At 40.9% G+C, this 144,179-nt stretch overlaps 5 protein-coding genes and 1 pseudogene across 19 annotated transcripts; 2 read left to right on the top strand and 4 right to left on the bottom strand.

The window, feature by feature from the left end:
* Positions 1 to 3,033: 3,033 nt before the first annotated feature.
* Positions 3,034 to 10,637, bottom strand: LOC117487625 (C-type lectin domain family 4 member E-like). Of its 2 annotated transcripts, XM_034136251.1 has the most exons (8): positions 10,618 to 10,637; positions 9,995 to 10,130; positions 9,827 to 9,916; positions 9,451 to 9,621; positions 8,581 to 8,723; positions 8,254 to 8,363; positions 4,455 to 4,681; positions 3,034 to 3,092 (listed from the first exon to the last, which is right to left on the bottom strand). In XM_034136251.1, the coding sequence occupies exons 2-7, from the start codon at positions 10,062 to 10,064 to the stop codon at positions 4,474 to 4,476; spliced, it is 792 nt and encodes a 263-aa protein (XP_033992142.1). In that variant the 5' UTR covers positions 10,065 to 10,130; positions 10,618 to 10,637; the 3' UTR covers positions 3,034 to 3,092; positions 4,455 to 4,473. The 2 variants fall into 2 exon arrangements, with proteins under 2 accessions (XP_033992142.1, XP_033992143.1); XM_034136252.1 differs by lacking the exons at positions 3,034 to 3,092; positions 4,455 to 4,681 and adding an exon at positions 6,621 to 8,008.
* A 5,894-nt stretch (positions 10,638 to 16,531) lies between these two features.
* Positions 16,532 to 21,319, top strand: LOC117487621 (annotated as a pseudogene).
* Positions 21,320 to 22,123: 804 nt separating this feature from the next.
* On the top strand, positions 22,124 to 23,513 carry LOC117487629 (PWWP domain-containing DNA repair factor 3B-like). The gene is made up of 6 exons (XM_034136263.1): positions 22,124 to 22,210; positions 22,417 to 22,488; positions 22,574 to 22,669; positions 22,787 to 22,972; positions 23,179 to 23,267; positions 23,387 to 23,513. Exons 1-6 carry the CDS (start codon positions 22,124 to 22,126, stop codon positions 23,511 to 23,513), a joined length of 657 nt encoding a protein of 218 aa, XP_033992154.1.
* Positions 23,514 to 30,051: 6,538 nt separating this feature from the next.
* On the bottom strand, positions 30,052 to 33,664 carry LOC117487623 (CD209 antigen-like protein C). The gene is made up of 7 exons (XM_034136240.1): positions 33,556 to 33,664; positions 33,394 to 33,483; positions 33,118 to 33,264; positions 32,775 to 32,921; positions 31,928 to 32,073; positions 31,607 to 31,710; positions 30,052 to 31,361 (listed from the first exon to the last, which is right to left on the bottom strand). The coding sequence occupies exons 1-7, from the start codon at positions 33,620 to 33,622 to the stop codon at positions 31,232 to 31,234; spliced, it is 831 nt and encodes a 276-aa protein (XP_033992131.1). The 5' UTR covers positions 33,623 to 33,664; the 3' UTR covers positions 30,052 to 31,231.
* A 12,890-nt stretch (positions 33,665 to 46,554) lies between these two features.
* LOC117487624 (CD209 antigen-like protein A) lies at positions 46,555 to 110,466 on the bottom strand. Of its 8 annotated transcripts, none has more exons than XM_034136246.1 (9): positions 89,123 to 89,400; positions 55,849 to 56,036; positions 55,291 to 55,470; positions 55,128 to 55,217; positions 54,680 to 54,922; positions 53,714 to 53,856; positions 53,381 to 53,496; positions 53,097 to 53,224; positions 46,555 to 47,369 (listed from the first exon to the last, which is right to left on the bottom strand). In XM_034136246.1, exons 3-9 carry the CDS (start codon positions 55,358 to 55,360, stop codon positions 47,347 to 47,349), a joined length of 813 nt encoding a protein of 270 aa, XP_033992137.1. In that variant the 5' UTR covers positions 55,361 to 55,470; positions 55,849 to 56,036; positions 89,123 to 89,400; the 3' UTR covers positions 46,555 to 47,346. The 8 variants fall into 8 exon arrangements, with proteins under 8 accessions (XP_033992137.1, XP_033992138.1, XP_033992136.1 ...); XM_034136247.1 differs by having other exon boundaries at positions 55,291 to 55,464; XM_034136245.1 differs by having other exon boundaries at positions 55,291 to 55,426.
* Positions 95,683 to 141,882, bottom strand: LOC117487626 (CD209 antigen-like protein C). Of its 7 annotated transcripts, none has more exons than XM_034136253.1 (7): positions 119,165 to 119,442; positions 118,556 to 118,735; positions 118,393 to 118,482; positions 109,809 to 109,988; positions 107,768 to 107,910; positions 101,137 to 101,240; positions 95,683 to 96,388 (listed from the first exon to the last, which is right to left on the bottom strand). In XM_034136253.1, exons 2-7 carry the CDS (start codon positions 118,623 to 118,625, stop codon positions 96,235 to 96,237), a joined length of 741 nt encoding a protein of 246 aa, XP_033992144.1. In that variant the 5' UTR covers positions 118,626 to 118,735; positions 119,165 to 119,442; the 3' UTR covers positions 95,683 to 96,234. The 7 variants fall into 7 exon arrangements, with proteins under 7 accessions (XP_033992144.1, XP_033992147.1, XP_033992145.1 ...); XM_034136256.1 differs by having other exon boundaries at positions 109,809 to 109,964; XM_034136254.1 differs by having other exon boundaries at positions 118,556 to 118,692.
* Positions 141,883 to 144,179: the final 2,297 nt, after the last annotated feature.

The raw sequence follows: 144,179 nt of genomic DNA, 5'->3' as shown, positions 1-144,179 counted from the left end.
GGGCTGAGTATGCTAAACTAGAGAGAGCATCGCTGGCAAGGGGGCTACAACTACAACAAGATAGACATATTTGACCGTGATTTAATTGTAATACAAGTTTCAAAATGAAAAAAAAAATGATGCCGAAGTAACAACATACTGATACCGGTTAGTAAAAACCATGAATTAATGCTTTGTCAAGTCTGCAGACAGACGGCAGGCGAAAAACCTTTTAAAATGCGTGTTTTCTAAATGGAGATTGGCTAAGCTAACGCAGTATATGCTCCGACCGTCCACACTCACAACAACGGCCTATACAGACATAAATAAAGCAGCGACTGTATTCACCATGACACAGGCAGTCTGTGGTTTGTACTTGTTTCACTTTTGTCTAGTTTCTGAACATATATGAGGAGCTGTGAGCTCTGAGTGCTAACAGCTAACGGCTGTGTTGTTTTTCTGGGGTTCTCTGAAGATCACGTCACGGCTCCGCCTACACTGCGTTACTATACTACCCCAGTTCCTAAACTGTAATGGAAATGCGCCATAAAGTGAGCCAGTCCTAACGAGGCCCAGCCATACCGAGCGGGGCCGAGCGAGGCCGTGTAGTGGAAACGCGCCATTACATAAGTTGAGTCTGAAATCTTCTTAATTGGGAATAAGAATGCAGGTATTTCTAAATCAAACTTTACCTTTCAAATTCCCTCCTGGAAATATCCAGCAAAGAAAATAATATAAAAGTTAATTTAGTTCCCAGTAGTATAAATGATTTATGTTTGGTGTGTTTTGTTTTTATCAGTCTTTGTTCGTATCGCAGTCACTGCCCAGGGAGTTCTCCTCGGTCAGCACAGCCAGCCACTATGTGAGATATCACTATAAGGAGGCTGTGGAGCAGTGGGATAGTGCACTACACTTCGGATCAGGGGAGAGCTGGTTCCAGTGCTGCAGTCAGCATGTCGTTGTTTCCCTGGGTAAGACACTTCAGCCCATTGGGGATTGCCCACAGTATTGAATGTATGTAAGTGGCTTTGGATAAAAGCGTCTAACAGGTGAAATGTAATGTGAAAGTCTGTGGGATCTTTCAGCCCAGCTTACCAGCCCTCAGAGTCATTAAAGACAGTCTGCCTGTAAATGTGTAGGGGGGGTGTACAGTGGGTGGTCATTGAAAATGTGTTCTGATATATGTTCTTCACAGAAAATGAGCCAAGGCCATTGAGTGTGAGTTTGAAAAAATAATTTCTCATATCATTTTTCTTTAGATACATAATGAAAACGGGACCACAGACCCGAACACCATACAAGGGTTAAGAAAGCATGGGAAGTGGTAAAGCTGCTTTTTATCTGATAACAGTAAGTTGTTGAGTGCAAGAGCTTTATATTGTCAAAGCGTAATACACCCACCATATTTCTTTTAAGTGTTATCTTGTGTAAAAAGGTTGCCATTTCCTGATTTAGCTACATCAAATTTGCACATTTACTCGAGAACTGTAATGTACTTCAAATAAAAGGGAGTTTTACTTTACTTTTTGGAATGAAACAGCAAATCCTGCAGTAAAAGTCTTGTTTGTTTTTGTATTGAAATGAAAACTTGCGGGATGTTTATGGTGCTTCATATTGCATTGACTGAAGTCAGACTGATATTTATTTCAAAGTCAAAGTTATTTGCACCGTTTAACCTTAAAACGTGTTTCACATTCAGAATTTTAAAGGTTTTGAGTCTTTTGTTTTGTCTCTCGTGAGTCGGTTGATTTTGTTAATATTATAGTTCCAAATAAAAGAGGAAAACAATCCAAAAACTGGTTGTTTTAATCCACTTCTTATTGAATTTACAGAACAATACTATACTGTACCCTGATTTATACCGCTACCATGATATAAAACTGCATATACTGTGAAAGAAAATCTTATATCCTACACTAAAATAATCAAAGGTACTTAAGGCAGTTATAAATGAAACACTAGACAAAAGAAATGTACAAGGTTACTCAGAGAAGCAACACACACCTTCAGCAGGTCAGAAACTGACCCTTTTTGGGCATAAAGGCACTGCATCCTTATTTTATAATAACATGTGACTGTGTGTTCAACTGTGGGAAGACAGCTGTGACTACATTTACCAGTAGAACATTTAGAAGAAGTAGACTTTGAGAAGTTGCGTAATTTGAGATGGGATGATACAAACATGCAGATAGACTGCTACTCATCGTGACCTTCCCTTTTATCACTGGTCACAATGATGCTATCTCTGTCTGAAGGCGTTGTTGTGGATTTGCATGCATGTGAACAAGATGATAAGTATCAGTGTACATGGCCATCAAATATAATCTAACCTTTAAATCCCCTTTCCCCGAATAAGGGCCTGTCCACATAATGCTTTTTTTTCTGGGAGAAAGGCACCGAGCAGAGTCTCCCCCGAGCGTTTTATCAAAAATAAACTCCCAATGTTGTTTTGTTGTTCCTATGACAGCAATACCTTGACACTGTATCACCATTGTTGTATTACAGACTAGCCTCACTCCTTGGATTTTATTATCGATTTGTGCTATGTATTTGTTTGACATTGTGTCTATGAGAACAAACAGGAGGATGCTTGTTCTCACATTTTGTGTGATTGAGCGTCACAGCTTTAGTCTGACAGCCTTAGAGTGAGGAGGATGATATGTATACGGTACGATAAAAGCCACACACTCACTGGCAGATCTGCTCCAACAAACAGGCTCTTTGGTCTTTGTTATGGTGGTTACTGTCTGACAGTGAGACAGTCATTTCCTTCAGTGACGTCAACAGCGTTTTTCTGGAAAGTTTAAATATTTTCAATTTGACCAAAAAGGTGGAACGGTCAGAAGAAAGACGAGGGGTGCAACTCTTTCTCTGAAGACCACGGTGTAAAACAGTATAAGCTCTCCCCTTATTGGAATACATTTGAAAAAATATGCTGACGTGCAGAAAAGGCGATATGTAGACCCAAAGCAGTTTAAGTTGAATAAGTCAGGTCTGCAGTAAGCCAATTGTATCTACCTATTTAAGAACATGTAAACACACTGACAATAAAAAGGCTACAAATACATCCAATAGATTATGTAATCCCCATAAAAAGGCAAAGGGGTATGAACCTCCCTCCAGGGGCGGATCTAGACAAATATTCATGGGGTGGCAAGAGGGTGGCAGGAGAATTTCAGGGGTGGCATCCCCTGGCAGAAGTATATGCTGATTTAATCGCAGTCATATCAATTAATGTTAACTTGGAAAGCCACAATATTTATATTTTAACTCAATAACATTTCGTGACATTATTGTGGCACATCATTAAAGCCTTACATAGAAATATATAAGGTGGCAGACGTAATTGAATGAATTTTAACTGAAATGAACCCTGAATGAGTTTGTCTCACTCTTAGACCAGCAGGGGTACCACATCTATGCAGACTGCTGCAATAAGTACATTAATTAACTGTCTCGTCGATGTTTGTCGAAATTAATATGATACTATTAACAATCATATTATTCCTATCAGCTGTCAATCACTGTTATGATTCACATATTCATTTATTATTGAATAAACTATATTTTTTGGAGGAGTTGATGATGAATGTTCCTCAAGATGCTTGCTCACCCTCCTTCAAATTTGAAAGACAAATAATTACTATCATATATCATAAGAATCAAAAGAACAGTTCAACGCCCCACGACTTTACTGCAAACAGTTACAACCTGGACTTTACATCAGAAAGAACAAACATTAAAGAAGTGACTAACTGCATCAATTAGGGTTAAAAAACGTGTATTCAGCTAAAACATATACATCGCTGCAGTTATTATCCAGTGGAAAGTCCTTGGCCTAGTTAAATCAAAGTGGTTACTTTTTTTTGGCTGGGCAGTGAAGTTTTACACACCTTATTTGACTCTCTCAGGACTTGAAACTGTTTTTTGGGGGCAGACCCCCACTTATACACACGTAAGGTCATCATCTTAACAGTTGTTTATGCTCATCGAGTCATCCGTGAGCAGAGCATCAAGTTGGCATGCCTATTACAGCTGAATGTGGCGATTACCATCTTGTTCAGCAAAACGCCTCACAAACTTATTAAGATTTAAAGCTTTAGTGCGTTTTGATTCAATGCTGAGTACAGCCAAACTTGACAGTCTCTTCTCTGTCATTGTAGACCGCAAATACCTCATTCCTTCCGTCTACTTGGATCCGAAATGCTTCTCGTTTTGCGCTGTCCCCCGTTCAAATGAAATCGCCGCCAATCATATTTCCAAGCTCGCGCCAGGGTCGGGGGAGGGGTTACAAGGCTCGCGTCTTGTGCTGCATTCACTTGCACTCGGATATTAGAGATTTTCTCTCATAAATGTCCGATGAGCCACAACTTTTCTTTCAAAACAAAGCTGCCAACTGGGGTGGCAAGGCATTTTTCTGAGGTGGCAGCTGCCACCCCGTGCCACCCCGTGCCACCCCGTAGAACCGCCACTGCCTCCCTCTCACTATCCTGCTCAGTGGACCAGAACCTGGGGGACGGTCTTCTGCAGGTTCAGTCCCGTGAGAGCGGAGAAGGGAGGGAGGCCTTCGAAGCCCAGCAGCTGGCGGGTGGAGGACTCCCAGCTGAATCCAAACTCCAGCCGGCTGTAGACACACGGGTACTGCCGGTCCGCCCAGCAGACCCAGTCCACCGCCCTCTTCACCTCCTCCCAACGCTCAGGCCTGGAGGAAGAAGAAGAAAGTCGATATGAAAACCGGTTGCCACTCTGGATAGAGTGACAGCTAGTCTCCAAAAATCACCCAGACCCTACCAAAGAGCCTTTTCTACACTTCTTGCGAGACGTTTGATTCTTCTAAAATGGAAGCAACATTCCCCTCCATCCTTTTCTCAGTGGGTCAAATATGTTATGTACTTCTTACAGTTAGAGAAAATTAAGTTCTTACTCAGGGGCTCCTCTAACACCTTTATTAGAACATGGAAACCCTTTCTGGACGTTTATGACTCCTTACAAGATTGTTATGGCAGAATGTTTAATACAGCGTATTTATGATATTCATTAATGATCACATGGTATTCCATATGATGTGTGTTACTGAGTTGGGTCACACACAGTTAGAGAGACAATGGTCGTTCTGAATTATCAATAGATGTATTCATTTTAAGTGAGCTGACACCGAGGGTATAGGAAGTGCAGAGAAGGCCTCGGGTTATAAAAACAGTTAACCTTTGTTAGTTAACTAATCCTAAAGATGTCATGAGATGATGACGTTTAAACATATACAGTACAGGTATAGCTTTCAGAGAGAAAAACATGTGACATTTGTGTGGTTGGCTGCATGATAAAATGTGTGTGCGTTAAACATGTTTGGGGAACATGTTCGTGTGTCATTTAGAAAAGTATATCTAGCCCTGTGTTTCTTCTGTTCTTGGGGGCATTTCCGCGATTGGCTGCTGTGGCAGCAGGTGATGTACTGCCCATTATTGTTTGTTTGTTGCAACAACTAAATAATAATTACTTATCAGCTATATCTGTGTTTGTGGAGTATTGGTTCCTCTCTGTTTCATTCTTTCCTGTTGTGTGAGTGCTGGATCTCCACAACAAGATCCACTTGATAAAGAATAAGGTTGGATTGAGTAACTCAATGGGTTAATGCAGGGGTCTCAAACTCAAGGCCCGGGGGCCAAATCCGGCCCGCAACTTCATTTTATGTGGCCCCGCAAGAGCTTACAAAGAATATAATACGTTTATTATACGGTTACTGCCACTTTACAGAAGCAGGTTGCCCATAAACTACATGTCCCACAATGCATCACGTTTTGTGACATGCGCATTGAAGAGACTTGCAATTATTTGCCCTGGACTTCATTGGTTCCCGCAAGACATAATGCGGGAATGTGAGAGCAGACAGGTGTCGGTGCTTGCATTTATCAACAATGTTGCACAGTACTTTTGACAGATGTGTTTCTTGCATAAATACAATATCTCCACCTTGATGTTTCATTTGTATAAGCACTTTTTTAATTGGGTTGTTTAGGCCATGAAAGGTGGGGTAGGTAATTTTGGAGAAACCAGCTCGAGTGCGCTAGATTTTGAAAATACACAACCGGAAAAAATCTGCCACTTCCTTACAGAGCCCCTCCTCCAACACACACGAACGTGCACATGACCAATGAGGGCACGAGATAAGTTTGTGCACAGATGGAAGGCTGACAGGCAGGTAGGCCATCCAGTTACTTTAGCAGGGCCGGCTAAAATGATTGGTCGTGCTTTTTACAGTACTACGGCTTTATGGATTTTTTGTCAAAGCACTTAAGATATTCATTGCTATCGGGATGTTAAGAGCATTCCATGGAATATAACAAAAAGTGTATCTCGAGCCGGTTTCTCAAACTTACCTACCCCACCTTTAACTAATAGTGAAATTATATTAATGTTCATAGTTTAAATTCTGGTGTTTTTTGTGTTGTAACAACTCTCCTTTACACATAGTTCTCCAATCACTTCTCAAAAATGCACCTTTTAGAGCTTCTAAACCTGTGTACATAATTTGTATCACCTTTCTTGTATTTCCCAACAGTGTATCCATACTTAACCCTGTACGGGTAAACTGAAAATAATGATAACACATGTGACAACAGAACAAGAGTTGAGAGTCAAGACAAATTCAAATAAGCTTTATTGACATGCCCATATTAAAAACATACTATTGCCAAAGCACATTGACAATACAGATTTAAGACTGAAACAAGTGAGATAATCAAGTCCATTGTGTTAAATAGAGACATATCATCCTACAAAGCCATAAAGATTAATAATATTCTAAATGTATTGATCCTGTATAGATCTGTTTTACTGGTTAATAAAAAGAGAATAGCATGACATTGTTGTGAAAGCAGGGATCTTAATTTTAAATGCTGATAAACACAAATGTCTTTCCTCTGAAGTACTCTGTCTGCTGCTGATCATAAATATAAAAAGTGCACATCATTCAAGACAACTTTCAGGGAGGAGTTGTTCACTTTGAGAAAAAAAGGTGAAGTGGTAAAGCTGCTTTTTATCTGATAACAGCAATGTGTTGAAGTGGAAGAGCTTTATCTTGTCAGAGAACATGTAATACACCCACAATATGTTTTTACGGTTTTTATCTTTGTATGCATGCTCAACGAAAGTTGCCATTTCCTGATCTAGCTATATCTAATTTGCCCATTTACTAAAGGTCTGTAATTAACTTCAAATAAAAGGCAGTTTACTTTTTTAATGAATCATGAGCAAATCCTGCAGTTAAAGTCCCAGATTATTATTGTAATAAACATACATACATGTTTGTATTAATTTACAGCACTAGTTCTTACAGTATGTACAAAGTGGCTGGTACCTATGAATGTTAAATACCTGCAATAGATTTGTACTCACATGGCCACAAGAGGTCATTGTTAGGAAACATACTGTATAAACACACAGGCTATTTTACACATTTGAACAAGTTAGACCAATGCTGAGACTAGAGTATTGTTGTATATTTCTGAATTATTCAATAATGTTTGACAGTTTTTATTCTTCTTATTTATATCATATTCTGCTCAATAAGGCACCTTCAATATTATAGCTTTCAGGAACTGTGGGCTTATCAGCAGATGTTTTTAGGAAGCTGTTTTTATGTTGATATGTAAAAGGATTATTACAAATACTAATTTAATTGAGTCAAATAAAAGTTGGCAAAAACATATTAAATGACTATTTATTTATTGCTGATATTAGTTTGAAAAAAAAACAAAAAACTAATTGTGATTTTGCGAGTCATGAAACGTAATTCTTATTCATGAAATCAGGCATTTTGAATAGTTTTAAATAACTCAATTTAAAATAAATTGTAAAAGCATGATTGCATGTTTGGTATCCAAACAGACACCAATGTTAAGCTTCTTTCTCACAGATCCAATGCAGATCGTGCTCACAGGACGCGTCGTTCCACCTTTTGGTGTCAGGTTTGATGTGGGCACAGTCCTCTCCTTTATGATAATCATTAGGCTCTCCTCTGCTCCAAAACCTAACAGGTATTACAGGAAAACAAGATGAACTAAAAGATTGGACATCAAATACAAATAACTATAAGTAATACAGCCATGTTCTTTTCTTAATACCCAAATGAGTCTTCTGGTGAAAGGGGCAGACACCCTACGTTTAAATGCATCCTGTGTGTTGTGTTAACTCCCATTACAGAAACATGTGAAACATTTAGAAAGGTCACAACATAAACCAGCATCTGTATTTAAAACCAAAGTAAAGCCTTACGTCAGATTCAGATTCAGTGGAGATCCATCCACCCATTTCCAGGTCCCCTCCTCTTCTCTGTCACTCAAACCAATCCAAGTGTCTTCCTTGATCATGCTAGTTATGATTTCCTGTTCACATATTAAAAATGCAGTTTACTGGGATGGACATCAACATTCAGATAACTTTTCCCTTTTTACTAGCTCAGAAATATGTAACCAACACCATTGTTGTGATGTAATCATTATAGCTGATAGACACATTTGCTAGTATATGTACAATAAAAACATTATTGATTGATAAAAGCAGGAGTTATACAATCACAAGTGTTAAAGCAGCACACATTACCTGTTCTTCCTCACTGTCTACGATCACCAGATGTGCTCCTCTGGCTGTGCAGTTGTCTCTGCTTTGTTCCCATGAACGTTTCTCAGTAGAGAAGAGATAACAGGAACTATCAAACTTCCTCCATCCTTCAGGACACGATTTCTCTGTAAAAGTAGTAAGATCTTGTTGATTTACTGCTTTAACTGCTGAAATATGGAACCCTTGAGTGCATTATATGTCACTTTTGTAATAATATTGAAAACAAATATTTATTAAGCATTTTTAGAGGGATCAAAAGAGATCACACATTTCATTGCAGAACAACTACTTCTCTTTTTTGGGATTTAAATAACTGTTTGGATGTGATCTAGTCAGGCACCACAGCACTGAGACTGATCTTGTTAAAGTCTTCAATGACATCCACTTAAACACAGACAGTGGCAACATCTCGGTGTTAGTTACTAGACCGACTGGAAAACTGGGTCTGACTTTCGTCAACAGTTCTAAATTGGTTTGAAACCTTGTTATCCTTTATTATTATTATTATGCTGCAAATATCTGGAACAAACTACCTCTAAGTTCTTCTTCCTATTGCTTATATTAAAGTAATTTAGACAAGGAAACTGGCCATAAGCATAGTTTACAGAGAAATATAAATATGGTGGGTGAAGAAAAATAAAACAAACTATAAATGAAATCACTCACAACTAAGTCATTAAAAACCAATTCTTAATTATCATTAATGAAAAGTTTCATTCTGTAACTATGTTATGAAAGGATCAATAGTCAGCCTTAGAATATCAATATTGAGGTATTTTGCAAAACATATTATGATAATTGATATCTTACACATACTGAGCCCTATGCAAACCCCCCACATGAAGCACTCACTCAAACACTCAACCTCTCTGGTCTTTTCAGTGAGGTTGGCCTTCAGCTGGTTGATCAGCTGATCTCTGGCTTGGAGACGCTCAGTCAGGTTGTCTCTCTCTTCAGTCACTGAGGACAGGTCTGCTTTGACAGCGGAGAAATCTGCAGCGGCACCACCTACTGAGTAATGGTCTGAAATGAAAATAGATGTTTCTTATTACCTGATGCAATCATACTGACACAAACCAAAGTCAATATTTTCCTAATTTGGCCCTAGGAGAAAAGTAGAAAAACGATAGATGTTTTGGTCAAATGTGCATCTTTCAGAGCAGAATATTGCTCCTTAAAATCACACGTTCAAAATGACATTATTAAACGTATTAAAAGAAAGACTCACAGTGGACAGCGAGGCCGATGAGTCCAGCCAGCAGGAAAACACTCAGCAGCCCCAGACCGAGAACAGACGCTCTGAGAAGTCTCCTGGGACCTGAACACAGAGAAGACCAGGGAGTAAAAAAGTACAGTAAATCCAAAATCCACAGTGCACTCTGTCTGACACTCTTACCTTCTTGTATTGTTGATGATCTTGAGCTTAGGGTTTTGACATCAACAGCATTGTCATAGATTTTCTCCATTGCTCATGGGAATGCCAACTCTTTCCTAGAAGGTCAGCTCTGCAGCAAGTATCCTGAAGTATGTGACTGGGGAAAGTGTGGTTGCTGGTTTGAATTTCTAAATGCTTTATCTTTTTGAGGAAGTCACACATCATTTGAGGAAGTCACACATCATTTGAGGAAGTCACAGGTCATTTTACATATAAAAAAAAAGAAGAAGATGATCAGGAAATACTAACTTTATTGATATGAAAATATTAAAAAGCACAGTGACAATAAAAATGTAAGACTGAAACAAATGTGATAATCATGTCCATTGTGTTAAATAGAGACATATAATCTTACAAAGCCATAAAGATTAATAATATTCAAAATATTCCTGTAAAGATCTATTTTACTGATTAATAAAAAGAGAATAGCATGTCATCATTGTGAAAGCACCTACAAATATTTGTTGGCGTGAAAAGCTGGCTCTCTTGATGGCACAAGGCACAAGACGAACTGGCACAGATATAAAGAATATTATTCTGTTAATGTAATTTTAGTTTCTGAAAGTTGAGACAATTTAAGTTACCTTTTGTTGAACTACTGTATGCCCCGCTCACACGGGACCGTTTGCGTTTATGCACAGTATGCGTATTCAAAAAAGTGTTCCGTTCACATGCATTTGTTTCATTTAACGTGTCTGTTCAAACGAGACCGCTGGAAACGCTGTAGTACATATGCCGGGACTGTAAGTGGCGCTGTAACTTCCGCCACAAAATACACCAAAAGCAGTGAAGAAGACTCCGCAGCAGCCCCGCAGCAATGTTGCCATGGCTACCCTTCTGTTTACGCCCCACCGTGGATTTAGCAACATGTAGTTCATGTAATTCTCCATGTCCACTTGTTGCTGATGGTTGTGGTAGAGGAGCTGTATATTTTTGCACTAATATCTGTAGCATGGTCAGTAGCAGTAGCACTAGCAGTAGCTACTGACAGGAGGAGGAGCATGTCTCCGTGGAGAGGACTCGCTCAGAGAGATATTCTCTACAAACCAGTGACGTGCGGTGAGGTTCATGGCTGGTGAGGCACTGAGTCAGATTTACAAATATTATATTTTGACCTTAATCAAAATATTCGGTTATTTTCAAAAGCTTTTTTAGTCTGATGCTTCGATTCATTTTAAACAGACCGTTCAACAAAAGTATACCCAAAATCCCCATTTTCATTACAAATGTGGTCTTACCTTGACTTGAAGATGAAGTCCATGCTATCCTTCTGGACAACAATCTCTATTACTTTTTTGTAAAAGTCCTCCTTATCTTCCTGTAGTTTCAAAAGTCTAGTTTGTTGTTACGTCTACCGTCTCTGCGTAGAATTACAGTAGCAACAAGAACCTGTGGGCCCACGTGCGCCCCCTTCAGTGCGGCAGAGGTTATGGCTGCCTCCCCTGGTGCATTTTCATTGCCGTTGATACCAGCGAGCCTAAATATCATATATACGTGAAATAAGTTATTTAGAGACTATGGATGGCGAGGATAAATGTAATAAAGGGATCTACAAACATTACATTGGTGACCTACAGTGAGATGGTAACAGGCATGCGCTTAGGGCCCGCTTTCCAGCCAGTTTCTGTGGGGTGACGCATTCTGAGGTGAGGCAGATCTCATCTGTGCCTCAACTCAGCCCACAGTAAATGGCTTGAGCGCGCTCACAAAATAAGTGCCCGCGCTGCATTAGTGCCCGCGCTCCAGCAAGTTACTGTGGGCTTACGAGAGGCAGAGCACGCCCCTGCCTCACTTGTCATCGCTCCCGTAGCGGAGCTCGGCAAATTTGCTGATTTTGACTATAAAAAGCGATTAGAATCATACATAAATCACACTTACAACACAGTGGAGACATTTTATTATTATTACTATTTCGTTTTTCTTTAGTTGTTTTTCCGTTACATTGGAGTATGACAGGTGAGGCTCTGCCTCCCCTGCCTCCACTGACTGCACGTCACTGCTACAAACACCGGGTGAGATCCTCCTTTGTCAATATAATGGATCAATGCATGAAATCTGACTCTGTTTATTTTGTTTAAGGAGTATATTGGGCGTTAACAATTCTGGTTTGCCTTTTATAATATTATTTCATTCAAGAACCCCTTGTGCGTTTAATTAACACAGCCATGCTACAGCAGTGAGCAGGAGAGGTGGGGAAAGGTGGGGCTATCGTTATTTTTTCAGGAAATATTCGTATAGAGGTGATTACACGGACTCGGTTGACCCCCCAGAGCAGTTTTCTAGGCGCCGTTTACACAAGGAGAAAACTGCTTGTATCTGCATAGTTTCGCGTGCGTATAGCCCTATTATTTACACGAGGCCGATAGAAACTGACCCCACAAACGATAACGAGTCCCAAGGTGGATAGATTTGCAAACGAAACGCTCTGGGGGGTCAACCGAGTCCGTGTAATCACCTCTATACGAATATTTCCTGAAAAAATAACGATAGCCCCACCTTTCCCCACCTCTCCTGCTCACTGCTGTAGCATGGCTGTGTTAATTAAACGCACAAGGGGTTCTTGAATGAAAGCCGTACTGCAGACGCCAGCTGATGCGCCACAACACCACTTCAAGCCCGGTGACTGGGTAGTGATCAAAGACTTCAGGAGGAAACACTGGAAGCAGCAACGGTTCCAGGGAAGTGGCGTGCCAAGCTATCAACACACGCATCAGAGGGTTGTGTTGTTCAGAGAGTTATGTCGCATGTTTTCCGTTTCCTCATATAGGCTACATGTAAATAAAAGTTTTACACAGAAAAAAGTTTTACATATGTATTTTTGATCCACACATATTTGTTTTCCGTTTAAAACTGCTGCACCTGCAAACACAACCCGCTTTCTGTGCATGGATCGCTGTGCATTCATGTGTGGGTTTTTTGAGACTCCCCTGACGGTGACCCGATTCGTACTTGTACTTTGTTCTATATAGCCAATCAGATGTCTCCTCCATTACATTACATTACATGTTACCTGTTAGACGCTTTTATCCAAAGCATACATACTCAATATACTGTGGACAATCCCCACAGGAGCAATTTGGGGTGAAGTGTCTTGCCCAGGGACACAACGACATGCTGAGTGCAGTGGGGTTTGAACCTGTGCTCCTCTGAGCCGAACACCAACGCACTAGGCCACTGCGCCACAGCCTCCCCATTCTATATACACACACACAAACTAATTTTGCAGACCCTATCCCTCCGTAGTCTTTCAAGTAGGAGGAGAAATGCCAGCGTTCTCCTCCGGTTTTCAGGCACTGTGTAAATTATATATATAGAATAATTATGATGATGAATGCATTTTTTTACCACTAAAATACAGCAACACATCTTTGATTCATGTCGTTTATAACTGGAATATTACAGTTATTATTAACTTTGTCTGTACAAAGTAGCCTGTCCAGGAAATATGCCCAAATCAACAAAAACTGCGAGCCGGCAGGCAAGACGCTCCGCTTCTGAAATGCTTCTGAAACGCGCCTGGTAGGGTATGCCGGAGGAGGCTGGACCAAAACCGCGGCGCAGCCGTGACGCGGCGCAGACGGACCCGGTGGAATCTAGGAGAAGGGTCTAGCTGCGGCCGCGGCCAGTACACGACACTACACGACACGCCCACTACACGACACGCCCACCTGACACGACACTACGATGGCTGAGAGACATTACCGTACATGGCAGATTAAAAGCGAATTGACGACACTGACGCTGACGAAAGGATATTTAAGGAGACATGAGGTTTACAGAGAACAGACAAACAATATGGCGCACCGAGTACAGGTAATTAACGTATTGTGGTTTTAGATATAATTACATACTATTTAGGTTCTCGTTTGTTTGTCGATGTGGCTGTTTAGCGCAGTGTAATTGTGTTTATTTTGCTAATTTGTATTTTAAATATTAAATGTAAAGGAATGGAATACATATAAATATATATATATATATATATATATATATATCTTAGCTCTTAGCTTGACATGCTCGACGTTCAGTTAGCATATATGCTAACTGAACATGCTCGTTCAGTTAGCATGTCAAGCTAAGAGCTAAGATATATGTATATATTTTAGCTTGACAGATGGAACAATGCATGTACTCGCATTTTTACAAGAATCTGATTTTGTGTAAGTTTTAAATATTCATTGAAGGTGTCTTTCACATTTGAATGTTTTTAAAAAAAAAAAAAACATGTATTAGCTGCTATACTGACATGCACATATGTATAATTATATTATTATTTTAAGTGTGGTTTAAAGTTAAATGATATATAGTTATTGGGTAGAGCCAAGTAACCCAGGTGGATGCAATCAGGCCTCTGTTTTTAGATGGGGTTTGTGGCCATGCTGTAGGCCTGACATTTAAACCATAGACTGTATATATAAAGATGTAAACTAGCTGAAGGGCTTTCTGTTCGAACCACAGTGACATCTAGAGGTTGTTTTGTGCATAACATGTCAACCAAAAGGGTAGAGCTGGCTGACAAGATATCAAGACACAAAATGTGCTCTACCAAATGGTGGCGCTGGCAGTTAAAGGGTTACCTTCTGAAAGTGAGGAAGTATGACCAGCTTTGTCCCATAGGATTATACAGGCCAGTCCATTGCTGCTTGTTTAAGGAGTTAACTATTTCCAATATTAAAGTCACTGAAATTGCATTCTATTTTATTCACCTATAGACAAACAACACAACACTCCGTGATGGAGCACGCCCAGAGCTCAACAAATTGGACTCGGACACCTTCCAGTGTCCATTTTGTGAAAGGACCGGGTCATACCCTGGTCTGATGGCTCATTTGCAGAGCCACCAGAGGGCACTTGTGAAATATGGAGGTAAGTACATCTATAATTCAATATGATCATTGTATACTTCATCACATTACATTACATGTTACTTGTTAGATGCGTTTAATGCCTCACACATTATGGATACATGTGTTATTTCTGTGCCCCAGGACATCCTTGGTGTAAATTAATTTAGAATTATAAATTGAACATTAAAAATTAGATTTATATTCAGGTTATGAAGTGTTAATAATGCTGGAAAAGTATCCTTATTTGGGGTAGGCACAATATGAGCATAATCACACATTCAATCTGCAAAAATTCAGTTTATAGGCAAAAATATTATTGTTGGTGACATGATTATTTATTGCTCTCGCACAAACACCTTGTTTCAAATTGCATATTTACAAGAAATTCATGTTGGTTTGTTTCTAGAATCCTCTAAACCACTTTCTGTCTCTTTTTTTAGGTTATAATGTTTATAAATGCCATCTAAAATGTGTGGCCAGTAGCCATTATCACTGTGGCTTTTGCCCAAGAATCATTGGGAGAAAGGAGATGTTTATCAGTCACTTTAAAAACTGCTGCACTGAACATCCAACTACGTTGGCGGCGGCCCCAGCAACCACAACGACTCCTCCAGTGATGGCCCCGACGACCGCTCCAGTGATGGCCCCGACGACCGCTCCAGTGATGGCCCCGACGACCGCTCCATTGATGGCCCCGACGGCCGCTCCAGTGATGGCTCCGGCTGCTGCAGCAACACGCCACAATATTTCCACAGCCCCCAACATTTTGATGTCAAAGCGCAAAACAACAACATGTTGTTTTTGTAGCCTACAATTAAAAAGGAAAAACCTACAAATGCACATACAAAGGCACCACTCATCCAAAACATCGGACATCACAGCAAATCGCCACCTAAAATCACAGTGCGTAGATCAAAAAAGGGGACTTTTTGCAGTTTCCAGGACCTTTAAGGGTGCTGTGCACTGTATTCATGTCCAAAAATCTAACTTAGGTATCACCTGTCAGTTGGAAATGTGCAACAGGGCATATGACTATGCACGGAGAAGTGGGCTAGTCGGGTTTGACTGCGTCCATGTCCAGTCCTTGACGTACAGCCCTCTGGTCACCAATTCACCTATTGTTCACGATGAAGGGATTCTCACAGACATGGTAGTGAACAAGTGGTTTAGCAAGAACACAGAGAGTGAGTGTCTGAGAAGGAAGCTGGCTGCTGATACAGAAGGTGCACCACTGAGTGTTGAGGTGTACCTTAGCCAAGAACATGGGCACATTTATTTTTCGGTTTTGGAATCACACATCTCCTCATATTCTAGATTGGGGAGGGTCATGGTCCACTATGACGATAATAAAAGTACTTGGCATTGCCCTTGTACCAAGCCTCGAAAATCCTGCCCACACACATCAATTGCAAAGTGGCACCTGCAACAATCCAGGCCTGACTTTTTCAAGAAAATGCAATCTTGTCACGAAGACTCTTCCACAACATTTTCATCTGAGGCAGCACCTATGGTAGATGACCAACAAGCTGAAGATATTCCTCTATATCCTCCAGAAGGAAAAGCACTAGTGGAAATGGTAGAGTACCTTATATCCCACAAAGCCCTGCCAACAATCCTTCCAAGAAACTTGGCATCATTACAGTCATCAGAAGATATGCCAAGGCACTTGGTTCCACAAGAGAATTATTGCCACAAGTGTCCAGGCAATGTCCCTCTTTCTGAACCCATTGCCATCTCTAAAAAAGCCAAGATTGTCACAGTCACTGGAATTGTGGAGGGTAGGTTGCATTTCATGACGGTAATAGTTATTGCTGAAGTGTTTAGTTCCATGCTTGACCAATATGTGGTTTGTCATTCAGTAACCATCATGATACTGACAAGTTCACCATCCTTTTTTACAGGTATTACAACATATTGTAAAAAATGTGTTCTTTGTGGCACATTTTACCGATACCAGGAGTGGACAAGGGGGCTGCATAATTTTAATGATCATGTCATTTTGACACATCATTTCTGCCTATTTCTCAGGAACTCTATACAGGTACTACAAGTTTTATATGTTGTATGTGTTAACATGTGTTCCTATCCATTGTAATATCAACCTGACAGTTTTTCCTCCACATCCACTTGTAGAACCATACAGCAGTGGGAAGAGTTGTAGAGGCTTTACAAGCTACAAACAAGCAAAAGTATCCAGACCGTGACTCCATTCTCCATGGGTACCTTCATTTTGAAGCCCTGTCATCACATACATATGACTTCTCATGTGTAAACTGTGGAGATCATCCTCCTGTGGTGATTATGGATTTGCATAAAAAGGGAGTCTTCAGCATGCCAAGTGAGTGCTCATTTCTTCAAATCTCTGTGTCAGTTACAATTCCAACTGTTATTTAGACAACTGTTTGTCTTTCAGCGAGTGACCTCCAAGAGCCACCACCTGAATTTGATGGCCAGGTTGACATTGAAGACTTCTGGCATTCGGTTAGCGAAGAGATCCTTTGTCGAGGCTTTGTGAAGAGTAAGTAAACTTTGAGCAATTTTGAGAGTGCACTGTGCCAAGTAGGTATAACTGCAGGCATTTGTTAACCATTTAGTTTGAGTTTTTTCAGGATAAGCTGTGCGTTTGTGTATATAGCCTTATATAAACAATGTTGGTCATAATTTGTCTGTTTGGCTCTTTCCTAGGTAATGCTGCAAATCCATGTGTGGTATCCCCATCGTACCATAAATGGGCACCTTGGATAGGTTCTCGGACCAGGGCCAACAACATTGTGTTCAACACAGAATACATGAAGGGTCAAGGCAGGAAACGGGCCAACCTGACAGAGCAGGCAGAGGTGGACATCACAGAGGACAGATTGACAAATGAAATTATGAACTTGAAGGTGACATTAATTTAACAAGATGCTTCCCCCAAACTGTAATTGTTCTTAGATGACCATGTGTAATTGCCAATGTTTTCACAGGTTAATGCAGTGCGAAGTTTGGTGAAGAGCTGTGGCCTTGACTCAACTGGATCAAAAATGGATCTCGTCATCCGCTTGAGGGAGCAAATGAAAAGCCGCAGTACATATGACAAGGTGTTCCAAAAGGTCTGGGGTGCATCTGGTAAGTTTTGCAAAGCACAATTATCGTAATTTATGAGATTTTTGCTTTTAGAGTTTTAAATATATAATATACTTATATTTTAATTTATTTTCCTGTTAAGGTGGTTGGGCAGTGATAATGTGCCCTTGTGGGATCGTGAATGCAGTTAAATTCAATGTAAGAGCAGAAAGTCCACGAGACTATGCAGACATGCTGCTATCTTTTAAGCACATGCCAAATGTGGCAATCTATGACTTTGCCAGAGGTTTGGTCACTCACACCAACTTGCGTGAGCCAGAAAAGATGCCTTTCAGGCCAAATTAAGGCAGACTGACGGATGATACACCAGAAAATCTCCTGTCTGCTGCGAAAAGTGCGCTGACAATAAACTTGCCCTGGTTAAAGTTCAAGAAGGAGCCAGCGGACACGAATGGACACCCTACTACAGGATCTGCCGATCACTACGCTCTTTATGACACTTTCCATGAGGCAAACACGAAAGACCCTAAAGATTGCTTAAGAAAAATTGGCCTTGTCCCAGAACTCCGCGGCTTGATCAACTCTCAAACAGCTGAGCAGTTATTCTCCAAAATGAGAAAAAATAACTATTTTCTGAACATGATGTCTCCGGGAAGCCATGTCTTTCTCATGCGATGTACTATTCATCATCATAACATCAAAAGAAATGAGAGAACCCTGACCGAACTTAGGAAAATATCATCGGAGAAGATCACTCTTGATCCAACTGGAAAGGCTGTAATGGGTACGTAAGCGTTAATGTGAAATATTTTTTATTTAAAATAATGTCTTCACATTGTGTTTGTTTCTTATTTATATTTTATAGCATCTGCACTGTTTCCAAGTGGCACTTCAACTCCAGCACACCCCAAAGGTGAGTTGACAGCCGGTTATGGAATATCTGTATAACTGGTTCCGGTGGACAAAGATGTGTATGGATCAAGGCATGGTGATCTACTTTTTTATTTTTATAATTTTTTTTTACATTTTCTTTTTTATTACAATATAAATAGAAGCACAGAACATGGACCAATGTTCAGAAAAATGTGAGGCCTTAACAATCATCTCATCACTCAAGCCCTGCAGAGCCTCATGGTCCCTAAAGGGTGATCATCCCCTTCAGGAGCATCTGGTAAACTGAAGTTTCTGCATACTATCATTATTGTCCTTAATATTTTATTAATTTGGAACATGACTAATCTTCATGCTCTGTTATTTGTTTTCCTTATTTGTACACGTCCAGATCAACTATATCCTGGATGTTGATAGGCCAGATGGGGAGATAATAATCAAAGATGGACCAACTTGCCTGACCAGGAGTAACATGCTGACGCTTGGACTCCATAGAGACATGGACTCAATGGTGCGTTACAACTGTCCAATTTAGTGGTGAAGGTATGTTTTGATAAAAATATGCCAGGAATTAATTGTCTGACACTGTCTATAAACTATATCAACAGGTAGGAAATGGGTGCCTAAGGCTGGTCCAAGACATGGCTAATATGCAGGTGTGTCTATTTATTTATGAAAGATATTTTTATACTGAAAAGTTTATGTGATTTGGTGAAAAGGTCATGGCTTACATGCATAGTTGTGTTCAATACATAGCTGGTACTCAGACATGTTTTACATACTTTTTTTTTTAGCATTTCATAATTTTAGGTATGGTTGAATTCTATACAGGGAAAGGATGTTTTCATTTGCGACCTTCATCTACCCCCAACATGGCTCCCCCCCTCCAACTGTGATCCTTTGCTCCATTTCCCAGTAAGTGATTGAGCAGATATTTTCAGTCTAATATTAAACATGATGAACCGAGATGTTATCCTTAACTTTACAATTGGCATGCCCCTCATTGGATATGTGCACATTGGCTGTGTTGGTTCTAAATACTAAATTAAACTTAAATGGTTTCCAAACACTTAACTAAAAGGTCTTCTGATTTTGCAACACCACATTACTAAATTACTTTATGAAAATGCAGTACATCATTTTCAACAGAAGGATGCTGATCAGAGGGAAGCCCTGATCATTCCACTGTGGGTTCCAGGGCATTTTCTCCTGTGTGTAAGTTCATTATACCCACTGAAAATATACAGACTTTGTATGCAGCATATGACATCCTGTTGTACATTGAAAGGATGTGGTTGTACATTTCTTAGCTTTAACCTTCATTACTCATGCCATTTGCTTGTGAATTTGTTGAGGCAATGTTATTACCCGCAAAGTGTACTATTTGCTTATTGTCCAGACTGCATATTCCCTGTAGGTGATGAGGCCACTCCAGAAAGAACTGTTCTTTCTGGATTCGCAATATTTCAGAAGAACAGGGGGTTTCCCCTGTGAGCCCTACAGGAATCTATTAAGGTTACCCTGGATGTGTGTGTTCTGGTGGTCACGTTACCCTGACCTGCCTATAATGTTAAGACTATGTTTAAAAAAGAAAAGTTCAAACGGGAGGCACTGTAGTCCTTAAAGGTAGGGTAGGTAAGTTTGAGAAACCGGCTCGAGATTGCTAGAATTTGAAAATACACGACCGGAGAAAATCTGCCACTTCCTTACAGAGCCCCTCCTCCAACACACACGAACGCGCACATGACCAATGAGGGCACGAGATAAGTTTGTGCACAGATGGAAGGCTGACAGGCAGGTAGGCCATCCAGTTATTTTAGCCGGGCCGGCTCAGATGATTGGTCGTACTTTTTACAGTATTACGGCTTCCACAGATGACATTTTTTTATGGATTTATTGTCAAAGCACTTCAGATATTCATTGCTATCGGGATGTTAAGAGCATTCCATGGAATATACCAAGTGTATCTCGAGCCGCTTTCTCAAACTTACCTACCCCACCTTTAAATACGGAAGGATTGTTATAGTCAGAAAAGATTGGCTTCCTTAAAGCTGAAGTTGAATGAAATAGTCAAACGCAATCGAAAGGGAAACCAAGAGAAATCTTCCTCGTTGAACTTTTTCCAATAACATGATTTACTTTATTTGCATGGTCTGAACGTGTTAATGGCTGTTATTTTTCTACAACTGTGTTCCCTGTTCTGTGGACTACAGTTGGCGGTTCATGTTCTGAATCTGAAGCAACAATGTTTTGTTCCCCCTCTTTTTTAATAATTTCTGATGTTTGACCTAGTTTTGCTCTTGCTTTCCCAGGGGTGTTGCACAGCAAATCATTGCAGGATCCTGGACCGAGAAGACTGCTCTGGATTTTGAGGTGTTTGCAATGTCACTATCGTATTGTCACAATTGGCTATTATGCTCTTACTAACTTTTCTTCATACAGGGGCTTCCGAAGCAGACCCATGGGAATGACTGTGGTGTCTTCATGATAATGGTGAGTAAGGATAAGGCCGTGATATGGCACAATTGATTGCTCCTTAACACCTTTCATTTGTAAATGCATGCAATAGTGAATAGTTTCTTGTGGCATTATCAGCCCTGCACATTTTATTGGAGGTGTGTGACTACTTTCTCAGAGTTATAAGCTGTCACGTGTACATTATGTCTTGCATGTCTTAATAAAATTCTCATTACAGTATGCCTGGTATTTTGCCATGGAGGCCAGCTTTGACTTCAGCATTGTAAGTATTAAGGAAAGAAGTCACATTAAAATTTTATAACAAACTTAATGAAAATTGATGCTCTTTCTTTAGCATGACATGTCTCTCCTGAGAAGGTGGTGGTGTGTTATCCTGGTGGAAAACTTTGGACTGGAAGGGTATGCTGCAGTGCTACAAAAACATTTGAATTTGTAATTGTATTATCGAGAAGATTTGGGGGGGAACTCCTGGCTCTAAAATGCAACCTTCTGGTGAAGAAAATGTGTCTTAATTGCAGGTATGGAAAGAAGTTTGCTCACTATAGTGAGGAAGGCAGGGCGACAATGTTCCACCTACATTCAGGATCAGTCGTAAAAGGACGCATGCAAGCAGCACCATGGTCAGTGTATCGCTCAACGTATCTATGACCCTGTGTGCCTGTTTCAGAATGGGTTACTACTCCTAAAACACATACTACATAGAACTTATGGTACATGCAACATTTGTTTTGTGTGGTACTGTGTCATTCTGAATCGAGCCAGGATCATTTTTTGAGGAGTTAAACCGTGCATGTAAAGCACTGTCAAAATAATGGTTTACTGTCTACAGATGCCCCTGGACACTGACGAGGACCACTCCTATAACAAGAGGCCTTGCAGCTTCCTTCCTAAAGAGTCGGTTAGTGTGAATGGAGTTTATTGCATACAAACATACTATCCGCCATTCATATGGAAATTGAGGATTTTGAATCCTCTTTAGCGTCACATGTACACAGCACAGCAGACACAGTGAAATAGACTCTGCATTCAACCCATCCTAGTATCAGGAGTATCTAATATTCAGAGCATTCCACTCAATAATATTTGTCCTGTGTACCCATTAAGGAAAGTCATGTTACCATGGACAAAGAAGACGGAAGCCTGGATGGCGAAAACGCATCTTTCAAGATGCTTGAGGTCAGTAAGGAAGTGCAAATGTTCATGGAAATTACTTATTCAGAGTTGAATTTAACATGTTTAAGCAATGTCAATTACATTTTAGGAAAGGGCTCAACAAGCTCAGCACCATCGAAGACTGACCAGTGGCTTGTTAATAGATTGTATCACTCAGGACAAAGGCTTACTGCAACATCTTGAAGTGAGTTTGCAATTGAAATGTCTAAGTAAAGGGACTCATTTTAAGCACAATATAAATAATTAAAGTGAAATATACATGTATTTTTAGCATTCTCCCAGTAAAATATAGCATTTGCAGGCAATCGTCACTGGACAAGTCAAGTCTCCTTGGGCAAAGAAGGACGAAAGGGTCATCATCTTATTTGAAGATGATGACCAGGTGGACCGAGTGTTGTCATTCCTCTCACAAGTGGTTGAGAAAACACAGACTGAGAGAAGGTTCACAGATGAGGTGGCATTCGTCATGGATGTGCTTCTGCCAGAGGTTAGATTTCACTGACTTTTTATTTGTCGACTACACATTATATAAAATTACATATGTTGCACTTAAACTCATGGTCAATGTCCAGTAGAATGTTGATGCCAATTGGTCTGGCATAATTGTCACTTGCAGAATGGCACAACCTTTATTGGATGTCTGCATTTTACTCCAACTGTTAAACGTGTGGCTTTAATCCCTTCATGACACAGGCGACAGTCCACGCCCTTGCAGCTGTACTCTCGGTTTCCCTTGAAAGAGCCAAGGAAACTTATAAATGTGGACCCGAGTATGACTGGAGGTAAGCTGGAAACATGAGGAGAATGCTAATACAATTTCTATTTAAAGTGTACAACCCCTGATGCATGTGAATTTATAATATTACATATATGACTTCTTTATACCATCTTGTCTTATCAGTGAGATGGAACTTTGTTCTCATTACCTCACCAAGAACTTGAGTGAGGAAGCGCACCAAAGGCTGAAGAACTCCAGTGAAAGGTTCCGAAGAGCTTTGGATTCCGAGGAGTTTTTAAATAGGCTTTAACCTCCTGCAGGTCAATCCTGGCTGCTTACATTTTTATTTAAACCATGTTGATTTTACTGTTCGGATCAATTTTAAAAGGTTATTTTTTTTTTTTAAGCAGACCAGGTTGAATAGTGCCCCTCTGATTTTCCACATGTTCTGTTCAATAAATGTTCATTGAGGAAAACGGTATCAGTGTCTTATTGTATATTCATCACAGTGAATGCAGTGAATGCTGAACTTGCCGGACCATATACTGTAGTTGAAAGTACACAATGAAACACTGGCTTGCTTGTATCAAATCAATACAATTCCCACATGCCCTACCCCGGAACCTGCGGTCTTCAGACTCTGGCCCCCCGCACCAACCTGGGATCCTTCGGGGACAGAGCCTTCAGTATGGCAGCCCCCACTCTCTGGAACGCTCTCCCTGCGGAGATCTGCAACATCCCCACGCTTGACGCCTTCAAAAGGGCCCTCAAGTCTGCCAAGGTCTTTGGCCCCAAATCTATTTGTTTTGTCTGTCTAACTGTTCGTCTGACTGTCTTTTGTTATGTTTGTTTCTACTCCTGTTCTTTTTAAAGCGACCTTGGGTCTCATGAAAGGTGCTATATAAATCCAAGTTATTATTAATACATCATTGGAACGGTAAGAATCTCAGCTACAACACTGACTAAAGCCTTCCCATCTCCAGTATGCCTACACAACCCTGTCTCCTAGAAATTACGTTCCCACAAAACTAAACTGCATTCTCAAATACGTTTTGCAAGAAGCGTATTTCCTTCCACGTTACGTTTGTTATGAACATATCTTAAATACGTTTATTTTCTACATATCTTCTAGAAACCTATTTTCTCTCACATGACGTTTGTTATGAACGTATCTTAAATACGTTTGCTTTCTACCTATATTTGCCATTTCTTTTCTAGCTTATAATAATGATAATAGTCATTTATTAATATCATTTTAGAGCAAACTTATTTTCGCGCTGGCTGGCGGCTGACTTTTCAGTTGACCAAATCCGTTATTATGCTGGTTAATGGTTAATAATCACAATATTGTTTGTAGTCGTTTCATACAGCATTCTCAATTACGTTTAATTTTGTCCCACGTTACGTTTGTTCTGAACATATCTTAAATACGTTTGCTTTCTACCTATCTTTGACATTTATTTTCTAGCTTATAATAATGATAATAGTAATTTATTAATATCATTTTAGAGCACACATTTGAAATCGACGATCGGGCTTGATATCCTATGGTTAAATTAAAATCAGTAGGCGAGGCTGTAATTTCGCCAGCTGCGAGGCAGAAAATAATAGTTTTAACATGCCAAAAAGCTGCTGTGTCGTTTATTGCACCTCAAACATTAAAACAAATCCAGAGTTACGTGTTTCTGTACTTCCTCTAAGAAGAAAGGACAGTATACAACAGAAGAGCTCTGTGGCTTCAGGCTTGATCGCCGTTCAAATGACAGCTGGTTTCCCCAAAAGTGAGCAGGGCTGTAAAGTGACGTAGGAAAGATCATCAGCTCGCTGATTGGATGTTTTAGCCGCAATGCAAGTCGGGATATGGTGTTAATGCGATATGAAATCCGAAAAAAGAATCAGAGTTTAGGATGGCCGAAGACACTACACTACCCATAATCCCCAGCTATCGTTTGGGACTACAGTCCTGTTGACAAACCCCGTGATTAATCTTCAAGCTCTGGGATTGGATGTTGGAGTGGCAGTGCGCCAAGGTTACGCCGAGCGCCAAACAGCTCTTTGAAATGGAACGAAACCACGGCAGACTTTCCAAAACTGGACTCGAACGCCCCCCCAGAACTACAAATGCTGGCTATTGTGTTTCGCAACATGTTCTATAGCGTCTCTACTGGGAATTGTAGTTTTAAAAGACGTTTTCGTTTTTCCCAAAATTAGAAGTTGACAGTATTAAACTGTGTACAGCCCTGGAGGTTTAGGGGATAGGAAACAAATTGGTGTGTACAAATGTAAAACATGTAATTAATAAATGGGTGAAAATCGCTTGTGTCCATAATGGGAAGCATTAATATATACCCACATGCCAGCTCATTGTTACTTTGGAATTCTACTCCACTACAATTCAGAGGTTAACCTGGTATTTTTACTCCACTACATTTATTTTAGTTACTTTGCAGATTCTGATTAATGATGTGAAATATAAACAACCCTTAAAGCAGACTTTAGTTACACCTGAGTAAAATTCAGGGAAAGGTGATTGTCAAGTGCCAACAATCAGGAGAGATATTAGTTGGTGCTTGAGAAGACTAAACATTTATCTGCAGATCTCTATAAAGTATATTCATTACTCGTTATTCTCTACTAATAGTTAATTAAAAACTGTATATAATAGCTATTTTGCACATCCCTTTCAAGATTTTCTAAGGTTTATTGACATATCATATACACCACGATGTTGAAGTTATGCAATTAATGAAAAACTTGGGTCACAGGTTCCTCAACAGTGCATTACAAGACATCTATCAATATGTGTGTATTCCTCCACCATTAAACTCAAATTCTGCACATGTCTTATACTATCTACATACATAAGAGTATAATTAATATATATATAATATCAGTTAAAATAAGTGCTTCAACACAGTTAACATTGCAGGAAAGCAATATATTAGACGCTAAGTACTTTGTCAGGCTTAATATTTATCTGTAGATAGATACCCCCAAAGCTTTTTTCTTATTTGAAAGAAAACCTAAAGTATTGTTTAATGTGTTAATAAAGGTTAATTAGTTTGTCTGTTTTGCACATCCTCATATTAATATCTTTGTACATCAGGCACTACACTGTTTTATTGTAGAGATCACTTACAGTATCTTCTTGATTTTTTATATTCTATATTTCTATCATTGACCTTCTACTTTCCCCCTATGAAAGTATGTACTCTTAATATTTTATTCATCAAATAACATTATTCAACAAAAATAACATTATTCAACAAAAATGATTAAATAACGTGCTTTAACCACTAGGCGGTGCACACAAGGTACACACAGTATACTAATAATAACTTTGTATTATTAGTGTAGGACACTTATGTATGTATAACATCTGAAGATGTGTAGTTTTATTCATGTTTTTACATAATTGTACAGGATATTGCTATATTATTTCTCATGTTTACTTCTACACATTAATATCTGATTTGTAAAACATCACAGACAGAAAGGTATATCCGTCATTTAATGGTAAGCTATTGAAATTGTGATTCCATAGATGTGTCTCCCATCACCCAAATCCCCTGACTATTCTCTCAACTCAGTATTTACATTCTTATATTCAAAGAAAATCAGTAATATCTTTAAAAACTACAAGTCCTTTTCTATCAGCTGTGCACCGTTATGGTGTAAATATAACCTATCTACCAATTGGATCAAATATAAAAGTCAGCCGTATTAGTATTGATACTGCAAGGAGACGTATTTTGTGAAAAGAAATGTAAGATGTTGTTTAATTGTTGATATATTTATGATCCACGACACGTATTCAGTTTCGGCGGCAGTTCTTCCAGAACTTCAGTCCAGAAGTCTTCTCATCAGGGCTCTATAAATAAAGAACTATGGCAGATGTGTAATATTTAATGTAGCCGAACCGTGTATTACAATGCCGTTATGTGATGACTTTCAAAGAGAAAAGCAAGAACACTCAGAATAAAGTATTATTATTATTTTTTTTAATGTTTTCGGATTTCACATCGCATAAACACCATATCCCAACGTGCATTGCGGCTAAAACATCCAATCAGCGAGCTGAGGATCTTTCCTACGTCTGTTTCCGGTATTGTTCCTGTAATGAGAGTTCACATTTATGCTACATTGAAGGGTGGAATTGACTACACATCTTCAGAAACATAATTTGCTTCAGATATATACTGTAACTCATAGCAATATTGTAACCATTAAGAAAAGCCAACTGCATTAAAAACCCAGTTAACAAACACAAGGTAAAGTATTTTTCCTTCAGTAATGAAGATGTAATTCCAATGTAGACACACCTGGGGTCGCTGTTCAGTCTGTTACGCTGAGCCATGCATTGTCTGGAACGTAAAAGGGACGAAGAAGACAAAGTGAAGTGACGTACTTCCGGTTCAATGTGAAAACATTCCCAGTTAAACCATAGATATATATAAAAACATATGTTTATATATATCTATGAGTTAAACAACATAAACAAATCGCTTAATAAAAAGATAAAACACTGGCATGTAATTTACGTTTGGATTAAATAGAATGGTTTTGAATAATAGATGAGAGTAAAATCTACGTCACAGCCCCACCCACTTTTGGGGAAACCAACGCTGTCATTTGAACGGCGATCAAGCCTGAAGCCACAGAGTAGTGATGGGAATTATGGCTCTTTGAAGGGAGCCGGATCTTATGGCTCCGTTCCTTTCAAAGAGCCGTTCAAAAGAGCCGTTCAAAAGAGCCGTTTTTTTAAAAAGGGGGCGGGGTTACTAGGTTTATCTGCGAAATAATCACCAGGATAATGATTGACTGCATTGCCAGACCTAATGTCAATAATCTGCATTGTAAACATGACACAAGGTGGCGCCATATCCATGTCATTCATGTCAGTGAATGTACTTTGAATTTACCCTCTGCATGTTAAGTAAATAAAGTTGCCTTGCCTTGAATGAAATTCACGCAACTCTTAATATTAGTAGTGTGTTTTTAAGTGGCGATGGAGATTATTTGTTGACCCTGCTTTAAAGGATATTTTGCCTTTACAAATGGTGCGCTTTATCACTGCCTGGGTTTTGGTTGAAGTGCATCCAAATGCTGCTGCGTTTTCGCGTTTGGCTCATTTTACATCCGAAAAACACGTCGTCTATCTGTCCAGTACCACTTGTTATGACTTCTCTCTCTCGCGTATTCCGTTAAGACCCACCCCACCTAACTCCTCGTGCTGAAACCTACAAATCAGAGTAGGGGCGGGTCTTCACAGAATACGTTTGGGGAACAAAATCAAGCTTTTTAAAAGGCGAGTGAATTTTGGCAGGCAGTGAGTGCGGACCAACTTTGATTGAACGATAAGAAGAACGGCTCTCACCAAGTACGACTCGGTTCCCCTCGTTCGTACCAAAGAGCCGTTGAAAAGAATCGGCTCGTTCGCGACCGACACATCACTACCACAGAGCTCTTCTGCTGTCCTTAGAGGAAGTTTGAGGTGTTTGAGGTGCAATAAACGACACAGCAGCTTTTTGGCATGTTAAAACTCTGCCTCGCAGCTGGCGAAATTACAGCCTCGCCTACTGATTTTAATTTAACCATAGGATATCAAGCCCGATCGTCGATTTCAAATGTGTGCTCTAAAATGATATTAATAAATTACTATTATCATTATTATAAGCTAGAAAAGAAATGTCAAAGATAGGTAGAAAGCAAACGTATTTAAGATATGTTCAGAACAAACGTAACGTGGGACAAAATTAAACGTAATTGAGAATGCTGTATGAAACGACTACAAACAATATTGTGATTATTAACCATTAACCAGCATAATAACGGATTTGGTCAACTGAAAAGTCAGCCGCCAGCCAGCGCGAAAATAAGTTTGCTCTAAAATGATATTAATAAATGACTATTATCATTATTATAAGCTAGAAAAGAAATGGCAAATATAGGTAGAAAGCAAACGTATTTAAGATACGTTCATAACAAACGTCATGTGAGAGAAAATAGGTTTCTAGAAGATATGTAGAAAATAAACGTATTTAAGATATGTTCATAACAAACGTAACGTGGAAGGAAATACGTTTCTTGCAAAACGTATTTGAGAATGCAGTTTAGTTTTGTGGGAACGTAATTTCTAGGAGACAGGGTTGTGATGTTTCAGTTGTGTAAGCACTTTTTTAACTGGGTTGCTTAGGCCATTAACTATTAGTGAAATTATATTAATGTTCATAGTTTAAATTCTGGTGTTTTCTGTGTTGTAACAACTCTCCTTTACACATAGTTCTCCAATCACTTCTCAAAAATTCACCTTTTAGAGCTTCTAAACCTGTGTACATAATTTGTATCACCTTTCTTGTATTTTCCAACAGTGTATCCATACTTAACCCTGTACGGGAAAACTGAAAATAATGATAACACATGTGACAACAGAAAAAGAGAAAAAAGAGTGTGACTTCCATTTGTGTTACCAAGCACCTAAGGTAGCTGTCCAACGTTTTCCATGCATGGAACTGAGCATGGATCCTAGGGTCTACTAAGACCCAGAGCTGCAAGGTCTTAAAAAACAGCCCTATCAAATATTTTCATCTAGATAGTTTGAAAGATGTCTGATGTCTGGGAAAATGGCAATAGCGTATGGATAAAACAAAACACCATCAATACGTCACACCTCTTAAGTGCTAAAGGTAATCCTAGCAACTGTACCAGATAATTATCTATATATCTATCTCAAAGATATAAAGACATGTTTGTTTTTTTCTCACGCTGAGAGTCAAGACAAATTCAAATAAGCTTTATTGAAATGCCGACATTTAAAACATACAAAGCAAATTGACAATACAGATTTAAGACTGAAACAAGTGAGATAATCAAGTCCATTGTGTTAAATAGAGACATATAATCTTACAAAGCCATACAGATGAATAATATTCTAAATGTATTGATCCTGTATAGATCTGTTTTACTGGTTAATACAAAGAGAATAGCATGACATTGTTGTGAAAGCAGGGATCTTAATTTTAAATGCTGATAAACACAAATGTCTTTCCTCTGAAGTACTCTGTCTGCCGCTGATCATAAATATAAAAAGTGCACATCATTTCAAAGACAACTTTCAGGGAGGAGTTGTTCACTTTGAGAAAAAAAGGTGAAGTGGTAAAGCTGCTTTTTATCTGATAACAGCAGTTTGTTGAAGTGGAAGAGCTTTATCTTGTCAGAGAACATGTAAGACACCCACAATATCTTTTTACAGTTTTTATCTTTGTATGCATGCTCAAAGAAAGTTGCCATTTCCTGATCTAACTATATCTAATTTGCCCATTTACTAAAGTTCTGTAATTAACTTAAAATAAAAGGCAGTTTACTTTTTTAAATGAAACATGAGCAAATCCTGCAGTTAAAGTCCCAGAGTATTATTGTGATAAACATACATACATTTTTGTATTAATTGACAGCACTAGTTCTTACAGTATGTACAAAGTGGCTGGTACCTATGCATGTTAAATACCTGCAATAGATTTGTAGTCACATGGCCACAAGAGGTCATTGTTAGGAAACATACTGTATAACACACAGGCTATTTTACACATTTGAACAAGTTAGACCAATGCTGAGACTAGAGTATTGTTGTATATTTCTGAATTATTCAATAATGTTTGACAGTTTTTATTCTTCTTATTTTTTATCATATTCTGCTCAATAAGGCACCTTCAATATTATAACTTTCAGGAACTGTGGGCTTATCAGCAGATGTTTTTAATAAGCTGTTTTTATGTTGATATGTAAAAGGATTAATACAAATACTAATTTAATTGAGGCAAATAAAAGTTGGCAAAAACAAATTAAATTACTATTTATTTATTGCTGATATATATTATCAGAAAAAAAAAATTGTGATTTATCGAGTCATGAAACGTAATTCTTATTCATGAAATGAGGCATTTTGAATAGTTTTAAATAACTCAATTTAAAATAAATTGTAAAAGCATGATTGCATGTTTGGTATCCAAACAGACACCAATGTTAAGCTTATTTCTCACAGATACAATATATATGTTCTTTACAGGGCTGGTCGTTCCACCTTTTGGTGTCAGGTTTGATGACTGCACAGTCCTCTTCACCCACTCCTCCATTACTAGGCTCTCCTTTGACCCAAAACCTAACAGGTATTACAGGAAAACAAGATAAACTAAAAGATTGGACATCAAATACAAATAACTATAAGTAATACAGCCATGTTCTTTTCTTAAAACCCAAATGAATCTTCTGGTGAAAGGGGTAGACACCCTACGTTTAAATGCATCCTGTGTGTTGTGTTAACTCCCATTACAGAAACATGTGAAACATTTAGAAAGGTCACAACATAAACCAGCGTCTGTATTTAAAACCAAAGTAAAGCCTTACGTCAGATTCAGTGGAGATCCATCCACCCATTTCCAGGTCCCCTCCTCTTCTCTGTCACTCAAACCAATCCAAGTGTCTCCCTTGATCTTGCTAGAGATGAATTCCTGTTCACATATTAAAAATGCAGTTTACTGGGATGGACATCAACATTCAGATAACTTTTCCCTTTTTACTAGCTCAGAAATATGTAACCAACACCATTGTTGTAACATAATCATTATAGCTGATAGAAATATTTGCTAGTATATGTACAATAAAAACATTATTGATTGATAAAAGCAGGAGTTATACAATCACAAGTGATAAAGCAGCACACATTACCTGTTCTTCCTCACTGTCTACGATCACCAGATGTGCTCCTCTGGCTCTGCAGTCTTGTCTGCTTTGTTCCCAAGAAGCTTTCTCAGTGGAGAGGAAGAGATAACAGGAACAACCGAACTTCCTCCATCCTTCTGGACACGTTTTCTCTGTAAAAGTTGTAAGATCTTGTTGATTTCCTGCTTTAACTGCTGAAATATGGAACTCTTGAGTGCATTATATGTCACTTTTGTAATAATAATGAAAAAACATATTTATTAAGCATTTTTAGAGGGATCAAAAGAGATCACAAATTTCATTGCAGAACAACTACTTCTCTTTTTTGGGATTTAAATAACTGTTTCGATGTGATCTAGTCAGGCACCACAGCACTGAGACTGATCTTGTTAAAGTCTTCAATGACATCCACTTAAACACAGACAGTGGTAACATCTCGGTGTTAGTTACTAGACCGGAAATTATTATTATTATTATTATTATTATTATTATTATTATTATTATGCTGCAAATATCTGGAACAAACTACCTCTACGTTCTTCTTCCTAATGCTTATATTAAAAAGTGATTTAGACAAGGAAACTGGCCATAAGCATAGTTTACAGAGAAATATAAATATGGTGGGTGAAGAAAAATAAAACAAACTATAAATGAAATCACTCACAACTAAGTCATTAAAAACTAATTCTTGATTATCATTAATGAAAAGTGTCATTGTGTAACTATTTTATGAAACGATCAATAGTCATCCTTAGAATATCAATATTGAGGTATTTTGTACAAAATATTATGATAATTGATATCTTACATACACATACCGAGCCCTAAGCAAACCCCCACATGAAGCACTCACCCTTGCCCATCAAACACTGGAGCCTGTCCACCTCTCTGGTCTTTTCGGTGAGGTTGGCCTTCAGTCTGTCTCTCTCTTCAGTCACTGAGGACAGGTCTGCTTTGACAGTGGAGAGATCTGCAGCTGCAACACCATCTGAGTAATGGCCTGAAATGAACAAGAGACACGTTTTCTAAACAGAAAATACCTCATACTGATACAAACTTAAATAACTATTTTATGAAAGGATCAATAGTCATCCTTAGAATATCAATATTGAGGTATTTTGTACAAAATATTATGATAATTGATATCTTACATACACATACCGAGCCCTAAGCAAACCCCCACATGAAGCACTCACCCTTGCCCATCAAACTCTGAAGCCTGTCCACCTCTCTGGTCTTTTCGGTGAGGTTGGCCTTCAGTCTGTCTCTCTCTTCAGTCACTGAGGACAGGTCTGCTTTGACAGTGGAGAGATCTGCAGCTGCAACACCATCTGAGTAATGGCCTGAAATGAACAAGAGACACGTTTTCTAAACAGAAAATACCTCATACTGATACAAACTTAAATAAAAGGCAGAGGGCAGAAAGTGCATTTGAAAATTCCAAATGACATTAACTTATAAAACAGACTAACAGTAGACTGTGAGTCCGATGAAGACAGCCAGCAGGAAAACACTCAGCAGCCCAAAACCGAGAACAGACGCTCGGGGAAATCTCCTGGGACCTGAACACAGAGAAGACCAGTGAGTATAATAAATCCACAATCCACAGCTCACTCCGTCTGACTGACACTTACCTTCTTGTATTGCTGATCTTGGGGTTAGGGGTTTTACAGTTTCAACATCGTCATTGATTTCCTCCATTGCTTTTAAAAAATGCCAACTTTTTTCTTTAAGTCAGCTCTGCAGCAGGGACTGCAGCACATGTGACCGAGGTTGAGGGTTTCAATTTCTAAATATGTTATCCTTCTGAGGAAGTGACTCATCTAAGATTTGCTGAAAGAAGTTTCTATGACAATCTTCCAGATGATTATCGGACACACCATATTAAAGTTACAGACATTTTCTCTCTCTCCATTTTCTCTCTCCCCCATGTATATATAAAGGCTCATTAGAGGTATACAATATAATTGCTCTGTTTTTTATTTCAAACAAATATATGTCATATCATTTTAATGTTGAAGTTTGTCTGCTGCCAAAATTATCTTCACCAAAAAAAATTCCACCACTGAATATTTTAAGTTACAGACCTTAAAAATAGTAATTACATGAACACTTACATAAGTTGAGTCTGAAATCTTCTTCATTGGGAATAAGAATGCAGGTATTTCTAAATCAAACTTTACCTTTCAAATTCCCTCCTGGAAATATCCAGCAAAGAAAATAATATAAAAGTTAATTTAGGCAATGATGATTTGTCACTTTTCCTCCATGAGTCATGTCTTTATGGTACGAGTGTGTTTTCTATTTCTTTTTCTCAGTATAAATGATTTGTGCTTGGTGTGTTATGGTTTCATCAGTCTTTGTTCGTATCGCAGTCACTGCCCAGGGAGTTCTCCTCGGTCAGCACAGCCAGCCACTATGTGAAATATCACTATAAGGAGGCTGTGGAGCAGTGGGATAGTGCACTAAACTTCGGATCAGGGGAGAGCTGGTTCCAGTGCTGCAGTCAGCATGTCGTTGTTTCCCTGGGTAAGACACTTCAGCCCATTGGGGATTGCCCACAGTATTGAATGTATGTAAGTGGCTTTGGATAAAAGCGTTTAACAGGTGAAATGTAATGTGAAAGTCTGTGGGATCTTTCAGCCCAGCTTACCAGCCCTCAGAGTCATTAAAGACAGTCTGCCTGTTCTCCTCCGGTAACTCCGGTACAGGAAGCCATGATTTCACAACCTGTCAGGGAGCCATGGGTCCACGCTCCTGAACGGTATGACGCTGATGTGGGATTGTGTCAGTCTTAAGGCTAAGATTGCTTTCCTCATGGGTCTCCTCGCAGAAGCACTTTGGAGTAGGTGTCAGCCTTTCGGGGAAGAAGGTTCCCACTTTTGGAATCGTATCAGGGGTTCTCAGCTGAGATGTGGAGGGTGTTCGACCATCCTGTATGGGTGAAGGATGTCTCCAGAAGACTACTCTCTCTTCGAGTGTGGCAGAGTATGCCATCGAATTCCACACTATGTCAAAAGGAGTGGATGGAATGAGGAAACCCTTTAGGCTAGTTTCACCAAAGACTTAAATGAGGAAACTAAGGATGAACTGGTGTCTCAAACCTGAACCTTATAATCTTGATGATCCAATTTCCTCAGCCATTGATGCGGAAAATCGTCTCCAGGAGTAAGAGAGACAGCGCAGCCATCCCAGTGCTTCCTGTGGTGTCTGGCACCAAGACGTTAGCAGCAGATCCTTTCATTCCTGTTCCATGCCTCCAGGGATCACACTTGTTTATCCAGCACATCCCACAGATGCTCAATTGGATTGAGATCTGGGGAATTTGGAGGCCAAGTCAACACCTTGACAGCTCTCACTTCCCCTTCCCTAATGTTTAGGTGGATACCTGACAGAGGCTTTTGCTGAGAGTTAAAGCAATTACAGACAGTTTAACATGTCATGTCACTTGTTAGACACTTTTATCCAAAGCGACTTACATACTCATGTGGGCAATCCCCACAGGAGCAATTTGGGGTGAAGTGTCTTGCCCAGAAATCTATTCTGTTAAATAGACATACATAAACTTAACCATAAAGGTAAATAATATTGGCAGTTCATGATTCATTACTTTTGACAGGTTTTATTTATGGAACAGGTCGACAAAGGATAAATGTAACATCCGGATTTCAACAACATTTCAAAAGATTTTAATTTATTCATGATTACATAAATACACAAATAAACTATCGGAAACAAGTCAGCAGCTTCAGGTGCCTCTGTGTCCACATCACTGAGGACCTGACATGGTCTCTTCACACTAACACCATCACCAAAAGAGCTCGACAGCGGCTCTTCTTCCTCCGCAGGCTGAGGAGGTTCAACATGGACTCCAGGATACTCTGCAACTTCTACAGGTGCACCATAGAGATTATCCTGACTGGCTGCATTACAGCCTGGTACGGCAGCTGCACCGCCCTCAATCGCAAGGCTTTACAGAGGGTGGTGAAAACTGCACAGCACATCACCAGGACGGAGCTGCCATCCATGGAGGACCTTTTCTCCCAGCGGCTCAGGAAGAAAGCCCTCAGGATTATAAAAGACCCCCATCACCCCAGCCACAAAATGTTCTGTCTGCTGCCGTCTGGCAGGCGGTACCGCAGCATCCGGACTAAAACCACCAGACTCAGGGACAGTTTCATCACACAGGCCATAAGACCGTTAAACACCTGAACTAAGAACATCCATAACATTCACCAGTTTGCAACTCACACATTATGTATCACTTGTATATAGACTCTTATGGCACTACTTCTATTCTATTTGATTGTATTTACTTGCACTATTTTATCTGTTGTATTGTGTTGCACTGTTGGAGGAGCCTGAGACCTAATATTTTCATTGTCATAACTGCACTGTAGCTATGTAGGAATGACAATAAAAGCCTTGAATCTTGAAACAACTATAAATTAACAAAATACAATTGAAACTTTATAAAGCCAATAACGAAAGAGTCCAAATCAGCTGTGTGCATTTCACTTATTGTAATTTCTTTCCTCTGAAGCATCCTGTCTGCTGCTGATCATATACATACAACATTTAGAGTTATTCACATTGAAAAAAAAATAGGAGGTGGTAGAGTCACTTTTTTATCTGATAACACCAATTGGTTGAAATGCAAGAGCTTTATCTTGTCAAATCACATTCAGTACACCCACAGTATTTTTTTTAGGTGTTTATCTTGGTATGCGTGTCAAAATAAAGTTGCCATTGTGTGATCTAGTTATATCAAATTTGATAACATGTGACTTTTATGCCCTCACAGTGTACATTAAGTTAGAAAAGTCACAACATAAACCAGTGTCTGTATTTAAACCAAAGTCAAGCCTTACTTCAGATTCAGTGGAGATCCATCCACCCATTTCCAGGTCGCTTCCTCTCTGTCACTCAAACCAATCCATGCATGTGACTTGGTAAACCAACACAAGTATCTGTTAAAGAAAAACTTTAGCTATTACCCCAAATATCTGTGGTTTACATATGTACCTCAACATAAATGAAGAATGTTGCGTGAGAAAGACACATTTTTCCAGCTGTTTATTATCACACACACACACACACACACACACACACACACCCCCACACACACACACACACACACACACACACACACACACACACACACACCACACACACCACACACACACACACACACACACACACACACACACACACACACACACACACACACACACACACACACACACACACACACACAACACACACACACACACAGTACCTTTGACAGATGTGTTTCTTGCATAAATACAATATCTCCACCTTGATGTTTCAGTTGTGTAAGCACTTTATTAACTGGGTTTTTTAGGCCATTAACTATTAGTGAAATTATATTAATGTTCATAGTTTAAATGCTGGTGTTTTCTGTGTTGTAAAAATACCTCCTTTACACATAATTCTCCAATCAATTAAAAAAAATGCACCTTTTAGAGCTTCGAAAAAAATGGCAATAGCGTAAAGGATAAAACAAAACAAAACACCATCAATACGTCACACCTCTTAAGTGCTAAAGGTAGTCCTAGCAACTGTACCAGATAATTATATATATATCCATCTAAAAAATATAAGGACATTTTTTTTTTGTCTCACGCTGAGAGTCAAGACAAATTCAAATAAGCTTTATTGACATGCCGACATTTAAAACACACTATTGCCAAAGCACATTGACGATACAGATTTAAGACTGAAACAAGTGTGATAATCAAGTCCATTGTGTTAAATAGAGACATATCATCTTACAAAGCCATACAGATGAATAATATTCTAAATGTATTGATCCTGTATAGATCTGTTTTACTGGTTAATAAAAAGAGAATAGCATGACATTGTTGTGAAAGCAGGGATCTTGATTATAAATGCTGATAAACACAAATGTCTTTCCTATGAAGTACTCTGTCTGCCGCTGATCATAAATATAAAAAGTGCACATCATTTCAAAGATAACTTTCAGGGAGGAGTTGTTCACTTTGAGAAAAAAAGGTGAAGTGGTAAAGCTGCTTTTTATCTGATAACAGCAGTTTGTTGAAGTGGAAGAGCTTTATCTTGTCAGAGAACATGTAAGACACCCACAATATCTTTTTACGGTTTTTATCTTTGTATGCATGCTCAAAGAAAGTTGCCATTTCCTGATCTAGCTATATCTAATTTGCCCATTTACTAAAGTTCTGTAATTAACTTCAAATAAAAGGCAGTTTACTTTTTAAATGAAACATGAGCAAATCCTGCAGTTAAAGTCCCAGAGTATTATTGTGATAAACATACATACATTTTTGTATTAATTGACAGCACTAGTTCTTGCAGTATGTACAAAGTGGCTGGTACCTATGCATGTTAAATACCTGCAATAGATTTATACTCACATGGCCACAAGAGGTCATTGTTAGGAAACATACTGTATAACACACAGGCTATTTTACACATTTGAACAAGTTAGACCAATGCTGAGACTAGAGTATTGTTGTATGTGTCTGAATTATTCAATAATGTTTGACAGTTTTTATTTTTATTTTTTATATCATATTCTGCTCAATAAGGCACCTTCAATATTATAGCTTTCAGGAACTGTGGGCTTATCAGCAGATGTTTTTAATACACTGTTTTTATGTTGATGGGTAAAAGGATTAATACAAATACAAATGTAATTGAGGCAAACAAAATTTGGCAAAAACTAATTAAATTACTATTTATTTATTTATTACTGATATTAATCCTGATTAAAAACACAAACAAAACAAATTGTGATTTATCAATTCGAGCAAAGTAATTCTTATTCATGAAATCAGACATTTTGTATAGTTTTAAATAACTCGATTTGAACTAAATTGTAAAAGCATGATTGCATGTATAGTATCCAAACAGACACCAATGTTAAGCTTTCTCACAGATCCAATGCAGATTCTTCCTACAGGACTGGTCGTTCCAGCCATTGGTGAAAATAGAGATGTGTGCACAGTCCTCTTCACCCCACTTTGGATCCCCTCCTCCATTATCAGGCTGTTTTTTTTCCCAAAACCTAACAGGTATTACAGGAAAAGAAGATGAACTAAAAGATTGGACATCAAATACAAATAACTATAAGTAATACAGCCATGTTCTTTTCTTAAGACCCAAATGAATCTTCTGGTGAAAGGGGCAGACACCCTACGTTTAAATGCATCCTGTGTGTTGTGTTAACTCCCATTACAGAAACATGTGAAACATTTAGAAAGGTCACAACATAAACCAGCGTCTGTATTTAAAACCAAAGTAAAGCCTTACGTCAGGGTCAGTGGAGATCCATCCACCCATTTCCAGGTCCCCTCCTCTTCTATGTCACTCAAACCAATCCAAGTGTCTTCTTTAGTCATGTTAGTGATGAATTCCTGTTCACATATTAAAAATGCAGTTTACTGGGATGGACATCAACATTCAGATAACTTTTCCCTTTTTACTAGCTCAGAAATATGTAATTAACACCATTGTTGTGACGTAATCATTATAGCTGATAGACACATTTGCTAGTATATGTACAATAAAAACATTATTGATTGATAAAAGCAGTAGTTATACAATCACAAGTGTTAAAGCAGCACACATTACCTGTTCTTCCTCACTGTCTACGATCACCAGATGTGCTCCTCCGGCTCTGCAGTTTTGTCTGCTTTGTTCCCAAGAAGCTTCCTCAGTAGAGAGGAGATAACAGGAACTACCAAACTTCCTCCATCCTGCAGGACAAGTTTTAAGATCTTGTTAATTTACTGCTTTAACCTCTGAAATATGGAACTCTTGAGTGCATTATATGTCACTTTTGTAATAATAATGAAAAAACATATTTATTAAGCATTTTTAGAGGGATCAAAATAGATCACAAATGTCATTGCAGAATTTTGGGATTTAAATAACTGTTTCGATGTGATCTAGTCAGGCACCACAGCACTGAGACTGATCTTGTTGAAGTCTTCAATGACATCCACTTAAAGGGCCCATGTCATGGCCATTTCCACTGATCATAATTCCATTGTTGAGGTCTACTAGAATAGATTTAAATTGTACAATTTTCCAAACTCACATTGGTTTCTCATACAGCATCTCTGTAAACTACTTGTATTCACTGCATTTCACTCTCTGCCTTTAACGGCTCGTTGTAGCTCCAATAGCTCCAGCCCCCACCCTCCCTGTGAGCACAATGTGCTCTGATTGGTCGGGACGTTGTGAATCGCGCTGAGCTCCGTGGAGGTGTTGTTTCCTTGTTTAGGATACATAGCGAAACACAGCCAAACTCATCCTGAGCACACACAAAGTCACAGCCGAAGTAAAAACAATAAGTGTGGCTTGATATTGAGTAAGAAAAAGGTTGATAAACTCTGTGAGAATGGGTCTGCAGAGAGAATTTTGCCGCGATCCCAACTGTCTGTTATCAGCCTGCAGCCAGGGAGGAGAAATCAGCTGAGCTGCCTGCTCCCTGCACACAGATGTGTGTGTGAGGAAATCCGTGGATTGGTCAATTTGGACGAATCAGCGGGGGCTTAACGTAACGGCTCCGCGGACGTAACGTAACGGCTCCACGGATTGGTCCATTTCGTTCCGGGTACGGCATGATGTCAAGCCGTACCCGGAACGAAATGGAAGAATCAAATGGACAATGACGTATCTCCAACGAGGCGTTTTGGGGAGGTATTTTCTGTGTTACAGTTTTACTCGCTACAGGGTGTACTTTGAGGGTTTGTGACTCTGCACACCGTTTACATGCATAAAAACCTTCATAACACACAAGGGGACGGGTAATAACCGGAAAAGCATGACATGGGCCCTTTAAACACAGACAGTGGCAACATTTCGGTGTTAGTTACTAGACCGACTAGAAAACTGGGTCTGACTTTCAGCAACAGTTCTAAACTGGTTTGAAACCTTGTTATCCTTTATTATTATTATGCTGCAAATATCTGGAACAAACTACCTCTAAGTTCTTCTTCCTATTGCTTATATTAAAAGTAATTTAGACAAGGAAACTGGCCATAAGCATAGTTTACAGAGAAATATAAATATGGTGGGTGAAGAAAAATAAAACAAACTATAAATTAAATCGCTAACAACTAAGTCATTAAAAACTAATTCATGATTATCATTAATGAAAAGTGTCATTGTGTAACTATTTTATGAAAGGATCAATAGTCATCCTTAGACTATCAATATCGAGGTATTTTGTAAAAAATATTATGATAATTGATATCTTACACACACCGAGCCCTTTGCAAACCCCCCACATGAAGCACTCACCCTTGTCCATCAAACTCTGAAGCCTGTCCACCTCTTTGGTCTTTTCAGTGAGGCTGGCCTTCAGCTGGTTGATTAGCTGATCGCTGGCCTGGAGATGCTCGGTGAGGTTTGCTTTGACAGCGGAGAGATCTGCAGCTGCAACACCTACTGAGTTATGGTCTGCAATGAATATAGATGTTTCTTACATTACCTGATGCAATCATACTGACACAAACCAAAGTAAATTTAAAGGGGACCTATCATGCAAAATGCACTTTTGTACGTCTTTTATACATGAATATGTGTCCCCGGTGTTCCAGGGAACTCACCAAGTGTCAGAAAACACAACCCTCTCTATTTTCCTCCATACCCAAATCTCTAAAAAAGGGGCTGCAACGGATCTGATACAGACTGACCAGATTTGTACACTTCTATGACATCACAGAAGTGGCGCTACGGCTATTGGGCCAACTCTCCACCTATCAGGGGAATGTGGGGTTGGGCCACGGCCGGCCATTGCTGCTCGAAAGCACTGGAGACGCTGTAGTACATATGCCAGGCCTGTAAGTGGCGCTGTAGTCTGCCACAAAAGCAGCGAAGAAGACTTCCCGCGCATATGGTAACCATGGTTACCCTTCTGTTTATTCTCCGCTGTGGCTTTTTTTCTCCCTCCCCGAGGCAAGCGTTTGCTCCCGCTGCTTTAATTCAATGCAATCCCTCCCAGTCGAGGCAAGCACTGTAATTCTCTCCGGTTAGTCCACCAGCAGATGACAAAAACATGATGCTAATGTTATCCTAATAATAAAGTGCATTTCAGGACAATCTGTATTATTTCACAGTATAGAAGCAGTACAATAAGTAGCTTTCTTTAATTGCATATGATGGTCATGAGCACGTATAAAGCAAGTATAAATAAAGATACATGCTAACATCTTGGTTTCCCATGTACTATTCCCAGTAACAAGCAGTCAAATTTGGCCAAAACTCAAACCAATATCTTCATTCCTGACCTCCAACCACTTGTTGATGTAGACTCTCTTTCTCTATATATACAATGTGGCACATACAAAAGCACTTTTGAAGTCATTTTGCATAAATTATAAAAGTATTAACACATGTATTGGTAAAGTGACTGCATTTTATATAAAGCAGTCTTTACTAGTATTCATAGGCAGGGTCAGCCAAACAAAGAGCCCCCTGCTCAAGGAAGCTAACATTCACACATTGGCCATGGGAGCAATTTGGGGTTAAGTGGGATACAGCAACATGTTGATGGCAGGAGCAGGGGTTGAACCCACAACCTTCCCATTTGAAGACAAACCCACTGCCTCAAGCAATTTTTTCACAGATCCATTGCAGAAAGGTAGTACACTGCAGATCATTCCAGTTTTTTCTGGTTTCCCTTCCATTTACAAGACTTGCACAGTCCTCTTCACCCCACCACCACCATTATCAGGGGGCGATCCCCTAATAAGAAAGGTCATTTTCAGGGTCCCCCCCATAATCTTCACTTCACCTGTCAGTGGTCATAATGTTATGGTTGATCGGTGTAAGTATCCCTTGTCTCGAATGAACTTTGCCTTTGACTCCCTATTCCACCATGTTCACCAAACCTGATCTCCGAAATGCAAACCACCCAGTCCGGATCCGTAAAGAAGACGAGTGGAAGACGGCTTTCAACACCCCTCTGGGCCATTTTGAATACCATGGTGATCCCGTTTGGACTCACACATGCCCCTGCTTTATTCCAAAACCTGGTAAATGTTGTCCTTGGGCACATGTGTAACCATATTGTTTTCATATACCTTGATGTCATTCAGATTTTTTTTTTAAATGAACAAAATGAGCGTGTGAAGCACAACTGTTTTGGAGAATCGCATGTTCGTTAAAGCAGAGTAGTGAGTTTCATGCTTCTACAGTTTCTTCTCTCAGCTACATCATGGCCAAAGGACAAGTAAGAATGGACCTGGCCAAGGTGAAAGCAGTCCATGACAGGCCCAGTTTGGAAAGCTGTAAGCAACTACAAAAGTTCCTGGGTTCTGCTAACTTTTACAGAAGGCTTATTTGCAACTATAGCCGCATTGAAGCCCCTCTAACAACTCTCACTTCCCCTTCCCGAATGTTTAGGTGGATACCTGAAAGAGTCTTTTGCTGAGAGTTAAAACAATTAGAGACAGTTTAAGACTGACTGGCAATGAAATATTCTGTTAAATAGAGATACATAAACGTAACCATAAAGGTAAATAGTATTGGCAGTTCTTGATTCATTATTTTTGATAGTTTTTATCTTTTGTAACAGCTTAAATGTAACATCTGGATTTCAACAACATTTCAAAACACTTACATTTGTTCATGATTACATAAATACACAAATAAACTATAAATGACCTCCTGAACAAAAAACAATTGACACTTGATGAAGCCAAATACCAAACAGTCCAAATCAGTTGTGTGCATTTCACTTTTTGTAATTCCTCTGAAGCATTCTGTCTGCTGCTGATCATAAACATACAACGTTTAGAGTTATTCACGTTGAAAAAAAAATAGGAGGTGGTAGTCACAACCAATTATTGCTTGAATTGAATAATATTCAAACTGTATTGATCCTGTATAGATTTGTTTTACTGGTTAATAAAAGAGAAACTAAAAGAGAATACCATGACATTGTTGTGAAAGCAGGGATCTTAATTTCAAAGATAAGTTTCAGGGAGGAGTTGTTCACTTTGAGAAAAAAAGGTGAAGTGGTAAAGCTGCTTTTTATCTGATAACAGCAATTTGTTGAAGTGTGTTACGTCCCCACTAGGGAATGAGGAAAAGCAACACACACCAGTTGGAATTGGTAATAATTATAAGGAGTTTATTAAATAATGATGTAACAAAATGGAAGGCAAGCAGCCTGGAGCAAACAAAAAGGCCAAAAGGCGCACGTTTAAATGAGCAACCAACAAAAGGAGGACTCTAAGAAGGGAGCCTAATTAAATACAAAGAAATAGATACTAATAAACAAAATAGCAACAAAACAACTCTCACTATCGAAGTGGTACAAACTAACAAAAGGAGGCTGTAAGAAAAACACAGCTATACTCAAGGACAAGAGTCAACGTAAAACTAAGCTAATCTATACACCAATAATCACAACAATACTAATACGGACCACACGAGTTAACCACTTAACAGATTTGTCTACAATTGAAGAGCAAGTAGCGAGAGGCGTATGTTCACATGATCAGAGCCTTCCGACTGATAGTATTAAATGCATCCTGTGTGTTGTGTTGACTCCCATTACAGAAACATGTGACTTTTATGCCCTCACAGTGTAAATGAAGTTAGAAAAGTCACAACATAAACCAGTGTCTGTATTTAAACCAAAGTAAAGCCTTACTTCAGATTCAGTGGAGATCCATCCACCCATTTCCAGGTCGCTTCCTCTCTGTCACTCAAACCAATCCATGCATTTGACTTGGTAAACCAACACATAAGTATCTGTTGAAGAAGAACTTTAGCTATTACCCCAAATATCTGTGGTTTACATATGTACCTCAACATAAATGAAGAATGTTGCGTGAGAAAGACACATTATTTCAGCTGTTTATGATCAAAACTATATGTATTGATTGAATATGTTACATCTGGTGTTAATTAGATGACCCTTAGAATCTTATAACTCTGAGATTGAAGTCAGACTTTTTATGACAACTTGGTAAAAACTTGGTGGTGTTCAAAACAAGTAAATAGGGGAAGGAATATCGATTATAATAAACGCATTCAAACAATCACACAATCACACACAAACACACACACACACACACACACACACACACACACACACACACACACACACACACACACACACACATACACACAAACACACACACACACACACACACCCTAGAATTTCCACACTTTTGTTAGCCCCGAACATCCTGTATTTAATATAAATGTGTAGGGGGGGTGTACAGTGGGTGGTCATTGAAAATGTGTTCTGATATATGTTCTTCACAGAAAATGAGCCAAGGCCATTGAGTGTAAGTTTGAAAAAATAATTTCTCATATCATTTTTCTTTAGATACATAATGAAAACGGGACCACAGACCCGAACACCATACAAGGGTTAAGAAAACATGGGAAGTGGTAAAGCTGCTTTTTATCTGATAACAGTAAGTTGTTGAGTGCAAGAGCTTTATCTTGTCAAAGAGTAATACACCCACCATATTTTCTTTAAGTGTTATCTTGTGTAAAAAGGTTGCCATTTCCTGATCTAGCTACATCAAATTTGCACATTTACTCGAGAACTGTAATGTACTTCAAATAAAAGGGAGTTTGACTTTACTTTTTGGAATGAAACATGAGCAAATCCTGCAGTAAAAGTCTTGTTTGTTTTTGTATTGAAATGAAAACTTGCGGGATGTTTATGGTGCTTCATATTGCATTGACTGAAGTCAGACTGATATTTATTTCAAAGTCAAAGTTATTTGCACCGTTTAACCTTAAAACGTGTTTCACATTCAGAATTTTAAAGGTTTTGAGTCTTTGGCTTTGTCTCTCGTGAGTCGGTTGATTTAGTTAATATTATAGTTCCAAATAAAAGAGGAAAACAATCCAAAAACTGGTTGTTTTAATCCACTTCTTATTGAATTTACAGAACAATACTATACTGTACCCTGATTTATACCGCTACCATGATATAAAACTGCATATACTGTGAAAGAAAATCTTATATCCTACACTAAAATAATCAAAGGTACTTAAGGCAGTTATAAATGAAACACTAGACAAAAGAAATGTACAAGGTTACTCAGAGAAGCAACACACACCTTCAGCAGGTCAGAAACTGACCCTTTTTGGGCATAAAGGCACTGCATCCTTATTTTATAATAACATGTGACTGTGTGTTCAACTGTGGGAAGACAGCTGTGACTACATTTACCAGTAGAACATTTAGAAGAAGTAGACTTTGAGAAGTTGCGTAATTTGAGATGGGATGATTACTAACATGCAGATAGACTGCTACTCATCGTGACCTTCCCTTTTATCACTCTGTGGTCACAATGATGCTATCTCTGTCTGAAGGAGTTGCTGTGGATTTGCATGCATGTGAACAAGATGATAAGTATCAGTGTACATGGCCATAAAATATAATCTAGCCTTGAAATCCCCTTTCCCCGAATAAGGGCCTGTCCACATAATGCTTTTTTTTCTGGGAGAAAGGCACCGAGCAGAGTCTCCCCCGAGCGTTTTATCAAAAACAAACTCCCAATGTTGTTTTGTTGTTCCTATGACAGCAATGTCTTGACACTGTATCACCATTGTTGTATTACAGACTAGCCTCACCCCTTGGATTGTATTATCGATTTGTGCTATGTATTTGTTTGACATTGTGTCTATGAGAACAAACAGGAGGATGCTTGTTCTCACATTTTGTGTGATTGAGCGTCACAGCTTTAGTCTGACAGCCTTAGAGTGAGGAGGATGATATGTATACGGTACGATAAAAGCCACACACTCACTGGCAGATCTGCTCCAACAAACAGGCTCTTTGGTATTTGTTATGATGGTTACTGTCTGACAGTGAGACAGTCATTTCCTTCAGTGACGTCAACAGCGTTTTTCTGGAAAGTTTAAATATTTTCAACTTGACCAAAAAGGTGGAACGGTCAGAAGAAAGACGAGGGGTGCAACTCTTTCTCTGAAGACCACGGTGTAAAACAGTATAAGCTATCGCCTTATTGGAATACATTTGAAAAAAGATGCTGACATGCAGAAAAGGCGATATGTAGACCCAAAGCAGTTTAAGTTTAATAAATCAGGTCTGCAGTAAGCCAATTGTATCTACCTATTTGAGAACATGTAAACACACTGACTGAATAAAAGGGCTACAAATACATCCAATAGATGATGTAATCCCCATAAAAAGCAAAAGGGGTATGAACCTCCCTCTCACTATCCTGCTCAGTGGACCAGAACCTGGGGGACGGTCTTCTGCAGGTTCAGTCCCGTGAGAGCGGAGAAGGGAGGGAGGCCTTCGAAGCCCAGCAGCTGGCGGGTGGAGGACTCCCAGCTGAATCCAAACTCCAGCCGGCTGTAGACACACGGGTACTGCCGGTCCGCCCAGCAGACCCAGTCCACCGCCCTCTTCACCTCCTCCCAACGCTCAGGCCTGGAGGAAGAAGAAGAAAGTCGATATGAAAACAGGTTGCCACTCTGGATAGAGTGACAGCTAGTCTCCAAAAATCACCCAGACCCTACCAAACAGTGCCCATGTAGTTATAGCCTTTTCTACACTTCTTGCGAGACGTTTGATTCTTCTAAAATGGAAGCAACATTCCCCTCCATCCTTTTCTCAGTGGGTCAAATATGTTATGTACTTCTTACAGTTAGAGAAAATTAAGTTCTTACTCAGGGGCTCCTCTAACACCTTTATTAGAACATGGAAACCCTTTCTGGACTTTTATGACTCCTTACAAGATCCACTTGATAAAGAATAAGGTTGGATTGAGCAGTGAGCTGTGAGCATTTAATATATATTTATATATTATTGATTCATAATTTTTCTCTTTCTATTCCATTATCATTATTATTATTTGCTTTCTTTGTGTTTATCTCTGTGCTTTTTTTTTTTCTTCCTTCTTTGCCCCCCTTGAACTAATGTAATTATGAAAACACTGTATTTACTGTTAAAGGGCTCTGTATCCTGTAACTCAATGGGTTAATGCAGGGGTCTCAAACTCAAGGCCCGGGGGCCAAATCCGGCCGCGACTTCATTTTATGTGGCCCCGCAAGAGCTTGCAAAGAATATAATACGTTTATTATACGGTTACTGCCACTTTACAGAAGCAGGTTGCCCATAAACTACATGTCCCACAATGCATCTCGTTTTGTGACATGCCACTGAAGAGACTTGCAATTATTTGCCCTGGACTTCATTGGTTCCCGCAAGACATAATGCGGGAATGTGAGAGCAGACAGGTGTCGGTGCTTGACTTTATCAACAATGTTGCAACCTGGAGCAGAAACATAAAAGAGACACACACACACACACACACACACACACACACACACACACACACACACACACACACACACACACACACACACACACACACACACACACACACACACACACACACACACACACACAGTACTTTTGACAGATGTGTTTCTTGCATAAATACAATATCTCCACCTTGATGTTTCATTTGTATAAGCACTTTTTTAATTGGGTTGTTTAGGCCATTAAAGGTGGGGTCGGTCATTTTGGAGAAACCAGCTCGAGTGCTCTAGAATTTGAAAATACACAGCCGGAACAATGATAAGTTTGTGCACAGATGGAAGAATGACAGGCAGGTAGGCCATCCAGTTACTTTAGCCGGGCCGGCTAAAATGATTGGTCGTGCGTTTTACAGTACTACGGCTTCCACAGATGACATTTTGTTATGGATTTTTTGTCAAAGCACTTAAGATATTCATTGCTATCGGGATGTTAAGAGCATTCCATGGAATATAACAAAAAGTGTATCTCGAGCCGGTTTCTCAAACTTACCTACCCCACCTTTAACTAATAGTGAAATTATATTTAATGTTCATAGTTTAAATTCTGGTGTTTTCTGTGTTGTAACAACTCTCCTTTACACATAGTTCTCCAATCACTTCTCAAAAATGCACCTTTTAGAGCTTCTAAACCTGTGTACATAATTTCTATCACCTTTCTTGTATTTCCCAACAGTGCATCCATACTTAACCCTGCACGGGTAAACTGAAAATAATGATAACACATGTGACAACAGAACAAGAGTTGAGAGTCAAGACAAATTCAAATAAGCTTTATTGACATGCCCATATTAAAAACATACTATTGCCAAAGCACATTGACAATACAGATTTAAGACTGAAACAAGTGAGATAATCAAGTCCATTGTGTTAAATAGAGACATATCATCTTACAAAGCCATACAGATGAATAATATTCTAAATGTATTGATCCTGTATAGATCTGTTTTACTGGTTAATCAAAAGAGAATAGCATGACATTGTTGTGAAAGCAGGGATCTTAATTTTAAATGCTGATAAACACAAATGTCTTTCCTCTGAAGTACTCTGTCTGCCGCTGATCATAAATATAAAAAGTGTACATCATTTCAAAGACAACTTTCAGGGAGGAGTTGTTCACTTTGAGAAAAAAAGGTGAAGTGGTAAAGCTGCTTTTTATCTGATAACAGCAGTTTGTTGAAGTGGAAGAGCTTTATCTTGTCAGAGAACATGTAATACACCCACAATATATTCACACGGTTTTTATCTTTGTATGCATGCTCAAAGAAAGTTGCCATTTCCTGATCTAACTATATCTAATTTGCCCATTTACTAAAGTACTGTAATTAACTTCAAATAAAAGGCAGTTTACTTTTTTAAATGAAACATGAGCAAATCCTGCAGTTAAAGTCCCAGATTATTATTGTGATAAACATACATACATTTTTGTATTAATTGACAGCACTAGTTCTTACAGTATGTACAAAGTGGCTGGTACCTATGCATGTTAAATACCTGCAATAGATTTGTACTCACATGGCCACAAGAGGTCGTTGTTAGGAAACATACTGTATAACACACAGGCTATTTTACACATTTGAACAAGTTAGACCAATGCTGAGACTAGAGTATTGTTGTATATGTCTGAATTATTCAATAATGTTTGACAGTTTTTCTTTTTCTTATTCTTATCATATTCTGCTCAATAAGGCACCTTCAATATTATAACTTTCAGGAACTGTGGGCTTATCAGCAGATGTTTTTAAGAAGCTGTTTTTATGTTGATATGTAAAAAGATTTAACATTTATATTTTATTAGACATTTTCAAAGACAAAAACATATGGACGAAGACATGGCTCAAAACATCACAAACAGAACAGGACAATAACATGAAGGGTGGGGGGATTACAGTGTCAGTTACATTTAATGTATGCATATGGCGTTGTATTTATACATGATTTGCTTCATAATATAGATATACTTCATTGTTTCCTCATTATTATTATAAAACAAAACATTTATAATAGATAAATAAATAGATAAATAGTCAAATAAATACATTTTCCATTTAATTTCACTTCTTTCACTATTATTACCATTATTTTTCTGTTTCTTCATAACTTATTTATCTTTATTTATTCATTAATATTATTATAATTATTATATTTTCTATTGGCAGCCGAGATGGTTTGAGTCCTGAGGCCTGTACTACGAAGCCGGATTTTCCTAACCTGGATATGTTTGAGTTAGCCGGTTGGCCCATTCCAAAACATACGCGCTCTGGCTAAACTGTACTACGACGCTGGTTATCAAGTGGATCGCTCAAGCCAGCCGTGTCCTATCTAGTTAGGTGCGCGTTCACATGAAAGGGGTGGTATTTGGAGCATTCGACCAATCACAAACATGGACAAGCGTACTGACAGCGCAGCGTCATACTTCCTGAATGAAAAGTGAACTTTAATATTAGTCAAATATGAAGAAGTTAAACTTTAAACATCCATGACTTAAACACTTTATCCAGGATAAAAGCCACATAGCTGCACCTGCAAGGTGAATACAGCTGGTAAAAGAAAAAGCGCTTGAATGCGTACATTAACAGGTTTATGAAATCACTGCCCCGTCCAAGACACGAGTGGATCTGACTTTAATTACATTTGACTCGAGTGTTTCGTCAACTTAATGTGTTGCTTAAAACAATACTTCTGCATACAGTATGTGACACTGTGAGTGTTGCACGGCCAGATACGGCTCAAGAAGCTGACTCAGATAAGGACATATATGATATGAATGATAATGGGACACATCGACGTCTGCACTCACAGTGCCGCGGACTGTACTTAATGTTACTCTGATCCGGTTACTTATGTCGTGGCAGATATTTAAGTAAGCTTTCTTAACGCTAATGTTATAATAGTCAGATTGCTCTGAAGATGGGAGGGGATATTCTATTAATTTTCACGTTCACACAGTCAGTTGATTTTTGCCGGCCGTCTTTCCTGCAACGGCAGTTTTTCTGTATTTCCTCTATCCTGTAATATGACTTGATAGCTTTAAACTCCGCACACACGGAGCTCTGATTGGTCAGCAGGCGGTGCTTTCACTGAGTTGATCTCTTAGCCTGCAACCTAACCTCCTCCCGAGGAGGTTAGCCGCTCAGCATAAGTTACCATGGAGATCTAGCCCGCTAAAAAGAGAACCAGCGTCGTAGGACCGGAAAGCCCGAGTTTTCCCTGAAGTCAGCCGGCTAAGCGAAAATCCGGCTTCGTAGTACAGGCCTCAGGAAAACCCTTATCTTATCCCAGAGCCTGTTGTCTGGCTTAACCAAATATAATGGCGCATTTCCACTACACGGCCTCGCTCGGCCTCGCTCGGTATGGCTAGGCCTCGTTAGGACTGGCTCACTTTATGGCGCATTTCCATTACAGTTTAGGAACTGGGGTAGTATCTATAGTAACGCAGTGTAGGCGGAGCCGTGACGTCATCTTCAATGAGAACCCCAGAAAAACAACACAGCCGTTAGCTGTTAGCCCTCAGAGCTCACAGCTCCTCATATATATTCAGAAACTAAAGTTAAACAAGTACAAACCACAGACTGCCTGTGTCATGGCGAATACAGTCGCTGCTTTATTTATGTCTGTATAGGCCGTTGTTGTGAGTGTGGACGGTCGGAGCATATACTGCGTTAGCTTAGCCAATCTCCATTTAGAAAACACGCATTTTAAAAGGTTTTTCGCCTGCCGTCTGTCTGCAGATTTGTCAAAGCATTAATTCATGGTTTTTACTAACCGGTATCAGTATGTTGTTACTTCGGCATCATTTTGAAACGTGTATTACAATTAAATCACGGTCAAATATGTCCATCTTGTTGTAGTTGTAGCCCCCTTGCCAGCGATTCTCTCTCTAGTTTAGCATACTAAGCCCGACTCAGTCTCGTTGTCTCTGGCCCTGGCCCCACGATTTTATGAGGCCAGAAAAACTGTGAATTAGGACCCGTCGGCCGGTACTAGGCCAAGTGGAAACGCAACCAAAAACGGGCCGCTGACGTCACAGCCCTCTTAAACCGTGCTCCGCGCTGTAGTGGAAACGCGCCATAACAGGGAGAAAGCAGCTTCTTCCATACTTCAGATGTTTAGGAAGTCCTCCAGCCATCTATTTCAATTGAAGCAGTTGGGCTTTCTGACTTTCCAGTTCATAAGAACGTTACATAAGATATGTAAAAGGATTAATACAAATACTAATTTAATTGAGGCAAACAAAAGTTGGCAAAAACTAATTAAATTACTATTTATTTATTACTGATATTAATCCTAAACAAAAACACTAAATACATGTGATTTATCAATTCGAGCAAAGTAATTCTTATTCATGAAATCAGACATGTTGTTAAAGGTGGGGTAGGTAAGTTTGAGAAACCGGCTCGAGATACACTTTTTGTTATATTCCATGGAATGCTCTTAACATCCCGATAGCAATGAATATCTTAAGTGCTTTGACAATAAATCCATAACAAAATATCATCTGTGGAAGCCGTAGTACTGTAAAAAGCACGACCAATCATTTTAGCCGGCCCGGCTAAAATAACTGGATGGCCTACCTGCCTGTCAGCCTTCCATCTGTGCACAAACTTATCTCGTGCCCTCATTGGTCATGTGCACGTTCGTGTGTGTTGGAGGAGGGGCTCTGTAAGGAAGTGGCAGATTTTCTCTGGCTGTGTATTTTCAAATTCTACCGCACTCGAGCTGGTTTCTCCAAAATTACCTACCCCACCTTTAAGTTTTAAATAACTCGATTTAAACTAAATTGTAAAAGCATGATTGCATGTTTAGTATCCAAACAGTCACCAATGTTATTTCTCACAGATCCAATGCAGATTGGTCCTACAGGACCGGTCGTTCAACTCTTTGTAAGCATTGAAGTATGCACAGTACTGTTCGCCATAATATGGACTCCATCCTCCATTATCAGGTAGTGATTGGTGCCAAAACCTAACAGGTATTACAGGAAAACAAGATGAACTAAAAGATTGGACATGAAATACAAATAACTATAAGTAATACAGTTGTGTTCTTTTCGTAACACCCAAATTAATAGAAAGGTCACAACATAAACCAGCGTCTGTAATTAAAAAAGTAAAGCCTTACATCGGATTCAGATTCAGTGGAGATCCATCCACCCATTTCCAGATCCCCTCCTCTTCTCTGTCACTGTAACTCATACCAATCCAAGTCGGTTCCTTGATCATGCTAGAGATGGATTCCTGTTCACATATTAAAAATGCAGTTTACTGGGATGGACATCAACATTCAGATAACTTTTCCCTTTTTACTAGCTCAGAAATATGTAATTAACACCATTGTTGTAACGTAATCATTATAGCTGATAGACACATTTGCTAGTATATGTACAATTAAAACATTATTGATTGATAAAAGCAGGAGTTATACAATCACAAGTGTTAAAGCAGCACATATTACCTGTTCTTCATAACTGTGTATGATCACCAGATGTGCTCCTCCGGCTGTGCAGTTGTCTCTGCTTTGTTCCCAATAAGCTTTCTCAGTAGAGAGGAGATAACAGGAACAACCAAACTTCCTCCATCCTTCAGGACACGTTTTTGCTGTAAAAGTTTTAAGATCTTGTTGATTTACTGCTTTAACTGCTGAAATATGGAACTCTTGAGTGCATTATATGTCACTTTGGTAATAATAATGAAAACACATATTTATTAAGAATTTTTAGAGGGATCAAATGAGATCACAAATTTCATTGCAAAACAACTACTTCTCTTTTTTGGGATTTAACTAACTGTTTGGATGTGATCTAGTCAGGCACCATAGCACTGAGACTGATCTTGTTAAAGTCTTCAATGACATCCACTTAAACACAGACAGTGGCAACATTTCGCTGTTAGTTACTAGACCGACTGGAAAACTGGGTCTAAATTGGTTTGAAACCTTGTTATCCTTTATTATTGTTATTATTATTATTATTATTATTATTATTATTATTATTATTATTATTATTATTATTATTATTATTATTATTATTATTATTATTATTATTATTATTATTATTGTTATTATTATTATTATGCTGCAAATATCTGGAACAAACTACCTCTAAGTTCTTCTTCCTATTGCTTATATTAAAAGTAATTTAGACAAGGAAACTGGCCATAAGTATAGTTTACAGAGAAATATAAATATGGTGGGTGAAGAACAATTAAACAAACTATAAATTAAATCACTCACAACTAAGTCATTAAAAACTAATTATTGATTATCATCAATGAAAAGTGTTATTGTGTAACTATTTTATGAAAGGATCAATAGTCAGCCTTAGAATATCAATCTTGAGGTATTTTGTAAAAAATATTATGATAATATATATCTTACATACACATACCGAGCCCTATGCAAACCCCCACATGAAGCACTGACCATTGTTGTTCAAACAGTGAAGCCTGTCCACCTCTCTGTAACATTGATTTAAGTAGTCATGCATGTGAGAGATCTCCTCATCTCTGTCCTGGAGAGACTCAGTGAGGTTGGCCTTCAGCTGGTTGATCAGCTGATCTCTGGCCTGGAGACGCTCAGTCAGGTTGTCTTTCTCTTCAGTCACTGAGGTCAGGTTTGCTTTGACAGCGGAGAGATCTGCAGCTGCACCACCTACTGAGTTATGGTCTGAAATGAAAATAGATGTTTCTTATTACCTGATGCAATCATACTGACACAAACCAAAATTAATGTTTTCCTAATTTGGCCCTAGGAGAAAAGTAGAAAAACTATAGATGTTTTGGTCAAATGTGCATCTTTCAGAGCAGAATATTGCTCCTTAAAATCACACGTTCATAATGACATTATTAAACGTATTAAAAGAAAGACTCACAGTGGACAGCCAGGCCGATGAGTCCAGCCAGCAGGAAAACACCCAGCAGCCCCAGACCGAGAACAGACGCTCTGAGAAGTCTCCTGGGACCTGAACACAGAGAAGTCCAGGGAGTAATACAGTAAATCCAAAATCCACAGTGCACTCTGACTGATACTCTTACCTTCTTGTTTTGCAGATGATCTTGAGTTTAGGGGTTTGACATCGTCAACATTGGCATAGACTTCCTCCATTGCTCATGGGAATGCCAACTCTTTCCTCGAAGGTCAGCTCTGCAGCAAGTATCCTGAAGTATGTGACCGGGAAAAGTGTGGTTGCTGGTTTGAATTTCTAAATGCTTAATCTTTTTGAGGAAATCACACATCATTTTATATAAAGAATATCAGGAAATACTAACTTGTGCACAGTGCAGTGACAATACAGATTTAAGACTGAAACAAATGTGATAATCATGGCCATTGTGTTACATAGAGACATATAATCTTACAAAGCCATAAAGATTAATAATATTCAAAATATTCTGATCCTGTAAAGATCTATTTTACTGGTTAATAAAAAGAGAATAGCATGTCATCATTGTGAAAGCAGCTACAAATGATTTTTGCCGTGAAAAGCTGGCTCTCTTGATGGCCCAAGGCACAAGACGAACTGGCACAGATTTAAAGAATATTATTCTGTTAATGTAATGTTAATTTCTGAAAGTTGAGACAATTTAAGTTACCTTTTGTTGAACTACTGTATAAGTCTTTCAGTCTTCCTCTCAGTTATCCACTCTCAGGTGAAAGCCGTACTGCAGACGCCAGCTGATGCGCCACAACACCACTTCAAGCCTGGTGACTGGGTAGTGATCAAAGACTTCAGGAGGAAGCACTGGAATCAGCAACGGTTCCAGGGAAGTAGCGTGCCAAGCTATCAACACACGCAACAGAGGGTTGTGTTGTTCAGAGGGTTTTGTCGCATGTGTTCCGTTTCATATACATGTAAATACAAGTTTTACACAGAAAAAAGTTTTACATATGTATTTTTGATCCACACATATTTGTTTTCCGTTTAAAACCGCATTGTATGCACCTGTCATCTGGTTGAACTCATGATATCAAGGGTGAACTTGTTCTCTGTTTCAATCTGTTGCTTGGACAAATGCATGATTGTGCATTACTAATCGTCACAAGCGTATGATGTAGGCAGAAGCATAACCCAGGATGTCATTCATTTCTGTTCCTGTGTACTATGACAAGAGTGGGCCTTTATTTTCTGGAAAGCCCCTTAACCCTTGTGTGGTGTTCATATTTTTGTTATTCAGCCAGTGTTCGTGGGTCTGGTGGACCTGCTGCCTTTTTGGGTCTCAATTCAACACCATCAAACCATTTTATGTTAAAATACTCAACAGATGTTTACTTCATCCCAATTACAAGCAATATAAACATCATTTATGGTTAATATTTGTCCTTTTACATTTGTTAGATCACATTAATGAATTAAAGTGCTACTTGTTGTTTTGCCCGCTGACAGGCTGGTCCTGTGGCTCGTCTTTTGTTTGTAGCTGATGCTCAATCTCATCCTCTTCTTCAAAGTCACTGTCAGAATCAGAATTCTCAGAAATGTGATCCTCACATTCTGAAACCTCTTCCTCTTCCTCTTCATCATCATCAAATGGTTCTCTCTCTTACAAAATCATTTGCAAGGCCCTCTGAGCAGAGAATCTTTTGGCCATCTTAATCAGTTGTGATAAGGACCCAAACTGGCGAAGCTTTATTTATTGTGTTTCGCCCCAAATTTGCAGCTGGGATAGAGTGGGGGAAAAATAAAGATTGGTTTCCGCAAAACATAATGCGGGAATGTGAGAGCAGACAGGTGTCGGTGCCTGAATTTATCAACCATGTTGCAACCTTGTGCGGGAATGGCAGGGGCAGAAGCACAAAAGTTTCAACACACACACACACACACACACACACACACACACACACACACACACAGACACACACATACACACACACACACACACACACACACAGACACACACACACACACACACACACACACACACACACACACACACACACACACACACACACCACACACACACACACACACACACACACACACACACACACACACACACACACACTACTTTTGACAGATTCTGCACCAATATCTCCACCTTGATGTTTCAGTTGTGTAAGCACTTTTCTTAATTGGGTTGTTTAGGCCATTGACTATTAGTGAAATTATATTAATGTTCATAGTTAAAATTCTGGTGTTTTCTGTGTTGTAACAACTCTCCTTTACACATAGTTCTCCAATCACTTCTCAAAAATTCACCTTTTAGAGCTTCTAAACCAGTATACATAATTTGTATCACCTTCCTTGTATTTTCCAACAGTGTATCCATACTTAACCCTGCACGGGTAAACTGAAAATAATGATAACACATGTGACAACAGAAAAAGAGAAAAAAATAGTGCGACTTCCATTTGTGTTACCAAGCAGGTAGCTGTCCAACGTTTTCCATGCATGGAACTGAGCATGGATCCTAGGGTCTGCTAAGACCCAGAGCTGCAAGTCTTAAAAAACAGCCCAATAAAATATTTTCATCTAGATAGTTTGAAATATGATGTCTGATGTCTGGGAAAATGGCAATAGCGTAGAGGATAAAACAAAACACCATCTTAAGTGCTAAAGGTAGTCCTAACAACTGTACCAGAAAATTATCTATATATCTATCTCAAAGATATAAGGAAATGTTTGTTTGTTTCTCACGCTGAGAGTCAAGACAAATTCAAATAAGCTTTATTGACATGCCCACATTTAAAACATACAAAGCAAATTGACAATACAGATTTAAGACTGAAACAAGTGAGATAATCAAGTCCATTGTGTTAAATAGAGACATATAATCTTACAAAGCCATAAAGATGAATAATATTCTAAATGTATTGATCCTGTATAGATCTGTTTTACTGGTTAATAAAAAGAGAATAGCATGACATTGTTGTGAAAGCAGGGATCTTAATTTTAAATGCTGATAAACACAAATGTCTGTTCACTGCGTAATTTGAGATGGGATGATTACAAACATGCAGATAGACTGCTACTCATCGTGACCTTCCCTTTTATCACTCTGTGGTCACAATGATGCTATCTCTGTCTGAAGGAGTTGCTGTGGACTTGCATGCATGTGAACAAGATGATAAGTATCAGTGTACATGGCCATAAAATATAATCTAGCCTTTAAATCCCCTTTCCCCGAATAAGGGCCTGTCCACATAATGCTTTTTTTTCTGGGAGAAAGGCACCGAGCAGAGTCTCCCCCGAGCGTTTTATCAAAAACAAACTCCCAATGTTGTTTTGTTGTTTCTATGACAGCAATGTCTTGACACTGTATCACCATTGTTGTATTACAGACTAGCCTCACCCCTTGGATTTTATTATCGATTTGTGCTATGTATTTGTTTGACATTGTGTCTATGAGAACAAACAGGAGGATGCTTGTTCTCACATTTTGTGTGATTGAGCGTCACAGCTTTAGTCTGACAGCCTTAGAGTGAGGAGGATGATATGTGTACGGTACGATAAAAGCCACACACTCACTGGCAGATCTGCTCCAACAAACAGGCTCTTTGGTCGTTGTTATGATGGTTACTGTCTGACAGTGAGACAGTCATTTCCTTCAGTGACGTCAACAGCGTTTTTCTGGAAAGTTTAAATATTTTCAACTTGACCAAAAAGGTGGAACGGTCAGAAGAAAGACGAGGGGTGCAACTCTTTCTCTGAAGACCACGGTGTAAAACAGTATAAGCTATCGCCTTATTAGAATACATTTGAAAAAAGATGCTGACGTGCAGAAAAGGCGATATGTAGACCCAAAGCAGTTTAAGTTGAATAAATCAGGTCTGCAGTAAGCCAATTGTATCTACCTATTTAAGAACATGTAAACACACTGACAATAAAAGGGCTACAAATACATCCAATAGATTATGTAATCCCCATAAAAAGGCAAAGGGGTATGAACCTCCCTCCAGGGGCGGATCTAGACAAATATTCATGGGGTGGCAAGAGGGTGGCAGGAGAATTTCAGGGGTGGCATCCCCTGGCAGAAGTATATGCTGATTTAATCGCAGTCATATCAATTAATGTTAACTTGGAAAGCCACAATATTTATATTTTAACTCAATAACATTTGGTGACATTATTGTGGCACATCAGTAAAGCCTTACATAGAAATATATAAGGTGGCAGACGTAATTGAATGAATTTTAACTGAAATGAACCCTGAATGAGTTTGTCTCAAGGGCGCCGGAAGCGGGGGGGCCAGGGGGCCATTGGCCCCCCCACATTTGAGCCCGGCCCTACATTTTCGCAGCGGCGGATGCCGCAGAACACTGTACACATCCCGTTTCAATAATTCCCCTCTACTCTAAAGTCGCATCTAAAACGCGATCTGATCTAGCTGTGTATATTTTGTTATTTGTTATTGTTATATTCAATCTCATTAGCTACAGGCATTTTTGAAGCTTGTAAAGGGAAGATGACAGCTCGCCTCTCACTCGCCACTCTGCTCTTCCACAGCGCAGCTTCCCCTCCCTCTGCTGAAATTATGAATGTAAGGCGTATAGTAATCATATATAACACGGCAGGGTCCGTTACAGTTTGTTTGTATCTGATTTCAAATAAACAAAGTCTTGGCTTTCAGAATATTAAACTTGTTTCGGCAAATTCAGATGATAAATACAACTTTGAAGCTTGTAACGGCATAATTACAAGCGGAGACCGGAGTAACTTGACGTCACAGCACGCATAAGAACAGCCGGTGTTTCTTGTGAGTGTTTTCCCCAGGAAACAAACACAATACACACACAAACGCAAAAATACACAAACACGTATACACACACTCGCGGGCTTCCCCCAGACCAGTAATCCAAACGAAAATATCTTCCCTCCCACTACTTTGATCATTTGCTCCGCTTCCAGAGAAGAGGAAACTTTAAAGGCCTTTTTCTCAAAATGATGACTCTGTAACAGTCATTATATAATGTGACATATTTTGCTTAATATTTGGGAGTACAAAAACTATCCTGATATCATTAGAAAGCTAGGAATCTCCTCTTTCCAACAGTGTATACAACTCAAAATGTGTATTCGCGTCAATGCGACTGATTTCGATGGAGCAGGTTTGCATTAGGTAAAATAAAGCAGGCAGACATAACAGGAAGAATATGTAAATGTTAACCCAATCAAATAGGACATTGTCACACCATTCAAATGTATCCATGTAAATTACAACCAATAAAAAAGCTTAGATGTGTTTACTTGTTACGTTGTTTACTTTATTTGTTACGTTGTTCTGTGTGTGTCAGCCGTTAAACCAGATAGAAAGAATAGATACACTTGCAAACAAGTCAGAAGAACCAGTGCAGAAGAAAACTAAATACAGTTAATCTAAACTTACATTTAACAACTGGAAGGTCACATCCCTGACATCCACTTCTCCGGAGCCTGGACCTTCATCAATCATAGAAGAACCAGCGAAGCGAGAATAGATAAACCCAAAAGCAGCAGCTCTGCGGCCGCAGAGACTGTCAAAACCGCCGCCGCCACCCCCACCGCCATCGTTGAACCGAAACAGGCTGGTTCTGACTGCATGGAGGTTTGTTGTCGGGACATTGAGGCGGGTAAAGCTGTACAGCTAACTGTCGAAAAAAAGGAGACCGCTAGATCGTCTGGGCAAAGAGAAAGGTACTTCAACGCAGAATGGTACAAAAACAGAGAGTGGTTAATTATTTGCAAAACCACTAAACGGGCCTTCTGTGAAATATGCAGATTTGCTGCTGTCAAACGGCTTGTAACTTTCTCAAAATGTGGAGATGATAGCTATGTTAATACCGGAGTTAATAACTGGAAAAAGTGCCCAAGCCTCCATGAACAGTTGTCTCTGACTGTACGATGATCAGCTGATTATGTTGTCCATGAAGACTTCATAGTATGACTGTCCTAAGACTGATGCAGAATCAATAACCCACTGATAAACTGCGATGTTAACAACCTCATGATAACCTCATATGTTTTTAACTTAGGATCATAGGCTACCTGTGTTTAGTCTAGAAAAAGGTAATTGTGTGCATTTTATTATAAAGTTGTGTATATTTACAGACTGTTGCAAAAACTAATAAGCTTATAAACATAAGGTTTAAAACTAAAAGAGCTTTACAAAAAAGTAACACAATTAAAGATGTTTGGAGTTTTATTTGAGTTATTAATTTACATTTTTTGTCAAAGAGATGCTGATTTGAAACCGTTGTAGTTACGGTATTTCCTGTTTCTGCCGGAGAGAGGGGAGTTTGTCCCAAAGCTTGCCGCTGTCTCCCTCCATCTGACAGGAGGGAGCCTCATGTGTCACTCCACGGAGTTCACTCCGTCCCGGAGGGGGAGTGTGTCGGGCGTAGTTTGGGATTGGGCCATACACACGCACTTTTTTGGCCCCCCCACTTCTAAAATGAATCCGGTGCGCCTGGTTTGTCTCACTCTTAGACCAGCAGGGGTACCACATCTATGCAGACTGCTGCAATAAGTACATTAATTAACTGTCTCGTCGATGTTTGTCTAAATTAATATGATACTATTAACAATCATATTATTCCTATCAGCTGTCAATCACTGTTATGATTCACATATTCATTTATTATTGAATAAACTATATTTTTTGGAGGAGTTGATGATGAATGTTCCTCAAGATGCTTGCTCACCCTCCTTCAAATTTGAAAGACAAATAATTACTATCATATATCATAAGAATCAAAAGAACAGTTCAACGCCCCACGACTTTACTGCAAACAGTTACAACCTGGACTTTACATCAGAAAGAACAAACATTAAAGAAGTGACTAACTGCATCAATTAGGGTTAAAAAACGTGTATTCAGCTAAAACATATACATCGCTGTAGTTATTATCCAGTGGAAAGTCCTTGGCCTAGTTAAATCAAAGTGGTTACTTTTTTTTGGCTGGGCAGTGAAGTTTTACACACCTTATTTGACTCTCTCAGGACTTGAAACTGTTTTTGGGGGGCAGACCCCCACTTATACACACGTAAGGTCATCATCTTAACAGTTGTATATGCTCATCGAGTCATCCGTGAGCAGAGCATCAAGTTGGCATGCCTATTACAGCTGAATGTGGCGATTACCATCATGTTCAGCAAAACGCCTCACAAACTTATTAAGATTTAAAGCTTTAGTGCATTTTGATTCAATGCTGAGTACAGCCAAACTTGACAGTCTCTTCTCTGTCATTGTAGACCGCAAATACCTCATTCCTTCCGTCTTCTTGGATCCGAAATGCTTCTCGTTTTGCGCTGTCCCCCGTTCAAATGAAATCGCCGCCAATCATATTTCCAAGCTCGCGCCAGGGCCGGGGGAGGGGTTACAAGGCTCGCGTCTTGTGCTGCATTCACTTGCACTCGGATATTATAGATTTTCTCTCATAAATGTCCGATGAGCCACAACTTTTCTTTCAAAACAAAGCTGCCAACTGGGGTGGCAGCTGGGGTGGCAAGGCATTTTTCTGAGGTGGCAGCTGCCACCCCGTGCCACCCCGTAGAACCGCCACTGCCTCCCTCTCACTATCCTGCTCAGTGGACCAGAACCTGGGGGACGGTCTTCTGCAGGTTCAGTCCCCTGAGAGCGGAGAAGGGAGGGAGGCCTTCGAAGCCCAGCAGCTGGCGGGTGGAGGACTCCCAGCTGAATCCAAACTCCAGCCGGCTGTAGACACACGGGTACTGCCGGTCCGCCCAGCAGACCCAGTCCACCGCCCTCTTCACCTCCTCCCAACGCTCAGGCCTGGAGGAAGAAGAAGAAAGTCGATATGAAAACAGGTTGCCACTCTGGATAGAGTGACAGCTAGTCTCCAAAAATCACCCAGACCCTACCAAACAGTGCCCATGTAGTTATAGCCTTTTCTACACTTCTTGCGAGACGTTTGATTCTTCTAAAATGGAAGCAACATTCCCCTCCATCCTTTTCTCAGTGGGTCAAATATGTTATGTACTTCTTACAGTTAGAGAAAATTAAGTTCTTACTCAGGGGCTCCTCTAACACCTTTATTAGAACATGGAAACCCTTTCTGGACTTTTATGACTCCTTACAAGATCCACTTGATAAAGAATAAGGTTGGATTGAGCAGTGAGCTGTGAGCATTTAATATATATTTATATATTATTGATTCATAATTTTTCTCTTTCTATTCCATTATCATTATTATTATTTGCTTTCTTTGTGTTTATCTCTGTGCTTTTTTTTTTCTTCCTTCTTTGCCCCCCTTGAACTAATGTAATTATGAAAACACTGTATTTACTGTTAAAGGGCTCTGTATCCTGTAACTCAATGGGTTAATGCAGGGGTCTCAAACTCAAGGCCCGGGGGCCAAATCCGGCCCGCGACTTCATTTTATGTGGCCCCGCAAGAGCTTGCAAAGAATATAATACGTTTATTATACGGTTACATGCCACTTTACAGAAGCGGGTTGCCCATAAACTACATGTCCCACAATGCATCTCGTTTTGTGACATGCGCACTGAAGAGACTTGCAATTATTTGCCCTGGACTTCATTGGTTCCCGCAAGACATAATGCGGGAATTTGAGAGCAGACAGGTGTCGGTGCTTGACTTTATCAACAATGTTGCAACCTGGAGCAGAAACATAAAAGAAAACAAACACAAACACAAACACAAACACAAACACAAACACAAACACACACACACACACACACACACACACACACACACACACACACACACACACACACACACACACACACACACACACACACACACACACACACACACACACACACACACACACACACACACACACACACACAGTACTTTTGACAGATGTGTTTCTTGCATAAATACAATATCTCCACCTTGATGTTTCATTTGTATAAGCACTTTGTTAATTGGGTTGTTTAGGCCATTAAAGGTGGGGTAGGTCATTTTGGAGAAACCAGCTCGAGTGCGCTAGAATTTGAAAATACACAGCCTGAACAAATCTGCCACTTCCTTACAGAGCCCCTCCTCCAACACACACGAACGCGCACATGACCAATGAGGGCACGAGATAAGTTTGTGCACAGATGGAAGGCTGACAGGCAGGTAGGCCATCCAGTTATTTTAGCCGGCCCGGAATTATTTAACAAGATTTTTGAAGCCTTGCTGAAGAAACAAATAATTCTTTTCCAGCATCCGTTTGTAACTTTTTAGGAATCTGACTATCTTTTAGAATTGCATCAAATGTTATAGCCACTTCTAAGATACGTTTTTTTTTAAATGTTTTTCTCTCATCCTGCTATATTCCTTCCAGGGGAGGATCCCTGGGGATTGATCAGAGCAAAGAAAGGCTGTAAACACTGACACTCTGACACACAAAACACTGAAACACTGAAACACAAAAACACTGAAACACTGAAACACGAAACACTGAAAACACTGAAACACTGCAACACTGAAACACTGACACACTGAAAACACTGACACACAAAAACACAGAAACACAGAAAACACAAAAACACTGAAACACTGAAACACTGAAACACAAAAAACACTGAAACACAAAACACAGAAACACAAAACACTGAAACACTGAAACACTGAAACACAAAACACTGAAATACTGAAAACACTGAAACACTGAAACACAGAAACACTGAAACACTGAAACACTGAAACACTGACACACTGACACACAAAACACTGAAACACTGAAACACTGAAATACTGACACACAAAAACACAAAACACTGAAACACTGAAACACAGAAACACTGAAACACTGAAACACTGAAACACCGACACACAGAAAACTATTAAACACCCCTGCTATATACTATGACCATTCTTTACTTATTTATAATATGGTTCAAATGGAGTAATTTGAGTTGTCTGATGCACTTGATACAATTTTACTTTTTAAAATACTGATGTGTTTATTCAAAACCATTTCAACACACAGTGTCATGACTTTTTCAGGATCTTTTTGTCAAACTATACTATGACTTTCTCTCATTTTTTTATTTTTTTTATTAGAGATCCTATACTGACATTGCAGACAAAACTATATAATATATTTCTTAACTACATACTATACTTGGACTTTTTTCAAGATACTTTTAACATACTATACTAGTACTTTTAAATTAAATGTTTGGACATTCTACACTGTGACTCTTTTTTAAAATGATATGTAGGAAATACTATACTATGATTTGAAGACAAGTTTTTTTTAAATGTAAAAAACACTTTTTTTATTTGCAGAATTTCATATTTACAATTTATTGTTTTCACCCCATAGGAATCAATAATACAATTATACTGATTGCAACATCCCCAGGATCTTTTCCAGCATAGAATCCCCCAGATGAAGGGAAATATTATAATGGAGTTTTTGCACTTCGGCCAAAGTATTCATGTGTATGCTGTTTTTGACACAAAGATGCATTACATCTACAAACAGAGCATACAATGCGAGCACATGATACACTTTTGGTGTTTGTTTCATTTCTTCGGTAATGTTACAGAATGTTTCGGAAAATGAAGATTCCAGTACCACTTTAAATGTTTCGTTTACAATCGTTTCCCAATGACCCGGAATAGTACTGACATAATGAACGATATCCAAAATGTCTTCTAGTTTACAAACTTCAGCCGTTCTGTTTACACGGGGATCACTACTCATTCTGTTTTCAATCGTCATCAACAACACACTTATTAAACAGGTATTGACTGCATTCTGATAGATAAATACAGATTGTTTTCCATAGTAGTTACCCATTTTTATTTTACTTTAAAGAAAAGTCAAAGTATCGAAAAAATCCCCGGCTTCAAATCAACCGCTGGTTATTAGTCTTCTTCCTCTCCATCCAGCTCGGCGTGGATCTTTTCAAGTCTCTCCTTGAGGCGTCTGCAGTTTTTGAGATTGTGCAGAAAAGCCTCCGAAGCGCCTTGGATCCTTCATTCAGCTATGTAAATGTTTATATCATTAAGACTCTGGTCAATCGCAGTAATAAAGTCGGCGAGCCAAAGTCTTTTTCATTAACGCGTTGTAATTGTTTCTGAAGAAATATTCTGGAATGTCATTCACACAATCGTGTTGCCTCTGGCTGGGGTGACTGACTCGGGATCCATTGCAGATTTCTTCTCTGTACCGATGCAGCACCCTCTCCAGAATATCAACCAACTCCGATTTCACTATGTTCAAAAACAGAGACGTCTTGGCCCCAGGAGTAACATCAGCAGCTGTAGTATTGCAAGATTTGGGTGTCCACAATGCTGGGGACGATAGTAGTCCAGGAGTTTGTTCCTGGCTGCATCTCGCGGGGGGAGACTTGGTTTTTCTCAGATCCCTGGCTAGTTTTCAACGGGCGTCTTAGTGGGGTCCTTCGTTTTAGATGATTTGCTGAGTGGGGGGGGGGTGGACTTATTGCGTTGAGTGGGGGGAGTCATCTGTAGAATTGAGAGTTTTTAGAAAAGTTCTTTAAGCTTTGTAGCTTTTTCATCTATCATTTCCAACCAAGCAGCAAGAGGTCAAATGTAAGAATAAGTAATAGTTTGTCACAATTTTACGGAAAAAGTCAAAAGTATAGTTTGTCTGAAAAAAAAAAATATATATATATATGGAAAAGTCATTGTGTACAATAGTATGTTGAAAAACAAAAACAAAAAAGAAAACTCAATTCATTACAAAATAATGAATATTTTACCAAGTTATAAAGTTTTGCATCCATTAAAGTGTAACTATAAGTATCTTTGTAGGAGAAAAAACAAAAAAAAAATAATTTAAGTTACTTCCATAAAACTGGATTGTCTTACCTTTAAGAGTCACAGTCTTAAAGAAAATCTGTTCAGAAAAAGTACTTAACTTTCTACCAGTTGTAGAGTTGTCATACATAAAACTGTATCCAAAAAAGTAAGTGAAAGACAACGGGAGAAAAAAAAACAAAAAACTTCCCCTTTTAGAGTCACAGTCTTTAAGAAAATACATTTTATTACAAAATAATTGACATTCTACCAGTTGCCAAATGTTCCTACATTAAAGTGTATCAAAAAAGTATCTTGGTAGCTGAAAATAACTAAAATATCAGAGAAAACCTACATTATTTAACTGTACAAGTGTTTTTTAAAATAAAAAAACGGGGTATTAAAGAAACCCCCATTCCTTACAAAGTACTTCATATTATACCCTTTTGTTAAGTGTTGCATACATCAAAAGTGTATCTAAAAGTATCTTGGTAACACAAGAAAAGAGAGAAAAAAGTAAATAAGTGTTAAAAATCACAAAACTTGCCTTTTAGAGAAACAGTCTTTAAGAAAAAATCTAATCAGACAATGTACTTCATTTTCTAGTTTTAAGGTTTTGCATACCTCAAAGTGTGTCTAAAAGTATCTTGGCATGAGAAAAAAGCCAAAATCTGCCTTGTGTCAGTGAATAAGTGTTAAAATCACAAACTTATAGATAAGCTAGAGGCTATTTTAGATTTGTCTATTAGAGTTAAAGGGTTAAATAACATTTTCAACTGCTGTTCATAGTTACTGGATACATAACGAACCTCATCATTATCTCGATTTTCTACTTCCATTTTTTTTATTTAACAGTGAAACGTCTTATTTTAGTACAGTCTAGTCAAAGGAGTTAATACTATTACTATATATGAAAGCAAGAATAAAACACATTTTAATTTGTTATGGTTGCTTAATTGAAAAACACACCATTCGCCACATTTTCAGAAAGACATATTACATTTGACCAAGTTAATGTCGTAGTGCATTCAAGGTAATAGACTTAACGATTTGCACTGCTGCTTCTCTCCGCGTTTCATTTACAGTGATCGGTTTATCGTTCAATTCACATTGCCCAAGTAGATGTTTAGGGGTCTCTTGGAAGTAAATGAATGCATTTTTTTATATCAGATAAGTGCATTAACATCACTTGCAAATTCTCTATCCTTTCACCCGCAACGATTATAATCTGCTTTGCTTCTTCTTCGGTTTCACCATTATTAGCTCTGAATGTAATACTTTCTGGGGCTTCTTGTGCTTCTTGTGGTCTGTAGAATACCTGGCATAGGATTTGTTTAGCTGTAAGGACGGGTACCATATAATTATCTTCAAAAGCTGGAAATTCTTACAAGTTCCCCCTCCTCAAAGTTCATTCCCGTAGCACCTTTCCCCCTCTGATGCTAGTGACCCCCCTTTGTATGCTAATTACCACTTTGTTCGAGGCGTTATCACATGTAGGTGTGTTCAGTTAAACACTGAGATTTTCAACATACTACTCTACAAAATGATTTTTTCATATTCTTTTGACAAACTATACTTGACTTTTTTACGGAAAATCATGACACACTTTAATGTGACTTATTCTTAATTTTACCGTAAGACTTGAAAATACTATATCGTTTTCTAGTTTTTTATATTATACATCCTTATTTATGTTAGTGTGCTGAGAAAACACACTAAGCAATAGCATTTTAACAAGCAGTTTAAACTGTCTGTGTCAGTTTTACTTATCTCCATATTAAGTGATTATATAATATGACAGTGATCATTTCTATGTTTATTCATTGCAAATACTTAGTTACTTACCACTTGAACTGTTTAGCTCTTCAAGGTTAACTGACCTAATATATACACTTTTTTTTGTAGTATTGTCACCACGTTCTTAAGAATTATATGGACGAGTTGGCAGCTGCCATGGCTGGACTGTCAATCAAAAGTTACCAGTTATCAAGCGATGGTATGGACAACTTAACAGCTGACTTGGCTAGACTTACTATGAGGAGTCAGCAGGTAACAGATGAGTGTGTGAATGAAATAACAGCTGCCTTCAGAGGACTCTCCACTAATGCACAGCAGCTTCCTGTTAGTGCCTGCACTGAGAATCCTCAAATACAGAGACAAGTCACTTTGTCCACGCTCCCTGAGACCCTCAAGCCCACTAATGCCTAGGTGAATAATATTGACTTGTGTTAGTTTTACTTAAACTTACTTACATTAAGTGATCATAATATGACAGTGATAACTTCTATGTTTATGCATTGCAAATACTTAATTATTTTTTGTTAGTTCTACACCTCTCTTTATCCGCTCTCCAAGCCTCCAAGGGCGGACTCCTGAGGTCCGTAATGCCCCCCTAACATGACACTTAGACTATTTACATCATCTAGGGAAGCACACCAGTAAATGTAGCCTCATGTAACTTCATATAGGGATTCTTTAATAGTTGTGTGAAGTAGTTAAACAATAAGGGGGTAATAAGATCTTTAAATTATAATTTTCCTCTCAAAGAGACTTCGTTGTACACACACACACACACAAACAAAACAACATTAAATAATGACATGATATTATAGTGATAACACATAATGTGTAGAAAGAGATGTCCTGTATGGGTTGATTGCGCGTTGATCTGTTGGTAAAATGCTCATCTATCATTTTCAACCAAGCAGTATGAGGTCAAATTTAATAAGTAATAGTTTGTCACGATTTTACGGGAAAAAGTCAGAGCACAATGTCACATCTTAAAGACAGATTGAACTGGATAGATGGTTAGTCTTTTTTCAAAACATACCATATGTTCTGCATGTTAGTATATTTGGCCAAATCGGGTTAGGCCCTACTGCCCCACTCCCCCAATAGGGAAGTCACGCTTTGAGAAGAGGTGTTTAATTTCACAGATCTGACTTGATGTGATGGCTGAAGTAATAGGGACGGGGGAGGACAATTCAGGGGTGAAGAAGCAGAAAGATAACTTGTTTGTAAAACGGACAGCACTTCAGTTTCAGGAAAGATGACACATATAACTTCATATAGGGATTATTTTATTAGTGGATTTGATGTAATTAAACATAAAGAAAAAAACCAAACGCCATGGGGTCATTAAGATCTTTAATTTATTGCCAACCTCTTCAGAGAGACTTTGTTGCATTTATTACCAGATTACCCCTCCTTTCAACAAAGAGAGGCCCTTATAGTTAGTATAGTAATTAAACATTAGTTCACCATCCGTACACTTCAAGAGAGCCTCCTTAGTTATTAACCCAACTCTTATTTAAAAAAAAAAAAGGCGGGGTAGGAGGGGAATACGGGTATGGGTGTGTGTGTGTGTGTGTGTGTGTGTGTGTGTGTGTGTGTGTGTGTGTGTGTGTGTGTGTGTGTGTGTGTGTGTGTGTGTGTGTGTGGATGGAAATCTCTCCGGCCAGAAGGATATCCCCTTTAGCGCAATACCGCATCAGTTGCACCTCTTATGTGACATACAAGAATAGTGTGTGACAGACAAAAGATGTCCTATAGGGGCTGATTATGCATGGACATAAACGCTAGTAACGTCTAATCTGACGGAGGGATACCCGCTGTTGCTGACGGAGGGAGATCCGATGCTGCGGACTATTCGACATGCATCTCTGCATGCGGTGAGCGGAACAAAACACACTCTTCAGATATCACACGTAGCTATTTTATTTACCTCTCAAACTACCTAAACTATTTATAGATATGTTTTAGTTTTACTGTCGAGTCACTCATTATTGGACCCGCGACTTTGATACTGTCGTGTTGTCAGGAGGGGGAGAGCAGTCCGTTTATTATTCCCGTGTTATTGTAAATTACTGTACACGTTTTTGAATAGTTAATTAATCTACTATAATTAGTTGGTTTAATATCGAATCATATCAGTTTGTTTCAAAGCTCATTAAATAACATAGAAGACCTTTAACCGGCACTTTTCTAATTCTGCCCCGGAAGATTTAAACTGTAACGAACATGCCGACCGGACAGGAGGGGGGAGGAGGAGGGGGTTGAGAGGGGTGGGGGCTGAGCGGGGTGGGGGGCTACCTGAGAGGATGTAGCACCTGTATGTGAGGGGGAGGGGGGGGTGGGCTGAGGGGGGGGGGGGGGTACCGGGGAGGATGTCACACCTGTACGCGATAACACCTCGAACAAAGGGCTCATTAGCATATCAAAGGGGGGTCATTAACATAATTAGGGGGCGGGACTTGGGTGTGACCTGTCACTTTTTTATGCATACTAATGAGATTGAAGCGGGATATGTAATACTACTTTCTTCATAGCTTATTTCTCTTTATTTATTAATTAATATTATTATAATTATTATATTTATTATTGGCAGCCGAGATGGTTTGAGTCCAGGAAAGCCCTTATCTTATCCAAATGCCTGTTGTCTGGCTTAACCAAATATAACAGGGAGAAAGCAGCTTCGTCCATACTGAAGATGTTTAGGAAGTCCTCCAGCCATCTATTTCAATTGAAGCAGTTGGGCTTTCTGACTTTCCAGTTCATAAGAACGTTACATAAGATATGTAAAAGGATTAATACAAATACTAATTTAATTGAGGCAAACAAAAGTTGGCAAAAACTAATTAAATTACTATTTATTTATTACTGATATTAATCCTAAACAAAAACACTAAATAAATGTGATTTATCAATTCGAGCAAAGTAATTCTTATTCATGAAATCAGGCATTTTGTATAGTTTTAAATAACTCGATTTAAACTAAATTGTAAAAGCATGATTGCATGTTTAGTATCCCAACAGACACCAATGTTAAGCTTCTTTCTCACAGATCCAAGGCAGATGGTTCCTACAGGACTGGTCGTTCCACCAGGCGGAGGGACTGATGTATGCACAGTGTGTCCTCTCTGCTCCATTATCCGGCTGTGTTTCTTCCCAAAGCCTAACAGGTATTACAGGAAAACAAGATGAACTAAAAGATTGGACATCAAATACAAATAACTATAAGTAATACAGCCATGTTCTTTTCTTAACACCCAAATGAATCTTCTGGTGAAAGGGGCAGACACCCTACGTTTAAATGCATCCTGTGTGTTGTGTTAACTCCCAATACAGAAACATGTGAAACATTTAGAAAGGTCACAACATAAACCAGCATCTGTATTTTGTTACGATATCCGATAGGACCCAAACGCAGGACACGGCAGAGTGTTGGAAAAAGGTTTATTGTGAGGTGGAGGAGCGTGGAGAGTAATCCTGTAGGAATGAAGACTGGTGAGTGTGGAGAGTAATCCGGTTGGAATGATGACTGGTGGCGGCAGGTGATGGTAACAAGGCGGCTGGATAGTGATCCTGGAGCATAAGAGAAACAGATGAGAAAAGTATTCCGTGTACAGAGAAATAGTTTTAAATCGGCTGAGAGTTACCACTGGGGATTAAACAACGATCTGGCGCTGACATGTTGTGGAGCCTCCGCTGATATACCATTAGTAAATGGCTGAATGGGAATCAGGTGTGTAAAGCTGATTGCACCAGGTGGAGATTTGCAGCAGGTGGAGATTGAGCCGGGAGCCAGGAGTGACAGCCACCACGCCCACACAGACAGGGAAAGGGAACACACACTCACAAGGGAGGTGGCTGAAGAGTAGAGCCACCACAGTACCCCCCTCTTAAGGGACGCCTCCAGGCGGTCTACCAGGTCTACCAGGTCTACCAGGGTTATCCCGGTGGAAGTCCCGAACCAGGGACGCGCCCACGATGTTTCACCGGGGAACCCAAGACCTCTCCTCTGGACCATAGCCCTCCCAATCCACAAAATATTGGAATCCCCTTCCACGGCGACGAACGTCCAACAATCGCCTGACGGTGTAGGTTGGGTGATCATTGATGATGCGGGGGGGTGGGGGAACACTCACTGGAGGAGACAAGGGGCTGCTGGCAACAGGTTTTAACAGAGAAACATGAAATGTCGGATGAACCTTCATGTGTGGGGGAAGCTTGAGTTTTACTGCAGATGGGTTGATAACTGAGTCGATGATGAAGGGGCCGACATAACGTGGCGTGAGTTTCTTCGACTCTGTCTTGAGTGGGAGATCTTTGGAGGAAAGCCAAACACTCTGACCTGGTAAGTAGTTGGGAGCCGGGGTCCTGTGGCGGTCTGCGATGAGGCAGTTGCGGGCAGCGGAGCGGAGCAGGGCGGCTCGGGTATCCCTCCACACCTTATGACAGCGACGAAGGTGGGTCTGAACGGAAGGAACAGCAACCTCCTCTTCCTGGGATGGAAACAGGGGTGGTTGGAAACCCATGGCACAATGAAAGGGTGAAATACCTGTGGCTGCATTTGGCAGGGAGTTGTGGGCATATTCGATCCATGGCAGATGTGGGCACCATGACGAAGGGTTCCTGAAAGCCACACAGCGAAGAGCCGCCCCCAGATCCTGGTTGGCCCGTTCCGTTTGCCCGTTCGTCTGAGGATGATATCCAGATGACAGGCTCACTGATGCTCCCAGAGCCTGACAGAAGGCTTTCCAAACGTGGGAAATGAACTGGGGACCCCGGTCAGAGACGATGTCGGTGGGAATCCCATGGAGTCGAACAACATGATTGACCAGAAGATCTGCAGTCTCTCGGGCTGTGGGAAGCTTGGGAAGAGCAACAAAGTGTACCATCTTGGAAAATCTGTCCACAATAGTTAGGATGATGGTATTTCCTTGTGACAGTGGAAGTCCAGTGACAAAATCCAAGGCCACATGCGACCAAGGACGCCTAGGTACCGGCAGCGGCCGAAGCAGGCCAGAGGGAGATTGGTGGGAGGACTTGGCGCGGGCACATACTGTACAGGCAGCAACAAAGGCCCTGGTGTCTTGAGCCATGGAAGGCCACCAGAACCGTTGTTTAGAATAAACAGTGTGCGATGGACACCAGGATGACAGGAGAGACGGGAGGCGTGTGCCCACTGCAGGACCTTGGAGCGAACAGGGGTAGGCACAAAAAGACTATTAGCTGGGCAGTTACCTGGGTTAGGTTGCGCCCGCTGAGCCTCCTTAACCAATGACTCAATCTCCCAGGTAACAGCCGCCACCACGCAGGAGGCAGGCAGGATAGTGTCTGGATTGGCAGCTGGTCCTTCGGAAGCGAACTGGCGAGAGAGAGCGTCCGGCTTGAGGTTCCGTGACCCTGGACGGTAGGTAAGGGTGAATGAGAAGCGGGCCGAAATACAGGGCCCATCGAGCCTGACGAGAGTTAAGGCGCTTGGCAGATTGGATGTACGCCAAGTTTTTGTGGTCTGTCCATACAATAAAAGGGAGCTCGGCTCCCTCCAGCCAGTGCCTCCACTCCTCTAGGGCAAGTTTGACAGCCAGCAGCTCTCTGTTACCCACGTCATAGTTTCTTCTCAGCTGGAGTGAGGCGGCGAGAGAAAAATGCACATGGATGTAATTTTTTGGTCTCGTTCCGAGCGCTGGGAAAGAACTGCCCCTACCCCCGGTGTTGGAGGCATCGACCTCCACCACAAACTGGCGAGAGGAATCAGGGTGGATGAGCACAGGGGCAGTGGTGAAAAGTCTCTTTAGCTCCGAGAAGGCTGCATCGCACTCTGGAGTCCAGAAAAAACCAGTTTGTAGGGGAAGTGAGTCTGGTTAAAGGGCCCGCCACTCTGCTGTAGTCTCTGAATGAAGCGCCGATAAAAATTGGCGAAACCAAGAAAACTGTTGAAGCAGTTTAACTGAGGTTGGTTTGGGCCACCCCGCCACCGCTTGGATCTTCTCAGGGTCGGTCCTAATCTTTCCTTCCTCAACGATGTAGCCAGGAATGAGACTGTGTTGACATGGGAATTCGCATTCTCCTGACTCACTTGACTTGTCTCACACACACCCAGGGGGGGAGAAAGAGGACACATTGACCCAGGAAAGAGTCTTCAAAACACAGGTAAAACTGTGTTAAACAGTGAGGGTAACATGTTTGAAATGACAGCACACTGCTGCTGGTTGGCAGGCTGACTCACTTGACTTGTCTCACACACACCCAGGGGGGGGAGAAAGAGGACACATTGACCCAGGAAAGAGTCTTCAAAACACAGGTAAAACTGTGTTAAACAGTGGGGTAACATGTTTGAAATGACAGCACACTGCTGCTTGTTGGCAGGTAAACATTGTTTAATTGTTTAAGTGTTTTTAAATGTATGGAACAGTGTTTTGTCTCTTTCAAAACTCTCCCGTCATTGGCCGGATACATGGGGACGATTTTATATTCACTATGACCGTTACTATTCCAGTGAGACGAAGTACGTCCGGTGACAGGAGTGATCCCATGTTAATTTTGTCCAAAAACCAGAGCATTCCCTTATCCCTCTTAGGTGCCTTACAAACAATGGACGTCCACTCTCGGGAGCGTCGGAGTGGTGCGGTCACCCTAAGTGACAGACCTAAAGTATCCGGGATTCAGGCATCTTCCCTGGCTTGTACATTTTTGGTGATGCGCCCTGGAGGTATCAGACTATTTTAAACAACTTTTCCCCGCTTTTCAAACACTTATTCCGAGGTTTTAGCCAGTCATTTTGCACGAAATCATTTAACATTGACGGTCTCCTGAAAAAGCACATATTCTGTGCATTTTCAGGAGAGCGTCTATGTTAAATGATTTCGTGCAAAATGACTGTCTAAAACTCTCTTCCAGACATTTAAAAATACTTTCCCCGACCATTTAAACATTATTTCTGGCTTGTAAAGTGCAGTTATGCGCCCTGGAGATATTGCACTATTTACAAAATGTAGCACTCTGTTTATTTCACACCTCCAGGAGAGACCAGGGGGAAATCACCTCTCTCTGCCCCCTCACAGAGCCCCAAGGACGGACTAATTACCTCCAGCATGTCCCCATAACAGTGGGACTCTGTTTCTTTCACAGCTCCAGCAGAGACCAGGGGAAAATCACCTCTCTCTGCCCCCTCACAGAGCCCCAAGGACGGACTAATTACCTCCAGCATGGGCCCCTAACAGTGGGACTCTGCACCTCCAGCAGAGACCAGGGGGAAATCACCTCTTTTTGCCCGCTCACAGAGCACCGAAGGACGGACTAGAGACCTCCAGCACCAGTCCCTAACAGGGGGACTCTGTTTATTTCACACCTCCAGGGCGGAGACCGGGAAAATCACCTCTCTCTGCCCGCTCACAGAGCCCCAAGGACGGACTAATTACCTCCAGCATGGGCCCCTAACAGTGGGACTCTGCACCTCCAGCAGAGACCAGGGGGAAATCACCTCTCTCTGCCCCCTCACAGAGCCCCAAGGACGGACTAATTACCTCCAGCATGTCCCCATAACAGTGGGACTCTGTTTCTTTCACAGCTCCAGCAGAGACCAGGGGAAAATCACCTCTCTCTGCCCCCTCACAGAGCCCCAAGGACGGACTAATTACCTCCAGCATGTCCCCATAACAGTGGGACTCTGTTTCTTTCACAGCTCCAGCAGAGACCAGGGGGAAATCACCTCTCTCTGCCCGCTCACAGAGCCCCAAGGACGGACTAATTACCTCCAGCATGGGCCCCTAACAGTGGGACTCTGCACCTCCAGCAGAGACCAGGGGGAAATCACCTCTTTTTGCCCGCTCACAGAGCACCGAAGGACGGACTAGAGACCTCCAGCACCAGTCCCTAACAGGGGGACTCTGTTTATTTCACACCTCCAGGGCGGAGACCGGGAAAATCACCTCTCATTGCCCGCTCACAGAGCCCCGAAGGACGGACTAATTACCTCCAGCATGGGCCCCTAACAGTGGGACTCTGCACCTCCAGCAGAGACCAGGGGGAAATCACCTCTTTTTGCCCGCTCACAGAGCCCCAAGGACGGACTAATTACCTCCAGCATGGGCCCCTAACAGTGGGACCTCCATAACCTTGCACACCCTGAGTCCCCGGGCCCCCACAGTTAAGCACTCCCCCACGGACTAAACACAGGTATTCACACCCACCAGAACCTCGTGCCCCTGGTGACCTTACAAGGGGGTGGTTTTATGGTGCTTCTGTGTCCGCCCATCAGCATCCATATTGGGCCTTCTTCACGGCATCACCCCCCCTTCTGTGGAGGGTATTCTCGTGCCCCTGGTGACCTTACAAGGGGGTGGTTTTATGGTGCTTCTGTGTCCGCCCATCAGCATCCATATTGGGCCTTCTTCACGGCATCACCCCCCCTTCTGTGGAGGGTATTCTCGTGCCCCTGGTGACCTTACAAGGGGGTGGTTTTATGGTGCTTCTGTGTCCGCCCATCAGCATCCATATTGGGCCTTCTTCACGGCATCACCCCCCCTTCTGTGGAGGGTATTCTCGTGCCCCTGGTGACCTTACAAGGGGGTGGTTTTATGGTGCTTCTGTGTCCGCCCATCAGCATCCATATTCGGCTTTCTTCACGGCATCACCCCCCCTTCTGGGCTGGAGGTTCAAACACTTTAACTTTTGTTCACCCTCCTCTGGCTTACACCTCCTCCGCCAACACTTGAGCGCTCATCACAGGGTTCAGCACCAAGGAGAGTGCCTCCCCGGTGCTGATGGAAAGTGGCACTTTTTCTGCCCCTGGTAATCATCAAGGTTATTGTTTTTTTTTTTTTTTTATTTTATTTGAACAAAAAACACAGTTGACAGTACAGAGAGGCTAAAACATAAACTATTTACACGTACTACTGCTACTATAACAGTACTACTAAATTTCTTAACCTACGTTTTAAAGTGCAGTTATGCGCCCTGGAGGTGTTGCACTATTAACAAAATGTATGCCCAGGATTCTGGCACCTTTCCTGGCTTGTAAAGTGCAGTTATGCGCCCTGGAGATATTGTACTATTTACAAAATGTATACACAGGATTATAATAATAATTATATACACGGTATACATATTCACAATGTTTAGCGGGATTCAGGGGACCAAATTAGGCGTCTAATTCTCACGGTGCACCAGGGCAAACAGGTTGAGTCCACGGCCCCTGCCCCATCATCAGGAGTGTCAACCAGCCCCGGTCCCGACTTCATTGGCCTCTTTCCCTCCCGCTTCCGCTTCCGCTGCTGCTGCCGCTCCAATGACCCATCAGGTGAAGATGATAGAGTTGTACTGTTATAGCAGCCCTCTTCGGAGGTCTCCCCATCTGACAGCGGTAGACATCCTTCTGATGATGATGCAGCTGCTGCCGCATCTGATGACGCCCTGAACATGGAGCGGATTCTCAATGCCTCCTTTATACCTGGCGCATTCGCGTAGAACCGGTCCGCCGTGGTTACGTCGTGACACATAAACCTGGCGAGAATCGACCGGCTTTCTGGATCTTGGTGATGCTTGATATTGTCAGCCAGGGCAGTGCGCAGGATTGTGAAGGTGACGGCTGTTTCTAGCCCAGCATCAGCCCATGCCCTCTTCAAGTGAGCGTTCAGGTTCTTGGAGGCCCGATTCCCCCTTGTGAAAAGGAAGAATTCATTCTGAGGACCCAGCAATGCCTCTTTAATCCCCATCCACCGCATGACCCAGCTAAACTCCTCTACTGTAAGCGCCAGCTGTGCTTCGCCATATGTCTTGGCCGTCTTGTGATCCTGCACATGGATGATGTAGCCCTCAGCAGTTCCCCTTATGGCTGCCTCTAAGACCTCACTGTTTTTCATGTTTGCGTACACGCCCGTACGGTGGCCATACAGGAGGCTCCAATGGAGGGTGAGATAGCCATAGAGAAGCTTCTGGGTGGTTGAGGTCGGCGTGCCGGCCATCAGGTCGAGGAGCTCCGGGATGCGCTTCTCAGCGGCCGCCATGGCGGCGAGAAGCTCCGCCTGGCTCGGCAGACGATCCAGTTTGTTCCTCTTCACCTTAAACTGATGTAGAGTGACTGCCTTATTCAAGTGTTTCATGTTGGCTTTCACCTCTCTCATTATGTGGGTCATATCAGACTGGGTGAGCTTGCACCCCCGGGGCTTTGACTCAGACATGTACCCCATGAACTGGTGCACATTCTTCAGGAAGAACTCTGATGTTGTGACTGCCCGGCCCGGCTTTACAATATACTCGCTCCAGCCACGGATCATCTTCATGTTTCTTAGGAACAGCCAGTCTGACAGGCGGTTAACACCATGGGCCATGTATACTATGAAGTTCTTTATCCGGCTGATCTTCGACACAACATTGTCTTTCTGTTTTACTGTCGGAGCGACACCCAAACAGTGATCCAAGTATGTCTGAAGGTACGCCTCCATGCTTCTAGGCAACGTGATTTCACGCATGGTATTCCCCCGTCCACACCCAGTGGACCAGTAATTTGAGGGAGAGGGCAAGTCATTAGCCAGCTTAGAGGCACGGGTCTTCCGGCATACAGGGGTCTCGCTACCGGAGGCTACTGCAAACATGACAGTTTCCACCGGGGTCTTCACAGGGGTCTCGCTACCGGAGGCTACTGCAAACATGACAGTTTCCACCGGGGTCTTCACAGGGGTCTCGCTACCGGAGGCTACTGCAAACATGACAGTTTCCACCGGGGTCTTCACAGGGGTCTCGCTACCGGAGGCTACTGCAAACATGACAGTTTCCACCGGGGTCTTCACAGGGGTCTCGCTACCGGAGGCTACTGCAAACATGACAGTCTTCACCGGGGTCTTCACAGGGGTCTCGCTACTGGAGGCTACTGCAAACATGACAGTCTTCACCGGGCTCTTCTCAGGGGTCTCGCTACCGGAGGAAACTGGTAATATGACAGTCTTCACTGGGCTCTTCACAGGGTTCTTGACCGGTCTCTTTCCACCGGAGGCTACTGCAAGCATGACAGTCTTCATTGGGCTCTTCACAGGGTTCTTGACCGGTCTCTTCCCACCGGAGGCTACTGCAAGCATGACAGTCTTCACCGGGCTCCTCACAGGGGTCTCGCTACCGGAGGTTACTGGGGACTGCATGACAGTCTTCACCGGGCTCTTCACAGGGGTATTGCTGCCTGAGGCTACTGTGTTTATGCCGGAGGTATTTGGGATTGCCAGGCCCTTAAATCGTATACATTCGTCCTCTTCCTCAAGAACAGCAGCACTCTGCTTCCTGGGTTTTAGCTCCTTTTTCAGCCTGGAGCGCAGGGTCTTCACCTCATCATTGAGGGCATCCTTCTGAGCCCTCAATGCCACATTTTCCAGCATCACCTGCCTGCAGTCCTCGTTGTCACACTCGGTATGTGGGGAGAAGGGTGGAGGGTGCCCGGGGTATTCCTCCTCATTGTCTATATCCAATGATGTAGCCATTCCAATGATGGGGTTAGTCTCACGGAGGTCATGGAGCAACTGCAGTGCCACACTATGCTTCAGCCTTGCCATGACCTGATGTGCCTTATGTCGGGACAACTCAGGGTGGTCATGTTTTACATGACGGTCCAGTCTCTTCCCAGCGTACGAACACCCAGCGATGGGACAGGGTTTGGTCCGAACATTTATCCTTCCACTGGCTATTTTCAGGAGGATTCCCCTCTCCTCCAAGTTCCGCACTGCATGCTTGTGCTTAAGGTGTTTGTTCAATGCCAGATAGAAGAGTCTGCACACCGGGCATTCAGATGACATCCTTCCTGAAACACACATAATGATTTTGATCAAAATTATGTTATAGTTCTCCGTTTATATGCGTTAGCGTGAGCGGTGGTTGCGACACTGGGTCCGATGCATCAATTCATGGTGCATGGACGAAGGGAAGTATTGGGTTACCACCGGGTCAGATGGTCCCACTTCCGCACCAACGCGGGGCTGGTGATGGCAACATTGGGTCCGATGCATCAATACATGGTGCCCCGACCATGAGAGGGTTTGGGGTACCCCGGAACCAGGCACCACCCCAGCAGGAAACGGGTTGTATGGTCAAAGGAGGAAAGAGTGATAGAACCGGGGTAAAGCAAAGAAAGTGTCCGACAATAGTGACTTGTGAGGCGGCCAGAGAGTCTGTCATATCTCGGTCCTATCCTCCAGGCAACGCTGTGGCCAAAACTGGGCTAAAAACTAAAAAAACTAAAAAATATTTCATCCAGGGAAATTTGGGTGAAAATGAAAAAAAAGTACCCCAAAATAGTCCTTCATTAGCCAGCAGCAGTCCCCTGTCGACTCATGTGACATTCCTCCAGGGTTACATAGAACCAGGGTGTGGGCTCCGAGCCATCTCCGAGACATCTCTAGTCCGTGTTGATAATGGGGGAAATGTACCCCAAAATAGTCCTTCATTAGCCAGCAGCAGTCCCCTGTCGACTCATGTGACATTCCTCCAGGGTTACATAGAACCAGGGTGTGGGCTCCAAGCCATCTCCGAGACATCTCTAGTCCGTGTTGATAATGGGGGAAATGTACCCCAAAATAGTCCTTCATTAGCCAGCAGCAGTCCCCTGTCGACTCATGTGACATTCCTCCAGGGTTACATAGAACCAGGGTGTGGGCTCCGAGCCATCTCCGAGACATCTCTAGTCCGTGTTGATAATGGGGGAAATGTACCCCAAAATAGTGCATCATGACTCAGCAATCATCACACTCAACTTTGGTGAGAACCGGGCAAAGGGGTCAAAATCCGTCAATGTGGGGGGTGAAACGGCTGTACGCGAGCCCTGGGGGGGGCACCCGGGACCGGGCAGTGCCCCCGGCAGAAGGAACCGGGTCAAACGGGCCAAAACAGGAAAAAAAATAAAAATAAAAAGAACCAGGCAAAAGGGGGGAAAATGGGAAAAAAGTGTCCGAAAATAGTGCCTCATGACCCCGCAGGAGTCCCCCGCGGACTCCCCTGACATTCCTCCATGGTCGAAATCATCCAACTCAACTTTGGTGAGAACCGGGAAAAGGGGTCAAAATGTAAAAATTGTACCCCAAAATAGTGCCTCATGACCCCGCAGGAGTCCCCCGCGGACTCCCCTGACATTCCTCCATGGTCGAAATCATCCAACTCAACTTTGGTGATAACCGGGCAAAGGGGTCAAAATGTAAAAATTATACCCCAAAATAGTGCCTCAAAATCGGGTAGAGTCACCTGCAAAGTGCCCTCGCATTCCTCCATGGCTCAAAATGTCGAACTTAAACTATTTGGAGAACCAGAGAAATGTAAAAAATACGCCCCAAAATAGTGCCTCAAAATCGGGTAGAGTCACCTGCAAAGTGCCCTCGCATTCCTCCATGGCTCAAAATGTCGAACTTAAACTATTTGGAGAACCAGAGAAATGTAAAAAATACGCCCCAAAATAGTGTCTCATAATCGGGTAGAGTCACCTGCAAAGTGCCCTCGCATTCCTCCATGTCAAACTTTAAGTATTGAGAGAACCAGGCTGGGGGGTCCTTGAGGCACAAAATTAGGCCCACTCAAAGTGCTTGGTGAGCGGATACATTCTTCCATGATTTGCAACAGCCGTTATTTTTCTGAGTGCACCCAAAAACTGGGTTTCCGATTTCGTGCAGACGGTAGTTTGAAAAGTATGGATGAATCTTTTTAACAGAGAAGTGGAAATGAAGCCCAGGGACTTTTTCCCCTTCTCCGTTGTACCAACCATCGGAGAAGGGGAAAAATCGGCCTGAAGCGCCAATAGTCTGGCCCCTTCTCCCGTTGGCACTCTGTCATTTTTTTGACAATTTTTCAAAACTTCATTTTTGATTATTTTAAGTTATAATTAAGCGTTTTCTTCAATTTTTTTTGCTTTCCACGGGTGGGGGCGCCTGGCAGGCCGCCTATGAGCACCCAAATTCGGCCTGGATCATCCAGGATTTGTGGGCTAAGCTCCATAAACTGACTAAATCACCCAGAGAGGTCACCTTTCTAGCCCAAATATATATAATACAAATACATTTAAATAGTAAAAGGTGCACTTGTGCTCTGCATTACCCGGAATTTTATTTTCATAGCCCCATGATAGTGATTAAAAATCATTTTCATGGGAAAAAGTGTTAAAACGCCTGATTAAATTATATGCAGGACCCCAGTGAGCTCCAGACTATGTGCATTGTGTTGGGGAACCATATAAATGATAGAATAAATGCATTTAAATGCAAAAATAATGATTTTAAATCATTTTAGGGGGACAATTGTGGAGAGGAGCCTGAAAATGACTCTGCAGCAGGCTGCCTATGAGCACCCAAATTCGGCCTTCTTCACGGAACCACGACCCCTTCTGTGGAGGGTATTCTCGTGCCCCTGGTGAGCACACAATGACCCAGGAAAGAGTCTTCAAAACACAGGTAAAACTGTGTTAAACAGTGGGGTAACATGTTTGAAATGACAGCACACTGCTGCTGGTTGGCAGGCTGACTCACTTGACTTGTCTCACACACACCCAGGGGGGGAGAAAGAGGACACATTGACCCAGGAAAGAGTCTTCAAAACACAGGTAAAACTGTGTTAAACAGTGGGGTAACATGTTTGAAATGACAGCACACTGCTGCTTGTTGGCAGCCTGACTCACTTGACTTGTCTCACACACACCCAGGGGGGGAGAAAGAGGACACATTGACCCAGGAAAGAGTCTTCAAAACACAGGTAAAACTGTGTTAAACAGTGGGGTAACATGTTTGAAATGACAGCACACTGCTGCTTGTTGGCAGCCTGACTCACTTGACTTGTCTCACACACACCCAGGGGGGGAGAAAGAGGACACATTGACCCAGGAAAGAGTCTTCAAAACACAGGTAAAACTGTGTTAAACAGTGGGGTAACATGTTTGAAATGACAGCACACTGCTGCTTGTTGGCAGCCTGACTCACTTGACTTGTCTCACACACACCCAGGGGGGGAGAAAGAGGACACATTGACCCAGGAAAGAGTCTTCAAAACACAGGTAAAACTGTGTTAAACAGTGAGGGTAACATGTTTGAAATGACAGCACACTGCTGCTGGTTGGCAGGCTGACTCACTTGACTTGTCTCACACACACCCAGGGGGGGAGAAAGAGGACACATTGACCCAGGAAAGAGTCTTCAAAACACAGGTAAAACTGTGTTAAACAGTGGGGTAACATGTTTGAAATGACAGCACACTGCTGCTTGTTGGCAGGTAAACATTGTTTAATTGTTTAAGTGTTTTTAAATGTATGGAACAGTGTTTTGTCTCTTTCAAAACTCTCCCGTCATTGGCCGGATACATGGGGACGATTTTATATTCACTATGACCGTTACTATTCCAGTGAGACGAAGTACGTCCGGTGACAGGAGTGATCCCATGTTAATTTTGTCCAAAAACCAGAGCATTCCCTTATCCGCCTTCACAAAGAGTCTGTTTTCAAGGAGTCTCTGCAGCACCTGCCTGACATGGATAATGTGCTCCTCCTTGTTACGGGAGAAAATGAGAATGTCATCCAAGTAGACAAAGACTGACCGGTTGAGGAGGTCACGGAGTACATCGTTCACCATTGACTGAAAAACTGCTGGGGCATTCGTCAGTCCAAAAGGCATCACCAGATACTCAAAGTGACCGAGTGGTGTGTTAAAGGCAGTCTTCCACTCGTCCCCTTCACGGATTCTGACGAGGTGGTAGGCATTGCGGAGGTCCAGTTTGGAAAAGATGGTGGCTTCCTGGAGGGGTTCAAAGGCGGAGTTAATGAGGGGTAATGGATATTTGTTTTTTATAGTGATGGCATTGAGACCCCTGTAATCAATGCAGGGCCGCAGTGAGCGGTCCTTCTTGGACACGAAGAAGAACCCAGCACCGACCGGGGAGGAGGATGGGCGGATGACACCAGCAGCCAGGGAGTCATGGATGTAACTCTCCATGGATTTTCTCTCAGGGCGAGACAGGTTGAACAGACGTGAGGAAGGCAGAGGGGCCCCGGGAAGGAGGTCAATGGGACAGTCGTAGGGTCGATGAGGAGGAAGAGAAAGAGCTCGCTGTTTACTGAACACCTCTCCTAGGCTATGATATTCCATGGGGACAGATAACAGGTCAGGCGGCTCGATCTTGGGTGGTGGAGCGGCGGCCTCTGCTGGCGGTAGGGCAGACTGCAGGCATGAGGATAAACAAAAACAACTCCAACTAATGATTTTGCCAGTTATCCAATCAATCTGGGGGTTGTGTGTTCTTAACCAGGGATGACCCAACACTATGGGAGCATGAGGTGAGGAAATAAGGTGAAACTGAATAAACTCACGATGGTTTCCAGACAGAATGAGGTTTACTGGCTTGGTGCGGTGAGTGACTTGGGCCAGGAATTGTCCATTAAGAGCATTGGCATTAAGAGGTGAATCCAACACTTCGCAGGGAATTCCTGCCTGAGCTGCGATGTCAATGTCCAAAAAATTCTCGTCTGCCCCCGAGTCCACTAAGGCGAGCAGGGGTAGTGACTGTTGGTTGCAGCAAAGAACGGCTTCTAGCTGCGTTCTGGGTCGGGGGTTGAGAGAGGAGGAAGGGCTCGCCAGAATCCCCACAGCTACTGACGAGCCTGACCTTTTGGCAGATTAGGACAGGAGGAAACTAGATGACTGGTTTGGCTGCAATAAACACATTCCCCAGCCTGGATCCTTCTAGCCCGCTCAGATGGTGAGAGGTGGGCCCTTCCCACTTGCATGGGCTCATCTTCGGGGGGTGAAACCGAGAAAGGAGTCGGAAAGGATCTGGAGATTGGGGCAGTGGCAGTGCCAATTCGGGGATCAAGTGAGGAGTAGCTGGGATTGGGGTGACGGCTATTCCTATCCCTGCGTCTCTCTCTGAGGCGATTATCAATCTTGATAGCTGTGGCAATTAAATTATCCAAGCTAACTGGATCATCCCTAGCAGCTAGCTCGTCTTTAATTGCTTCGTTCAGCCCTTGAAGAAAAACATCTTGCAATGACTCGTTATTCCAGCCTGAGTCAGCAGCAACTGTTCTAAACTCAACTGAAAATTCGGCTACACTACGGGAGCCCTGCCGGAGAGAAAGAAGGCGCCTAGAAGCGTCCCTCCCCCGTACCGGGTGATCAAAAACTTTTTTCATTTCGGAAATGAAAGTATCAAATGATGAGCAAATGTGTGGCTGGCTCTCCCTAACGGCTGTAGCCCAATCTAGAGCACTCCCCCTCAACAGACTCATTACATATGCTACCCTAGCCCCATCTGTGTGATAAGTACTAGGCTGCTGCTCAAAGACTAACGAACACTGGAACAAAAAGGCTCTACAAATACCCAAATCTCCAGCGTATCGCTCCGGTGTAGGAATAACAGCCTCTCGTAGCTGATGGAGAGGTGCGGCAGGAGCGGGGGGAGGAGCTGTCGGCTGTGCAGCGGGCTGCGGGGGAGAAAACTGGGAGGTGAGCAGTTCCACTTGTGTGCCGATCCTTTGCACGTTAGTGGAGAGGTTCCGGAGAGTCTCCACAACCTCACGGAGAACCACGTCGTGATGCCCCACGAGAGCACCTTGATTGGCCAGGGCTTGGCTGAGTTCGTCCGCAGTCTTGGACTGGTGGCCTGTGTCCGCTGAGTCCATACTGGCCAGATCGTTCTGTTACGATATCCGATAGGACCCAAACGCAGGACACGGCAGAGTGTTGGAAAAAGGTTTATTGTGAGGTGGAGGAGCGTGGAGAGTAATCCTGTAGGAATGAAGACTGGTGAGTGTGGAGAGTAATCCGGTTGGAATGATGACTGGTGGCGGCAGGTGATGGTAACAAGGCGGCTGGATAGTGATCCTGGAGCATAAGAGAAACAGATGAGAAAAGTATTCCGTGTACAGAGAAATAGTTTTAAATCGGCTAAGAAGGCTGAGAGTTACCACTGGGGATTAAACAACGATCTGGCGCTGACATGTTGTGGAGCCTCCGCTGATATACCATTAGTAAATGGCTGAATGGGAATCAGGTGTGTAAAGCTGATTGCACCAGGTGGAGATTTGCAGCAGGTGGAGATTGAGCCGGGAGCCAGGAGTGACAGCCACCACGCCCACACAGACAGGGAAAGGGAACACACACTCACAAGGGAGGTGGCTGAAGAGTAGAGCCACCACATATTTAAAACCAAAGTAAAGCCTTACGTCAGATTCAGTGGAGATCCATCCACCCATGTCCAGGTCCCCTCCTCTTCTCTGTCACTCAAACCAATCCAAGTGTCTCCCTTGATCATGCTAGAGATGAATTCCTGTTCACATATTAAAAATGCAGTTTACTGGGATGGACATCAACATTCAGATAACTTTTCCCTTTTTACTAGCTCAGAAATATGTAATTAACACCATTGTTGTGACGTAATCATTATAGCTGATAGACACATTTGCTAGTATATGTACAATAAAAACATTATTGATTGATAAAAGCAGTAGTTATACAATCACAAGTGTTTAAGCAGCACACATTACCTGTTCTTCCTCACTGTCTACGGTCACCAGATGTGCTCCTCCGGCTGTGCAGTTTTGTCTGCTTTGTTCCCAATAAGCTTCCTCAGTAGAGAGGTTATAACAGGAACAACCGAACATCTTCCATCCTTCAGGACACGTTTTCTCTGTAAAAGTTTTAAGATCTTGTTGATTTACTGCTTTAACTGCTGAAATATGGAACTCTTGAGTGCATTATATGTCACTTTTGTAATAATAATGAAAAAACATATTTATTAAGCATTTTTAGAGGGATCAAAAGAGATCACAAATTTCATTGCAGAACAACTACTTCTCTATTTTTGGGATTTAACTAACTGTTTGGATGTGATCTAGTCAGGCACCACAGCACTGAGACTGATCTTGTTAAAGTCTTCAATGACATCCACTTAAACACAGACAGTGGCAACATTTCGGTGTTAGTTGCTAGACCGGAAATTATTATTATTATTATTATTATTATTATGCTGCAAATATCTGGAACAAACTACCACTAAGTTCTTCTTCCAATTGCTTATATTAAAAAGTAATTTAGACAAGGAAACTGGCCATAAGCATAGTTTACAGAGAAATATAAATATGGTGGGTGAAGAAAAATAAAACAAACTATAAATGAAATCACTCACAACTAAGTCATTAAAAACTAATTCTTGATTATCATTAATGAAAAGTGTCATTGTGTAACTATTTTACGAAAGTATCAATAGTCAGCCTTAGACTATCAATATTGAGGTATTTTGTACAAAATATTATGATAATTGATATCTTACATACACATACCAAGCCCTATGCAAAACCCCACATGAAGCACTGACCCTTACCCATCAAACACTGAAGCCTGTCCACCTCTCTGGTCTTTTCAGTGAGGCTGGCCTTCAGCTGGTTGATCAGCTGATCTCTGGCCTGGAGATGCTCAGTCAGGTTTGATTCGACAGCGGAGTCTGAAATGAAATGTAAATAGATCTTTTTTAAATGACCTGATGCAAACATACTGACACAAACCAAAATGAATGTTTTCCTAATTTGGCCCTAGGAGGGAAACGATAGATGTTTTGGTCAAATGTGCATCTTTCAGAGCAGAATATTGCTCTTGAAAATCACACGTTCAAAATGACATTATTAAACATATTAAAAGAAAGACTCACAGTGGACAGCGAGGCCGATGAGTCCAGCCAGCAGGAAAACACTCAGCAGCCCCAGACCGAGAACAGACGCTCTGAGAAGTCTCCTGGGACCTGAACACAGAGAAGACCAGGGAGTAATACAGTAAATCCAAAATCCACAGTGCACTCTAACTGATACTCTTACCTTCTTGTATTGTTGATGAGCTTGAGCTTAGGGTTTTGACATTGTCAACATCGTCATAAATTTCCTCCATTGCTCATGAGAATGCCAACTCTTTCCTAGAAGGTCAGCTCTGCAGCAAGTATCCTGAAGTATGTGACCTGGAAAAGTGTGGTTGCTGGTTTGAATTTCTAAATGCTTTATCTATTTGAGGAAATCACACATCATTTGAGGAAGTCACAGATCATTTTATATAAAGAATATCAGGAAATACTAACTTTATTGATATGACCATATTAAAAACATACTATTGCCAAAGCACATTGACGATACAGATTTAAGACTGAAACAAGTGTGATAATCATGTCCATTGTGTTAAATAGAGACATATAATCTTACAAAGCCATAAAGATGAATAATATTCAAAATATTCTGTTCCTGTAAAGATCTATTTGACTGGTTAATAAAAAGAGAATAGCATGTCATCATTGTGAAAGCAGCTACAAATATTTGTTGGCGTGAAAAGCTGGCTCTCTTGATGGCACAAGACACAAGACGAACTGGCACAGATTTAAAGAATATTATTCTGTTAATGTAATGTTAATTTCTGAAAGTTGAGACAATTTAAGTTACCTTTTGTTGAACTACTGTATAAGTCTTTCAGTCTTCCTCTCAGTTATCCACTCTCAGGTGAAAGCCGTACTGCCGACGCCAGCTGATGCGCCACAACACCACTTCGAGCCCGGTGACTGGGTAGTGATCAAAGACGTCAGGAGGAAACACTGGAAGCAGCAACGGTTCCAGGGAAGTAGCGTGCCAAGCTACCATCACACGCATCAGAGGGTTGTGTTGTTCAGAGGGATGTGTTCCGGTTCATATACATGTAAATAAAAGTTTTACACAGAAAAAAGTTTTACATATGTATTTCTTTTTTTTTCAAAAACATTTTTAGTCACATGAAAAAAGTGTAACAGTGCATTGCAGCCAATAAGGCATTTTCATTTTTTTTTTTACAAAAGAACCCTTACCCACTTTCCCTCAACCCAGCCCCATCCCACCGACCCCCTCTCCCGGAGCACTGAGGCAACAGTACATCAATTACATACCAAATGATAAATACAATAATTTACATGCACATACAGTATATACAAATACACATACCTGCATACATACATACATACATACATGTACACATACACATACACATACACATACACATACACATACACATACACATACTAACACATATATCAAGGGATGTCACACGGGCTGCATGTGTGGTGGACAGGGGAGTAATAATATCAGAATTATAGGCAGATAAAGGGGGAATCCCTACAGCGACACCATATCAGGGGCAAGACGGTCTACATAACTGATCAGTGGCATCCAATGAGCGTAAAACTTATCTGAAGAACCCCGGAGAGTAAACTTAATTTTGTCCAACTTTAGGAGAGACATAGTATCACCCAGCCACATTTTAAAAGAGGGAGGTAAAGGAGATTTCCACAAAAGAAGGATTTTCCAACGAGCAATCAAGGAGGTAAAGGCAATGACATTGGTTTGAATGTTTGTCATGTTGATTTCATCTGGGGGCCTACCGAAAATAGCTACATGAGGGGATGGAGAGATTTTTAGACCTACAATTTCAGAAATACATTTGAAGAAAGATTGCCAGAAGCTAGATAATTTAGGGCACAACCAGAACATGTGAGTCAGGTCGCAGGGGGCCTGGGAACATCTATCACACCTGTCATCCAATCTATCTGGATAAATCCTGGAGAGCTTAGCCTTGCTATAATGTAGTCTATGGAGAACTTTAAATTGTATTAGGCTAAGTCTATTACAACTGTTGGATGAGTTGACGGATCTCAGGGCCTCCTTCCAAAAGTCATCAGAGAAGGTGATCTGTAGTTCCTTTTCCCAATTGGTTCTGATCTTATTAATGGCATATGTCTTTTTGATCCACACATATTTGTTTTCCGTTTAAAACCGCATTGTATGCACCCGTCCTCTGGTTGAACTCATGATACCAAGGGTGAACTTGTTCTCTGTTTCAATCTTTGGCTCGGGCCAAATGCATGATTGTGCATTACTAATAGTCACAAGCAGAAGCATAACCCAGGATGTCATTCATTTCTGTTCCTGTGTACTATGACAAGAGTGGGCCTTTATTTTCTGGAAAGCCCCTTAACCCTTGTGTGGTGTTCATATTTTTGTTATTCAGCCAGTGTTCGTGGGTCTGGTGGACCTGCTGCCTTTTGGGGTTTCAATTCAACACCTTCAAACAATTGTATGTTAAAATACTCAACAGATGTTTACTTCATCCCAATTACAATCAATATAAACATCATTTATGGTTAATATTTGCCCTTTTACATTTGTTAGATCACATGAATTATGAATGAATTAAAGTGCTACTTGTTATTTTGCCCGCCGACAGGCTGGTCCTGTGGCTCGTCTTTTGTTTGTAGCTGATGCTCAATCTCATCCTCTTCTTCAAAGTCACTGTCAGAATCAGAATTCTCAGAAATGTGATCCTCACATTCTGAAACCTCTTCCTCTTCCTCTACATCATCATCAAATGGTTCTCTCTCTTACAAAATCATTTGCAAGGCCCTCTGAGCAGAGAACCTTTTGGCCATCTTGATCAGTTGTGATAAGGACCCAAACTGGCGAAGCTTTATTTATTGTGTTTCGCCCCAAATTTGCAGCTGGGATAGAGTGGGGGAAAAAATAAAGATTGGTTTCCGCAAAACATAATGCGGGAATGTGAGAGCAGACAGGTGTCGGTGCCTGAATCTATCAACCATGTTGCAACCTTGAGCGGGAATGGCAGGGGCAGAAACACAAAAGTTACACACACACACACACACACACACACACACACACACACACACACACACACACACACACACACACACACACACACACACACACACACACACAAGGCACAAGACACACTGGCACAGATTTAAAGAATATTATTCTGTTAATTTAATGTTAGTTTCTGAAAGTTGAGACAATGTAAGTTGCCTTTTGTGGAACTACTGTATAAGTCTTTCAGTCTCCCTCTCAGCTATCCACTCTCAGGTGAAAGCCGGACTGCCGACGCCAGCTGATGCGCCACAACACCACTTCAAGCCCGGTGACTGGGTAAATGGTAAATGGACTGTACTTATATAACGCTTTAGTGGTAGCGATCAAAGACTTCAAGAGGAAAAACTGGAAGCAGCAAAGGTTCCAGGGACTAGCGTGCCAAGCTACCAACACACGCATCAGAGAGAAGTAGCGTGCCAAGCTACCAACACACGCATCAGAGGGTTGTGTTGTTCAGAGAGTTGTGTCGCATGTGTTCCGTTTCCTCATATAGGCTACATGTAAATAAAAGTTTAACACAGAAAAAAGTTTTACATAAGTATTTTTGATCCACACATATTTGTTTGCCGTTTAAAACCGCTGCACCTGCAAACACATCCCGCTTTCTGTGCATGGATCGCTGTGCATTCGTGTGTGGGTTTGGTGACCCGATTCATACTTGTAATTTGTTCTATCTATAGCCAATCAGATGTCTCCTCCATTACATTACATTACATGTTAGACGCTTTTATCCAAAGCGACTTATATACTCAATACTGTGGACAATCCCCACAGGAGCAATTTGGGATGAAGTGTCTTGCCCAGGAACACAATGACATGCTGACTGCAGTGGGGTTTGAATCTTGTGCTCCCATGATCCGAACACCACCGCACTAGTCCACTGTGCCACAGCCTCCCCATTCTAATCACATGAGCGCGCCCCCACGAGGGTATGATTTATTGCGTTCATGACGTAGCACTACATATACGCATTTTGCGCTGTCCAGAGCTGACAGGTCCATGGAGCCTGCCTGCAGGCGCTAATCTCAGGACCGAAGGACCGTATTATAGTCGTCTTTATTTTTATGTTATTATTATTCAAAGATAAATAAGGAAGTTAGTGTTATATGAGATGGCAGAGAGGATTCAGCTCAGATTATTAAATCAAAGAGGCTTAATGTTTTCTATTATAATATTTCACTATAGCTACAGTATGTGGACAGTGTCAAGGTCCAATGTTGACAAAATTAATCAATAGCAGGTGTAACTAAAATACAAGATGTCTTTATTTATATATATATATATTATTAATAATAATAATAATAATAATATAAAAGATTGTATTTGCGTGCATTTCCTGTTCGGAAAGTGACGCTGTACTGAGAGTGGCGATTTAATTTTGTAATTATATAATTATATAATAGCCTACTTGTAATAATGGTGCGTTCACGACGGACGCGATGCGAATAATCGCTCGAGTTTCACGGCGGCTGTCAGCTGTGTTTACTCACCTCATTCATCTGAGTCAGCTTCTCGAGCCATACTGGCCGTGCAACACGTACATTGACACATACTGTATGCCGAAGTGTTATTTTAAACATTAAAGTGGACCTATCATGCTATATTTAAATGATATATTGTCGGGCCATACCTATATAAGGTATATTTATACGTTTCTGTTTTCAAAATACCAAACAGATCATGCATTTTAGCCATGCCTCATTTCGCTCTATTTGCTGTTCTCCAGCCCTGTTTTTGCAGGGGGCTGATTCTCTGAGCTGCAGCTGACCACGCCCCCCTGCAGGAGAGGGGAGCCGCTCTGATCAAGTCAGAAGAGGGGGAGAAAAAGAGATCTCCGTCCTCCATGTTTTATTCTTATATGATTATATAGAGTCATTATTCATTTGTTTTAAAGCTCAATAAATAACAAAGAAGACCTTTGAGCGGCACTTTTCAAATTTTGTCCGGAAGATTTAAACTTTAACGGACATGTTGACCGGCGAAAAAAAATCTAACTGAAACTCTGCCGCACGGTCCCCTTATTCCTTGGAAGAGGCGGAGAGGTGGGTGTTTGTCATCTGCTGGTGGACTACCTGGAGAGAATTACAGTGCTTGCCTCGACGGGGAGGGATTGCATTGAATTACAGCAGCGGGAGCAAACGCTTGCCTCGGGGAGGGCGAAAAAAAGCCACAGTAGAGAATAAACAGAGCGGGAAGTCTTGTTTGCTGCTTTTGTGGCAGACTACAGCGCCACTTACAGGCCTAGCATATGTACTACAGCGTCTCCAGCGCTTTCGAGCGGCAATGGCCGGCCGTGGCCCAACCCCACATTCCCCTGATAGGTGGAGAGTTGGCCCAACAGCCGTAGCGCCACCGTCACGTCAGTAACGTGTTCAAATCTGGATCAGTTTAATCAGGAAAATAGAGAGGGTTGTGTTTTCTGACACTTGGTGAGTTCCCTGGAACACCGGGGACACATATTCATGAATAAAAGACGTACAAAAGTGCATTTTGCATGATAGGTCCCCTTTAAGTTGACGAAACACTTGAGTCAAATGTAATTAAAGTCAAATCCACTTGTGTCAGTGATATCATAAAACTGTTATTGTACGCATTCAAACACTCGTCGTTTTTTTTGTTTTGTTCCAGCTGTTCTGTATTCACCTTGCAGGTGAAACTATGTGGCTTGTATCCAAGGGCTGACTGGGACCAAAAATCAGCCCTGGACTCTGACCCAGCCCAGCCCAGACAAATTGGTAGAGCACAACTTGTGAACTGTCAACGGGGGGGGGGGGGGGGGAGAGCGGAGAGCTCGACACTCGTGAACTGTCAACAGGAGGGCGGGGGAGCCACGCTGCGGGGAAACTGTGGACCTCTGTCGTCTGTCAGCGCAATTTACATGATGCCATTTAAATCCAGAACACACAGATGGCCAGTCCGCCCCTGCTCCTGGATTAAGTGTTTAAGTCATGGATGTTTAAAGTTTAACTTCTTCATATTTGTCTAATATTATAGTTTACTTTTCATTCATGAAGTATGCCGCTGCGCTGTCAGTACGCTTGTCCCTGTTTGTGATTGGTCAAATGTTGCTAACCCCGCCCCTTTCACGTGAACGCACTCTCGGCCGGACAGAGAAACCCTGGGTTGATTTACTGAGTTGATAACCAGCGTCGTAGGACGGCTTGTTAGGGTTAGTTAAGCCAGATAACTCAGAGATATCCAGGGTCTGTTGAACTGGCTTCGTAGTACAGGCCACTAATCGATCCGGCTGAGCCAACCTGTAGCTGCTCCCTCCACACTCACAACAACTTCATACAGACATAAATAAAGCAGCTGTATTCGCCATACAGGAAACACACATTTAAAACGGTTTTGCCTGCCGTTTTTGTGTACACAAGCATGGTTCGGAAAGTGGCGCTGTACCTTAATAATATTAAAGATTGTATTTGCGTGCATTTCCTGTTCGGAAAGTGGCAATGTACTGAGAGTGGAGGTGTCCTGAGATGGACCTGTCAGCGCTACGTCATGAACACAATAAATCATACCCTCGTGGGGGCGCGCTTATGTGTTTGGCTTAGAATTGAGGAGACATCTGATTGGCTATAGATAGAAAAAAGTACGAATCGGGTGACCGTAAGGTAATGGCACAAGGTCACACACACACACACACACACACACACACACACACACACACACACACACACACACACACACACACACACACACACACACACACACACACACACACACACACACACACACACACACACACACACACACACACACACACCTATATATGTCTCAGTGTTAAAAAATATTATTCTGTTAATGTAATGTTAGTTTCTGCTACCTTTTACAGTACAGTACTTATCCATCCATCCATCCATAGTATGCAGAAAGGCTCTTTTCACAGTAATACACGTCATGTCTTTTGGTTACTATTTTCTTAGATAGGAAACAAGTTGTGACTCACTTGTCAGTGAGTGAAAATATCCTGTACAAGACCAATCCACCAATTCATGTCTAAAAGAGGCCCTGTTGCGCTTTTTGGGGGTTTCCTTTACCTACGAGTGTAACACATTGATGTGACAATGTTACCATTCCAACACAATGAATGTGATAGGTTAAGGGGCTGGAGATCTCTAAGCAGTTGGCCAATCACAACGGAGCCGGCCAGCTAACCAATCAGAGCAGACTGGGCTCTGGTTTCAGACAGAGGGTGAAAAGAGGAGCTACAGCACAGGCAGTATGAGAAAAATAAAGAGCTTTTTGAACATTAAAGCATGGAGACATGTCACAGTAGAGACACACAATTTAATTATCCTAATAAATGCATTTCAGGACAACGTTTGTTATTTCATAATATAGAAGCCGTACAATATGCAGCTTTTTTTTATTGCACATGATGGTCATGAGCACGTATAGAACATGCTAAACATCCTAATTTCCCATGGTTAATATTCCCAGTAACAAGCAGTCAAATTTGGCCAAAACTCAAACCAATATCTTCATTCCTGACCTCCAACCACTTGTTGATGTAGACTCTCTTTCTCTATATATACAGTTTAGCAAATACAAAAGCACTTTTGAAGTCATTTTGCATCAATTGTAAAAGTAGTAACAAATGTATTGGTAAATTGATAGCATTTTATATATTGCTTATCCAATCTTTACAACTCTTCAAAGCATACATACTGTACATATCTAGCATTCTCCCATATTCACAGACAGGGGCAGCCAAACTAAATGCCACCAGCTCAAGGAAGCTAACATTCATACGGGATTAATCTGGGGTTAAGTGGGATACATCGACATGAGGACGGCAGGAGCTGGGATCGGACCCACAACCTTCCAATGGGAAGACACACCCACTGCCTCACAGCCACAAGCTACAGTATTTTTTCACAGATCCATTGCAGAGGGGTAGTACACCGTAGATCATTCCAGTTGTTTTCACCATTCCAGTTATTTACAAGACATGCACAGTCCTCTTCACCCCACTTAGGATCACCATTACCATTATCAGGTGGCTGTCCCCAGTACCTAGGAAGTCATACAAAAGTTAGTTTTTGAGGATACCTCCCCCCAACTTGAACTGCATATATAAAATACTTTTTCACCCATGCTCAAAGAGACCAAAATCCCCACACATTTGGTTATGCCAATTGCTTGTGGGGTTCAATAACACATCAACACAACAACATGTTAATTGTATGGGCTGGGCATCGAAACACAGACCTTTACTTCTGATTCCAATCAAGCAATCCACAGCTTCTACATGATGCCAAAACATAATAAATGCAGCTTTATGTATTTCTAGCAGGGGTGGGAATCACCAGGCTCCCCGCGATACGATACGATACTATCGCAACTCTTAAAGGTATAGGTAAGAATGGAGAAACCAGCTCGAGTGCGCTAGAATTTGAAAGTAGGTAGCCGAAAAAAATCTGCCCCTTCCTTCAGACTTCCTTACAGAGCCCCTCCTCCAACACATGAACGTGCACATGACCAATGAGGGCACGAGATAAGTTTGTGCACAGATGGAAGGCTGACAGGCAGGTAGGCCATCCCAACACACTCTCACTCCCTAAGCGTCCAGGAGCGACGCTTGGTCAGGGTCCCGTGGCATCCAGTTGTGACGCGCCGAGGCTCCTTCAGCTTCATAAACGGACGCAAAGAGCTTTCAACTGATTGCAATGTATTCCCATCGGCGTCGGTATTTGACGCTTAGGGAAGCACGGCATTCGTTTGTGTCGGAGGCTGTTAAAGGCAATGTGAGCGTCCATTCCCATTGGATAACGGAGAATTGTACACCCGGAAGTAAGTATTCCCCTTACTGTCGATTGATTTGACAGTGATATCTCCACTACTCATCAACTCAAAAACACCAGATTATCCTTGTTAATTAAACGACATTGATAGGTTTTAGTGTGTGTACAATGCTTTTGTCACGTTTCCCCCTTCAATTCTGAGAAACAAGTCGTTTTCTATGAGTTTTGGATGGCCGAAGACATTACATTACCCACAATCCTCTGTAGCAACCATAGACTGTATACAAAAATTAAATAATACATTAATCCGAGTGTGCTTGCTTTTCTCTTCAAAAACACCAGATTATCCTTGTTAATTAAACGACATTGATAGGTTTTAGTGTGTGTACAATGCTTTTGTCACGTTTTCCCCTTCAATTCTGAGAAAACGAGTCGTTTTCTATGAGTTTTGGATGGCCGAAGACATTACATTACCCACAATCCTCTGTAGCAACCATAGACTGTATAAAACAATTAAATAATACATTATTCCGAGTGTGCTCGCTTTTCTTTTTGAAAGTCATCACATAACGGCATTGTAATACACGTTTCGGCTGCATTAAATATGACATATCTGCCGTAGTTAACTCTGCCCTGATGACAAGACTTCTAGACAAACAGGAACTGCTGCCAAAACTGAAAACTTGACGTGGATCTTAAATATATAAGCAATTAAACAACATCTTACATTTCTTTTCACACAATACGTCTCCTTGCAGTATCAACACTAATTCGGCTGACTTTTATATTTGATCCAATTGGTAGATAGGCTGTATTTATGCCATAACGGTGCACAGCTGATAGAAAGGGACACCTACTGGTTAAAGCACGTTATTGCATTTTATAATTTTATTATTAGATATTAATAGGAGGATGTGCAAAACAGACAAACTAATAAGGCTTTATTTAAACATTAAAGAATACTTTAGGTTAAGGTCTTCTTTTGAATAAGAAAAAAGCTTTGGGGGTATAGAAGATGAATATGGAGGGATGAAACCCTCTTTGATGGTCACACATGCAGAGCACACAGCACACACAGTGACATTTGTATCTACAGATAAATATTAAGCCTGACAAAGTACTTAACGTCTAATATATTGCTTTCCTGCCATGTTAACTATGTTTAAGCACTTATTTTAACTGATATTATACATATGTATTATACTCTTATAAGATGTATGTAGATAGTATAAGAAATGTGCAGAATATGACAATGTAATGGTGGAGGTACACACATATTGATAGATGTCTTGTAATGCACTGTTGAGGAACCTGTGACCCAAGTTTTTCATTCATTGCATAACTACACCGTAGTTGTGTATAATATGATATGTCAATAAACCTTAGAAAATCTTGAAATCTTGAAAGGGATTTGCAAAATAGTCATTATATACAGTCTTTAATGTCAATAAACCTTAGAAAATCTTGAAATCTTGAATGGGATGTGCAAAATAGTCATTATATACAGTCTTTAATTAACTATTAGTAGAGAATAACGACGAGTAAAGAATATACTTTATAGGGATCCTATTAATATCTAATAATACAATTATAAAATGCAATAACGTGCTTTAACCAGTAGGTGTCCCTTTCTATCAGCTGTGCACCGTTATGGCGTAAATACAGCATATCTACCAATTGGATCAAATATAAAAGTCAGCCGAATTAGTGTTGATACTGCAAGGAGACGTATTGTGTGAAAAGAAATGTAAGATGTTGTTTAATTGCTTATATATTTAAGATCCACGTCAAGTTTTCAGTTTTGGCGGCAGTTCCTGTTTGTCTAGAAGTCTTGTCATCAGGGCAGAGTTAACTACGGCAGATATGTCATATTTAATGCAGCCGAAACGTGTATTACAATGCCGTTATGTGATGACTTTCAAAGAGAAAAGCAAGCACACTCGGAATAATATAATATTTAATTGTTTTATACAGTCTATGGTTGCTACAGAGGATTGTGGGTAATGTCATGTCTTCGGCCATCCAAAACTCATAGAAAACGACTTGTTTCTCAGAATTGAAGGGGAAAACGTGACAAAAGCATTGTACACACACTAAAACCTATCAATGTCGTTTAATTAACAAGGATAATCTGGTGTTTTTGAAGAGAAAAGCAAGCACACTCGGATTAATGTATTATTTAATTTTTGTATACAGTCTATGGTTGCTACAGAGGATTGTGGGTATTGTAATGTCTTCGGCCATCCAAAACTCATAGAAAACGACTTGTTTCTCAGAATTGAAGGGGAAAACGTGACAAAAGCATTGTACACACACTAAAACCTATCAATGTCGTTTAATTAACAAGGATAATCTGGTGTTTTTGAGTTGATGAGTAGTGGAGATATCACTGTCAAATCAATCGACAGTAAGGGGAATACTTACTTCCGGGTGTACAATTCTCCGTTATCCAATGGGAATGGACGCTCACATTGCCTTTAACAGCCTCCGACACAAACGAATGCCGTGCTTCCCTAAGCGTCAAATACCGACGCCGATGGGAATACATTGCAATCAGTTGAAAGCTCTTTGCGTCCGTTTATGAAGCTGAAGGAGCCTCGGCGCGTCACAACTGGACGCCACGGGACCCTGACCAAGCATCGCTCCTGGACGCTGAGGGAGTGAGAGTGTGTTGGCCATCCAGTTATTTTAGCCGGGCCGTCTAAAATAATTGGTCGCACCTTTTACAGCGCCACGGCTTCCACGGATGACATTTTTTTATGTATTTATTGTCAAAGCATTTAATGTATTAATTGCTATTGGGATGTTAAAAGCATTCCATGGAATATAACAAAAAGTGTTTCTGAAGTGAATTACCTACCCCACCTTTAAGCCACGATACGATAGTATTGCGATACGATATATTGGGATATTGCAAATCACATGGGTCATATCCATGTCCGTCTTCCCTTTAAAAAATGTATTTGCAATATGAATAGTTTATGTAAATAACCTAATTTTTGTTATTTGAACCTGAAAAGGAGATGGTATTGTTTTTGTTGCTTTCATTGCAATTGTATACATGTCTTAACGTAACTTCCTGTTTTATATAGACATGCTTTTATTTTGAAGGCGACTTTGCGCTATTAGCAGGAAGTTACTGTTCCCAAAGCAAAAACTTGACATTGGAAAAGAACGGAGATAAAGTACAGATATTAACGGAGATATCAACATTTAAATATGGCGATATCAAAAGATAAAGTTTACATTTAAGTATAAGCATCCCCCGAAGAGGCACAAGGTTAGTGTTAACTGTAATATAAAAATGTGGTTTGTGTCTTAATTCGTTTATATACAACTTTGCTAACTATTTGAAGTTCTCTTGTTTTATGGTATTCTAAAGTAATGCTCATATGGATGTAGCTTAAATGTATTTGTTGTTTTGTGTCTTTGTGTAGCCCTTACGTTGGTTTTTGGAGTTTTCAATACATTTGAAATCATCAGTCTAGTGTACGACCATCTTTCCGAGCGATATTCTACAGTTTATATAATAAAATATCGATACTTGGCGTCCGTATATATATATACAATATCGCCACGCAAAGTATCGCGATACTATGCTGTATCGATTATTTCCCCCATCCCCTAATTTTTTAGTAAAATGTACTTTGGAGTTTTGGTTTCCCACCAATTTTATTCCCAAGGTCAAATGTTCAATGCATGTTTCGTCAATTTGTTGAAGTCCCCCACACTTCTGATGTACTTTCACTGCCTGCTTTCCTCTATTTTGTGGCAAATTGCTGATTCAAGAAAAAAAAGAAGCCGCCTCAGCACACCTCATTTTTATTAAGACACCCCTTTCATTATTCTCTTAAATACAACAAAAACATTGAATGGTTATGATCAGCAGTTTCTAGACTTGGGTTCTGTAAATTCCGAAAAGTATTAACAATTAATAATTATGTTTAGACAGTCATACAAAAAAGCTATGTAACGCACAGCTATATTATGAAGGCACCTATAATATCAACTATGCCTTACTTCTGAGTCAGTAGAGATCCATCGACCCATTTCCAGGTCCCCTCTTGGTCTATGTCATTCAACCCAATCCAAGTTGGTTCCTTGATCATGCTGGTCATGAACGTCTGTAAAAGAAAAATATTAATATAAAAGGTCCTGATGTTTATTATTGTTGCTGATGGTTGTGGGGATAGTGGTGGTCTAATGGATAGTGAGGTGGGCTGAACACCACCACTAGTGTGCCCTTGATTAAGGCACTTAGTCCTTAGTTACTCCAGGGAGAATGTCCCTGTAATTGGTAGTTGTAAGTCGCTTTGGATAAAAGCGTCAGCTAAATTAAATGTAATGTAATGATGTCTTAGGCCCCGTCCACACGGAGACGATTTCAGTTGCATCCGCTAAAGTTCTTTATCGTATAGACGGTTCGTCCACACGAAGCCGAAACGGAGCCGCAGCTTCGGAGCCCGAAACCGATACACTTTGAAAACGGCTCCCAAAGTGGGTAAGTCTGGAGACTAAACGCTTGCAGCTCCATGTATACACCCTATACGATCATTTCCTGAATCGATGACCCCATAGCCCCGCCTCTCCCGCTCACCCCCGCGTCATTGCTGATGCGTTTCGCCAACAACAACAACAACAATGGCGGATCACAGGGTTGCATTCGTGCTCCAGACGCTACTGACCATGATACAGATATTAGTGAAACATCTACAGCTCCTCTACCATAACCATCAGCAACAATAATAATATAATATAATAATAATAATAATCGTCATCGGTCTTATTCGCTGCTTTTGGTGTATTTTGTGGCGGAAGTACAGCGCCACTTACAGGCCCAGCATATGTACTACAGCCTCTCCAGCGGTTTCGAGCGGTTTCGTTTGGACGGAAGACTTTTTTGAAAACGACTTCAGTTCGAAATCGGTTTCATCTTGGTTTCGTCTCTGTGTGGACAGGGCCTTAGTCTTAAACATATTATAAATGAAGTTTACAGGGATGAACATCGACATTCGGATAACTATTCCCTTCTAACTAACTCAGACATAATGTAAGGCCCTAGCAAGCATGTTGATGTTTTTGTTATTATTCCTGTTTTTATTTTGTTTGTCTCATTTCAGTTTCAGCTTTCTTGCCCTTGATTGAACTCCACCTGCTTCCCATCCCTAATTAGCCTCACCTGTGCCTGATTATCATCCCTCCCCCTGTCTATTTAGTCTGCGTCCACATTTCCCTCAGTGCCAGTTCGTCTTTGTTATTCCTAGCATTCCAGCAGTGTTTATTCCTACTAGTATCTTGATTCCACGTGTACCTGACCCAGCTTCGTGTCCTGACCCTGTTCCTGCCTAATCCTCGTCTGTTTTGGTTGCCTTACTGACTGATCTCCCGTGTACCGAGCCTCTGCTATAAAGACCTTTTTGCAACCTAACCCCTAGATTCCACCGGGTCCGTCTGCGCCGCGTTACGGCTGCGCCGCGGTTTTGGTCCGGCCTCCTCCGGCGTCATACCCTACCAGGCGCGTTTCAGAAGCATTTCAGAAGCGGAGAGTCTTGCCTGCCGGCTCGCAGTTTTTGTTGATTTGGGCATATTTCCTGGACAGGCTACTTTGTACAGACAAAGTTAATAATAACTGTAATATTCCAGTTATAAACGACATGAATCAAAGATGTGTTGCTGTATTTTAGTGGTAAAAAAAATGCATTCATCATCATAATTATTCTATATATATAATTTACACAGTGCCTGTAAACCGGAGGAGAACGCTGGCATTTCTCCTCCTACTTGAAAGACTACGGAGGGATAGGGTCTGCAAAATTAGTTTGTGTGTGTGTATATATATAGGTCTATATAGCTCTGAACGTTCCACTTCCTGCCTGCCCGACCTTACGTTACGGCTGCGCCGCGACAAAAATAGGATTCGATCCTAATTTTAGAAAAGCCCTGCGCCGAGCCGCTTCTGGGACGCTTCTGGGACGCGTCTGAGCCGTAACGCGCCGCGTGTGGTGGAATAGCACCCATTGACTAGAGTGGCCGCGATCATCTTGAGCACCGCGGCGCAGCCGTAACGCGTCCGTAACGCGCCGCAGACGGACCCGGTGGAATCTAGGGGTTAGCCTCTGTCCCTGAGTCGTGCTATTGTGGAGTCTATTTGTATATAACATTAGAAAGACTGATTCTTATTATTACATTATAAGCTTATTGTGCTCATTTTATGTTGATGTGACTTTGGAATAAATAGACAGAATCACCAATCCCAAGGTTTGATGGATTGGATAGGAAACAAAGGGAAAAGTCACATAAGAAAGTTTTAGCCTGCAATACAGAGTAGCAAGGTCAGGTGCAGACACTGGAAGAATACAAAGAGTTATTCATGAACAGGACATCGCTCCGGCCTTGAGTTGTGTGGGAGCTTCGCACCCACGCATAGCTAGGAAGCAGTCTAAATGGAGGATTCCACTATATGCCTGCAAAGCAGCTTTAGTGAAAACAAATTACTAGGATAGCGGATAGTATAGGGAGGGACTTCGCCGGCCGGCCGAATGCTGATTGGAAGGTCGTGTTGCCAAGAGACCTTATCTGAGTCTGTGCACCAACAAGAGAGAGCCAAAGTTTAAACCAAGGTTACTCTCCATCTAGTCTCAACCAATCATAAATGTACGGGCAACGCCCTGTGAGATAAAAATGTATTGTCGCACAAGGTTCGGGGCTCTTTCCGGAAATAGTGGTTACAGATTCTAGCTTTGCTGCCAATACACTCTCACTCCATAAACGTCCAGGAGCGACGCTTGGTCAGGGTCCCGAGGCGTGCAGTTGGGACGCTCCTGTAGGCTCCTTCAGCTTCATAAACAGACGCAAATAGCTTTCAACTGATTGCAATGTATTCCCATCTGCATCATTGACGCACATGGAAGCACGGCATTCGTTTGTGTCGGCGTCTGTTAAAGGCAATGTGAGCGTCCATTCCCATTGGATAACGGAGAATTGTACACCCGGAAGTAAGTATTCCACTTACTGTCGATTGATTTGACAGTGATATCTCCACTACTCATCAACTCAAAAACACCAGATTATCCTTGTTAATTAAACGACATTGATAGGTTTTAGTGTGTGTACAATGCTTTTGTCACGTTTTCCCCTTCAATTCTGAGAAACAAGTAGTTTTCTATGAGTTTTGGATGGCCGAAGACATTACATTACCCACAATCCTCTGTAGCAACCATAGACTGTATATTGCAACAGGCAACAGCTTCGGTTCATGTTAATTTACAAACTCTTCAACTACAACCGTAGTTATATTTAAAAACATGTTAGAAGGCCTCACAAAATACTTTAAAGGTGGGGTAGGTCATTTTGGAGAAACTAGCTCGAGTGCGTAGAAAATACACAACCGGAGAAAATCTGCCACTTCCTTACAGAGCCCCTCCTCCAACACACACGAACGCGCACATGACCAATGAGGGCACAAGATAAGTTTGTGCACAGATGGAAGGCTGACAGGCAGGTAGGCCATCCAGTTATTTTAGCCGGGCCGGCTAAAATGATTGGTCGTGCTTTTTACAGTACTACGGCTTCCACAGATGACATTTTTTTTATGGATTTTTTGTCAAAGCACTTAAGATATTCATTGCTATCGGGATGTTAAGAGCATTCCATGGAATATAACAAAAAGTGTATCTCGAGCCGGTTTCTCAAACTTACCTACCCCACCTTTAATGTAAATTAAAATGTAAATGTGAAGGAATGTGTGTATATTAACTGTGGGTTTTTCTCTGGAAGTTTTTCTTTGTACGATGTGAGGGTCAAAGGACAGATGATGCCGTTTTTCTCATACTGATATTCCGCTATGCACGCTGGGATTTGGTGTTTATGCGATGTGAAATCCGAAAACATTTAAAAAAAATTAAATAATACATTATTCCGAGTGTGCTTGCTTTTCTCTTTGAAAGTCATCACATAACGGCATTGTAATACACGTTTCGGCTGCATTAAATATTACATATCTGCCGTAGTTAACTCTATTTATAGAGCCCTGATGAGAAGACTTCTAGACAAACAGGAACTGCCGCCAAAACTGAAAACTTGACGTGTATCTTACATATATAAGCAATTAAACAACATCTTACATTTCTTTTCACACAATACGTCTCCTTGCAGTATCAATACTAATTCGGCTGACTTTTATATTTGATCCAATTGGTAGATAGGCTGTATTTACGCCATAAGAAAATAGATAGAAAGGGACACCTACTGGTTAAAGCACGTTATTGCATTTTATAATTGTATTATTAGATATGAATAGGATCCCTAAAAAGTATATTCTTTACTCGTCGTTATTCTCTACTAATAGTTCATTAAAGACTGTATATAATGACTATTTTGCACATCCCATTCAAGATTTCAAGATTTTCTAAGGTTTATTGACATTAAAGACTGTATATAATGACTATTTTGCACATCCCTTTCAAGATTTCAAGATTTTCTAAGGTTTATTGACATATCATATTATACACAACTACGGTGTAGTTATGCAATGAATGAAAAACTTGGGTCGCAGGTTCCTCAACAGTGCATTACAAGACATCTATCAATATGTGTGTACCTCCACCATTACATTGTCATATTCTGCACATTTCTTATACTATCTACATACATCTTATAAGAGTATAATACATATGTATAATATCAGTTACAATAAGTGCTTAAACATAGTTAACCTTTGCAGGAAAGCAATATATTAGACGTTAAGTACTTTGTCAGGCTTAATATTTATCTGTAGATACAAATTTCACTGTGTGTGCTGTGTGCTCTGCATGTGTGACCATCAAAGAGGGTTTCATCCCTCCATATTCATCTTCTATACCCCCAAAGCTTTTTTCTTATTCAAAAGAAGACCTTAACCTAAAGTATTCTTTAATGTTTAAAAAAAGCCTTATTAGTTTGTCTGTTTTGCACATCCTCCTATTAATATCTAATAATAAAATTATAAAATGCAATAACGTGCTTTAACCAGTAGGTGTCCCTTTCTATCAGCTGTGCACCGTTATGGCGTAAATACAGCCTATCTACCAATTGGATCAAATATAAAAGTCAGCCGAATTAGTGTTGATACTGCAAGGAGACGTATTGTGTGAAAAGTAATGTAAGATGTTGTTTAATTGCTAATATATTTAAGATCCACGTCAAGTTTTCAGTTTTGGCGGCAGTTCCTGTTTGTCTAGAAGTCTTGTCATCAGGGCTCTATAAATAGAGTTAACTACGGCAGATATGTAATATGTAATGCAGCCGAAACGTGTATTACAATGCCGTGATGTGATGACTTTCAAAGAGAAAAGCAAGCACACATTTTTAAATGTTTTCGGATTTCACATCGCATAAACACCAAATCCCAGCGTGCATAGCGGAATATCAGTATGAGAAAAACTGCATCATCTGTCCTTTGACCCTCACATCGTACAAGGAAAAACTTCCAGAGAAAAACCCACAGTTAATATACACACATTCCTTCACATTTACATTTTAATTTACATTAAAGGATTTTGTGAGGCCTTCTAACATGTTTTTAAATATAACTACGGTTGTAGTTGAAGAGTTTGCAAATTAACATGAACCAAAGCTGTTGCCTGTTGCAATATACAGTCTATGGTTGCTACAGAGGATTGTGGGTAATGTAATGTCTTCGGCCATCCAAAACTCATAGAAAACGACTTGTTTCTCAGAATTGAAGGGGAAAACGTGACAAAAGCATTGTACACACACTAAAACCTATCAATGTCGTTTAATTAACAAGGATAATCTGTTGTTTTTGAGTTGATGAGTAGTGGAGATATCACTGTCAAATCAATCGACAGTAAGGGGAATACTTACTTCCGGGTGTACAATTCTCCGTTATCCAATGGGAATGGACGCTCACATTGCCTTTAACAGACGCCGACACAAACGAATGCCGTGCTTCTATGAGCGTCAAATCCCGCCGCAGATGGGAATACATTGCAATCAGTTTAAAGCTATTTGCGTCTGTTTATGAAGCTGAAGGAGCCTAGGAGCGTCCCAACTGCACGCCTCGGGACCCTGACCAAGTGTCGCTCCTGGACGTTTATGGAGTGAGAGTGTGTTGTTGCTGCCTGTGATTTCTATGACGTGACGAAGTCCTTGGCCAAGTGAATATACATCTTTTGCTCTCTTATAATAAATAGTTAAACTTAGAAGTTGTCTGTCTTTCCTGGAATTTTGAACAAAACACTATTGAGTCCTCTACTGGTGTTCATTCAGTCGTTACACATAAATCATACATTTCATTTTTGTAATCTAATCTAAATGATACGTATGAAAGATACACATAAAAGCATGCAATAAAAACACAACACATTTGTACTTAAACACTAAAGTATTAGCATAAAAATAAACTTGAAGTATCAAAAGTAAAATAACTCATTGTGCATAAAAGCCAGTAACGATAACACACAGCTGTGAAGTAGATAAGTAATAAATAGGCGAAATGATAATGATAAAACCACCATATAAAAAATATAAAATCAAAGTTTTGTTAATTTTAATTATTTAATATGTACATTGGCACCTATTAAACAGCCTTTATATTTTGATTCTGATTCAGATAAGTAAAACAATAAATTGATAAAGCAGCACACATTACCTGTTCTTCATTACTGTCTACGATCACCAGATCTGCTCCTCTGGCTCTGCAGTTTTGTCTGCTTTGTTCCCAAGAAGCTTTCTCCGTAGAGAGGAGATAACAGACACAACCGACCATCCTCCATCCTGCAGGACAAGTTTTCTCTGCAAAAAAAGACAAGACATGCCTTATTACCTTCTTTTGAGTTGTAAGATTTAGTTGACTCCTTGCTGAAATATTGAACTCTTGAGAGCATTCTTGTCCCTTGTGTGATTTAAAAAAATACATATTCAATAAGCATTGTTGATGATAACCAAGATCTATTCTGATAGATCGGTATCATTGCATGGGACAAAGGGTAAAACTTCTCTCACTCTGCATCATTTTAAGAGTCTGTTATGATTCCTTACACGGTACTATAAGTCCAATTGCTTAATAAATAAAATAAAAAAATACTGCAATAAAGGCGGTAATTTTGACCGACATGACATCAAAAAAGGAAGATGATGGGAAATGTATCTTCTAGATCACCATATAAATAATAATAATAATGATAATACACTTTATTTATATAGCACCTTTCAAAACGTAGTTACAAAGTGCTATAACATAAAAATACATGGTGAGCAAGATAATTAAACAACAGTATGTAAACATAAAAACACAGAGTAAAACACATAGAAAATAAATATAATAAGCTTAAAAATAAAATCACACAAGTCATTACAAACTTGAAGAAGAGCCGTTTCAGTACTATGATTTTTCTAAAGCCAGATTAGAATTTTTCTAAAATATTGTTGTCATTGATAAAAGCTAACAATTATTCTGCTACAGTTTTTTCTAAAACTTTATCTAAAAATGGGAGCTTGGAAATATGTCTAAAAATGTTGGGCTTTTTAAGAAATGGCTGAACCAGCGCAGTTTCAGGGACAGAACCTGTAAAAAGAGAGCAGTTAAAAATGTGCAGAATACAAGGTGTCAACATTTTTAAAACATCCTTATAAAGAGATATTTAGTTATTCACAATCTTATAATTATGTGAAGTGATGGGACTGAAGCTTTTTAGCTTTTAAAACGATGTTACAACGATTTTTTTAAAGGGCTGTACACATAAAAAATGTATGTGAAAAAAAAAGCACTGAGAGTAAAATAAGTCTGGTGTTCTACACTTTTATGCAGAAGGGATTGGCAATATATTGATATTGTCAAACAAGAATAGATAAGTTGTTAGACTTTGGATTTCCTCATATAGTAAGTTGGCATGTTGTCTTTTCACATTTTTATGAAAAGACAACACGCTAGTATGAAGACATCATTGTAGAGCTGTGCCCGTGATACCCACCAGGAAAGGACATTTGTTCATGTGTTCATTATGGGTAGGCCAGTGCCTCAGGACGCACTTAAGCCTGGCTGCCTGTCCACTCTCTGACTCTCTCCTGGATCCCCTTCCCCTCGCGCAGCCTGGCTCATTTTAAGTTAATGTATTGTTCATCGAACTCCACTGCAGTGACTTTTTTTATTTACTTTAATAAATGTGAGTTTGTTCTCGCTGAATTCCCTCTCCTTTGTTGTGGCCACGATTTAAAAAAAATGCCTGGGCAGCTTAGAGGTCTAAGCATTGGTTTTAAGTTTAAGGGCCCAGGGTTCGACACCAAATGCAACATCTTTTGTCTTCGACCTTTTTAAATTTACATTATATCTTTGTTCAATCACATTATAACATTTCCAATGCCATTCTCTGGTACGCTCATGTTATTTTATCAAAGCAGCAATTGCCAACCTTAGAATATCGATGCAATTGTTTGTTTGTTTGTAGCCTTTATTTATCCAGGTTAAAAAATCCCATTGAGATCAACGATCTCTTTTACAAGGGAGACCTGCGGCACATTTAGTTACACATATAAAAACAAACAGAAAACAAAAGGACATCACAACATAATTACAGGGGTATACATTAGCAACCTATTTACAATTATTGAGGTATTTGCTAAAAAATATCATGACAATTGATATAATCCATATTGCCCAGCCCTGTGCAAAACCGTCACAGAAAAGCACTCACTCTGTTTGGACAAACTCTGAAGCCTGTCCACCTCTCTGGTCTTTTCAGTGAGGTTGGCCTTCAGTCCGTCTCTCTCTTCAGTCACTGAGTAGAGCAGCTGATCTCTGGCCTGGAGACGCTCAGTCAGGTTTGCTTTGACAGCGGAGAGATCTGCAGCTGCACCACCTACTGAGTTATGGTCTGGAATGAAAAAAGATGTTTCTTAAATTACCTGATGCAATCATACTGACACAAACCAAAGTCAATGTTATCTAATTTCGCCCAAGGAGAAAAATAGAAAACCAATAGATGTTTTGATCAAATGTGCATCTTTCAGAGCAGAATATTGCTCCTTAAAATCACACGTTCAAAATGACTTATGAAACGAATATAATATATATATTAAAAATAAGACTCACGGTGGACAGCGAGGCCGATGAGTCCAGCCAGCAGGAAAACAACCAGCAGCCCCGGACCGAGAACAGACGCTGGGAGAAATCTCCTGGGACACAGAGAAGACCAGGGAGTTTAATAAATCCAAAATCCACAGCTCACTCTGTCTGACTGACCCTTACCTTCTTGTATTGTTGATGATCTTGAGCTTAGGGGTTTGACATCGTCAAGGTTGACATAGATTTCCTCCATCGCTCATGGGAATGTCAAGTATTGAAGTATGTGACTGAGGAAATTGTGTTGGTTGGTTTCAATTTCTAAAAAATGTGTCTTTTTGAGGAAGTCACAACTCTCAAGTGTTAAGAGTAGTTTTATTGCTGTGTCAGATAATTATCTATCTAAAAAAAACAATACAAATATAAGGAAATGCTATATTTTTCTAACGCTGAGTCAAGACAAACTCAAATAAGCTTTATTGACATGACCATAATTAAATTAAAACATAATTAAATTAAAACACACCCGTAAAGCTCTCTTTGACAAGTTTAAAAGAGTATTAGCTGACATTGTTGTGAAAGCAGGGATCTTAAATGAATGCTGATAAACACAAGAAAACAAATGAAGACAACTGGGGAACCTTTTGAAAGACTTTATTTTTGTTCATGATTACATAAACACATATAGTGGTGAGTACCTTTTTATATCCTGCTTCTTTACACATACTTTCTCCAGTACAGCGTTAGCTCTGAGTGTTAGCGATGCTTGCTAATGTAAACACTGACCATATTACTTCCAAAATAGTTGGGCATTGTTTCTGATAGCGACGTTTCTGATAGTGCCGTGGGTGTAAAGCCAGCCCTGATTTTAGTAATGTCGTCATGACCGCAGCACATCTGGATCAGCTCCGTTGTACCCCCGTTTTTAGAGATTTGGGTACGGAGGAAAAGAGAGAGGGTTGTATTTTCGGACACTTTGTGAGTCTCCTTACACACCGGGGACACATATGTGTGTATAAAAGACAAAGGTGCATTTTGCATGATCGGGGACCTTTAAGAAAAAATGGGAAGTGGTAAGGCTGCTTTTTATCTGATAACAGCAAGTTGTTGAGTGCAAGAGCTTTATCTTGTCCGAGAACATGTAATACACCCACCATATTTTTATAATAATTTTGTTGATTTTGTTAATATCGTAGTTCCAAATAAAAGAGGAAAACAATCCAAAGACAGGTTGTTTTAATCCACTTCTTATTGAATTTACAGAACAATACTATACTCTACCCTGATTTATACTGCTACCATGATATATAACTGCATATACTGTGAAAGAAAATCCTATATCCTACACTAAAATAATCAAAGGTGCTTAAAAGGCAGTTATAAATGAAACACAAGACAAAAAAAGATTCACATGTACAAGGTTACTCAGAGAAGCAACACACACCTTCAGCAGGTCAGTCCAAGATGTTCCCAAGAAACTGACCCTTTTTGGGCACAAAGGCACTGCTTCCTTATTTTATAATAACATGTGACTGTGTGTTCAACTGTGGGAAGACAGCTGTGACTACATTTACCAGTAAAATATTTAGAGGAAGTAGTAGCTGCGGAATTAGTTTTGGTTTTGACTAATTTTTGATGGGATGATTACAAACATGCAAATAGACTGCTACTCATCGTGACCTTCCCTTTTATCACTGGTCACAATGATGCTATCTCTGTCTGAAGGCATTGTTGTGGACTTGCATGCATGTGAACAAGATGATAAGTATCAGGGTACATGGCCATGAAATGTAATCTAGCCTTTAAATCCTCTTTCCCCGAATAAGGGCGTGTCCACATAACGCTCCAAGGGTTGTTTTGTTGTTCCTATGACAGCAATGTCTTGACACTGTATCACCATTGTTGTATTACAAACTAGCCTCACCCCTTGGATTTTATTATCGATTTGTGCTATGTATTTGTTTGACATTGTGTCTATGAGAACAAACAGGAGGATGCTTGTTCTCACATTTTGTGTGATTGAGCGTCACAGCTTTAGTCTGACAGCCTTAGAGTGAGGAGGATGATATGTATATGGTACGATAAAAGCCACACACTCACTGGCAGATCTGCTCCAACAAACAGGCTCTTTGGTCTTTGTTATGATGGTTACTGTCTGACAGTGAGACAGTCATTTCCTTCAGTGACGTCAACAGCGTTTTTCTGGAAAGTTTAAATATTTTCAACTTGACCAAAAAGGTGGAACGGTCAGAAGAAAGACGAGGGGTGCAACTCTTTTTCTGAAGACCACGGTGTAAAACAGTATATGCTATCGCCTTATTGGAATACATTTGAAAAAAGATGCTGACGTGCAGAAAAGGCGATATGTAGACCCAAAGCAGTTTAAGTTTAATAAATCAGGTATGCAGTAAGCCAATTGTATCTACCTATTTAAGAACATGTAAACACACTGACAATAAAAGGGCTACAAATACATCGAATAGATGATGTAATCCCCATAAAAAGGCAAAGGGGTATGAACCTCCCTCTCACTATCCTGCTCAGTGGACCAGAACCTGGGGCACGGTCTTCTGCAGGTTCAGTCCCCAGAGAGCGGAGAAGGGAGGGAGGCCTTCGAAGCCCAGCAGCTGGCGGGTGGAGGACTCCCAGCTGAATCCAAACTCCAGCCGGCTGTAGACACACGGGTACTGCCGGTCCGCCCAGCAGACCCAGTCCACCGCCCTCTTCACCTCCTCCCAACGCTCAGGCCTGGAGGAAGAAGAAGAAAGTCGATATGAAAACAGGTTGCCACTCTGGATAGAGTGACAGCTAGTCTCCAAAAATCACCCAGACCCTACCAAACAGTGCCCATGTAGTTATAGCCTTTTCTACACTTCTTGCGAGACGTTTGATTCTTCTAAAATGGAAGCAACATTCCCCTCCATCCTTTTCTCAGTGGGTCAAATATGTTATGTACTTCTTACAGTTAGAGAAAATTAAGTTCTTACTCAGGGGCTCCTCTAACACCTTTATTAGAACATGGAAACCCTTTCTGGACTTTTATGACTCCTTACAAGATCCACTTGATAAAGAATAAGGTTGGATTGAGCAGTGAGCAGTGAGCATTTAATATATATTCATATATTATTGATTCATAATTTTTCTCTTTCTATTCCATTATCATTATTATTATTTGCTTTCTTTGTGTTTATCTCTGTGCTTTTTTTTTTTCTTCCTTCTTTGCCCCCCTTGAACTAATGTAATTATGAAAACACTGTATTTACTGTTAAAGGGCTCTGTATCCTGTAACTCAATGGGTTAATGCAGGGGTCTCAAACTCAAGGCCCGGGGGCCAAATCCGGCCCGTGACTTCATTTTATGTGGCCCCGCAAGAGCTTGCAAAGAATATAATACGTTTATTATACGGTTACATGCCACTTTACAGAAGCAGGTTGCCCATAAACTACATGTCCCACAATGCATCTCGTTTTGTGACATGCCACTGAAGAGACTTGCAATTATTTGCCCTGGACTTCATTGGTTCCCGCAAGACATAATGCGGGAATTTGAGAGCAGACAGGTGTCGGTGCTTGACTTTATCAACAATGTTGCAACCTGGAGCAGAAACATAAAAGAAAACAAACACACACACACACACACACACACACACACACACACACACACACACACACCTACACACACACACACACACACACACACACACACACACACACACACCACACACACACACACACACACACACACACACACACACACACACACACACACATACACACACACACACACACACACACACACACACACACACACACACACACACACAGTACTTTTGACAGATGTGTTTCTTGCATAAATACAATATCTCCACCTTGATGTTTCATTTGTATAAGCACTTTTTTAATTGGGTTGTTTAGGCCATTAAAGGTGGGGTCGGTCATTTTGGAGAAACCAGCTAGAGTGCGCTAGAATTTGAAAATACACAGCCTGAACAAATCTGCCACTTCCTTACAGAGCCCCTCCTCCAACACACACGAACGCGCACATGACCAATGAGGGCAAGAGATAAGTTTGTGCACAGATGGAAGGCTGACAGGCAGGTAGGCCATCCAGTTATTTTAGCCGGGCCGGCTAAAATGATTGGTCGTGCTTTTTACAGTACTACGGCTTCCACAGATGACATTTTTTTATGGATTTTTTGTCAAAGCACTTAAGATATTCATTGCTATCGGGATGTTAAGAGCATTCCATGGAATATAACAAAAAGTGTATCTCGAGCCGGTTTCTCAAACTTACCTACCCCACCTTTAACTAATAGTGAAATTATATTAATGTTCATAGTTTCAATTCTGGTGTTTTCTGTGTTGTAACAACTCTCCTTTACACATAGTTCTCCAATCACTTCTCAAAAATGCACCTTGTAGAGCTTCTAAACCTGTGTACATAATTTGTATCACCTTTCTTGTATTTCCCAACAGTGCATCCATACTTAACCCTGCACGGGTAAACTGAAAATAATGATAACACATGTGACAACAGAACAAGAGTTGAGAGTCAAGACAAATTCAAATAAGCTTTATTGACATGCCCATATTAAAAACATACTATTGCCAAAGCACATTGACAATAAAGAGATAATCAAGTCCATTGTGTTAAATAGAGACATATCATCTTACAAAGCCATACAGATGAATAATATTCTAAATGTATTGATCCTGTATAGATCTGTTTTACTGGTTAATAAAAAGAGAATAGCATGACATTGTTGTGAAAGCAGGGATATTAATTTTAAATGCTGATAAACACAAATGCCTTTCCTCTGAAGTACTCTGCCGCTGATCATAAATATAAAAAGTACACATAATTTCAAAGACAACTTTCAGGGAGGAGTTGTTCACTTTGAGAAAAAAAGGTGAAGTGGTAAAGCTGCTTTTTATCTGATATCAGCAGTTTGTTGAAGTGGAAGAGTTTTATCTTGTCAGAGAACATGTAAGACACCCACAATATCTTTTTACGGTTTTTATCTTTGTATGCATGCTCAAAGAAAGTTGCCATTTCCTGATCTAGCTATATCTAATTTGCCCATTTACTAAAGGTCTGTAATTAACTTCAAATAAAAGGCAGTTTACTTTTTAAATGAAACATGAGCAAATCCTGCAGTTCAAGTCCCAGAGTATTATTGTGATAAACATACATACATGTTTGTATTAATTGACAGCACTAGTTTTTACAGTATGTACAAAGTGGCTGGTACCTATGAATGTTAAATACCTGCAATAGATTTGTACTCACATGGCCACAAGAGGTCATTGTTAGGAAACATACTGTATAACACACAGGCTATTTTACACATTTGAACAAGTTAGACCAATGCTGAGACTAGAGTATTGTTGTATATTTCTGAATTATTCAATAATGTTTGACAGTTTTTATTTTTATCATATTCTGCTCATTAAGTCACCTTCAATATTATAACTTTCAGGAACTGTGGGCTTATCAGCAGATGTTTTTAATAAGCTGTTTTTATGTTGATGGGTAAAAGGATTTAACATTTACATTTTATTAGACATTTTCAAAGACAAAAACATACGGACAAGGACACGGCTCAAACAGAACAGGACAATAACATGAAGGGTGGGGGGGTAGGGGGATTACAGTGTCAGTTACATGTTATGTATGCATATGGCGTTGTATTTATACATGATTTGCTTAATAATATAGATATACTTAATTGTTTCCTCATTATTATTATAAAACAAAACATTTATCATAAATAAATAAATAGATAAATAGTCAAATAAATACATTTCCCATTTAATTTCACTTCTTTCATTATTATTACCATTATTTTTCTGTTTCTTCATAGCTTATTTCTCTTTATTTATTAATTAATATTATTATAATTATTATATTTATTATTGGCAGCCGAGATGGTTTGAGTCCAGGAAAGCCCTTATCTTATCCAAATGCCTGTTGTCTGGCTTAACCAAATATAACAGGGAGAAAGCAGCTTCGTCCATACTGAAGATGTTTAGGAAGTCCTCCAGCCATCTATTTCAATTGAAGCAGTTGGGCTTTCTGACTTTCCAGTTCATAAGAACGTTACATAAGATATGTAAAAGGATTAATACAAATACTAATTTAATTGAGGCAAACAAAAGTTGGCAAAAACTAATTAAATTACTATTTATTTATTACTGATATTAATCCTAAACAAAAACACTAAATAAATGTGATTTATCAATTCGAGCAAAGTAATTCTTATTCATGAAATCAGGCATTTTGTATAGTTTTAAATAACTCGATTTAAACTCAATTGTAAAAGCATGATTGCATGTTTAGTATCCAAACAGTCACCAATGTTAAGCTTCTTTCTCACAGATCCAAGGCAGATGGTCCTCACAGGACTGGTCGTTCCACCAGGCGGAGGGACTGATGTATGCACAGTGTGTCCTCTCTGCTCCATTATCCGGCTGTGTTTCTTCCCAAAGCCTAACAGGTATTACAGGAAAACAAGATGAACTAAAAGATTGGACATCAAATACAAATAACTATAAGTAATACAGCCATGTTCTTTTCTTAACACCCAAATGAATCTTCTGGTGAAAGGGGCAGACACCCTACGTTTAAATGCATCCTGTGTGTTGTGTTAACTCCCATTACAGAAACATGTGAAACATTTAGAAAGGTCACAACATAAACCAGCATCTGTATTTAAAACCAAAGTAAAGCCTTACGTCAGATTCAGTGGAGATCCATCCACCCATGTCCAGGTCCCCTCCTCTTCTCTGTCACTCAAACCAATCCAAGTGTCTCCCTTGATCATGCTAGAGATGAATTCCTGTTCACATATTAAAAATGCAGTTTACTGGGATGGACATCAACATTCAGATAACTTTTCCCTTTTTACTAGCTCAGAAATATGTAATTAACACCATTGTTGTGACGTAATCATTATAGCTGATAGACACATTTGCTAGTATATGTACAATAAAAACATTATTGATTGATAAAAGCAGTAGTTATACAATCACAAGTGTTTAAGCAGCACACATTACCTGTTCTTCCTCACTGTCTACGGTCACCAGATGTGCTCCTCCGGCTGTGCAGTTTTGTCTGCTTTGTTCCCAATAAGCTTCCTCAGTAGAGAGGTTATAACAGGAACAACCGAACATCTTCCATCCTTCAGGACACGTTTTCTCTGTAAAAGTTTTAAGATCTTGTTGATTTACTGCTTTAAACTGCTGAAATATGGAACTCTTGAGTGCATTATATGTCACTTTTGTAATAATAATGAAAAAACATATTTATTAAGCATTTTTAGAGGGATCAAAAGAGATCACAAATTTCATTGCAGAACAACTACTTCTCTATTTTTGGGATTTAACTAACTGTTTGGATGTGATCTAGTCAGGTACCACAGCACTGAGACTGATCTTGTTAAAGTCTTCAATGACATCCACTTAAACACAGACAGTGGCAACATTTCGGTGTTAGTTGCTAGACCGGAAATTATTATTATTATTATTATTATTATTATGCTGCAAATATCTGGAACAAACTACCACTAAGTTCTTCTTCCAATTGCTTATATTAAAAAGTAATTTAGACAAGGAAACTGGCCATAAGCATAGTTTACAGAGAAATATAAATATGGTGGGTGAAGAAAAATAAAACAAACTATAAATGAAATCACTCACAACTAAGTCATTAAAAACTAATTCTTGATTATCATTAATGAAAAGTGTCATTGTGTAACTATTTTACGAAAGTATCAATAGTCAGCCTTAGACTATCAATATTGAGGTATTTTGTACAAAATATTATGATAATTGATATCTTACATACACATACCGAGCCCTATGCAAAACCCCACATGAAGCACTGACCCTTACCCATCAAACACTGAAGCCTGTCCACCTCTCTGGTCTTTTCAGTGAGGCTGGCCTTCAGCTGGTTGATCAGCTGATCTCTGGCCTGGAGATGCTCAGTCAGGTTTGATTCGACAGCGGAGTCTGAAATGAAATGTAAATAGATGTTTTTTAAATGACCTGATGCAAACATACTGACACAAACCAAAATGAATGTTTTCCTAATTTGGCCCTAGGAGGAAAACGATAGATGTTTTGGTCAAATGTGCATCTTTCAGAGCAGAATATTGCTCTTGAAAATCACACGTTCAAAATGACATTATTAAACATATTAAAAGAAAGACTCACAGTGGACAGCGAGGCCGATGAGTCCAGCCAGCAGGAAAACACTCAGCAGCCCCAGACCGAGAACAGACGCTCTGAGAAGTCTCCTGGGACCTGAACACAGAGAAGACCAGGGAGTAATACAGTAAATCCAAAATCCACAGTGCACTCTAACTGATACTCTTACCTTCTTGTATTGTTGATGAGCTTGAGCTTAGGGTTTTGACATTGTCAACATCGTCATAAATTTCCTCCATTGCTCATGAGAATGCCAACTCTTTCCTAGAAGGTCAGCTCTGCAGCAAGTATCCTGAAGTATGTGACCTGGAAAAGTGTGGTTGCTGGTTTGAATTTCTAAATGCTTTATCTATTTGAGGAAATCACACATCATTTGAGGAAGTCACAGATCATTTTATATAAAGAATATCAGGAAATACTAACTTTATTGATATGACCATATTAAAAACATACTATTGCCAAAGCACATTGACGATACAGATTTAAGACTGAAACAAGTGTGATAATCATGTCCATTGTGTTAAATAGAGACATATAATCTTACAAAGCCATAAAGATGAATAATATTCAAAATATTCTGATCCTGTAAAGATCTATTTTACTGGTTAATAAAAAGAGAATAGCATGTCATCATTGTGAAAGCAGCTACAAATATTTGTTGGCGTGAAAAGCTGGCTCTCTTGATGGCACAAGACACAAGACGAACTGGCACAGATTTAAAGAATATTATTCTGTTAATGTAATGTTAATTTCTGAAAGTTGAGACAATTTAAGTTACCTTTTGTTGAACTACTGTATAAGTCTTTCAGTCTTCCTCTCAGTTATCCACTCTCAGGTGAAAGCCGTACTGCCGACGCCAGCTGATGCGCCACAACACCACTTCGAGCCCGGTGACTGGGTAGTGATCAAAGACGTCAGGAGGAAACACTGGAAGCAGCAACGGTTCCAGGGAAGTAGCGTGCCAAGCTACCATCACACGCATCAGAGGGTTGTGTTGTTCAGAGGGATGTGTTCCGGTTCATATACATGTAAATAAAAGTTTTACACAGAAAAAAGTTTTACATATGTATTTCTTTTTTTTTCAAAAACATTTTTAGTCACATGAAAAAAGTGTAACAGTGCATTGCAGCCAATAAGGCATTTTCATTTTTTTTTTTACAAAAGAACCCTTACCCACTTTCCCTCAACCCAGCCCCATCCCACCGACCCCCTCTCCCGGAGCACTGAGGCAACAGTACATCAATTACATACCAAATGATAAATACAATAATTTACATGCACATACAGTATATACAAATACACATACCTGCATACATACATACATGTACACATACACATACACATACACATACACACACACACACTAACAAATATATCAAGGGATGTCACACGGGCTGCATGTGTGGTGGACAGGGGAGTAATAATATCAGAATTATAGGCAGATAAAGGGAGAATCCCTACAGCGACACCATATCAGGGGCAAGACGGTCTACATAACTGATCAGTGGCATCCAATGAGCGTAAAACTTATCTGAAGAACCCCGGAGAGTAAACTTAATTTTGTCCAACTTTAGGAGAGACATAGTATCACCCAGCCACATTTTAAAAGAGGGAGGTAAAGGAGATTTCCACAAAAGAAGGATTTTCCTACGAGCAATCAAGGAGGTAAAGGCAATGACATTGGTTTGAATGTTTGTCATGTTGATTTCATCTGGGGGCCTACCGAAAATAGCTACATGGGGGGATGGAGAGATTTTTAGACCTACAATTTCAGAAATACATTTGAAGAAAGATTGCCAGAAGCTAGATAATTTAGGGCACAACCAGAACATGTGAGTCAGGTCGCAGGGGGCCTGGGAACATCTATCACACCTGTCATCCAATCTATCTGGATAAATCCTGGAGAGCTTAGCCTTGCTATAATGTAGTCTATGGAGAACTTTAAATTGTATTAGGCTAAGTCTATTACAACTGTTGGATGAGTTGACGGATCTCAGGGCCTCCTTCCAAAAGTCATCAGAGAAGGTGATCTGTAGTTCCTTTTCCCAATTGGTTCTGATCTTATTAATGGCATATGTCTTTTTGATCCACACATATTTGTTTTCCGTTTAAAACCGCATTGTATGCACCCGTCCTCTGGTTGAACTCATGATACCAAGGGTGAACTTGTTCTCTGTTTCAATCTTTGGCTCGGGCCAAATGCATGATTGTGCATTACTAATAGTCACAAGCAGAAGCATAACCCAGGATGTCATTCATTTCTGTTCCTGTGTACTATGACAAGAGTGGGCCTTTATTTTCTGGAAAGCCCCTTAACCCTTGTGTGGTGTTCATATTTTTGTTATTCAGCCAGTGTTCGTGGGTCTGGTGGACCTCAAGGTTCAAGGTTCTTTATTGTCAATCTGACATAGCTACAGAGTAATTATGCAGTTGAAAATCTTATGTCACAGGCTTCTCCAACAATGCAACATAATAACATAACATAATAACAATAAGAGCAAGAGCAATACAAAAATAGTGCAGTATGAGTCTATATACAAGTTATTGGAATGATATATATATATTAGGTATTAGATACATACTACTGAGTAGCAGTTGAATGTTTGAAGTTGTTTCAACAGTTCAATTTTTTAACAGTCTCACTGCCCGCGGGAAGAAACTGTCTCCGAATCTTCTTGTCCTTGCCCGGATGCTGCGGTAACGTCTGCCAGACGGCAACAGAAAGAACAGTTTGTGGCTGGGGTGATGGGGGTCTTTGATAATCCGTAGTGATTTCTTCCTGAGCCGCTGGGAGTAAAGGTCCTCCATGGATGGCAGCTCCGTCCTGGTGATGTGCTGTGCAGTTTTCACCACCCTCTGTAAAGCCTTACGATCGAGGTCGGTGCAGCTGCCGTACCAGGCCGTCATGCTGCCAGTGAGGATACTCTCTATCGTGCACCTGTAGAAGTTGCAGAGTATCCTGGAATCCATTTTGAACCTCCTCAGCCTGCGGAGGAAGAAGAGCCGCTGTCGAGCTTTCTTGGTGATGGTGGTGGTGTGAAGAGACCATGTCAGGTCCTCAGTGATGTGGACCCCAAGGAACCTGAAGCTTTTGACTCTCTCCACCGTAGTCCCATTGATGGCGATGGGGGCGTGTCCCTCTCCCTGCTGCTTCCTGTAGTCCACAATCAGCTCCTTTGTTTTGCTGATGTTGAGATGGAGGTTGTTCTCCTGGCACCAAGATGTCAGGTTTTCGACCTCCTCTCTGTATGCCGTCTCGTCATCGTCTGTGATCTGGCCGATGACGGTCGTGTCATCAGCAAACTTCACGATGGTGTTGGAGCTGTGTGTGGCCACGCAGTCGTGGGTGAACAGGGAGTAGAGGAGAGGGCTGAGCACGCAGCCTTGAGGGGCACCGGTGTTAAGAATCAGGGTGGAGGATGTGATGTTTCCCACCCGCACTGCCTGGGGTCTGCCCGTCAGGAAGTTCAGGATCCAGTCGCAGAGGGCGCTGTTGAGCCCGAGGTCTCTGAGCTTGATGGCCAGCTTGGAGGGCACAATGGTGTTGAATGCTGAACTGTAGTCAATGAACAGCATTCTCACATATGTGTTCCTGTTCTTCGGGTCCAGGTGTGAGAGGGCAGTGTGGAGGGTGAGGGCTATGGCGTCGTCTGTGGACCTGTTTGCTCTGTAGGCAAACTGCAGGGGGTCCAGAGATTCAGGGAGGGAGGAGGTGATGAATAATTTGACTAACCGCTCAAAGCACTTCATTATGATGGAGGTGAGTGCTACTGGGCGGTAGTCGTTGGGGCAGGTGATGATTGTCTTTTTGGGGACAGGAATGATGGTGGAGTGTTTAAGACATGTGGGGACTACAGACTGCAGCAGGGACCTGTTGAAGATGTCTGTGAACACCTCTGCCAGCTGAACTGCACACACCCTGAGAACACGGCCAGGGATGCCATCAGGTCCAGGAGCCTTGTGTGGGTTAACCCTTTTAAAGGATTTACACACATCTGCCCTATTTAAAACAAAAGGGCAGTGTAGCTCCTGGTCCCTCTGTACCTCCACAGCCTGGCTGCTCTCAAAGCGTGCAAAAAAACTGTTTAGCTCATCTGGGAGAGATGCGCACGCAGACACTCCCGCAGCACCCCCCGCTGCTCCTTTGTAGTCAGTCATTGTCCTTAGTCCCGCCCACATATTCCTAGTGTTACAGCCTTTGAAGTCAGATTCCACCTTCTCTTTGTACTGTCTCTTTGCATTTTTTATTGCTCTCCGGAGATCATACCTAGACTTCCTGTACTCCTCCAAATCTCCCGCTGTGTGCGCGAGAGTGCGCGCTTTCAGTTTGCCGCGCACCTCACCGTTTACCCAGGGCTTTTGATTTGGGAATGTCCGTACAGAAACCTTCGGTACCACGTCATCGATGCATTTCCCAATGTAGCAGATGACAGTGTCCGTGTGTGTGTTGATGTTATTGTCCTCAAACACACTCCAATCCGTAGATGCAAAGCAATCCTGCAGTGCTGAATCTGACTCCTCGCTCCATCAGGGTACTGTCCTTGTTATCGGTCTGTCCCTTTTAAGTTTCTGCTTGTACGCAGGCAACAACAGTAGTGAGATATGGTCTGATTTGCCGAAGGGAGGGCGAGGGAGAGCCTTATATCCATTCCGGAAAGGGGAATAAACATGGTCCAGTATGTTTCCCCCGCGCGTCGGGAAGTTGATGTGTTGGTAATATTTTGGCAAAACCTTCTTCATGTTGGCGGTGTTGAAATCTCCGGCCACAACGAACGCCGCATCTGGCCGTGAAGTCTCGGTTTTATCAATAAACCCAAACAGCTGATCGAGTGCCGTGTTGTTGTCGGCGAGTGGCTGCGGCGGGATATACACTGCTGTTATCACAACAGATGTGAATTCCCTCGGCAGATGGAAGGCCCGACATGAGATCATGAGGTGCTCTAGCTGTGCGGAACAGTCCGATGAAATAATCTTCACATCTGAGCACCAGTTGTTGTTAGTCATTACACACACACCGCCTCCCTTACTTTCCCCGAGTTTGCAGTCCGGTCCTGACGAAAAATAGAGAATCCGTCAGGGACAATAGCGGAGTCCGGGATAGCGGGGTTGAGCCAAGTCTCAGTGAGAATTAACACGTTACAGTTCTTAATGTCCCGTTGAAAAGCAATCCGGCTTCTGAGTTCATCTAGCTTATTTTCAATGGATTGAACATTAGCCAGAAGAATACTCGGAAGAGGGGGCCGATTCTCACGTTTTCTCAGTCTGACCAGCAACCCGGCCCGGCATCCTCGCTTTGTCTTCTTCTTGCGTCTCTCAGGTAGAACAGCAACAGGTAGCCATGGTGAATCTCCATTGTCTGTCGGAGGGTTAATATTGTCCACGAAGTTTCGCAATTGGAAAAGTTCCTCTCTGCTATATTGTATGGCAGAGTAGGTGCGGTCGGCTAGCATGTTGCGAACCATGTTAAAAGTAAAACGGCAAAAGTAAAAGAAATATGTACAAAATACGAAAATGGGCAAAGTTGGAGAGGAGCACAAAGACAATGCGGCCATCTTCACCGGCGCATCTGACGAGACCTGCTGCCTTTTGGGGTTTCAATTCAACACCTTCAAACAATTGTATGTTAAAATACTCAACAGATGTTTACTTCATCCCAATTACAATCAATATAAACATCATTTATGGTTAATATTTGCCCTTTTACATTTGTTAGATCACATGAATTATGAATGAATTAAAGTGCTACTTGTTATTTTGCCCGCCGACAGGCTGGTCCTGTGGCTCGTCTTTTGTTTGTAGCTGATGCTCAATCTCATCCTCTTCTTCAAAGTCACTGTCAGAATCAGAATTCTCAGAAATGTGATCCTCACATTCTGAAACCTCTTCCTCTTCCTCTACATCATCATCAAATGGTTCTCTCTCTTACAAAATCATTTGCAAGGCCCTCTGAGCAGAGAACCTTTTGGCCATCTTGATCAGTTGTGATAAGGACCCAAACTGGCGAAGCTTTATTTATTGTGTTTCGCCCCAAATTTGCAGCTGGGATAGAGTGGGGGAAAAAATAAAGATTGGTTTCCGCAAAACATAATGCGGGAATGTGAGAGCAGACAGGTGTCGGTGCCTGAATCTATCAACCATGTTGCAACCTTGAGCGGGAATGGCAGGGGCAGAAACACAAAAGTTACACACACACACACACACACACACACACACACACACACACACACACACACACACACACACACACACACACACACACACACACACACACACACACACACACACACACACACACACACACACACACACACACACACACACACACACACACACACACACACACACACACACACACACACACACACACACACACACAGATTTAAAGAATATTATTCTGTTAATTTAATGTTAGTTTCTGAAAGTTGAGACAATGTAAGTTGCCTTTTGTGGAACTACTGTATAAGTCTTTCAGTCTCCCTCTCAGCTATCCACTCTCAGGTGAAAGCCGGACTGCCGACGCCAGCTGATGCGCCACAACACCACTTCAAGCCCGGTGACTGGGTAAATGGTAAATGGACTGTACTTATATAACGCTTTAGTGGTAGCGATCAAAGACTTCAAGAGGAAAAACTGGAAGCAGCAAAGGTTCCAGGGACTAGCGTGCCAAGCTACCAACACACGCATCAGAGAGAAGTAGCGTGCCAAGCTACCAACATACGCATCAGAGGGTTGTGTTGTTCAGAGAGTTGTGTCGCATGTGTTCTGTTTCCTCATATAGGCTACATGTAAATAAAAGTTTAACACAGAAAAAAGTTTTACATAAGTATTTTTGATCCACACATATTTGTTTGCCGTTTAAAACCGCTGCACCTGCAAACACATCCCGTTTTCTGTGCATGGATCGCTGTGCATTCGTGTGTGGGTTTGGTGACCCGATTCATACTTGTAATTTGTTCTATCTAAAGCCAATCAGATGTCTCCTCCATTACATTACATTACATGTTAGACGCTTTTATCCAAAGCGACTTATATACTCAATACTGTGGACAATCCCCACAGGAGCAATTTGGGATGAAGTGTCTTGCCCAGGAACACAATGACATGCTGACTGCAGTGGGGTTTGAATCTTGTGCTCCCCTGATCCGAACACCAACGCACTAGTCCACTGTGCCACAGCCTCCCCATTCTAATCACATGAGCGCGCCCCCACGAGGGTATGATTTATTGCGTTCATGACGTAGCACTACATATACGCATTTTGCGCTGTCCAGAGCTGACAGGTCCATGGAGCCTGCCTGCAGGCGCTAATCTCAGGACCGAAGGACCGTATTATAGTCGTCTTTATTTTTATGTTATTATTATTCAAAGATAAATAAGGAAGTTAGTGTTATATGAGATGGCAGAGAGGATTCAGCTCAGATTATTAAATCAAAGAGGCTTAATGTTTTCTATTATAATATTTCACTATAGCTATGTGGACAGTGTCAAGGTCCAATGTTGACAAAATTAATCAATAGCAGGTGTAACTAAAATACAAGATGTCTTTATTTATATATATATATATTATTAATAATAATAATAATAATAATATAAAAGATTGTATTTGCGTGCATTTCCTGTTCGGAAAGTGACGCTGTACTGAGAGTGGCGATTTAATTTTGTAATTATATAATTATATAATAGCCTACTTGTAATAATGGTGCGTTCACGACGGACGCGATGCGAATAATCGCTCGAGTTTCACGGCGGCTGTCAGCTGTGTTTACTCACCTCATTCATCTGAGTCAGCTTCTCGAGCCATACTGGCCGTGCAACACGTACATTGACACATACTGTATGCCGAAGTGTTATTTTAAACATTAAAGTGGACCTATCATGCTATATTTAAATGATATATTGTCGGGCCATACCTATATAAGGTATATTTATACGTTTCTGTTTTCAAAATACCAAACAGATCATGCATTTTAGCCATGCCTCATTTCGCTCTATTTGCTGTTCTCCAGCCCTGTTTTTGCAGGGGGCTGATTCTCTGAGCTGCAGCTGACCACGCCCCCCTGCAGGAGAGGGGAGCCGCTCTGATCAAGTCAGAAGAGGGGGAGAAAAAGAGATCTCCGTCCTCCATGTTTTATTCTTATATGATTATATAGAGTCATTATTCATTTGTTTTAAAGCTCAATAAATAACAAAGAAGACCTTTGAGCGGCACTTTTCTAATTTTGTCCAGAAGATTTAAACTTTAACGGACATGTTGACCGGCGAAAAAAAATCTAACTGAAACTCTGCCGCACGGTCCCCTTATTCCTTGGAAGAGGCGGAGAGGTGGGTGTTTGTCATCTGCTGGTGGACTACCTGGAGAGAATTACAGTGCTTGCCTCGACGGGGAGGGATTGCATTGAATTACAGCAGCGGGAGCAAACGCTTGCCTCGGGGAGGGAGAAAAAAAGCCACAGTAGAGAATAAACAGAGCGGGAAGTCTTGTTTGCTGCTTTTGTGGCAGACTACAGCGCCACTTACAGGCCTAGCATATGTACTACAGCGTCTCCAGCGCTTTCGAGCGGCAATGGCCGGCCGTGGCCCAACCCCACATTCCCCTGATAGGTGGAGAGTTGGCCCAACAGCCGTAGCGCCACCGTCACGTCAGTAACGTGTTCAAATCTGGATCAGTTTAATCAGGAAAATAGAGAGGGTTGTGTTTTCTGACACTTGGTGAGTTCCCTGGAACACCGGGGACACATATTCATGAATAAAAGACGTACAAAAGTGCATTTTGCATGATAGGTCCCCTTTAAGTTGACGAAACACTTGAGTCAAATGTAATTAAAGTCAAATCCACTTGTGTCAGTGATATCATAAAACTGTTATTGTACGCATTCAAACACTCGTCGTTTTTTTGTTTTGTTCCAGCTGTTCTGTATTCACCTTGCAGGTGAAACTATGTGGCTTGTATCCAAGGGCTGACTGGGACCAAAAATCAGCCCTGGACTCTGACCCAGCCCAGCCCAGACAAATTGGTAGAGCACAACTTGTGAACTGTCAACGGGGGGGGGGGGGGGGAGAGCGGAGAGCTCGACACTCGTGAACTGTCAACAGGAGGGCGGGGGAGCCACGCTGCGGGGAAACTGTGGACCTCTGTCGTCTGTCAGCGCAATTTACATGATGCCATTTAAATCCAGAACACACAGATGGCCAGTCCGCCCCTGCTCCTGGATTAAGTGTTTAAGTCATGGATGTTTAAAGTTTAACTTCTTCATATTTGTCTAATATTATAGTTTACTTTTCATTCATGAAGTATGCCGCTGCGCTGTCAGTACGCTTGTCCCTGTTTGTGATTGGTCAAATGTTGCTAACCCCGCCCCTTTCACGTGAACGCGCTCTCGGCCAGACAGAGAAACCCTGGGTTGATTTACTGAGTTGATAACCAGCGTCGTAGGACGGCTTGTTAGGGTTAGTTAAGCCAGATAACTCAGAGATATCCAGGGTCTGTTGAACTGGCTTCGTAGTACAGGCCACTAATCGATCCGGCTGAGCCAACCTGTAGCTGCTCCCTCCACACTCACAACAACTTCATACAGACATAAATAAAGCAGCTGTATTCGCCATACAGGAAACACACATTTAAAACGGTTTTGCCTGCCGTTTTTGTGTACACAAGCATGGTTCGGAAAGTGGCGCTGTACCTTAATAATATTAAAGATTGTATTTGCGTGCATTTCCTGTTCGGAAAGTGGCAATGTACTAAGAGTGGAGGTGTCCTGAGATGGACCTGTCAGCGCTACGTCATGAACACAATAAATCATACCCTCGTGGGGGCGCGCTTATGTGTTTGGCTTAGAATTGAGGAGACATCTGATTGGCTATAGATAGAAAAAAGTACGAATCGGGTGACCGTAAGGTAATGGCACAAGGTCACACACACACACACACACACACACACACCTATATATGTCTCAGTGTTAAAAAATATTATTCTGTTAATGTAATGTTAGTTTCTGCTACCTTTTACAGTACAGTACTTATCCATCCATCCATCCATAGTATGCAGAAAGGCTCTTTTCACAGTAATACACGTCATGTCTTTTGGTTACTATTTTCTTAGATAGGAAACAAGTTGTGACTCACTTGTCAGTGAGTGAAAATATCCTGTACAAGACCAATCCACCAATTCATGTCTAAAAGAGGCCCTGTTGCGCTTTTTGGGAGTTTCCTTTACCTACGAGTGTAACACATTGATGTGACAATGTTACCGTTCCAACACAATGAATGTGATAGGTTAAGGGGCTGGAGATCTCTAAGCAGTTGGCCAATCACAACGGAGCCGGCCAGCTAACCAATCAGAGCAGACTGGGCTCTGGTTTCAGACAGAGGGTGAAAAGAGGAGCTACAGCACAGGCAGTATGAGAAAAATAAAGAGCTTTTTGAAAATTAAAGCATGGAGACATGTCACAGTAGAGACACACAATTTAATTATCCTAATAAATGCATTTCAGGACAACGTTTGTTATTTCATAGTATAGAAGCCGTACAATATGCAGCTTTTTTTTATTGCACATGATGGTCATGAGCACGTATAGAACATGCTAAACATCCTAATTTCCCATGGTTAATATTCCCAGTAACAAGCAGTCAAATTTGGCCAAAACTCAAACCAATATCTTCATTCCTGACCTCCAACCACTTGTTGATGTAGACTCTCTTTCTCTATATATACAGTTTAGCAAATACAAAAGCACTTTTGAAGTCATTTTGCATCAATTGTAAAAGTAGTAACAAATGTATTGGTAAATTGATAGCATTTTATATATTGCTTATCCAATCTTTACAACTCTTCAAAGCATACATACTGTACATATCTAGCATTCTCCCATATTCACAGACAGGGGCAGCCAAACTAAATGCCACCAGCTCAAGGAAGCTAACATTCATACGGGATTAATCTGGGGTTAAGTGGGATACATCGACATGAGGACGGCAGGAGCTGGGATCGGACCCACAACCTTCCAATGGGAAGACACACCCACTGCCTCACAGCCACAAGCTACAGTATTTTTTCACAGATCCATTGCAGAGGGGTAGTACACCGTAGATCATTCCAGTTGTTTTCACCATTCCAGTTATTTACAGGACATGCACAGTCCTCTTCACCCCACTTAGGATCACCATTACCATTATCAGGTGGCTGTCCCCAGTACCTAGGAAGTCATACAAAAGTTAGTTTTTGAGGATACCTCCCCCCAACTTGAACTGCATATATAAAATACTTTTTCACCCATGCTCAAAGAGACCAAAATCCCCACACATTTGGTTATGCCAATTGCTTGTGGGGTTCAATAACACATCAACACAACATGTTAATTGTATGGGCTGGGCATCGAAACACAGACCTTTACTTCTGATTCCAATCAAGCAATCTACAGCTTCTACATGATGCCAAAACATAATAAATGCAGCTTTATGTATTTCTAGCAGGGGTGGGAATCACCAGGCTCCCCGCGATACGATACGATACTATCGCGACACTTAAAGGTATAGGTAAGAATGGAGAAACCAGCTCGAGTGCGCTAGAATTTGAAAGTAGGTAGCCGAAAAAAATCTGCCCCTTCCTTCAGACTTCCTTACAGAGCCCCTCCTCCAACACATGAACGTGCACATGACCAATGAGGGCACGAGATAAGTTTGTGCACAGATGGAAGGCTGACAGGCAGGTAGGCCATCCCAACACACTCTCACTCCCTAAGCGTCCAGGAGCGACGCTTGGTCAGGGTCCCGTGGCATCCAGTTGTGACGCGCCGAGGCTCCTTCAGCTTCATAAACGGACGCAAAGAGCTTTCAACTGATTGCAATGTATTCCCATCGGCGTCGGTATTTGACGCTTAGGGAAGCACGGCATTCGTTTGTGTCGGAGGCTGTTAAAGGCAATGTGAGCGTCCATTCCCATTGGATAACGGAGAATTGTACACCCGGAAGTAAGTATTCCCCTTACTGTCGATTGATTTGACAGTGATATCTCCACTACTCATCAACTCAAAAACACCAGATTATCCTTGTTAATTAAACGACATTGATAGGTTTTAGTGTGTGTACAATGCTTTTGTCACGTTTTCCCCTTCAATTCTGAGAAACAAGTAGTTTTCTATGAGTTTTGGATGGCCGAAGACATTACATTACCCACAATCCTCTGTAGCAACCATAGACTGTATATTGCAACAGGCAACAGCTTCGGTTCATGTTAATTTACAAACTCTTCAACTACAACCGTAGTTATATTTAAAAACATGTTAGAAGGCCTCACAAAATACTTTAAAGGTGGGGTAGGTCATTTTGGAGAAACTAGCTCGAGTGCGTAGAAAATACACAACCGGAGAAAATCTGCCACTTCCTTACAGAGCCCCTCCTCCAACACACACGAACGCGCACATGACCAATGAGGGCACAAGATAAATTTGTGCACAGATGGAAGGCTGACAGGCAGGTAGGCCATCCAGTTATTTTAGCCGGGCCGGCTAAAATGATTGGTCGTGCTTTTTACAGTACTACGGCTTCCACAGATGACATTTTTTTATGGATTTTTTGTCAAAGCACTTAAGATATTCATTGCTATCGGGATGTTAAGAGCATTCCATGGAATATAACAAAAAGTGTATCTCGAGCCGGTTTCTCAAACTTACCTACCCCACCTTTAATGTAAATTAAAATGTAAATGTGAAGGAATGTGTGTATATTAACTGTGGGTTTTTCTCTGGAAGTTTTTCTTTGTACGATGTGAGGGTCAAAGGACAGATGATGCCGTTTTTCTCATACCGATATTCCGCTATGCACGCTGGGATTTGGTGTTTATGCGATGTGAAATCCGAAAACATTTAAAAAAAATTAAATACATTATTCCGAGTGTGCTTGCTTTTCTCTTTGAAAGTCATCACATAACGGCATTGTAATACACGTTTCGGCTGCATTAAATATTACATATCTGCCGTAGTTAACTCTATTTATAGAGCCCTGATGAGAAGACTTCTAGACAAACAGGAACTGCCGCCAAAACTGAAAACTTGACGTGTATCTTACATATATAAGCAATTAAACAACATCTTACATTTCTTTTCACACAATACGTCTCCTTGCAGTATCAATACTAATTCGGCTGACTTTTATATTTGATCCAATTGGTAGATAGGCTGTATTTAGCCATAACGGTGCACAGCTGATAGAAAGGGACACCTACTGGTTAAAGCACGTTATTGCATTTTATAATTGTATTATTAGATATGAATAGGATCCCTAAAAAGTATATTCTTTACTCGTCGTTATTCTCTACTAATAGTTCATTAAAGACTGTATATAATGACTATTTTGCACATCCCTTTCAAGATTTCAAGATTTTCTAAGGTTTATTGACATATCATATTATACACAACTACGGTGTAGTTATGCAATGAATGAAAAACTTGGGTCGCAGGTTCCTCAACAGTGCATTACAAGACATCAATATGTGTGTACCTCCACCATTACATTGTCATATTCTGCACATTTCTTATACTATCTACATACATCTTATAAGAGTATAATACATATGTATAATATCAGTTACAATAAGTGCTTAAACATAGTTAACCTTTGCAGGAAAGCAATATATTAGACGTTAAGTACTTTGTCAGGCTTAATATTTATCTGTAGATACAAATTTCACTGTGTGTGCTGTGTGCTCTGCATGTGACCATCAAAGAGGGTTTCATCCCTCCATATTCATCTTCTATACCCCCAAAGCTTTTTTCTTATTCAAAAGAAGACCTTAACCTAAAGTATTCTTTAATGTTTAAAAAAAGCCTTATTAGTTTGTCTGTTTTGCACATCCTCCTATTAATATCTAATAATAAAATTATAAAATGCAATAACGTGCTTTAACCAGTAGGTGTCCCTTTCTATCAGCTGTGCACCGTTATGGCGTAAATACAGCCTATCTACCAATTGGATCAAATATAAAAGTCAGCCGAATTAGTGTTGATACTGCAAGGAGACGTATTGTGTGAAAAGTAATGTAAGATGTTGTTTAATTGCTAATATATTTAAGATCCACGTCAAGTTTTCAGTTTTGGCGGCAGTTCCTGTTTGTCTAGAAGTCTTGTCATCAGGGCTCTATAAATAGAGTTAACTACGGCAGATATGTAATATGTAATGCAGCCGAAACGTGTATTACAATGCCGTGATGTGATGACTTTCAAAGAGAAAAGCAAGCACACATTTTTAAATGTTTTCGGATTTCACATCGCATAAACACCAAATCCCAGCGTGCATAGCGGAATATCAGTATGAGAAAAACTGCATCATCTGTCCTTTGACCCTCACATCGTACAAGGAAAAATTTCCAGAGAAAAACCCACAGTTAATATACACACATTCCTTCACATTTACATTTTAATTTACATTAAAGGATTTTGTGAGGCCTTCTAACATGTTTTTAAATATAACTACGGTTGTAGTTGAAGAGTTTGCAAATTAACATGAACCAAAGCTGTTGCCTGTTGCAATATACAGTCTATGGTTGCTACAGAGGATTGTGGGTAATGTAATGTCTTCGGCCATCCAAAACTCATAGAAAACGACTTGTTTCTCAGAATTGAAGGGGAAAACGTGACAAAAGCATTGTACACACACTAAAACCTATCAATGTCGTTTAATTAACAAGGATAATCTGTTGTTTTTGAGTTGATGAGTAGTGGAGATATCACTGTCAAATCAATCGACAGTAAGGGGAATACTTACTTCCGGGTGTACAATTCTCCGTTATCCAATGGGAATGGACGCTCACATTGCCTTTAACAGACGCCGACACAAACGAATGCCGTGCTTCTATGAGCGTCAAATCCCGCCGCAGATGGGAATACATTGCAATCAGTTTAAAGCTATTTGCGTCTGTTTATGAAGCTGAAGGAGCCTACAGGAGCGTCCCAACTGCACGCCTCGGGACCCTGACCAAGTGTCGCTCCTGGACGTTTATGGAGTGAGAGTGTGTTGTTGCTGCCTGTGATTTCTATGACGTGACGAAGTCCTTGGCCAAGTGAATATACATCTTTTGCTCTCTTATAATAAATAGTTAAACTTAGAAGTTGTCTGTCTTTCCTGGAATTTTGAACAAAACACTATTGAGTCCTCTACTGGTGTTCATTCAGTCGTTACACATAAATCATACATTTCATTTTTGTAATCTAATCTAAATGATACGTATGAAAGATACACATAAAAGCATGCAATAAAAACACAACACATTTGTACTTAAACACTAAAGTATTAGCATAAAAATAACTCATTGTGCATAAAAGCCAGTAACGATAACACACAGCTGTGAAGTAGATAAGTAATAAATAGGCGAAATGATAATGATAAAACCACCATATAAAAAATATAAAATCAAAGTTTTGTTAATTTTAATTATTTAATATGTACATTGGCACCTATTAAACAGCCTTTATATTTTGATTCTGATTCAGATAAGTAAAACAATAAATTGATAAAGCAGCACACATTACCTGTTCTTCATTACTGTCTACGATCACCAGATCTGCTCCTCTGGCTCTGCAGTTTTGTCTGCTTTGTTCCCAAGAAGCTTTCTCCGTAGAGAGGAGATAACAGACACAACCGACCATCCTCCATCCTGCAGGACAAGTTTTCTCTGCAAAAAAAGACAAGACATGCCTTATTACCTTCTTTTGAGTTGTAAGATTTAGTTGACTCCTTGCTGAAATATTGAACTCTTGAGAGCATTCTTGTCCCTTGTGTGATTTAAAAAAATACATATTCAATAAGCATTGTTGATGATAACCAAGATCTATTCTGATAGATCGGTATCATTGCATGGGACAAAGGGTAAAACTTCTCACTCTGCATCATTTTAAGAGTCTGTTATGATTCCTTACACTGTACTATAAGTCCAATTGCTTAATAAATAAAATAAAAAAATACTGCAATAAAGGCGGTAATTTTGACCGACATGACATCAAAAAAGGAAGATGATGGGAAATGTATCTTCTAGATCACCATATAAATAATAATAATAATAATACACTTTATTTATATAGCACCTTTCAAAACGTAGTTACAAAGTGCTATAACATAAAAATACATGGTGAGCAAGATAATTAAACAACAGTATGTAAACATAAAAACACAGAGTAAAACACATAGAAAATAAATATAATAAGCTTAAAAATAAAATCACACAAGTCATTACAAACTTGAAGAAGAGCCGTTTCAGTACTATGATTTTTCTAAAGCCAGATTAGAATTTTTCTAAAATATTGTTGTCATTGATAAAAGCTAACAATTATTCTGCTACAGTTTTTTCTAAAACTTTATCTAAAAATGGGAGCTTGGAAATATGTCTAAAAATGTTGGGCTTTTTAAGAAATGGCTGAACCAGCGCAGTTTCAGGGACAGAACCTGTAAAAAGAGAGCAGTTAAAAATGTGCAGAATACAAGGTGTCAACATTTTTAAAACATCCTTATAAAGAGATATTTAGTTATTCACAATCTTATAATTATGTGAAGTGATGGGACTGAAGCTTTTTAGCTTTTAAAACGATGTTACAACGATTTTTTTAAAGGGCTGTACACATAAAAAATGTATGTGAAAAAAAAAGCACTGAGAGTAAAATAAGTCTGGTGTTCTACACTTTTATGCAGAAGGGATTGGCAATATATTGATATTGTCAAACAAGAATAGATAAGTTGTTAGACTTTGGATTTCCTCATATAGTAAGTTGGCATGTTGTCTTTTCACATTTTTATGAAAAGACAACACGCTAGTATGAAGACATCATTGTAGAGCTGTGCCCGTGATACCCACCAGGAAAGGACATTTGTTCATGTGTTCATTATGGGTAGGCCAGTGCCTCAGGACGCACTTAAGCCTGGCTGCCTGGCTGCCTGTCCACTCTCTGACTCTCTCCTGGATCCCCTTCCCCTCGCGCAGCCTGGCTCATTTTAAGTTAATGTATTGTTCATCGAACTCCACTGCAGTGACTTTTTTTATTTACTTTAATAAATGTGAGTTTGTTCTCGCTGAATTCCCTCTCCTTTGTTGTGGCCACGATTTAAAAAAAATGCCTGGGCAGCTTAGAGGTCTAAGCATTGGTTTTAAGTTTAAGGGCCCAGGGTTCGACACCAAATGCAACATCTTTTGTCTTCGACCTTTTTAAATTTACATTATATCTTTGTTCAATCACATTATAACATTTCCAATGCCATTCTCTGGTACGCTCATGTTATTTTATCAAAGCAGCAATTGCCAACCTTAGAATATCGATGCAATTGTTTGTTTGTTTGTAGCCTTTATTTATCCAGGTTAAAAAATCCCATTGAGATCAACGATCTCTTTTACAAGGGAGACCTGCGGCACATTTAGTTACACATATAAAAACAAACAGAAAACAAAAGGACATCACAACATAATTACAGGGGTATACATTAGCAACCTATTTACAATTATTGAGGTATTTGCTAAAAAATATCATGACAATTGATATAATCCATATTGCCCAGCCCTGTGCAAAACCGTCACAGAAAAGCACTCACTCTGGACAAACTCTGAAGCCTGTCCACCTCTCTGGTCTTTTCAGTGAGGTTGGCCTTCAGTCCGTCTCTCTCTTCAGTCACTGAGTAGAGCAGCTGATCTCTGGCCTGGAGACGCTCAGTCAGGTTTGCTTTGACAGCGGAGAGATCTGCAGCTGCACCACCTACTGAGTTATGGTCTGGAATGAAAAAAGATGTTTCTTAAATTACCTGATGCAATCATACTGACACAAACCAAATTCAATGTTATCTAATTTCGCCCAAGGAGAAAAATAGAAAACCAATAGATGTTTTGATCAAATGTGCATCTTTCAGAGCAGAATATTGTGTTACGAACTCAGACACTTAGGATGTAGGACCCAATTGCACGACCCGGGAGACAGAGGTAAAGTATTAGTAAGATACTTTATTTTCCAAAATACAGCAATGAACAACAAAAAAGGTAACTATCAAATCTCTAACCGAGATGACAAAAATAGAGGAACAAAATGAAAGCGCTCACGTAGTGAGGAATCAAACTTTACAAGAGTACAAAGAGTATAGACCTGACCATAGCAAGAGACAATACGAACTGACAAAGAACACTTGGGAGACAGGGGAATATAAGCACAGGGTAACTAGACACAGGTGGGACCAATCAGGGGCGGGGCTGACATTGATGAGCACAGGAGACACAGGTGAAAATAATCAGGAAGCCTGGAATGAGAGAAAGCAAACGTAAATAACATGCATCTCTCTAGCATTTCTGTCGGTGCACAACAGTACCCCCCCCCTCTAGGGCCAACTCCTGATGGCCCAGGCTGATTGTAAAAATCGTGGATAAGCGTCTTGTCTACGATAAATGACGCAGCTACCCAGCTTCTAGCCTCAGGACCGTAACCCTTCCAGTCTACCAGGAATTGCTTCCCCCTCCCCCTATTACGGACCTCCAGTAGCTTACGGACCTTGTAAACCTCACCCCCTTCAAAGAACTCGGGCGGTGGAGGGGGCTTGGAGGCGGGAACAAGTGTGCTCTCGTACACCGGCTTGATTTTACTGACGTGAAACGTCGGATGTATTCTCATAGTTCTGGGGAGTTGCAAGCGTACAGACACCGGGTTGATGACTCTGGACACCGGGAAAGGACCCACAAATCTCGGAGCCAGTTTCTTTGAGGCGACATGGAGTGGTAAGTCCTTAGTGGAAAGCCAAACATTTTGGCCTGGTCTGTAGGAGGGAGCGACCCTGCGATGGACGTCTGCAACAGCCTTCATCCGAGCTGAACTTCGGAGAAGAGCCTGGCGAGCACCAGCCCAAACTCGTCGACAACGTCTGATCATGGCATGAGCCGATGGAACCCTCACCTCTTCCTCGTTGTTAGGGAAAAATGGAGGCTGGAAACCATTGACACAATGGAATGGAGAGAGACCTGTGGCTGCCGTAGGAAGAGTATTGTGGGCAAACTCGACCCATGTGAGGTGGTCACTCCAGGTAGTCTGGTTCCGGGAGACGAGACAACGTAGCGTAGTCTCTAGTTCCTGGTTCAGACGCTCCGACTGTCCATTTGACTGAGGATGATATCCTGATGACAAGCTGACGGTGGCACCTATGAGTCGACAAAACTCCTTCCAGAAAACGGAAATGAATTGTGGACCCCTGTCGGAAACAATGTCATCAGGGAATCCATGGATCCTGAATATGTGATTCATCATGACCTCTGCGGTGACTTTGGCAGAGGGAAGCTTGGTCAATGGGATGAAGTGAGCCATCTTTGAAAATCGATCCACCACTGTTAGGACCGTAGTCTTGCCTCTGGATGAAGGAAATCCTGTCACAAAATCCATTGAAATGTGTGACCAAGGACGTTGGGGAATCGGCAGGGGCTGGAGCAAGCCCATCTTGACTTGTGATGAGGTCTTATTACACGCACACACCGGACAAGCCGCTACGTACTCTGCCACATCTTTCTTCATGGCTGGCCACCAGAAACGTTGTTGTATCCTGAACATTGTCCTTGTTACCCCCGGATGGCACGAAAGCACAGATGAGTGAGCCCAGTGGATGACCTTGGAGTGAAGAGCCTCAGGAACAAACAGCAGATTGTTGGGACACTCGCTAGGTGCTGGATTCTTGACATTCGCCTTTTTTACGTCCGACTCCACTTGCCAGGAAAAGGCTCCGATCACACGGTTAAGTGGAAGGATGGTCTTGGGCTCTACCGCAAGTGGTTCCGGATCATAAAGACGAGACAAAGCATCGGGTTTTTGATTCTGAGACCCGGGACGAAAAGAGAGGGTGAAATTGAACCTACTAAAGAATAGTGTCCACCTGGCCTGACGGGAGTTGAGACGCTTAGCCTTTCTTATATATTCCAGATTCTTGTGATCTGTCCAGACTAAAAACGGCTGCTCTGCACCCTCTAACCAGTGTCTCCATTCCTCGAGGGCAGCTTTTACAGCTAACAGTTCCTTGTTCCCCACGTCGTAATTCCGCTCTGCCGTTGTCAGTTTCCGCGACAGGTAAGCACATGGATGCATCTTGTTGTCTTCTGCAGAACGTTGAGACAGTACTCCTCCAATTCCCTCATTGGAAGCATCAACCTCGACCATAAACTGGCGCTGGGGATCTGGAATGGTGAGTATGGGGGCTGATGTGAATCTCTCTCTGAGACGTTGGAAAGCGAAGTCCGCCTGGGGAGTCCACTTGAAAGGAACCTTAGGAGAAGTCAGAACATGTAGAGGGGCAGCAACAGAACTGAAATTCCTAATAAACTTCCTATAGAAGTTAGCAAACCCTAGAAACTGTTGGACCTTCTTCCTGGAGTCTGGTGTAGGCCACTGGGATACTGCACTGATTTTAGCCGGATCCATTTGCATATGATTAGGTGAGATTATGTATCCTAAGAAGGATACCTCTTTTGTGTGGAACTCACACTTCTCTGCCTTGACATATAACTGATTCTCTAGCAGTTTCTGCAAAACCTGACAGACATGGTTAACATGAGACTTAGTGTCTGGGGAGAAAATCAGAATATCATCCAGATACACAAACACTGAAATATTCAAAAATTCCCGTAAAACCTCATTCACAAGAGCTTGAAACACAGCCGGTGCATTGCATAGTCCAAAGGGCATTACTAGATACTCATAGTGACCACTCTGAGTGTTGAATCCTGTCTTCCACTCATCCCCTTTTCTTATTCTAACCAAGTGATATGCATTTCTTAAATCTAACTTGGTGAATATTTTGGCAGTTTGAAGTAGTTCAAAGGCAGATGTCATGAGTGGCAGAGGATAGCGGTTCTTCACCGTAATGTCATTTAGTAGACTGTAGTCTATGCAAGGTCTCAGAGACCCGTCTTTCTTTCCCACAAAGAAAAATCCCGCTCCGGCTGGAGAAGATGAAGGACGGATAATTCCTGATTTGAGTGAAGAGGAAATGTATTCGTCCATTGCAGCTCTCTCAGGTCTCGAAATCGAATAAAGTTTCCCCTTGGGAATGGGGGCTCCCGGTAAGAGATCAATGGGACAGTCAAAATCTCGGTGAGGAGGTAGCGACATGGCTTTGGATTTGTTAAAGGCTTCCTTTAAATCATGGTAACAGGAAGGTACCTTCTGTAGATCAGGATAGTCGGGGTGATCTATAATGATTGTACGAGAGTCTGTTGGTGCATTAACAGGTTGTGAAAGTTTACACCTGCCCATACAATCCTCTCCCCATTCCTTAATTTTCCCTGAACGCCAGTCAATGTGAGGATTGTGGATCTTTAGCCATGGAAACCCCAAAATAATCGGGTGCTGAGCCGACTCAAAAATATGGAATTGCATGCTCTCGGTATGGTCCTTATTCACAGTAATCTGAATGGGCTCAGTGCAATGGGTGACTGAACAACAAGCGGCCGTCTAAGGCACTGGCATTAATAGGATGAGATAGCGGAACAGTCTTTATTTCTAGCTGATTTACTACGCCCCAGTCCATAAGACTTTCGTCAGCCCCTGAGTCTATTAACACACCCTGGTCAATGGTTTGATTGTTAATACAAATGTTTACCTGCGTAACAGGTCGAGGAGGAAAGTCTGCGGGAAACTTGCTCACCAGCGCCCTCCTTTTGACTGGTGAGCACGATCTTTTCCCGGGCATGAAGCGAGTTGATGATCCGACTGGCCGCAGTAGAAACAACAACCCTCCCGTAGACGGCGCTGCCTCTCCTCCAGAGAAAGCCTGGTTCTTCCCAGCTGCATGGATTCCCCGGAGTCATTCGGAAGTGTAATCCTCTGACGGTGTGGTAACATGGGCTGGACATCCTCGGCTGGCGGCCCGACCCATCAAGATGCATTCTGGGAGCTGGGAATAACGTCTCGGTTGCGTCGACGCTCCCTCTCTCTTTCCCGAAGACGGTTATCGATCCGGATGGCCACGGCGATGAGAGATTCCAGATCCCGGGGTGTCTCCAGTGGAGCCAGCTGGTCTTTTATCGGTTCCGAAAGTCCCGTCATGAAGGCGTCACGAAGAGCCGGAACATTCCATCCGCTGCTGCTGTGCGAAACTCGATGGCGTAATCAACCACCTGGCGGTTGAGCTGGCGTATATGAAAAAGTTTTCTGCTGGCCTCTGTAGCAGGCGATGAGTGGTCAAAAATACGACTCATCGTCTCTATGAAATCGGTCAATGAGTAACATAGTTCAGTTTCTCTTGACCATTCTGCAGTAGCCCAGGCTGCAGCTCTTCCCGTTAAATGAGACACAATAAACGCCACTTTACCATGGTCCGATGAAAAGGCTCCTGGGTTGTGTTGAAAATGCAGATCGCACTGTACCAAAAAGGCTCTGCAATTAGAAGAATCTCCGGAAAATCTCTCCGGAAGAGCCAGCCGTAAAGGGGAAGAAACAGCCTGACTTGGGAAATCAGCTGGAGCATTGACAGGCAACCTCTCAGTTGTGGATGACGTCACCGGAGGAGCAGTCTGTTGGTGAGTGAAAAAATGATTCATTTGGACAGCCAGTTGTTGCATCTGTGTGGATAATGCTTCCTGAATCCCGGCCTGGCGTCCTCTTAGTTCTTGCATTTCCTGGTTGACTAGGCCCAGCTGTTCCTCGTGATGAAAGATCTTCACGCCCTGTGCTGACAGCGCTGCGTGAAGCGTTCTTGGGTCGGCTGGGTCCATAATGGTCAGTTCGTTCTGTTACGAACTCAGACACTTAGGATGTAGGACCCAATTGCACGACCGGGGAGACAGAGGTAAAGTATTAGTAAGATACTTTATTTTCCAAAATACAGCAATGAACAACAAAAAAGGTAACTATCAAATCTCTAACCGAGATGACAAAAATAGAGGAACAAAATGAAAGCGCTCACGTAGTGAGGAATCAAACTTTACAAGAGTACAAAGAATATAGACCTGACCATAGCAAGAGACAATACGAACTGACAAAGAACACTTGGGAGACAGGGGAATATAAGCACAGGGTAACTAGACACAGGTGGGACCAATCAGGGGCGGGGCTGACATTGATGAGCACAGGAGACACAGGTGAAAATAATCAGGAAGCCTGGAATGAGAGAAAGCAAACGTAAATAACATGCATCTCTCTAGCATTTCTGTCGGTGCACAACATATTGCTCCTTAAAATCACACGTTCAAAATGACTTATGAAACGAATATAATATATATATTAAAAATAAGACTCACGGTGGACAGCGAGGCCGATGAGTCCAGCCAGCAGGAAAACAACCAGCAGCCCCAGACCGAGAACAGACGCTGGGGGAAATCTCCTGGGACCTGAACACAGAGAAAACCAGTGAGTATAATAAATCCAAAATCCACAGCTCACTCTGTCTGACTGACCCTTACCTTCTTGTATTGTTGATGATCTTGAGCTTAGGGGTTTGACATCGTCAAGGTTGACATAGATTTCCTCCATCGCTCATGGGAATGTCAAGTATTGAAGTATGTGACTGAGGAAATTGTGTTGGTTGGTTTCAATTTCTAAAAAATTTGTCTTTTTGAGGAAGTCACAACTCTCAAGTGTTAAGAGTAGTTTCATTGCTGTGTCAGATAATTATCTATCTAAAAAAAACAATACAAATATAAGGAAATGCTATATTTTTCTAACGCTGAGTCAAGACAAACTCAAATAAGCTTTATTGATATGACCATAATTAAATTAAAACATAATTAAATTAAAACACACCCGTAAAGCTCTCTTTGACAAGTTTAAAAGAGTATTAGCTGACATTGTTGTGAAAGCAGGGATCTTAAATGAATGCTGATAAACACAAGAAAACAAATGAAGACAACTGGGGAACCTTTTGAAAGACTTTATTTTTGTTCATGATTACATAAACACATATAGTGGTGAGTACCTTTTTATATCCTGCTTCTTTACACATATTCTCTCCAGTACAGCGTTAGCTCTGAGTGTTAGCGATGCTTGCTAGTGTAAACACTGACCATATTACTTCCAAAATAGTTGGGCATTGTTTCTGATAGCGACGTTTCTGATAGTGCCGTGGGTGTAAAGCCAGCCCTGATTTTAGTAATGTCGTCATGACCGCAGCACATCTGGATCAGCTCCGTTGTACCCCCGTTTTTAGAGATTTGGGTACGGAGGAAAAGAGAGAGGGTTGTATTTTCGGACACTTTGTGAGTCTCCTTACACACCGGGGACACATATGTGTGTATAAAAGACATCAAAGGTGCATTTTGCATGATCGGGGACCTTTAAGAAAAAATGGGAAGTGGTAAAGCTGCTTTTTATCTGATAACAGCAAGTTGTTGAGTGCAAGAGCTTTATCTTGTCCGAGAACATGTAATACACCCACCATATTTTTATAATAATTTTGTTGATTTTGTTAATATCGTAGTTCCAAATAAAAGAGGAAAACAATCCAAAGACAGGTTGTTTTAATCCACTTCTTATTGAATTTACAGAACAATACTATACTCTACCCTGATTTATACTGCTACCATGATATATAACTGCATATACTGTGAAAGAAGATCCTATATCCTACACTAAAATAATCAAAGGTGCTTAAAAGGCAGTTATAAATGAAACACAAGACAAAAAAAGATTCACATGTACAAGGTTACTCAGAGAAGCAACACACACCTTCAGCAGGTCAGTCCAAGATGTTCCCAAGAAACTGACCCTTTTTGGGCACAAAGGCACTGCTTCCTTATTTTATAATAACATGTGACTGTGTGTTCAACTGTGGGAAGACAGCTGTGACTACATTTACCAGTAAAATATTTAGAGGAAGTAGTAGCTGCGGAATTAGTTTTGGTTTTGACTAATTTTTGATGGGATGATTACAAACATGCAAATAGACTGCTACTCATCGTGACCTTCCCTTTTATCACTGGTCACAATGATGCTATCTCTGTCTGAAGGCATTGTTGTGGACTTGCATGCATGTGAACAAGATGATAAGTATCAGTGTACATGGCCATGAAATGTAATCTAGCCTTTAAATCCTCTTTCCCCGAATAAGGGCGTGTCCACATAACGCTCCAAGGGTTGTTTTGTTGTTCCTATGACAGCAATGTCTTGACACTGTATCACCATTGTTGTATTACAAACTAGCCTAACCCCTTGGATTTTATTATCGATTTGTGCTATGTATTTGTTTGACATTGTGTCTATGAGAACAAACAGGGGGATGCTTGTTCTCAAATTTTGTGTGATTGAGCGTCACAGCTTTAGTCTGACAGCCTTAGAGTGAGGAGGATGATATGTATATGGTACGATAAAAGCCACACACTCACTGGCAGATCTGCTCCAACAAACAGGCTCTTTGGTCTTTGTTATGATGGTTACTGTCTGACAGTGAGACAGTCATTTCCTTCAGTGACGTCAACAGCGTTTTTCTGGAAAGTTTAAATATTTTCAACTTGACCAAAAAGGTGGAACGGTCAGAAGAAAGACGAGGGGTGCAACTCTTTTTCTGAAGACCACGGTGTAAAACAGTATATGCTATCGCCTTATTGGAATACATTTGAAAAAAGATGCTGACGTGCAGAAAAGGCGATATGTAGACCCAAAGCAGTTTAAGTTTAATAAATCAGGTATGCAGTAAGCCAATTGTATCTACCTATTTAAGAACATGTAAACACACTGACAATAAAAGGGCTACAAATACATCGAATAGATGATGTAATCCCCATAAAAAGGCAAAGGGGTATGAACCTCCCTCTCACTATCCTGCTCAGTGGACCAGAACCTGGGGCACGGTCTTCTGCAGGTTCAGTC

The sequence above is a fragment of the Trematomus bernacchii genome, unplaced genomic scaffold, assembly GCF_902827165.1.
Source record: "Trematomus bernacchii unplaced genomic scaffold, fTreBer1.1, whole genome shotgun sequence".
NCBI lineage: Eukaryota > Metazoa > Chordata > Actinopteri > Perciformes > Nototheniidae > Trematomus > Trematomus bernacchii.
Note: the sequence above shows the minus strand (reverse complement) of the source record. Positions and strands in the feature narration are given on the sequence as shown.

Excerpts from the sequence above, each read along its gene's own strand:
- LOC117487625 (XM_034136251.1), bottom strand. The coding sequence starts at position 10,064 with ATGGAGAAAATCTATGACAATGCTGTTGATGTCAAAACCCTAAGCTCA. Across the intron at positions 9,917-9,994 it reads ATCATCAACAATACAAGAAG|GTCCCAGGAGACTTCTCAGA; the intron begins GTAAGAGTGTCA and ends CTCTGTGTTCAG. Across the intron at positions 8,364-8,580 it reads TAGACAGTGAGGAAGAACAG|GAAATCATAACTAGCATGAT; the intron begins GTAATGTGTGCT and ends ATATGTGAACAG.
- LOC117487629 (XM_034136263.1), top strand. The coding sequence starts at position 22,124 with ATGGTTTACTGTCTACAGATGCCCCTGGACACTGACGAGGACCACTCC. Across the intron at positions 22,670-22,786 it reads GCTTACTGCAACATCTTGAA|GCAATCGTCACTGGACAAGT; the intron begins GTGAGTTTGCAA and ends TAGCATTTGCAG. Across the intron at positions 23,268-23,386 it reads GGACCCGAGTATGACTGGAG|TGAGATGGAACTTTGTTCTC; the intron begins GTAAGCTGGAAA and ends TTGTCTTATCAG.
- LOC117487623 (XM_034136240.1), bottom strand. The coding sequence starts at position 33,622 with ATGGAGGAAATCAATGACGATGTTGAAACTGTAAAACCCCTAACCCCA. Across the intron at positions 33,265-33,393 it reads CATCGGACTCACAGTCTACT|GCCATTACTCAGATGGTGTT; the intron begins GTTAGTCTGTTT and ends TGTTCATTTCAG. Across the intron at positions 32,074-32,774 it reads CCAGTGTTTGATGGGCAAGG|AGAAAACGTGTCCAGAAGGA; the intron begins GTGAGTGCTTCA and ends CAACTTTTACAG.
- LOC117487624 (XM_034136249.1), bottom strand. The coding sequence starts at position 110,432 with ATGGAGGAAATCTATGTCAACCTTGACGATGTCAAACCCCTAAGCTCA. Across the intron at positions 54,923-88,350 it reads CATCGGCCTCGCTGTCCACT|ACCATAACTCAGTAGGTGGT; the intron begins GTGAGTCTTTCT and ends TTTTCATTTCAG. Across the intron at positions 53,497-53,713 it reads TACACAGTTATGAAGAACAG|GAATCCATCTCTAGCATGAT; the intron begins GTAATATGTGCT and ends ATATGTGAACAG.
- LOC117487626 (XM_034136255.1), bottom strand. The coding sequence starts at position 141,848 with ATGGAGGAAATCTATGTCAACCTTGACGATGTCAAACCCCTAAGCTCA. Across the intron at positions 101,241-107,767 it reads TAGACAGTAATGAAGAACAG|ACGTTCATGACCAGCATGAT; the intron begins GTAATGTGTGCT and ends TTTCTTTTACAG. Across the intron at positions 96,389-101,136 it reads GGATCTCTACTGACTCAGAA|GTACTGGGGACAGCCACCTG; the intron begins GTAAGGCATAGT and ends ATGACTTCCTAG.